Source organism: Sciurus carolinensis, chromosome X (genome assembly GCF_902686445.1).
Source record: "Sciurus carolinensis chromosome X, mSciCar1.2, whole genome shotgun sequence".
Lineage (NCBI taxonomy): Eukaryota > Metazoa > Chordata > Mammalia > Rodentia > Sciuridae > Sciurus > Sciurus carolinensis.
The window spans coordinates 109036862-109169501 of NC_062232.1; the positions used below are offsets into that span (position 1 = coordinate 109036862).

General features: G+C 48.8%; 2 protein-coding genes across 13 annotated transcripts; one reads left to right on the plus strand and one right to left on the minus strand.

Annotated features, from left to right (window-relative positions):
- Positions 1 to 7951: 7951 nt before the first annotated feature.
- Positions 7952 to 74537, plus strand: Bcorl1 (BCL6 corepressor like 1). 8 transcript variants are annotated; one of them, XM_047536594.1, is made up of 16 exons: positions 8633 to 8768; positions 9324 to 9403; positions 25722 to 25929; positions 29173 to 29302; positions 34922 to 35012; positions 35297 to 38560; positions 43187 to 43352; positions 44444 to 44524; positions 46440 to 46829; positions 50777 to 51000; positions 55566 to 55808; positions 58385 to 58551; positions 59705 to 59850; positions 67287 to 67364; positions 68432 to 68585; positions 72722 to 74537. In XM_047536594.1, the coding sequence occupies exons 4-16, from the start codon at positions 29217 to 29219 to the stop codon at positions 73002 to 73004; spliced, it is 5373 nt and encodes a 1790-aa protein (XP_047392550.1). In that variant the 5' UTR covers positions 8633 to 8768; positions 9324 to 9403; positions 25722 to 25929; positions 29173 to 29216; the 3' UTR covers positions 73005 to 74537. The 8 variants fall into 8 exon arrangements, with proteins under 8 accessions (XP_047392553.1, XP_047392550.1, XP_047392549.1 ...); XM_047536593.1 differs by lacking the exon at positions 25722 to 25929; XM_047536599.1 differs by lacking the exon at positions 25722 to 25929 and having other exon boundaries at positions 55587 to 55808.
- Positions 74538 to 78354: 3817 nt separating this feature from the next.
- Elf4 (E74 like ETS transcription factor 4) lies at positions 78355 to 118998 on the minus strand. Of its 5 annotated transcripts, none has more exons than XM_047535555.1 (9): positions 118689 to 118998; positions 92589 to 92871; positions 88232 to 88403; positions 87772 to 87864; positions 86180 to 86338; positions 85303 to 85386; positions 85021 to 85213; positions 84008 to 84385; positions 78355 to 82939 (listed from the first exon to the last, which is right to left on the minus strand). In XM_047535555.1, the coding sequence occupies exons 2-9, from the start codon at positions 92658 to 92660 to the stop codon at positions 82135 to 82137; spliced, it is 1956 nt and encodes a 651-aa protein (XP_047391511.1). In that variant the 5' UTR covers positions 92661 to 92871; positions 118689 to 118998; the 3' UTR covers positions 78355 to 82134. The 5 variants fall into 5 exon arrangements, with proteins under 5 accessions (XP_047391511.1, XP_047391508.1, XP_047391512.1 ...); XM_047535552.1 differs by having other exon boundaries at positions 86180 to 86362; XM_047535556.1 differs by having other exon boundaries at positions 86180 to 86362; positions 92757 to 92871; positions 118689 to 118997.
- Between the last annotated feature and the right edge of the window lie 13642 nt (positions 118999 to 132640).

The window sequence follows — 132640 nt, forward strand, 5'->3', positions numbered from 1 at the left end:
CTGGGAATGATGGTGTATACCTATAAACCCAGTGACCTGGGAGGCTCAGGTAGGAGGATTGCAAGTTTAAGGCTAGCCTCAGCAACTTAGTGAGGCCCTCAGCAATGTAGTGAGAACCTGTCTCAAAAAAAAAATAGCACTAGGACTTTAGGCTGGTTGAAACACACCTGGGTTAAATCCCAGTACCAAAAATGAATGAATGAGTGGATAAATAAGTAAATAAAAATTCATAAAATTTGTAAAATCCTCAGAATAGTGTCTGGCACATAGTGTCATATAACTGTGTTTTTTTATTTAATTTTTTTTTTGCATCAGGGATTGAACCTAGAGGTGCCTAACCACTTAGTCACATCCTTAGCTCTTTTTTATTTATTTTGAGGCAGGGTCTTGCTAAGTTGCTTAGGGTCTTGCTAAATTGCTGAGGCTGGCTTTGAACTCACAATCCTCCTACCTCACTCTCCCAAGCTGTTGGGATTACAGACCTGTGCCACAGCACCCAGCATGGGTGTGTTTTAAAAGAAATAATAAATCCTCTGGTAGCGCAAACTTAGAGGATCTCTGATGAAGATGAAAATGGAAAACATGTTCAATGTCTTTCAAAGTGTAGTCCAAGAACCTGCTGACTCAGAATTTACTGTAGCGATTGTTACAAAAACAGAGCAAGAGACACTAGCCCAGACCTATTCAATAACACCCCGGTGCAGGGAGGGTGCCTTGGAATCTGATGTTTTTTGGGGGGGTACAGGGGATCAAACCCAGGGCTTTGAAAGTGCTAAATTCATGTTCTATCACTGAGCTACTACCAACCCTGAATCTGAATTTAAACAATAATCCCCACACCTTGGTGATTCTAAAGTATATTAAGGCTTGAGAAAACTGGTGTATGAATATAGACTAAATGTGTTTTGAAGGTATAAATTCAATTCATGGATTTTTTTTTTTTTTTGGTATTGGGGATTGAATTCAGGGGCACTTAACCACTGAGCAACATCCCCAGTCCCTTTTCTATTTTATTAGAGATATGGTCTCCCTGAGGTGCTTAGGGCATCTAGGGCCTCGCTAAGTTGCTGAGGCTGGCTTTGAACTTGATGTCCTCCTTTTCCAGACTCCCGAGTTGCTGGGATTACAGGTATGTGCCACCATGCCCAGCTTATTCCATGGATTTTGAAAAAATCCAAATCCCAGATTTTAAGACGTGTGTGTGTGTGTGTGTGTGTGTGTGTGTGTGTTGTTTATTGCAGTGCTGGTGGTCGAACCCAGGGGTTTGCACATGCTAGACAAGTGTTCTACCGTTGAGCTACATCCCCACCCCTTTTTATTTTTTCTTTGTTTGTCTTTAGTTTTGTTTTTGCAGTACTGTATCCCCAGTCCCTTTTTATTTTTTATTCGGAGAGAGAGTCTCCCTAAATTGCTGATGCTGGCCTTGAACTTGTGATCCTTCTGCCTCAGCCTCCACAGTTACTGGGATTACAGGTGTGTGCCATTACACCTGGCTTAACTTGTTTTTGAATCATCTTGGAACTTTCTTTACAAGATGGACAATTGCTCCTCTAGAATTCCTTACAGTTTAGTGCACAAGAACTGACACATGTGACTACATATAAACACACATACAGTCACACACGCCCAAAATAAGAATGATATCTTTACTGAGTTATCTATAGCAGCAAAACTATGTGCTTACACAATGCTGTTAATGTTGGAAGCTCCAGGCTGGGCCATGGGAAGGAAAAGGTAAAACATGACCCTTGTTGTCCAGATACTTAGACTATCTAAGAGACAGCTTAGATGTAGTGTAGGCCTGTTATTCCAGCAACTCAGGAGGTTGAAGCAGAAAGAGCTCAAGTTCAAGGCCAGCCTGGGCAATTTAGTAAGACCTGTCTCAAAATAAAAAATAAAAAGGGCTAGGAATGCAACCCAGTAATAGAGTACCCCAGGTTAAAAAAAAATCTAAGAATTGGGTGAGGTGACACACATCTGTAATGCTAGTGACTCAGGAGGCTGAGGCAGGAGGATCACAAAGTTTGAGTTCAGCCTCAGCATCTTAGTGGAGGCCCTAAGCAACTTAGTGAGACTTTAGTTCCAGAATAAGAATTAAAATGGTCTGGATATGGTGGTACTTGCCTGCAATCCCAGCAGCTTGGGAGACTGAGGCAGGAAGATAATGAGTTGAAAACTAGTCTCAGCAATTTAGTGAGGTCCTAGGCAATTTAGCGAGACCCTGTCTCTAAATAAGATATAAAAAATTGCTGAGGATATGGCTGAGCAGTTAAATGCCCCTGGGTTCAAACCCTGGCACAAAAATAAAAATTTATAAAAATAAAAAGGGCAGGGAATGTGGCTCAGTGCTCTTGGGTTAAATCTCCAGTACCAAAAAAAAATTTTTTTTTTCTAAGAATCAAATGGCTACTGAAAAGGCTGGAACATCATGCCAGTGTGGTTGCTTTAAGTGCAATGTTTGTGGGGAACAGAGGATTGGTAGGGGGCATAGTAGGTGGGACTTCAGGGGACTCATGCTCACATTGCTCCCAAGAACACAGACTTGCTGGTCCAGCCCAAAGTAGTCATGCGATGCCCTCTTCTCAAATGCTGCCAGGCATTGTGGGGAACACTGTCTTCTATGACAAGGTGCCCAGAGGAGTGTTGAACTAAGGCACAGAGCACAGAAAAGCATTAAGTGCCAAACTGCACTACTTAGCTATGGGACCAAGAATTCAGAGAAAGGAAGGGGTTCTCAAAGGCCAAAGCAGTGGGAGAAACTAAATAGCTGTAGGGCTCAAAGAATTTGGCCAGGTGGAGGGGCTCACCTGTAGGCTTATGGATAGGATCAAGAATGGTGTATGTGGTGGGGGAAAAAAAAGAATGGTGTATGTGGAAATATTAGGTGCTGTAGGCTATTTTTTTTTTTGTAGAATGGCATATTGTGGGTTCACTAGGGCTCTTCAGTTGTAAGCCTATAAAGAATCCTAAATGCATACAGAACAACCACCAGAGCCAGAGGAATGCAGCTGCTTCAAATTCAGTGGAATTTGTTGAGCACCGGCTAACATGGACTCCTGATCTGGGTGCTATTATCAATATTTTTATCTTCTTTGGGGGAAGAGGTAATCATTTTTACTGAAAGGTCTTGTTCAACTTTATTCCATGTCCTTTGCAAAAATACAGCTCTCTTTCTCTTTACATTCAGGTTTATTCAGTTTCATGCTTGAAAGAAGCAGATGCTTTCAAATTCTGAACTCTTTAAAGACTCCACCCACAAAAAAAAAAAAAAAAAAAACTTCCATGGAGTGTCTATTACCGTGCCAGGCACTGTTCTAAGTGCTTAACACACAAGAAGATCCTTGTAACAGTTTCAGGAGATACTTACTAGCTTTCATTTTATAAATAAGGAAACTGAGGCTTAGAGAAAAGATAAGCATCCAGGGTGCTATTACCAGGAAGTGGCAGAGCCAGGATTTAAATCATGCCTGTTTAACTTCAGAGATAGTGTGTCTAACCACTAAATGGGAAGAAAAAGACTGAAAGAGGCCAAGACTTTAAAATGAAACTTTGAGCCAGTGCAGTGGCACATGCCTGTAATCCCAGCAACTTGGGAGGCTGAGGCTGGAGGTTCACAAGTTCAAAACCAGTCTCAGCAACTTAGTGAGGCCCTAAGCAACTCAGCAAGACCCTGTCTCTAAATAAAATACAAAAAAGGGCTGGGGATATGACTCAGTGCCCCTGGGTTCAATTCCTGGTACAAAAAAAAATGCCAAAAAGGGAAGCCAGATCTGGACCTCAGCTTTGCCACTGTAATATCAGGGGAAGAGACTGGTACATAGGTTCATTCACTCAAGCATTTGTAGAGGTCCTACTGTGGGGGACCAATGTGGGGGTATGTGGGAGGCAGGAAGGAGGCAGATACACAGATGAGAAATACTGGGTCCCTTCAGCCAAAGAACTTCAGATCAATTTGGAGAAACAGGCAATGTGTAGAAGTACTAACTAAAGGGACAAGCTAAGAACTGTGGGGGTGCCCTGGAGGAGTGGCTAATTTCCACCAAAAGGGCATGGAGGTCCAGGAAGGCAGTATGATAAAGGACTTGATTACTTGTTGTATGAGATTTCAATAAACTGGAAAAGTGCATGTCTTATCTAAGGAATGACAGGAGGGCTGTTCTGGGCAGAAAAGAGGACTTGTGAGCGACATGGAAGGAAAGGAGACTGGAACCAGATCAGAGAGGGCCTGAGAGCAAGATGAAGGTTCATGGACTTGATTTTGTTGGCAGTGAGCAGCCATGGCCAGTTTTTTGAGAGTAGATCATTTCTTAGAGTCCCTTCCACCATTAACACTGTATGTTTGACTAAAAAACTTGTGAAGAGCCTAGGAGTCTAAGGAAGAGGGGCGTGGCCAGACAGCTGAGGAGCTTGACCTGGTGAGGCCTCTGGGCAATTTTAGCCCCCTTCCTCATTTTGCCCCCTTTGGCTATAAAATCCAGAAAGATTGTTGGTTGTTTACAGTTAAGTTTAACCAGACATGCTGTCTCTCCATTTAGACCCAGGGTCCTGAGAGGGCACAGCCTGCTTCAGCCGTTTGTTCTTAGGAAGTCAGGTCTTATTTCTCCACATGTAGTGGGCTGCCGGAATGCATCTGCAGCAGCAGCAGTAACAGGGTTTGTGTGGTCGAGATTTAGGACTAGCAAATAGGGGCAAATCCACTTCATCTCCATCTCTCCCCTGGAACATAATGTGAAATACTAGAGAGCACAGAATGTCTCATGTAATCACTTTTTGAGGGCTCGCAAGGTTCTTTTTGTCCCCCTCCCTCCTCTGGTTCCCCTTTAGCTGAGGTGACTTAAAATGAACCCTTAACCTCTCCTGAGACCCTAAGTTCCACACCTGCCTTCACCTGCAATTGACTGAGGTGCTGAGAATGAAGGAACAACCAGAAGTTCCAAATTTGCTTCATTCTGATTGATAACTTTAAAGATTGAACAGTGGGAATTTTTTTTTTTTGATCAGAGGGCTATGCTGTTTTACTAGTAAGAAAGAGCTTCTGATTGCAGAACAAAGCAGAGAATTAAAGTAATTATCCTGTGGATTTAGTTAGAGGTTGGTTAGGAACCAAAATTACCCTGGGACCCCCAAATTCCCTGCTTCGTCTGGTAAGCTTCGGGAGAGCAGGGGCCAGGCCGATGTTGTTCAAGGTTTCTGTGCTACACTTAAGAAGGCTCTGGTGCGGATGCTGATTGTAACTCTTGTATGAGTCTGTGCTTTATGGTACACAATACTCTTTCCCATTCATACCTCATTTGATGCTCATGGGGTGTCCCTATGAGGAAAGAAGGGCAGGTACATTGATTTGCATATTTTAGACAAAGGTAGGGAAGACACAAAGCACAGTCCCTGGCATCAGACTGGCACCACTGCTCAATCCAAAGTTAAGGCATCCTTGAAGTCCCAATGCTAGCTATTAACAAAACAGCACAAGGATCTGGTCCTTAGAACTCCCCAAACAATTCTTTTTTAATTGTACCAAGTCATTTTTCCGAGTGTCCCAGCCTGGGTCAGTAGATATTATTGATGGGAGAAATAATGAGGAAAAGCAATCTGCTTGAAAGAGGCTATTTTGGCATAAAATGGAGGCGTTGCAGCATATTGAAGAACTCTGAATGTAGAGGCAGGACTACTGGGTTGATTCCTGGCTCAGGAACTCACTAGCCATGTGACCTTGAGCGAGTCACTCAGAGGTGCTCAGAGACTCTGTTTCCTCAAGTCCAAAGTTGAGGGTTGTAGTGAGAAACAAATGAAATAACACAAGTGAAAGGGCTTTGTAAACACTCAGATGTTGTATAAAGGCAAGGTATTATTATTATGGTTATGTTGCAGTTCTACCCTCAAATAAAATAATCATTAATATCTACATTCTTTATAAGGTTTCCCACAGCTCTTCCCACCCTGATCCTTGATTTCCCATCATCTCCTGTAGGGCAGGAAGCCTGGCCCCCAACAGGAAAGGGCTCAGAGAAGCTAGAGCTTCAGCCAGGAAACAACCATCTTACCCCAACCTTCATTTCGCCAGATAAATGATGCAGCCAAAAGGTGAGACTGTGCAATCTGAGGTGTCCAGAAACCATTTCAGTCTCAAACTTAGGAGCAAAGTAGCCCTAAGGTCCTGAGGCCTTAAGAGAACTGTAGATTTAGTAACTACTAGCTTAATTAAAATCAGTGAAGACAGTCAACTTCAATCAAAGCAGAATTGGTGGGGTCTGCATTATCAGGCCCCATAGAGGGAATTTACCCCTTAGAAATGCATTTTGAGTTTATGTTGATTAGCTTAAACATATCTTTTCCAAATCTTCACTTTGCCTTGGTGCTATTTAGGCCAAACACTTTCTAACCAGTGTTATGGCTGTATAGGGGCGGAGTGCATGGGAGGGTAGGCGTGGCCAGCTAGTGAAGCCGTTGCCAAAGCAAAATACAATGACCAGAGCTATGACCACCTCGCTGGCAACAGATTTTGAGGTTGGTGAGGACAAGTAAGAGGGGTTATAGAATACCAGGCCTTAGGCAACAGCAAAGGCACTGCAATCTTAGTTAGCTTGCTCCCATACTCATGCACATCCCTCAGACCAGGTGAGGGAAACATACCAGGCAAGTCTCAACTGTCAACCGTAAAGTCCTCCCAAAGGAGAAGACACCCCCTAGCTTAGACATGGAAACTCTGGCCTAAGAGAACGTGTGGGGTGGGGCAGGGAGGAGGAAGACATTAATCCCGCAGGGCTTCCTTCTAGTGCAAATGACCCTCTGACTTCCTTAGTATAGATAAATATATAACAAATAATATCAATATATCTGCACGTAAAGATTTTTTTTTAAATTCCTGCTATTCATTTCACATTCCGTTTACAAAGCAATGAATCCTTCAGGAACTCCTGGGCACCTCCCCTAATACCCTCTAGGCTGAGGCGATGGCTTTGAAGTCCCCATCACCGACTCAGGGTCGAAACTGCTAAGAAACACCCTAAGTCTGAAAGCAAGCCGGCAGGCAGCTTCAGTTCCTTCGCAAGCTGCTCTCCTCAGAGTTAATGTAAAGTCATCAGAGTTCGAATGTGGACCGCAAGCTTCTCAGCCCTTCATTCCCGGGGATGGCCTGGGATGTAAACACACGCGAGGATTTATTCCTTTGGCCAGGCGGGGAATCATTAGGGTAAAGGATAAGGGTCAAGGGGCTCCGTTTGGTGGCCAAAGAGCCCCAGAAAAGCGGACAGAAGCTGAGTCTTCTTTGAGCTTGGGCTTTCGCCTTCTAGTCGTGCAGGCTTCCCCGTTTACAGACCTTTCGTCCCCCTCCTCCCCCTTCCTCCCTCGGGTCTCTTACCCACCCCCCAAGCCTCCACGCCCAGACAGGGGCTGCCCACGGAGAGTGGCCAACAGGGTTTGCAGCCCGGGAGATTGCCACGAAGGGTGGGCCGCTCCGGAGTTGCGAGGCGAGGCGGCGAGTCCCAGCATTTTCCGTCCCCAGCACCTGTCCCACTTCGGCGCTGGGGCTGGGGCTGCGCCCGCGGGCGGCCTCAGTGCTGGAGCGCCAGAACCACGCACCGAGGTCGCACGGGGTGGGGAGGTGGGGGCCGGGGAAGGGGCGGGGCATCCAGCGGGGGCGTCCACCCCTCAGGCAAGACCCCCCGCCCTCCCACATAGACTGAGGCAAAACCCGGAGAGAGTCACACGTAAACCACGAGCGAAAACGCTCGCACCCCCCCCTTTCCGGAGCCAGGGGCTGGCCGGGGAAGGTGGCTCCGTTCTTCCCCGGTGGCCAGTGCGGGGTCTGCGGCTGCCCGGCGAGGTTCCGGCTTCCCCGGGGCTGGCAGGGGGAGCCCCGAGAACTGCAGGCCCGCCCCCCCTTCCTCCTCCTTCTTCCCCTCCTCCCCCACGTGTCCTCCCGGAGCCCAGCGGCCTGATCCCAGCACCCCCTGCCACCTCCCTCCTCCTCTCGCTTTGCCCGCTTCCCCGGCGGCGTGGAGAAGAGCAAAGTTGCGACAGCAGCCAGGGGGCTCTGCCCAGGTGAAGGGGGCGCTGTGAGGCGGGGGGGGGGGCGGTGTGGCCCTGCGGCGGGGGCGGGGGGAAGATAAAGAAACTTGCTTTCCGCGGCCCCCACCTCCCGCGGGTTCGGATCTTGCGTGAACCGAGCCCTCGTGGCGAGACGCGTCAACGCCGTCAGGACCGAGGCCGGCACCCGGACCCGGACCGGTACCGCGCGCTCGGGTCGGCTCGGCGAGCGCAGGCAGCGGGCCAGGCCGGCACCCAGGCAAGGGCGGGGTGGGTGGCCATACACCGGACCGAACCAGGCTCTCCGATGGCGTGGGCGCGGGCCGAACCCAGACCGGGCCGAGTTGGGTGGTGAAGTAGGACGTGGATTCGGGGGCGGGGCGCGGCGGGAGGGGAAACCAGGCCCGGCCGGACTGGCCTGGGCGTGGGGGCGGGGGGCGAGTTCGGGGCACTTGCTGGGCTCTGGACCGAGCAGTAGGGCGGGGCGGCGCTAGGGGCTGGGCCGGACCCGCGGGGAGAGGGCGAGGGGAGGGGGAACCGGGGGTGGAGTAGGGGCGTGGAGTTGCGAGCGGGGTCTGGCCTCGGCCGGGGGCGAAGGTAGATCGGCCCGGCCGCGAGCTGAGGGAGGGAGGCCCGCGGCAGCGCGGCGGCGGCGAAGGCCAGCTTCCGCGGAGTTTGTGCCCGGGCTTCCCGGCCGGGCTCTGGCCGCCCCACGCGCACAAATGGGGCTAGGGGACTGGCTGGTAAGCAACTCAGGGTGTGTTAGACGGTGTTCGGTGGCGATTCCGGGAAAAGCGAGGAAAGACACTGTCTGCAATTATGCCGCACCCCCCACCCACCCTTTAGCATCTGGATACTGCTCTCTGGGGGCCGCGGACCCTCCCCGCCACAACCCTTTCACTCTCCAGCACTCCCACCGCCTCCCCCGCTTCCTTGGCCATCTGAGTCTCCTAGGGGTATGTGTGTGGGGGGTGGACGGCGACGAGGGGCTATACTTTCCCTCCCGTGGGGACAGCCCAGTTCGTATCTTATTCCTACAAGGTAGCGTCGTTTCAAGTGGCGTGGACATTGGGGTTTAGATAATCCCCCCAAGCTGTTTGATGGCTTTTAAGGAAAAGGACGGATCACTGGATTTTCATGTCTAGGATGGGGGTTGAGGATTGGCTTGAGGATTGGGATTCACCCCCAGTTCACTTCCACTACCAACCTCTCTTTACTGTGAGCCGCTTCCATGGGGATCCGAACCTGAAGGGGGAGGGGGGACGGGAGTAATAATGTGCTTTTCTATCTCTACACAGGATCGGCGTGGCGAAGGACAGCTAGTCTCGGAGGGAAAGTAGCCACCAGTCCAACTCGGGTCGCCCCCACTATTACTTCGGTGAGGGGCAACATTAAGGGGTCGCTGGTGGGCAGGGACCCAGTTTAGGGGAGGGGGTGGGTAGTCGCCCCCAGACTCTTCCTTCGCGGGTGGAGAGGCTAGCCCCGGCTTCGGAGGAGGGGTTCCGGGGAGGGAGATGGGGGTTGGCGACGACGGGGGGGGGGCGGGAAGAATGGGAGAGTCACGCCCTGCGTGCAAGGGGAGCCTCCCTCAGGCCCCTGGGAGAAGGGGACTGAATGCGTTTGCTCTGTGCTGCCCGGCAGGGGAGATCGGGGGTCTCGCGATTTGCACAGTAGATCGGGCACCAGTGGCCTAAGAAAGTCAGGTCGGGGCATGAGGTGGAAAGCCTTAGAAGAAAGGGAGAGAAATCCCTGGCCGCAGCGTACTGATGATCTCCCTTCCTCAACCTCCTCCTTGAGGGGCGTCGAGGTGGGGGGGGGCGTGGGGCTCTTGCAGCCCGGTGGATTTGAGTGCCTCCGCCTCTCCCAGGAGTCTAGCTTTTTGCCCGGCTTGCTGCAGCTACCGCTGCCTCCCTCTCCGGAATCCACTCGGTTCTCGCAGCGATCCCCTCCTCCTCCCCTCCCCTCCCAGTGTCACCGGGGCTGCTTGGCTCTGCCCCCTTCGCCGCCGCTTGCTCCCTGCTTTCGTCCCTCCCCTCTCTTGCTCGCTCCCTCCCTTCGCCTCCTCCTCCCCATTCCCCCACCCGCGTAGGCGGCATTCTGGGAGTTGTAGTCCTGTGGCGAGCTGGCTGGCGCCGCCCGCGAACCCCGCCGGACTCCACTTCCCGTCGAGCCCTGCGACCGGCACCCACTCCACCAGGCTTCGCTCGCACACACAGACACACACACACACCGCTCTCCCCCTCACTCTTTCGCTCGCCGCGGCTGCTGCCAGTGTGTGGCTCTGTCTCTCCTCCGCTTTGCTGAGCCCTCCCTTCTTCCTCTCAGTTCCTAGAGTCCGACCGCCGCCGCCGCCGAGAGAGAGAGAGGAGAAGGAGGTCGGTGGCGCTTAGGGGCGGAGGGGGGCATCTGATCGGGGCAGTATTAAGCGGGCGGCGGTTCTGAGGGGGTTAGAGAGAGCCCGGGTGGCGGCCTGAGCTTCCCCGCGGAGCCGACCCGGGAACAGGTGCGTCTTTTTTTCCTCTCCCCCAACCCCTCCACCCCTTTTGACTCCCCGGCTTTTCGTATTCCCCCACCCGCTTCTTTCTATCTTAAGGCTTTCCCCAACCCTGTCCCTTCTTCGCCCCGCAGCCGCTCTGCTTGCCCCCCGGGGCGCCGTCCTCTTCGTGTCCCCGGACGTAGCGCTCCCTGGAGCTCGCTCTGTCCTCGCCCCTCCCTTCGGGACAGCTCCCCACCACTTCCCACCTTCGCACCCCATCCCTGCCCTGCCCTACCCCCTCCTCGACCCCCTTCTCTCTTAGCCAGGTGAGACTTGTTCGCCACGATCTGAGAGTCTTCTTCCTGGCTGGGCGGGGGTCTCCATGGAAACGGGGGTCGGTTGATCTTGGGGGGGATCCATAGGAATTACCCCACTCCTCGGAAAGGGAGGCGGAGGCTACGGTCTAACTACCTGGCCCCAACCCCCGATCCAAGGATCCGACGATCAGAAGGGAGGCTGGCCAGCAGGGCAGGGCGAGAAAAGGCTGGTTTTTTTTTTTTTTTTTTTGAGGGGGGGGATGTCCGTGATGAAGTCTTGAAGAGACCAGGAGAAAAAACCCTCCAACCTCAGAGGGGAGGTGCGACGGGTGCTCTTTCAGGGCTGCTTTCTCCTCTGTGCTGGGGTGCGGGAACCATAGGGTAAGGGGTACCCCTAGGTGGCGGCGGGGCCTGGGTTCGGGAGTGGGAGTGCTGTGATGGGGGCAGGGGCAATTATCCGAGTCCCTAGAAAAAAGGCGGGGGATGACTTCGGAGCGCCCTGGCTCCGTTGCCCTCGCTCCAGGGGCGGGGGCCGCCGGGCCAGGCGCGGCGGGGAGGGGGGCTTAAATTGAAGAAGGATGAGATGGGGGCAATTCATACTAGCCCCGGCAAGCCGTGGGGAGATCCGGCGTGCAAGCCCTCCACCGGCTTCGCGCCAGGCCTGAAGGCAAGGGGTCTGAGAGCGAAGCCCAGGGCTGGAAGGAGGGAGGCTCCGGTTACGGGGCCGGGTTTCGGGATCAGGGGCAATCCCCCGGCCCTAGGAGAAGGAGGGAGAGGGATGGCCGCGAACCCTAGGGCTCCCCCACCCCAGGTCCTAAGGGGCGTGAGGAACGGACAGCAGGCCCAGCGGAGCTGGATTCGAGCGGATCGCGGGCAGGGAGTGGGGGGGCTTCGTGGTGGGCTTGTGGGGGAGCAGTCCGGCGGCGGGGCGGGCGGGCGGGGCGTGGGGCTCCGGCGGGCGGCGGGGCGGGGCCGGGGCGGCGCTGCTGCCGCGGCCGCCGCCGCTGCCGCCGCCGCTGCTGCTCCTGCTGGGGCCGCCGCAGCCGTTGCCGCCGCCGCCGCCGCCGCTTCTGGGCGGGGAACGGAGGCCAAAGAGAGTCCCGTGCCGGGGCAGAGGGCGCAGGCGGCTCGCAGTGGGGAGGGGGCCGTCCTGGGGGCGGGGGCAGGCGGGGGGTGGAGCCCCCGACGGGGGGCGGTACGAGCCGGGACGACGACGACAAGGCGCCCCGGGGGCCGGGTGCATGGAGGACGAGGTGCTGTGAGAAGGAGGGGCGGTGGGTCCCGCGACGGGCCTCGTGGGCTTCGATCCTCGAGGTTCGGCTTCGGGACAGAGCCCTGCAGGGGTGCCCAGAGGCCCAAGAAGAGATAGGGAGGTGAACTGGACGGTGAAGGGGGCCCTCTTCGCATGGGTCCCGCTGAGAGGAAGGCTGGGCCAGAGGGATGTCCGGGGCCAGGCTGGGAGGAGCCGGCCACACCACAGCTGGGGATTTGGCGTTATGGAGGTGTAGGAAAAGATGTGATTGAGGTTGTGATCGAGAGGAAAGGAGGGAGGGAAACACTGCAAACCCGGGAGGCCAACTGCACAGGCCGGTGGGGGTGCCTTTCTGTTCCGTTTGCAACTCCCCCCCTCCCCCCAAGCACTGTTTTTCTTTTATTGTTTTGAAATTTTCAATGTTGGCTCATCAAAACTGTCGACGTGGAGATACTTACTCCTTGGTGTTTCCTAGAGTAGACAGTAAGGGCAGGCATCCCTTGGTGAGCATACGTCTAGCTCAGGGTTTAGGGGCTCTTTGTATGAGTGTGGCAAGGGGGCCTGTAACTTCGTGTCACAGCTGAATACTCTCAAGGCGATTTGGAGGTCGTCCCTGTGGCACAGAGATGGAACCCAGTTGCAAAAAGCTTTGGTGAGACTTCTGGGGGTGCACTTGCAGGTTACAATGGTTAGCTCCATGGTTCTTTGAACTCAGAAGGTTGTTTCTCAAAATCACACTGCTGAAATGTTTTATGGTGCATGCATTGGAGCTGGGAGTGGATTAGGTTGATAATAAAAATTCAAGGATGGAAGGAAACTTTAAAGGTCATCTAGTTCTCTGTTTATCTTTCTTGTCCTTGAATGTTGGGATTGAGGGAGCTTTATTGTGGGGGAAATGGTATGTGGCACAATGGAGGATGTTTGGGGCAGAGTTTAGGGTACTCAAATTGGATGGTGATGTCACCATGTGGTACTGAAGATGACTGTATGTAGGAAAGAAATTTGGAAGATTCCACTTGGGATTAAATGGGATAATCCAATTTTGAGAGTCACTTAGAGGCTCCAAATAGAAGTGGAAAGTTGAAGAGGAACATGTAAACTTCTGATGGAGAAGCAAAGTTAGTAGGAAAGGTGGGGGAGCTGTGAGGAGCAGGGGGCTTGGTGAGTCAGAGGGGCATGGCTGTCTTGAGTAAGTCATGAGAATATTGGTAGTCAGACATCTTTCGATGGGACATTTGAGGTAATGGCCCTTGGGGTGGCTATGGGGGACAAAAGCCACAGGCCTGATCAAGGCACAGAGCCTTACTAAAATTGACTTTAGAAGGACTAACCCCGCTACCAGTTTTGCAGCAAGCAGTAGGCAGGTTTCTTTTCATTCTGGATCTGAAAAGATGAGGACTGGATTTATTATTGATGGAGGAAGGGGCAGGGACACTGATATTTGGGTTAAAGAGGACTAGTTCTTTGGAACAATAGGGAAGGGGTGGCTAATTGTTGGGATAGGATAGAGGAAAGCTAAGGCCCTGGCAAGCTTGGCTGTTGGCTTCTGGGTTGGGCAGAGTGGAAAGGAATTCCAGAAGAAATGGTAGCTGTACTAAGGACACTCATATGGATATTGCTGTTTTGATTTGCCAGGAAAGGGTAGGGAGAAAGGGAGGATCACTTTTTTAGTGGCCTAGATGTTCTTGGAATGCAAAGGCGAAAAGGACCAGGTTGGGCAGGGGGAAGGAAGGTGACCATCATTACTCCTGTGTAAGTGCCAACTAAAGAAAAAAGTAACACCTTGAAATCTTTAGGATAATGTTTTCCAAAGAAAAGTTTGAAGAAACTGGGCACAGTGGTGCACACCTGTAATCCCAGTGACTCAGGAGGCTGAGGCAGGAGGATTGCAAGTTAGAGGCCAGTCTCAGCAATTTAGTGAAACCCTGTCTCAAAATGAAAAATAAAAATGAAAGGCACTGGGGACGTGTGTTCAATCCCCAGTTCCTAAATAAATAAATGAAAGTAAATAAAAAAAGGGCTGGGGATGTTCAGTTGAAGAGCACCTCTGGTTTCCATTCCCAGTACCAAAAAAAAAAAGTTAAAAGGACTCTTAGGCTCTTTGTACTTTCATACTGGAGTTCCAAAAGTTGGGGCAAGAGAGGAGGAAGATCTTGAACAGGAGAAAGGTTGGGGAGAAACTTGCATATAGGGGGAAATATAAATGAATTTACCCATAAGGAAATAGAGAACTTAGAGATAGTATACAAGTAAATATGAGAGAGAGAGAGAGAGAAAATACAAGTGAAAAAATGTACAGTGTAAGGAAAAAAGAGGAATAAAGAGCCAAAGAAAGAAGATATTTACTCAGATGTCATTCGGAGCTGGTGTTGGGGAATGTGAAAACTCATCTTGGAGAGCCACTTCTCTGGGAAGACCTAGGAAGGAGAAGAGCTGGGATCCAGGGCTTGTAAGTCTAAGCATTCATTAGGAAATCTGGACTAAAGTAAGGCTACTGAATGGGGGAAGGGATCCACTGTCCTAAATAGAATGGCCCTGAAAGGAGGAGAAAAAGTGGGAATATACCAGTTTTTCCAGCCTGCAAGTGGGAGGGATCCTAGATATAAGGAGGTAAGTGATGGAAATTCCAGAGTGAAACAGGATAAAGAACAGGGGCATGAAAACTTTGGGCCAAAATAGGAGAGTGAAATAGGGGCACCCAGGAAAGACTTAATCAGATTGGATTAAACATTGCTTGAAAACATTTGCCAGTGGTTCATTGATTCTAGACAGCTAAGTTTGGAATGGAGTATAATAGCCATAGGGAGTAGAGAACTGCTTTTCCAGGGGTAGGCATCCTCAGATTCTGAGAAAGGAATTCATGGTTGAGTTCAGGTGGGAAAGTGAACACTAGAGGTGAATAGAGAGAATGCTAGGGAAAGTGAAAATTTTGGGATAAAATAGACAGGAAAGGGGAAAAGTCAATGATGATTACATTACAGGGGAGGGAAGAACCTAGACCTTCAAGTTTTTAAAAAGAAAGCTTTCTCCCCCACTCTCCCACCCCTGTACTGGGGATTGAACCCAGTAGACTGAGCTACATCCTTGGCCTTTATTATTTTGAGACAGGGTCTTGCTAAGTTGCCAGGCTGGTCTTGAATTTGCGATCGTCCCTCATCAGCCTTCCTGAGTCACTGAGACTGGGATTACTAAGGGTGTGCACCACTGGCACCAGGCAAGAAAGAAGTTTTTTGTTTGTTTGTTTGTTTTTGGTACTAGCATTTGAACACAGGGATACTTAACCACATCCCCAGCCTTTTAAATTTTTTTAAAGAATTTTGAGACAGGGTCTCACTAAGTTGCTAAGGGCCTTGCAAAGTTGCTGAGACTGACTTTGAAATTGCAGTCCTCCTGCCTCAGCCTCCTCAGTCACTGGGATTACAGGTGTGCACCACCATGCCCAGCAAGAAAGGAAATTTTTTAATGCTAGAGTTCAAAATTGGTGTGAGTCCATGCTTGCCAGAATGTTTAGTGTCAGGATAGCTAAAAAGGAAGGAAATAAGTAATCTACCTTTCTGCCACTAGGATTCTAGGACAGTGTTTTATGTGATCTCACATACAAACTAGGCTTTATTAATGTCAGTTTTTGAATGGTTGTCCTTAAAATGATATAGAAACTGTTCTCTTTCTAAATCATAGCCTTTTTACCCTTCATAACCTTAAAACAGTCTTTTCTTATGAAAAATTTTAGGTGAACTTAAGTTAAATTCTGGTCAAGAGAAAAATCTAACAGTTTCTCTCCCCATAATTCAGATAAGCTGTTCTAGTTCCCTTGTTTGTTTTTTAACCAGAATCCACTTTTTTTCTTATAAAAACGTAAAACATTTAAAAATGATTTTTTTTGCAGTACTGGATATTGAACCCAGGGTTGCTTTACCACTGAATTACATCCCCAGCCCTTTTTATATTTTATTTTGAGATGGAGTCTTGCTAAGTTGCTGAGGCTGGCTGCGAACTTGCTATCCTTCCTTAGCCTTCTGAGTTGCTGCGATTACAGGCCTTTGCCATTGCATGCAACTAAAATTGGATCTTTTTTTAAAAAAGTAACTGCAAGGCTGCATGTCAAGGTCATATTTTCCCTGGTCAATGAATTGTGATGAATTTGAAGAGAGATGACTTACTATTTGTAAAATGTGGTAATTTTCAGATTTACCTATCAGAGTATGTGAGGCAGGATGCATCTTTGGATTTTAAGAAGGCCTTAAGCTAAGGGTCCATGAAGAATTGAGAGTACTGAGTAGGCAGAGCTTTGTGTTTGGGGCTTCCTTATGGACAGTCTGTTAAGAAATGAATTTTGGTTACCTCATTACCAAGGTATGCCTAGAAATCATAATGTTAGTGCCATTTAAGGGTACAGTCAAGTTTTGTTATAATACTGGAGTCCAGAGACAATGAGATTAAGCACATTTTCACTTTTCTAAATTCTGTGAAGTATGCAGTATCTGACCATGATTTTGTGGCAGTTGATGTACTCTATACCTGAGTCCATGAAATGATTAGATAATGTTATAGTAGGCGAGTCTACACAGTTTAACTTGGTTCTACTGTGCCCAGGTTAGTGTAGTGTAGTAGTTTTTGCTTTTTCTTTTTTTCATTATTTGTTTTTGGTACTGGGGATTGAACCCAGGGGTACTTTACCACTAAGCTACATCCATAGTCCTTTCATTTTTTGAGGCAAGTTCTTCCTAAGTTGCTGAACCTTCCCTTGAACTTGCGATCCTCCTGCCTTAGCCTCCTGAGTTGCTGGAATTACAGGCATGCACTATTATATACAAAAGTGGTGGTTCTCGAACTTTAGCCTGCATCTGAATTAACCTAAGGCTTTGGAGACATAACAGCCATAATTTAGAGCCCTTGCTTTTCAAGTTCCTAGCTTTGTGGCAGGAAGCAAGTCACTTAATTTTCTTGAGCCTCAGTGTTCTCATCTACACAATGGAGGTAATAATACCAATTCACAGGGTGGTAAGGGTTATATGAGTTGAGTGTATATGGTGCCAGGCCCATAGTATGTGCCAAATAAATGGGATCTATTATTATAGTATAATCTAATTTTTCTTTTCTTTCTTTCTTTTTTTTTTTTAAGTACCAGGGATTGAACCCAGGGGTGCTTAACTACTAAGTCACATCTCCAGTCCTTTTAATGTTTTATTTTGAGACAGAGTCTCGCTGAGGTACAGGTACACCTTGAAGCTGGCTTTGAACTTGAAATCCTCCTGCCTCAGCCTCTGGAGCCACTGGAATTATAGGTGTGCACCACCATGCCCAGCTATAATCTAATTTTTTCTTATTCAGTTGTATTCAATGATATTACTATTTATTTATTTACTTATTTATTTATTTGTAGCAGGGATTGAATCCAGGGGTGCTTAACCACTGAGCTGCATCTCCAGCAATTTTTTATTTTTTATTTTGATACAGGGCCTTGTTAAGTTTGCTTAGGATTTCCCATAGTTTGCTGAGGCTGGCTTTGAACTTATGACCCACCATGCCCGGAGAACATTAGTTTTTGTTACATTGTAGTAAACATGGTGGTGGAATGAATGCTATCAATAGCTCCTGAATACCCCCCTTATATCTTGATTCTCTGTCCTTTTTCTCCATATTCCTGTTGAATTAGTACACATGTAGCATTTACAACGTAGCTTGACTCATTGTGTCTATCTCTAAGGTGGAAGTGGCAGCTTCTTTAATAGCTGTGCTGTGACACTGCTCAATATTTCAGGGCAGGAACTGAAGAATGTATATCCAGTTGAAACTTTAGGGGACATTTTGGGTCATGGGTGACATTTTTAAAAACTTTTGCTTTCTGAAAAGGGCTGCTGTGTCTAATTATGACTGATTGGGCTTTCCAACTGTCCCTGACATCTGGAAATGGTACAAAAGCTGGTAGATAGAACCTGGGTCTGGTATGGCTCTGTGGCAAGGATCTTCATTAATGATTGAGTGGGAGAAAATAATACCCCAAATAGCTCTGGATTCCCCAAACTAAACCTCTGATCAGAAAAATGGTTGCCTGTAAAGTAGATCACCTTTCTGTAGCAGGAGTGGACTTTGGTACCAACAGTCAACTCTGTTAGTTACACCAGTATAGGGAGAGACCGATGACAGGTCAACTGAAAGTAGTAGATTGCTTGACAAATTAATAATTTCTTTTGGACTTTAGAAATGCTTTATTTTCTATCTACTACCCCCCAGCAGATTTACCTGTCTATTAATATTCTGTTTAGGCAAATATTTAAATGAGTTGTTCCCTGAGCACACATCTATTGATGGTGGCAGAAGGCAGTCCATAAGTCGGCTGAGTTTAAAAATTATCTGTGGCTAAAGCATACTCAGATAGTTGGAAATCGATTTTATTATTTTGCCTGGTCCAATTTTATCTTATTTCTCTACCTGTCTTTATCTTGGATATAAAGAAAAGATGAGAAAGTTATATGAGAGCAAAGGAAGTGAAAGGAATTCATAGATCCAGTGCTTTTTACGTGGGATGTTTGGTCTCTGTATGCCATAAGAGAGGGATTTGGGTTTTCCCAGTAGTTTAGCAAGTTATTTGTTGAATGCATGTTGTGTGCCTTGTATCATTCTAGACACTATTGGGGGCGGGCTAATAAACCTTTGGACTGGTAGCAGGTTGAATCAATACTGAGAGTTTGAAATCTTTTCAGTGAATACTGTATAATGAAAGGGATATAGATATACCTTCAAATGAATGAATGCTATGTGTATGTGTGTGTGTGGTGTGTGTGTGTGTGTGTGTGTGTGTGTGTGTAAAAATATTAGTTGAACCCATAGCTGAGTCTGGTCTGGGTTGAGAGAACAGAAAAAAAAATAACCTGATAATGGTCTCTTCAAATATTAGGGTACAAGGTTCAGAAAACCTAAAAAAAAAAAAAAATGAATCGGGCATTACTATCCTATATGCATATATGATTACACGACCAATGTAATTCTACATCATGTACAACCAGAAGAATGAGAAGTTATACTTCATATATGTATAATATGTCAAAATATATTCTACTATCATGTATGACTAATTAGAACAAATAAAAATTTTTTAAAAAGAAAAAGAAAGAAAAGCCAGGTGTGGTGGTGCTTGCCTGCAATCCCAGCAACTTGGGAAACCGAGGCAGACAAAGTTCAAAGCCAGCCTCAGCAAGTTAACAAGGCACTAAGCAACTTAGTGAGACCCTGTCTGGGACGTATTAGTAAAGTACCTCTGAGTACACTTGGGTTCAATCCCCAGTACCAAAATGTAAAATAAAAAAGAGTTGAGTGAGGAGAAATCCCATATTGTGAATGCAGTATACAGATATGGAGACACTAGAGGGACACTGTCACAGTTCATGGTGGGCAGGACACAGAAGCATCACAAAAGGGATTCAACTCTGGAGTGTGAAAGACACACTAAATATTCAGAGTCCTGCTGAAGACCAAGAATTAAAGAAAGCCAACTTGTAATTTTGGCCTAGCAGGAATTAGAAGTGCTCAAAAAATGACCCTACTTATTTAGGGTGACATCTTGAGATGCCTTTGCATTTTGAAAAGGACTGATTAATTTCACAATGTGTGCTAAAGTTTTCTAGATGTCTGACATCCAGAAGTTGAACAAAATCTTGTGGCTAGAGCCCTGGTGTGGTATAAAGCTATGATGAGGTATTTTCCTTAAATGGAGTAGAACAGTTTTCTTACAGCAGGAAATGGAAGTGAGTACTATTTGAATAATAGGAAAAAGTATCATGGGAGTAGGTAGACAAGCTAAAACAATCTGGGGGTATGAAAATGTAAGTAAAAGATGAAAACTTTTGCTTTGGCCTACTTCATCATTGGAATAGATTACCTCTGATCCTTTTAAGTGCTTTTATGTCGTGCTCAGTTTTAGGAAGGGGCTAGTTTAACCCTATTTGGCAGATACCCTGGTAAAGGGACATTGAGAAGTGGGGACTGGAAGCACACTCCAAGGTTTCTACCAGTTCAGGCTGATGGTCCTGGAGTGTACTTTTCAAAGTGTTGTTTGATTAGATGGTTCTGAGTGGATTTTGGATGTTACTAAATGTTAAATCAGCCCTGAAAGAATGGGACTCAGCATCTAAGTAGTGAGCAGATTGAAATGATGTGGTTGGGTTTAGCTGGCAGTGTTCTCAGGAACTCTTGGGGAGAGTTTGAGACTTGGCCACCTAGTTACTGAGACGAATGTCCAGCCTCTTGAGGTGACTATGATGGAGGTAACTAAATTAATTTAAATGAGTAAGCTCTCATGTGTTTAACAGACAGTTAACATTCCTTTGTATCCAGTCTCATAAATGTTTATAGGCAGGGTTTTTAAACATGGAGGTACCCAAGGAATCTATGAAGGTGTCCATGCTGGAATGGTGTGCAGGCAATTACTTAATCTTCTTGGTAAATACAAGAATTAATATATTTGGGAACAGGATGCAATGTCCCTTATAGGTCTGATTCTTTGGGGTAGACACCAGTGGAAACAAGCAAGTAGGAAAAAAAAACCTCAAGGGAACTAGAAAGTGCTAGAATGGATTTAGTCAGACAGGTTGGATATACAGCATAAAGGGTCCTATTCCTCCTTTAAATTATCTAACAGAAGCCAGGTGTGCTGGTGCATGCCTATAATCCCAGCTGCTCAGGAAGCTAAGGCAGGAGGATTGCAAGTTCAGGGACAGCCTTGTCAACATAGTGAGACCTTGTTTCAAAAGGTCTCGGGATGTAGCTCAGTGATGAAGTGTCCCCGAGTTTAATGCCCAGTACCCAAAATAAATAAATTAATTAATTTAAAAGATTAATTACCTTGCACATTATTTACAGTGGATTTTGTGTGTGTGCAGTTGTGTACAGTGTTGAGGAACCTGCTTCTCATGAAGGGAAGGGAAGGGAAGGGAGGTGATTGGGGCATGTGTATGGGATTTGAGTTTCAGGGAATCATAGTTGGTTACTGGTAGGGAATGATGAGGGGCTGTAGATGTGGGAGGGGCCCAAGGATAATATAAGATTACCAAGTACTCTTCTGTGGGAAGTCATAAAACTAGAACAATTTAAGTTGGAGAACTTTCTCATTGAGCAGGGGTTGGGGCATGTAATGAAGTAGGGAAAATGGAAATGTTAATCTCCTTTTGAATATATATGGAAGGAGGCAGAGCAATGAGGAGGGGAAGGTCTGTGTTAACAGTTCCATATCTAAAGCCTAGTAAATTCTCCTTGTTGACTTTGTGTAAACTTTCCCATGGAAAACTAGGATTTTGAAAAGTTTTGACTTCCCTTAAAAGCCTTCTAGTGACTGGGTGAAAGTCATGACCCTTTTGTTTTAGCCCTGGAATCTCAATGTCTCTTGGATCTGGTGTTGGATCTGGTGGTCATTTTTTTTTTCTGGCACTGAGGAGGTAACTAGGGCACTTTACCACTGAGCTACTTTCCCAACCCTTTTAAAATTAATTCTTTCTTTTCTTCTCTCTCTCTCTCTCTCTCTTTCTTTCTTTCCCCTCCCTCCCTCCCTCCCTCCCTTCCTTCCTTCCTTTTTTCCTTCCTTCCTTTCACCAGGAATCAAACCCAGATGCGCTTAACCACCAAGATACATCCCAGCCCATTTTATTTTTTTATTTTGAGACAGGGTCTTGCTAAGTTGCTTAGGGTCTCACTAAATTCCTGAAGTTGGTTTTGAACTTGTGATCCTCCTGCCTCAGCCTCCTGAGCTGCTGGGGTTACAGGCATACACCATCCCTCCCCAATTTTTTTTTTTTTAATTTGGAAGAAGTGTCGCTAAATTACTGAAACTGGCCTTGAACTTGTAATTCTCCTGTCTCAGCCTCTTGAGTCTCTGGGATTACAGGCTTGTACCATTGTGCCTGCCCCTCTGGTGGTCTTGAGGGTATCTTAGATGCTACTTTTCCCAAAGTGGCATAATGAGTTGGCCTCTCCTTGGCCTCCATAAAGTTTGCCTCTGTCTTATGGCAGCTTTACAAGGAGCTCTGCATTTCTATTGGAGCATAGGTCCCAAAGTTGGTTTTCTTTACTCATTAGTCATCGTTGACCCAACCCTCCTTCTTAAACTGTCTACTGGCCACGCCTATTCTCTTGAGGACAGATTCAGGGCCAGGCTTCAAGATGAATATTTTCCGGCTCTTTCTTTTTTTTTAAAGTCATAATTGCTTCCAGGTCACCAGGCAGTATGAACCAAAAGGAGCCTGGGAGAGTACTACCAGATTTAGTTAGAATGAACCCTTCTTAATCGTGGGTTTCTAATTTGCCGTCTTGGTGGTAGAGTCCAACAGTGAAGAAAAAGGAGGTTTGAGCTATGTGAAGAGGGGCCTGGTTGTGACCAATATGTTGCCAGCTTTGCTCAGCATTAAGGTTGGCCACAAAGGAACCTACATTATTCTGGAGCACCTGTTAACTGGATAAACACCTTGTCTGGTCATTTTCAAAGTTAAAAACTTTCATTTTTTTCATTTTTTAATTATTTTGGTACTGGGGATTGAACCCAGGGATGTATAACCACTGAGATACATCCCCAGCCCTTTTTATATTGAGACAGGGTCTTGTTAAATTGCCTATGGCCTCACTGCTGACCTTGAACTTGGTGATTCTCCGTTCTCAGCCTCCTAAGTTGCTGGGATTACAGGCATGCAGCACTGTGCAGCAAGGTTAAAAACTTTTAAAGCAAAGTCGACCTTGGTATAAAACACTGGTCAGATAGATGCTGTTACCTCCTTAAACATCCTTCTCTTCCTCATACACAATGATGACCATGGTTCTGCTTGTAGTTGTGAAATCTGCTTATTTTGGCATCTTCATTCAAAACAAAACAAATAATTCTACCCTATAGGTAAAATCGGACTTTTAGTGCTGTCCACCTCCTATTAATAATTCCCCCCAACCCAGACTTGGGCTGTAATTTGATGTTGTGCTTCCCCTTTTGAGAACATGTTCTCTCTAAACTTTTCTAAAATGTCTGTCTTCAGTGCTTCCCCACAGTGTTTCAGTTTGGCCCATGATGGTGAAATATTTCAGGTTCCCCTATTTCATTTTTTCCCTTTTGGTTGTTGTATGCCATGGGGTTCTCTTTTATGCCTTTCATACCTGATCTTTCCTTCTAGCTTTTTTTTTTTCTTTTGGATTTCTTTTTAAAGATCTCTCCATCATTATGGTTTCTCTTCTACTACCTGCTCACCCTCAGCTTAGCTGCTATTTTCACCATTTTAACGTTATTGCTCTCCCATTAGTCTATTCTCTTCTTGGTTTCCCCTGTTCTGTAGCGTGGTGATTTTGTCTGGCTACATGCTTTCTGCTGCCAGCTTGTTGGATTCATTTCCTTCTATCTCGGTCAGTCCTTTTGCTTCCATATGCATGTGCCTCCTAAATTGAAAGTTTCATTTACATTTTTTCAGTCAAGCTTATTGGCTTTTTTTTTTTTTTTTTTTTTTTTTTTTGGTACCAGGACTGAACCCAGGCCAGGGTTGCTTAACCACTGAGCCACATCCCCAGCCCTTTTGTTATTTTGTTTAGAGGGTCTTGCTAAGTTGCTGGGGATGACTTTGAACTCGCAATCCTCCTGCCTCAGTCTCCCGAGCCACTGGGATCACAGGTGTGCATCACTGTGCCTGACCAAGCTTATTGCTTTGTGTTGGTGGAATCATGTGCTCTCCTTTGTCCTCACCACGTGTTGGATTTGACTTTTTTTGAGTTACTCCCTGAAAAGTGGGGATAGCTCACGATGGTCCCACTGCCTTCCAGGCAGTAACCATCATTTGATTCTTGGGCCACGCAGCTGTTCATTTCTTAACAATTACATGATTGTGACATCTGGGAAAATCCTTTGAGATATTTCATATCTTTGTGCCTTTGCTTCCTGGGTCTTTGGGATTACCAGGTTTCTTCCAAGTTCCTTTTAAGAACTTTGTCTTTGATGTTATGGTTCCCATAAGAGAGAACAAGTAAGCATGTGAGTTTGTGTGCACACATGCATGCGCACACACGTGCTCACGCGCACAATTGTGGGTGCTTCAAGTGAAAGCAAGCTGGCATGAAAGTGCACCAGCAGAACCTACCAAATGTGGCATGTAGTGTGTCTGTAAGGTTTTCCCATTTTGCTCACCTCCCTGAATAGTTTATGGTTAAGTGGTTACTAACTTGATAGGACATCATGCTGCAAAACCAAACCCTATGTCTACTGAATCAGAATGTCTGGGACCAAGACCTATGAATTGGTATTTGGAACAAGCCCTTCAGTGATTCTGGCTTGGGAAACATTGGTTTACATTGACCTGTTCCTTAGTGCTACATTAGACGTTCACTTGGCTTTCTCTCTGACTAGACCACAAGGATCTTGCCTTCTTATGCACTTAGGTCAGTGTTCTTCTGTCTGTGTTTCTACCCCTCCCTTCATCTGCAAAAGCTACTGTATTTTTTACTTTTTTCAGTGCTGGGAATGGAACCCAGGGTCTTACATGCTAGGGAAGTGCTCTACCACTGAGCTACATGCCCAAACCAAGGCTACTGTTAATTAGTAACAGTGAGCTTTAGATGGGCAGGAGTATTGTTCTGACAAAATAATGACAAATTTGGGAGGTACAGATTTAAGAGAATGCTCCATCTTCAGGATCATGTGAAAATGGGAGTATCCAATATCAGTTTTGCTCTCTAGGTAGTCATAAAATGTGTATTTTGGACACGCTTCATTTTAACTTGGTTTTCCTTTTTTGTTTGGCCTAAAAACTCTATCTAGGGTACAGTTTGTATATTGATCTGTTTTCAAATGCTGGGATTCCTCCTCTTATTTCTGTCCCAGAACCTATAAACTGCTAATCCTCTTTAAGCAGAACAAAAACATACCTGAGAATGAAAACTCCATGGTTACTGACATATATACTGCCCACAGATATTTAGGTAGCAGCTAAAACTTGGACTTCTTGTTGAAATTCATCTTATGGTGACAATGGCCCCATCCATTGCCTGAGATTTCTAATGCTTCAAAAAGAAAAAAAATGAAAAAGTACCTGGTGTGTCAGCCAACAAGCTGAACTGTTGTTTCTTAATCTGGGGATATTCCAAGATAGTCTAAGAAATAATAAAAACTTCATTAACCAGGATGTTCAGGGAATGGGGTCCTTGTTAAAATGTTTTCTAAAATTTTGCTAACTCACATAACTGTCTTAGTAACATTAAACAATAATTTTTAGAAAAAGGTAAAAAATCATGACTCTTGTACACATATAAAAATGAACATGCGTTAAAGATTTTATTTTACTCATTAATCAACAAGGGAACCACCAGACAGATGTTATAGCCAGTTCAAAGAAAAAGTCAAAGAGCACAAATTTATCTGGAGCAAAGGAATGGAATTGCAATGGAGGCAAAACTGTTTTTTCCACAGTGGGGAAGGAAGTCAATCCAAACTCTATGGGACAAGGCAGAATTTGCATATCCATCAGTTACCTGCAATTTATAGAGGTGCAAAATAGCTCAAAGATGATGAACGGAGGCAGAAATCAGGCTGCTCCAAGAAGGTGTGCTATAGATAACTAATAGCTTTTTAAAAAAATAGTAAGCAAGCATGGTGGATGCTTTTTTCCCCTGGTTGATTTTGTGTCTTCTTATTTCTCAGTGTTATCACCTCAAATCTCATCCAGAATTCACTTCCACATAACATGCATTTCCTGAGTGCTTACTATGTGTAAGGTGTTACAGAGGAACCAAAGACAAAGGAAGATGACATTTCTTACCTTGAGTAGCTGATTGTCTGGTGGGAGAGACAGACATGCCAATACCCCCAACTGATCACTCTACAGAGGAGAATCGGTGCTGGACTAGAGGTAGGAATTAAATGTTGAGAAGAACCAGAGAGGAACGAGTTAACTGATCAAGGGCCTGGGCTGGGGGGACTGCATGATGACATTTAAGCTAGGCCTTGAGGGATGACAGAGGAAGAGGGGACCCAGGGAAAGGCCATTTTAGAGTGAGGAAGCAGCAGATTCCTGAACATAGATGGTCTTCTTAGGGAAGAGGGTGGCAAGGGTGGCAGGGAAATAGCAGGACGTTACAGAAGAGAGACTAGAGAGGAGCTTTGAGACCAGATCCTGAGGGCCCTGAAGGCTGTGCAAAGAATATGGGCTTGATTCTGATGGCTTTTGATGAGGGAGGGGAAAGCCTGATCAAACTGGTGCTTTAGAAGATGAATTGATTGTAGAATCAAGAGATGGGAGGCTGAGGGAGCAGTTAAGAGGCTAGTGTAGTATTCCTGGGGAGAGATGATGAGGGCCTTCACCAGGGTAGTGGCAAGAGGGGTAGAAGGGAGGAGAGAGGTGGCATTATCCAGGCTTGACTCCTGATTGGATCTGGGCGGTAGGAGAGAAGGAGTTGAAGAAATTTCCAGGCTTGGGAACAGTAGTGCTATTAACTAAGAAAGGAAATGTGATGCACACTGGGCATGGGGGATGGGGAGCAAGTTTATGGGAAAAGATAATGAGTCTGGTTTGAGACCCATTGGGCTTGAGGGGCTCGGTGGACATGCAATTAACAGTGAGCTGCTGGCAGCTGAGAATTCTGCTCTGGACCTATGGAGAGAGGTCAGGACTAGAGATACAGACGTGGGAGTCATCAGAACACCGGGAGTGACTGGAAACTGGGAGCTTATAGCTGAGAGCAAAGGGGCAAGGTTGACATACACATGCAGGGAGAGAGAGGTGGTGGGGGAGAACCAGAAAAAGATGAATGGGAAGAAGTGGGTGGAGAAAGATGAGACAGGGAGACTTAAGGTAGAGGTATGGGGACAGAGTGGATGGGGGGCAGCAAGAGAGGGAGAAAAGGAAGGAGGAGGAGAGAATAAAGGAGAGAGCCTGAGGGAACTGGGGAAGGGGAGATAAGCAAGGGAAAGGCTGGGAAGGGAGAGAAATTTGGAGGAGAGGGGACTGTGCCCAGAGAGATGAGATGAGGGGGAGAGAGATAAGTAGCAGGAAGAGAAAGGTGAGGAAGAGGAGGAATTAGAGTGAAATAGGGAAGAGATATTGAGAGGGAAGGGAGAAGGAAGACAGGAGGAGATAGGAAGAGAGAGGAGAGGAGCCTTGGGAAACAGGTAGGTAAAGAAATGGTGGTAGTGGTGAGGAGAGACAGAGCAAGGTGAGGACTAGACCTCAGTGAATACCCAAGTTTGGCAGGGGAGTAGCAGGAAAGAAGGACCCTAGAGAAGCCAGCTGGAATAGGGCCAGAAAATCCCGGGGAGGGCAAAGTATAAAGAAAAGGGGCAAGGGCAGCTGTGTCTCATGGCTGGTGCAGACATGGGGATAGGAGGAGGCCCAGGAAGGAAATGGGTAGATACATCTCTCCCATCCTCTCTCCCCACCTCCCTCCCTCAGGTCCAGCCACACCAGTGTCCCAGCTCTTCCTTGACTTTAGCAGGCAGTCTGCTGCCTTAGGACACTCATTCCCCTCCGTGGAATGCTCTTCTCCCAAATATATACATTACTTGTTCCTCTACCTCCTTCAGGTTGTTGAAATGTTTCTTAGCAAGGCCTACCCTGATCACTCTATTTCAAATCCCCATTTACTCACACACACCCTACACTGTCCCCATGCCCATAAGTCGTGTTGTAGACCTAACAACATGCTGTGACTAGAATGATTAAACATGCTTTTTGTCCATCTAGTCCTAGAATGTAAACACCCCAAGCCAGGCCCAGTGGCACATGACTGCAATCGTAGTAACTTGGGAGGCTGAGGCAGGAGGATTGTAAGTTCTAGGCCACACAGGCAACTTAGTAAGATCCTATTTCAAAATAAAAAAATAAAATGGACTGGGGATATAGCTCAGTGATAAAGGCCCCTGGGTTCAATCCCCAGTACCAACAAAACATAAAAGAATATAAGCACCCTGTAGGCAGGGATTTTGATCTGTCTGTTATTTGTTGAGTCCCCAGTACCTAGGTCAGTGCTGGCACATGGAGCTCAGTAGATATTTGTTTGAGTGAATAAGTGAATTATGAAAAAAGGATAAATGGAGCAAATCCCTGGTGTAACTGCCCTTTACTAAAATTTACTTCTTTGGAAAGTGGGAAACAGCAGAAAACTCTAATCGCTGTAAGGTTCTGTTCAGCTCAACTTTGTTGTGAAGGGTTTTAGCTAATAAGTTGAAGGGTTTTGAGACAAGCTTATTGGATAAAGCTCTGTTTCTTGATACCTCGTTTTTTCTAGAAGGTAAATTGACTGTGTGCCATGATTGTCAACAGCAAGAACTGAGCCCTGGCTGGTGAAAGGAGTGGTAGGACATGGGAATGGCAGACTAATAGGAAGGGCCAAGGAGAGAAATGTGTGTTTTTTTTTTTTTTCCCCTCTGAGGCGCCGGGGATTCGAACCCCAGTCCTTGTGCATGCTAGGCGAGTGCTCTCCAAGAGGAGTCATTCCTTCAGCTCCAAATGTGTGGTTTTTGATGGAACTTTGTCACAGTACAAGGAGTATTACACCTGGTTTGGAGGGAGGGGAGCCTCTTGCCACGTTCAATAGATGCATTATGCTCAACTTGGAGGCAGAAGAGAGTACTTTTGAAGGACTTAGAAAGAAAGCATATGCATTTTTTGGAGAGCTTAAAGCTTAAATTGGCTGCATCACTCAAATCCTTCAGTACCCATGGTTTAGAGAGAAGATAAGAAAAAGACCCCCAGTCATCTTTCTGTGTGCTCGCTGCTCATGTATAGGTATGTCCTTCTAATTGTAGTTGCTTAAGCTAAGTACATGCAGAAAAATATACTGTCATCTCATTTGTCTACAGTAGATTGAATTTTCCTCGAACACTCAAGCATGTATGTCTTTGAAGATAATTTAAAAATCACTCTAGGTGATTAACAGTGTCCTCATCTCCATCCTGAAACGTATGGATTCCTGGAAAGCTGGTTTGCTCTTGTCTCTATTTGGACTTTTGTTTTCCATAGCAGGCTGACTTGCGAGAGACTGCTTTAAAGTTTTGATACTATAATTACCTTTATTTAAACATTTCTGTTTAAGAGGTAGGTAAAGCAGCTGCTCTTGTTCTGAGTTTTGACTTTTGGGGATTCTTTTTTCACCAGGGGGAGTGGCCACAGCAGGTCCTAGCTGGTGGTGAGTGGCTGTCATGATCTCTACAGCACCGCTCTACAGCGGCGTGCACAACTGGACCAGTTCTGACCGGATTCGCATGTGTGGCATCAACGAGGAGAGGTGAGGAGACTTCCACGGTGGCTGCTGCCAGCCTTCAGTGAGCAGTACCTGGTCACAGGGAGGTAACCACATGTAATATGTCCTGGGGAGGAGACTCTTGCTTATTTCTAATTTTCCTGAGATGGGCTGGGGTTGGGACTGTGGGAGTGACCTGCTGTCATTCTGTCCCTATTCAGATAAAGGTAAGGAGGTCAGCATATGAACTTTGTTAGCTACTCCTTGTCTACTCATTAAGAACTGTCAGATTGTAGAAGAAAGGGGAAGCCCAGGTGATTGCAGTTTTTATTTCCTATGTCAAAGTTTGGTGCTCAAGGATAAGTATAAGGTATTTTCAATCCTTGACCTAGGACTGGATGAAAGGTGGTTTCATTGAGTGGTTTTTTTTTACTAGGAACTGATAGTGGGTGTTCTTGTGACCAGTGCTTTCCTGCCTTATGAAGCTAACGAAGATTTACAGTGAGTTCCTTATGAAGTATCAAAGGGAGATTAGACTACCAAACAGTTGTTTTGTTTTGTTTTGTTTTGCTTTGGTACCAGGGATTGAACCCAGGGGTGTTTAACTACTAAGCCACATCCCCAGCCCTTTTTATTTTTTATTTTGAGGCAGGGTCTCACTAAATCACTTAGGGCCTTTCTAAGTTGCTGAGGCTGGCCTTGAACTTGCAATCCTCTTCCCTCAACCTCCAGAGTCACTGGTGTTACAGGCATGTGCCACCACATCCCGTGAGACTGCTGAATGTTTTTAACACAAAATTGAGTGTTACTGGGCTGGTGCTGTAGCTCAGTGGCAGAATGCTTGCCTAGCATGTGTGAGGTACTGGGTTTGATCTTCAGCACCACATAAAAATAAACAAATAAAATAAAGGCACTCTGTCCATCTACAAATACAAAAATAAATTTTAAAAAATCGAGTGTTAATGATCTTGTGTATTTTCAGTTTTCTGTTCATCAGAATATTTGGTTGACCAAGATTGGCGTAGCCTGATCATGCCCCATACCGAGGGCACCCAAAAGGACCTTTAGATTTTATATTTGACTTTTTTAACCCTTGACCAAAGAGCTATCTGTGATAGCTGTAGGGCCTCTTCCATTTTATGAGAAGGCTTGGCTCCTCCATAGTTGGTGGTGTTTTGCTGCCATTTCAATCCACTGATGCTTTAAATTCAGATATATCAGATAAATCACCTAGAACGCAGACTTGTCCTAGGATTCAAGATCTGGCATTTCTTGGGTGAATCTAAGAAGTATTTGTGTTCAGGGCCATTCTGGGAGTATTGGTAATTTTGAGAGGAAAAAGAATGTCTCTGAACCTAGTGGTGCACGCCTGTAATCCCAACAGCTCAGGAGGCTGAGGCAGGAGGATTGCAAGTTGAAAGCCAGCCTCAGCAACTTAGCGAGGACCTAAGCAATTTAGTGAAACCCTGTCTCTAAATAAAATATAAAAAGGCTAGGGATGTGGCTCAGTGGTTAATAAGCACCCCAAGGTTCAATCCATGGTACTAAAAAAAAAAAGAATTAATGTCTTTGTTTTTATCTGCTTTTTTGTGGTACTGGGGATGGAACCCAGGACCTTGGAATGCTAAGCACGCAGTCTACCACTGAGCCACACCACCTGCACTGTGTTTTTAATCTGCTTTTTTCTTCTGTTACTAACTGGAAAAGTGTGCACTTGTCTGAGGTTAAAGTTAGGAGAATAGACCTTTTTATTTTCTTAAGCCATTAGTGCCTGATAGCTTAATGTTCTCCATACCAAGGAATAAGTTAGAGATGGACTTAAAAGGAATTTAATTTAGAATCCAAAAGTCAAGACCAAGGAAAATAAGACAGAATTCTTCTGAGAGGCAGCAGAAGAAAGGTATTTTCCTTGCATATGAAGTATGCTATTAGATAATCTGTAAGAGATGATCTATGGCAAGGCAGGGGGTGGCGTTTGTTGATTTCTGTATTTACTGGCAGGTTATGTTGATCTCGTTAAAGTAGTTGTTACTTTGATACAGAGATGTGGACCAGAGCCTTCAAAAAACCAGTAGAGCCAGACGTGGTGGTGCATGCATGTAATCTTAGTGATTATGGCAGCTGAGGCAGGAGGAACTCAAGTTTAAGGCCACCCTGAGAAACTTTATTTTTCTTAATAAAATTTAAAAAAGGGGTCTGGGGAATATAGTTCAGTGACAGAGTACTCCTGGGTTCTGTCCCCAGTACCACAAAAGAATAGTCAACAGTGAAACTTGATACACTGTCCACTCTACATCCCCACCATGAAAGGAGCAGAAAGCGGACTGAAAATCTGATTTTCCCTTCTTACGGACCTTTCTTGGGATGTTGAATTACCAAATATGCCATGTGGTTAAGATGGCCTTTTAAGTGTTGTCACTTCTGATCTCATCCACCCTTTATTGTCACCTTCTCGCCACAGTCTAGACTGTGCTAAACCTGATTTCAAAAATGTGATCTCACCTTATTTAAAAGCCATCTTCCTCCACCCTTTTCGATAAGCAGAACTTAGAAATTTGGGATATAAAACTGCACCTCAGGGTTAACTGTCAAAGTTATGCTGTAGAAACCTGTATGGCTTCACCAGTTGCAGTTGAGGACCTCAGAACGGGACGTGGGCTTTCTGCTGTCCCCATATGGCCAACTGTAGTCAAACTCCCAGCTAAATCTGCTTGCTTGCTTGCTTCGTTTCTAACATTACTTCATTCCTTCGTTCAATAAACATCTATTAACACAACGAGAGCGAACCAGTAGTCATGGTATGTTGATGGTGAGTGCTATAGAGTGGCTTGTACTGGTCCTATGGGAGTCTAGATGCAAGAGTGACAAACTTCCTGGGGAATAAGGGAAGGCAGTGCCATCTGAACCCAGGCTAGAGGGATGAGTAGGAGTTGGAGGTGAGGACCGATATTTCCCTGGAACAGTAAGAGAGGGTAGTGTGTTTGGAGAAGGCTCTGGCTGGAGTGAAGGTGGTGTTCGATGGGTGTTGAAACTGGAGGCTGGGAAAGTTTGCAAGGTCTGGGTGGTAATGAGCCTCGGGCTTGCTGGGTTGTACATTTCTCTTATGAGTAGTCCAGGTCCAACAGGAATGGATAAAGATCTGGTTCAACAGTGGTGCTACCCCCTAAGAATTAGGAAAATGGCCCTGAGAGGTCATGGCCATTTCTGAAGTTCAGTAAAGCATTGAGCATACCAGCCCAGTGTCCTCTGGTGGGAAGAAACAGGAGGATTGATTGTCAGTTCTGACTAAAGGCTTCTTTGACTCCTACTTCCCACTCACCTGCATCCTCTTAACCTGGCTCAGTTAACCTAGCTCATCCCAGGACCCCATCCCCTACAAACCAGGTTCATCTCTCAATGGAAAAGTTCAAACGTTCGCTCAGCTTTGCACTCCCCTCTCCTTAAGAGGACTAGAACTGTGGCTGCACAACATTTTCCCAGAGCCTTGGGGGCCAGCACTCGGGTGGGTATGGCTGCTCCTGCTGCCACTGCTACTTTCTCAGCTTCTAGTCCTGGCTTTTCAGTTCTCTGGTGGCTGCTTGCTAGTGAGAGTGGGGTTTCTGCTTTCAAGTGTGATTTCAGGCGGGGTGGGAGCCCAGCAAGGGGGGTGAACACGTAGATTGCTCCCCTTTGTATGGTCAGGAGGGGAAAGAATGTAAATAAATGGTGCCTTCCCTTGTGGGGTTGGCAAAGGGGGGCTGCTGCTAGTTTCCCCTCGCCACCACCACCATCCTCCCCCCAAGTCATCCCTGGCAAGTCTAGTTGGAACATGCTTCCCCTGGCCCAAGGCTGGGTATAGGTCTTGCTTTTCTGGTCTCTCAGGAGTTGCTGTGAAAATATGTTTTCCCTTTCCCTCAGGCCCTCCCTTCCTCCCCTTCCTCAAGACTCCCCGGACTGCCTCAAAAGCCCTTGCCTTAAATTCATTTCTGTTTGTTACCAACAGTCATTTCCAGCAGTGGAACCCTCCCACTTCTGCCAGCCTAGCAGCCTTTTAAAGGGGACAAGCCTTTCCCCCTCAATTAGCCCTTTCTGGAGCCCTGAAAAGATGGGGAGAGGCCTGCAGTGATCCCCCTTGCCTTTTTTGCTTCTCTTGCCCCAGGTACAATTTGGGAGCCCGTGTTGCAGTGGGTGGGAGGGATTTATTAGCAGGACAGTCCCCCTTCTTGTTGGGGTTGGCTGCAGGCACCCTGACTGCCCTTTGGCTAGGGTGTCTGATGAAGTGGGGGCCGGCTTCTACAAGGCCTGTCTTGGAGCTCAAGTGAAGCTGTAAAGAAGAGGTATGAACCCAAATGTGGTAATTTCCCCAGGGGCATGCAGAGTAGTCCTATGCTTTGTCCACCCAGCTGCGACATTTATGTTGGGGCTTTATTCTTTGACCAGCCCTCCTCCTTGGCCACACCCACCCAGGCTTCTGCCCCAGTTGTCCTCCGTAGGGCAGGGGTAGATGTTCTCAGTGTTATACCAAACTTTGGGCGTTTGTCTTCTCTTCAACTTCACCTTTCCAGTCTGATCCTCCCCCGCAACCCTGTCAGGATGTACCATTTTCTTAGATTCTTACCCGAAAATTGGAGAAAACATAATGAGCAGGTGGGAGTACAGTTGAGTTTTCCTCCTTCGGGACCCAGCTCTCTGGCCTTGAGCCCTTCCCCTGGAGTATACCAAGCTGAACTTGGGATCTGTGGTCTTGAGAGCCTCCTGTTGGTTTCGTTTGTTTGTTATTTCCACAATCCCAGAGTGCTGGGGACTCGAACCCGGGCCTCCAGCATGAGAGGCAGGCACTCTACAAGATGGGCTATATGGCCTGCACTGAGAGCCTCCTGTTGGGATGGGAGAGAATGTGTTGGTGCTGAGAGGTTGAAGGGAGAGTAGGGGGCCGCCAGGGGATGGGGGGGTAGGCTGTGGGTAGAAGAAGGATAGAAGGGAGGGCACTGGCTAGAGCTGGGCAGAACCCTAGAGGAAAAGAAGTAGTGTCCTTAAAGTGCCTCTCAGCACCCAGTGATCTGGTGGCCTTGAATCAGTATCATTGCACGTGCTGGTAAATGTGTATTGGCTCTAGGCAGGTTCATCAGGTGAACAGGTGATGATTCAGATTTAGACTGGACCTGCAAACATGATGGGGGTGGGGATTTGTTTTAGAAAAGGATTATCTATTTGGTATCTTCAGCCAGCTTCCCTTATAGTCTTGAAATAAGATCATATTTGAAAGAAAAACATGCCTTTTGAGGCCTGCAGTGACTCACATCTCTCTCCCCTTTGGGCAGTGTCCTGTATATCCCGGATGGTCACCTTGACTGGTAAGCTCTAGGGAAAAGGTGAAAGTGTTGGAGATACTCCACATTCCTGGCAAGAGCCCTAGAAAATAGGATAAGCAGCCCAAAGTGGGGAGCCTAGTGAGACTGGACTCCTTTGTAGGAACTTGCAAAGTTGAGTATGGAGATTCTACTTTGCATCCTGGACACGCACCCCCTCCTCTCCGCATTACTTGCAGTGGCCCTCAAGCCACCACGGGAAGTGAGACAGGAAGGTTTTATGGGAACTCAGGCAGGCATAGAACCTTCTGGGTAAGAAGTGGTGGCTCCAAGACTGAGCCTCTTGTCCCTTCTCTGGTTTTGTCTCCCATGCCAGAAGAGCACCTCTTTCTGATGAGGAGTCCACGACAGGTGACTGCCAGCACTTTGGGTCTCAGGAGTTTTGTGTCAGCAGCAGTTTTTCCAAGGTAAGGGGCTATGTGGTGCCATACACCATCCGGCAAAAGGTTGGAACTGAGCTGCCTGGCGGTATGCCCAGCTTGCTATCCCAAGAAGGGGAACAGGAAGGAACAGGGTATATCCTGGGAGTTGCTATAGGTGGGACAGAGATTGGCCAGCTGCCCCTGGCTTCTGCCAAGACCTACTTGGTTGAGTAGCAGAGAGGAGCAGAAGTTGCCTCTCAGGGGTCTCAGGACACTTGCACCAACCATAGGGAGCTTGCTAAGATGGACATGCTGTTCTATCATTGCAGGTGGAGCTCACAGCAGTTGGAAGTGGCAGCAATGCCCGGGGGGCAGACCCAGATGGTAGTGCGACAGAAAAACTTGGACACAAGCCAGAAGACCAGCCTGATGATCCCCAGCCAAAAATGGACTATGCTGGGAATGCAACAGAGGCTGAGGGCCTCCTGGTGCCACTGAGCAGCCCCGGAGACGGGCTTAAGCTGCCCACTCCTGACAGCGCAGAGGCTGGCAGTAACAGGGCTGACTGCTCCTGGACTCCCCTCTGCACCCAAATGAGCAAACAGGTTGACTGCTCACCAGCTGGCGTAAAGGCCTTGGACTCTCGGCACGGTGTTGGAGACAAGAACACTTTCATTTTGGCAACTCTGGGAACTGGAGTCCCCGTGGAGGGGACCCTGCCTCTGGTTACCACTAACTTCAGTCCACTGCCGGCCCCTATCTGTCCTGCACCTGGTTCGGCCTCTGTCCCCCCATCTGTTCCAGATCCATTCCAGGTTCCCCTCTCCGTCCCAGCCCCGGTACCCCATTCTGGACTAGTACCGGTTCAAGTTGCCACCTCGGTTCCGGCTCCTTCCCCTCCCCTAGCACCAGTCCCAGCTCTGGCTCCAGCGCCACCCTCAGTGCCCACTCTCATTTCTGATTCGAACCCTCTTTCTGTCTCGGCCTCAGTCTTGGTGCCTGTACCAGCATCTGCTCCCCCCTCAGGCCCGGTTCCCCTGTCGGCTCCTGCTCCTACTCCTCTCTCGGTCCCAGTTTCAGCACCACCCTTGGCTCTGATTCAGGCTCCTGTGCCTCCTTCAGCTCCCACCTTGGTCCTTGCTCCTGTCCCCACTCCAGTTCTGGCTCCCATGCCAGCATCCACACCTCCAGCAGCCCCTGCCCCTCCATCTGTGCCGATGCCCACCCCAACCCCATCCTCCGGCCCGCCTTCTACCCCTACCCTTATTCCTGCCTTTGCTCCTACACCAGTGCCTGCACCCACCCCGGCCCCAATCTTCACTCCAGCCCCCACGCCCATGCCGGCTGCCACACCAACTGCCATCCCCACCTCGGCACCCATCCCGGCCTCCTTCAGTTTGAGTCGAGTGTGTTTTCCTGCAGCTCAGGCACCAGCTATGCAAAAAGTCCCCCTGTCCTTTCAGCCAGGGACAGTGCTGACCCCGAGCCAGCCGCTGGTATACATCCCGCCTCCAAGCTGTGGGCAACCGCTTAGTGTGGCCACACTGCCAACTACCCTGGGGGTCTCGTCCACTCTTACACTCCCTGTCCTGCCGTCCTACCTGCAGGACAGGTGTCTCCCAGGCGTGCTGGCCTCCCCAGAGCTCCGGTCCTACCCATATGCATTCTCTGTGGCCCGGCCTCTGACTTCAGATTCTAAGCTGGTCTCTCTGGAGGTGAACAGGCTCCCCTGCACTTCCCCATCTGGCAGTACCACCACCCAGCCTGCATCTGATGGGGCCCCTGGGCCTTTGGCAGATACCTCCCTTGCCACTGCTTCTGCCAAGGTGCTTCCAACTCCACAGCCTTTGCTGCCAGCCCCCAGCGGGAGCTCAGCCCCACCACACCCTGCCAAGATGCCAGGTGGCACTGAGCAACAAACAGAAGGGACTTCCGTTACCTTCTCTCCCCTCAAGTCGCCTCCACAGCTGGAGCGAGAGATGGCCTCTCCGCCCGAGTGCAGTGAGATGCCCCTTGACCTCTCCTCCAAGTCCAACCGTCAGAAGCTTCCATTGCCGAACCAGCGCAAAACACCTCCCATGCCCGTGTTGACCCCCGTGCACACCAGCAGCAAGGCCCTCCTCTCCACGGTCCTGTCTAGGTCTCAGCGCACAACCCAGGCTGCTGGCAGCAATGTCACCTCCTGCTTGGGCTCCACTTCCTCACCCTTCGTCATCTTTCCTGAGATCGTGAGGAATGGTGACCCAAGCACCTGGGTAAAAAACTCAACTGCGCTGATCAGCACCATTCCTGGCACCTATGTGGGAGTGGCCAACCCAGTGCCTGCATCCCTGCTGCTGAACAAAGACCCGAACTTGGGTCTCAATCGAGACCCCCGCCATCTCCCCAAGCAAGAGCCCATCTCCATTATTGATCAAGGAGAGCCCAAGAGCACTGGTGCCACATGTGGTAAGAAGGGCAGCCAGTCTGGTGCTGAGGGACAGCCAAGCACAGTCAAAACACGTTATACCCCAGCCCGCATTGCCCCTGGGCTGCCAGGGTGCCAAAGCAAGGAGCTCTCTTTGTGGAAACCTACAGGGCCGGCAAATATTTATCCACGGTGTTCAGTCAATGGGAAACCCACCAGCACTCAGGTCCTGCCTGTTGGCTGGTCACCATACCACCAGGCATCTCTGCTTTCCATTGGCATTTCCAGTGCCGGGCAGCTGACCCCCAGTCAGGGAGTGCCAATCAGGCCCACCAGCGTTGTTTCTGAGTTTTCTGGTGTGCCATCTCTTGGCTCCAGTGAAACTGTGCATGGACTTCCCGAGGGGCAGCCACGGCCTGGGGGTCCTTTTGCTCCAGAGCAGGACACTGTCACAAAAAACAAAACTTGCCGGATTGCTGCCAAGCCTTATGAAGAACAAGTTAACCCTGTCCTTCTGACTCTCAGTCCTCAGACAGGGACCCTGGCACTGTCTGTTCAGTCTAGTAGTGGGGACATTAGAGTAAATCAGGGGACTGAGGAATCAGAGAGCCACCTCTGCTCTGATAGCACTCCTAAGATGGAAGGCCCCCAGGCGGCTTGTGGTCTGAAGCTGGCAGGAGACACGAAGCCTAAGAACCAAGTGCTGGCCACCTACATGTCCCATGAGCTGGTCCTGGCCGCCCCCCAGAACCTGCGCAACATGCCCGAGCTGCCTTTGCTACCTCATGACGGCCACCCCCAGGAACTCATCTTGGATGTGGTACCGGGCAGCAAGAGGGGCTCCAGCACAGAGCTTTCGCAGCTTGGAAGCCAGGTGGATCTAGGGCGGGTGAAAATGGAGAAGGTGGATGGTGATGTGGTCTTCAATCTAGCCACCTGCTTCCGGGCCGATGGCCTTCCAGCACCTCCCCAGAGGGGCCAGCCTGAAGCACGGCCTAAGGCCGGGCAGGCTCGAGTGAAACGGGAAAGTGTCGGGGTCTTTGCTTGCAAGAACAAGTGGCAGCCAGATGAAGTGCCAGAATCTCTGCCACCAAAGAAAATGAAGTGTGGCAAAGAGAAGGAAGGCGAGGAGCAGCAGCAGCAGCCACAAGCCAAGCCCACAGTTCGGAGTTCTCTGGGATCCAAGGTAAGTGCCAGTGGCCAGGCTCAAGTCAAGGGTGGGCCAGGACCCTGCCAGTCTGCTTCACTCTGCAGATCTCAACTGCATTTGATTCCTGCCCCATGGCACCGTGTTCCTGAGTGGCTGTGTGAACTGTGGTGATTGGAGCACTTTGGTAAAGGGGATAATGACCCGCCGTCTCCTTTCTAAGTCATGTTGTCTTTACATGGTGTTTTTGTCTGGGGCAGGGCAGGCTTGTATTTTGTGGGAGGTAGGAATGATTCCATCCCAGGGGCTAGGGAAGCTGTTGTCCCAAATGAGGTTGGCAAGCAGAAGAAGGTATTGATGAGGGAGCCCAATTACTGACAAGGCTTTTCCCTGAATGACCATTCTTCCTTGTCCTTTGACAAGAAGACTGACTACTGGCCTCGAGAACTGGGGGCCCAGGGAGGGAAAGGGCCTTTTACAGGGCTGTTCTTTGCGCCCTTGGGGAGCCTGCTAGGATTTGCTTGGAGTCATGTGGGGTCAGATCCCATTTGGCTTCCAGGCTAATCCACTGGTTTGCTATACCGTTCAAGCTTGAGGTGGCAGCTTTGGGTTTTGGCATGTTGAGAAGTTAGTTGGTGAGCAAGGCAGATGCTGTGGGAAGAAGCAGACTTCTAGGCAAAAAGGTGGGCCAGGATCTCTTGACTTGAGTCTTTGGGTTCTCTGGAGGAGATTCAGAGGCCACTGGTGATCCAAGGAGATTCTTAAAACAGTTGAGGACAGGTTTCATTCTACATATGGAGCAATTTGAAGTTGTATTAATAAGGCTTCAGATTGGATGTTGATATACACTAAGGGACAGATTTCTAGCCAGGGCACCATTAATTTATTGGTGCTACCAGTTCTTAGTCAATTTTAGACCATAGACTGCTTTGAGAAGTTGATAAGAGCAGTGGACCTTGTCCCCAGAAATAGAACCTCAGGACTTTGCCAATGATTTCAGGGGGTTCATAGACCTACCCCCTCCCCAAAGCTCACACATAGACTCCTAGGGACACCTGGAATGGAGATTGGGTGGGTCTTCCTCAGTGATCTCACATCCACCCCCTCTATGTCAGAGACAAAGTAGAAACATAGATCCTAATGTAGTAAGGTGTATAACATTTGATTAGGCTAACTGCAGTCTTCCCTTGTTGGAGGTACTAACAATAATGATGATAATAATTTTTGTCATTCGAGTTGTTCCTCTTGAACTCTTATTATATACCAAGTGTTTTCTAATTTAATCCTTCCAAAAACCCTCTGAGGTGAATGCTACACTAAATTTACAAGTAAATTACTGCAGCTACTACTTTATGGCAGAACTAGAACTCAAACTCTGGTATTTTTGGCCCCAGACTCCATGTTCTTCTTCAGCTATGCCACACTATCTTCTGCTCTCTTTATTTGGAATCAGTTTACTGAATGTTTAATGAGTGTTTGAAGGTTTATGAGTGTTGAATGACTATCATAGGTCAGTTGTTCACAGACCGTGGGAATACATCTTTAGGGGATACTATAATAGATTGGTGAAGAATGTGCCCTCTGAGGCCAGATACAGAGCCTGAGTTTGAATTTTGGCCCCACCTCTTCCCAGCTATGTGATATTGGTTAAGACTGACCTTCAGTTTCCTCATCTGTGCAATGAGTCAATAGTATTATTAGGGTTGTTGTGAAGATTAAATGAGATAATGATATGGAATATTCAGAATAGGCAAAATCCATAGAGATAGAAAATAGATTAGTGGTTGCCCAGTGCTGGGGAAGGATGGGGAATTGGGGGAGTAACTGATTAATGGATTGGGGTTTCCATTCAGGGTGATGAGAAAGTTCCAGAACTAGGTATAAGTGGTGATGGTTATAAAATTCTGTAACTAAGCTGAAAATATTCAATTATACACATAAATGAGTTATATGGTATATCTCAAAGCTGTTAAGAAAAGATTAAATGTGGTGATAACACAAGTGCTTAAAACAATACCCAGTCTGGGTATGTAGCTAAGTGGACCACTTGCCTAGCATGTATGAGACTCTGAGTTTGATCCCCAGTCCTGCAATAAAAAAAACAGTACCTGTAACATAGTAAGCACTCAGGTAATATTGGTGGCTACTGTTGTTAGTATTAACAAACAAAATAGACATATTCTCTGCTCTCATAGAGCTTACATGTTGCCCATGACTCAACGACAGGCAGGTACACCCCTTCTTATATGAGATGAACAGTTCAGTGGCCCACTGACAAATGCTGAGGGCAGAGAATAAAGTTACAGGATTGCAGGGTGAACAGAAAGCACCCATTTCCAACTGTCCATGACCATTTAGAAAATGTCTATTTTTCAGGAGAGCAAATAGCTTAAATCTTTCTTTTGTTTCATTTTTGCTGAGAAAGAAGCCATTGGTAAGCAAACTAAGATCTGGCATTAATTTGAAACAGCTCCTTTCAGGGGATGGCCAAGAGGATGGTCTGCTATGCCTGTATCACCTGCCCAGCATCTCTCAAATCCTCAAGGGCCTTCTGGATCATCAGCAAAGAGAGTTGTGCCTCATTTGATACTGGTTTATTTTACTGTCTTCTCATTCTTTGGAAAATTCTTTGGAAAATATTTCAAAACTCTGTTAACCGGAACATTCATCTTATGTGATCTTACTGTCCTCCTGACTTTTCCCCTAAGTTGGAGTGCACAATGTATTTTTACTTTCACTGCTTCCCTTGCACAAGGTACAGGCAGAAATCCTTTCTAGATGTTCTGTTTTACTTGTTTTTGTCTATCTTAGGAAGTAAAAGTTAATGATCTGTATTGAAAGAGCCAGCTAAAAATGATATTCAGAAATAAATAGGACATGTTCAAATTTATGTGCATTTAACTTTATTCCCCCTGACTTTAAATAGTTTTTCCCCAACCATACATGAAGGTCAGATTTTAAGCAGCTGTTCCCCATCTTTGTCTTTCCTTCCCAACTCTTCTCCTAACACTTGGGTTTGTAGGAACTAGCAGCAAGCAAAGGGAGAAACTGAACTTGAATTTCAAGCTCAGCCCTCTGCTGAATTTTAAGAAGCAGGACAAGTTCATGGGATGGGGGCGTTCTTGGAATCTGATGGATATTGGGGATTCCCTGTGCCTGGAGAATTGAGACACCCCCCAAATACTTTCTCAGTAAGATATATGCTGTCCCCTTAGCTAGAGCTAGATGGTGATAAACTTCTAGAAGGTGAGACAGATCTGCTCAGGGTGAAAACTCTTCTTTTCCTCCTAAAACTTCATTTTTCAAATGATGTGCTTATTCTGTATTCCCTACATGCCCTATTTTCTCTCTCTCTCTCTCTTTCTCTCTCTTTCTTTCTTCCTTCCTTTCCTCCCCCCTCTTTCTTTTTCCTTTCTTCTTTTTTTTGGGAGGGGGTACTGGAGATTGAACCACTGAACTATGTCCCCAATCCTTTTATTTTTTTATGTTGAGACAGGGTCTTGCTAAGTTCCTGAGGCTGGCCTTGAACTTGTGATCCTTCTACTCTAGTCTCTTGAGTCACTAAGATTACAGGTGTGTGCCACTGTGCCTCATGCCCTATTTCTTGGTTAGTGGCACACAGAAATGTCAGTTTATAAGAATCTGACTATTAGACTAAGAGTGTCACTGTAGCATGTAAGGACAGCCATGGTGCATGTGCAATGTCCCAGAAGTAGGTGGGAGTTGGGGCTGAACAAAAGCAACTGAGGAAGTGAGCAGTGAGAGCTGATGTGAGGAGCCCAGGTGGGGGCCAGAAGCCCTGGGTCTCAATCCCAGCAGGTCTTAGTCCCAGCTCCTTATCTTTTTCACTGCAAGCACAACTGAGCCAACTCACAAGGTGGCCTGCTACATGGCAGGCCCTGAGTGAGTACACATTGGGCTGTGTGTTGCCCTAGAAAAGTCATTTAACCTCTAATCTTGAAGCCTCAGTTTCCTCATCTGCTCACTGGGGATAGCTTCTTCTGTCAGTGTCCTTGGGAAGATAAAATTAGATCATAGACATGAGAGCCTTTTGCAAGGTTGGAAGTGCTGCTGAGTATAAAGTGGCATTATTAACCGGGCCTGGATCTTAAAATTGTTTCAGAAATTATGGGAAAATGGGAATTTCTCCTGTGCCATGTTCTTGCTTTAGTTGAATCTGTTTTCTGGTATTAATTCTCACATGAAAATAGACAGTTTCTCTTGACTTGGCCCTTATTGAGAATTATTTTCAGTAATTGATGTCAATACCATTCACAATGATGTTGTCTGAACAATGTAGTCACCCAGCTTGCAGAAGAGGCATTTTTGTTTAATGCCCATCACTCCCTTGGTGTTTGGGTATAGAGAATATGGGACCTGACTTTGCACCTTTTAAAATGATGTTGGGTGTGTGTTCAATGGCTTGTCAGCACTGATTCTGTAGAACTCTTTAAAGTGATGGGGTGTGGATGCCTATGGGGACCAGCAAGAGCACTAGATTCAGTCAAGGAGAGCCTCTGTAGTCCACTGGGGTCCCTGTACCCTACCCACCCCCACCCTGGGCAGCTCATGTTCGTGTGTCAGAACTGGGTGCTTGGCTCAACCCTGGGAGAACTTTCTTAAGCAAAACTGACCTCAGACCTGACTCTCTCTACCTCTTTACAGTGCCGGAAGCCTCCCAGTGACCCCCAGGAACCCACCAAGAAAAGCCCCAGGGGGGCTTCAGATTCAGGAAAAGAGCACAATGGAGTCAGGGGAAAGCACAAGCACCGGAAGCCAACAAAGCCAGAGTCCCAGTCTCCAGGAAAACGAGCTGATGGCCATGAGGAAGGTAGGCCCCAGAGGCCCCAGCTTTCTGGGCTGGTCTGCAGAGGGAGCCCTGTAGCATGTTGGTAGGGGAGAAGGAACTCAGAGACTGGAAGAGTAAGCCTTCTTCACTATGGGAGGGAGATATAATTGATATCTCTGACATCAAAGACGAGAGGGGAGGGAGAAGGGGTGTTTTCTGCCCCTCCATTAAAAATCAGCACATTCCAAAGGCCCAAGGAAGTGATTTGCAGACAGACAGATGGCAGTCCTATAGCAGAGTAGCCAGCCCATTTCTCTGCAGTGTGTCTAGGCTTGAGGAAGAAACAGGCTTAGGAAGATTTGGACAAAATTATTAGAACCCCCATTAGACAACAGAATTGGGGTTCATCATGCTGTTCTCTCTACCTTTGGGTATACTGGAAAGCTTCCATTTCACAAAGATAGAAACCAATTGCTAGCTCACTAGCTGGAAGGGTTTAGAGACATCCTATGCCTTCATTATCATTTATGGACACACAGGATGTTTGGGGGTGGGGGAAGTGTGTACGAGATCTGTGTGCTCTGTCATAGGTGGTCAGGGAGAGATGCCCAGGCATTCATGACCACAGCAGTCCCTTTTCATGGCCTTGTCCATCTGACATGACCTGCCTCTTCTAGGCTGCTCTTATATAGCAGCTTTCTTCTGTTGACCGCCCCCTGCTTCTGTCTTCCCACCTCACTCAGTGCTTTATGGTTCATCAAGGTTGCCCTTCTCTGGGGAGTGCTCCAACTCAGTTATAACTTACTGGAGGTGCAGAGCCTTCAAGTCATAGGGACAGCTGCATCTTCTTTCTGGCATGCTGTTGAATTGATTGTGTGCACTGCCTTTTTTGGTATCAGCAAAAATGACACAACTCCACTTTCAAAAATTACTGGGAAAAACTCCTTCCTTAAAAGAGATAGGTATGTGATAGCAGCGTAAGGGGAGCTAATAGGGATAGCCCTGGGTAACCGTAAGGTCAATATGAACCTCCACCTTGATTTTCCCACTTGAGCTTCATAGGTGGGTTTTTCAAGTTTTAGATTCTGACTATGATGTTTCTGCCTCTGCCCTGAAACCACACTTAACTCCAGGTTCCTTGGAGAAGAAAGCAAAGAGCAGTTTTCGTGATTTCATCCCAGTGGTTCTGAGCACCCGAACACGCAGTCAGTCTGGTGAGTGAGACCAAGGTTGTGGTCCATCTTGGCATCTTCTGTGAACAGAGAGGTAGACATCTGGTTGAGTGATTTTGCCATTGACCCAGGTGGAAAGTTGGGAATTTGCTTCACTGGGCTAAAATGCCAGGTTCCTTGGAGACACAGAGAGCCCTGGGTAGAGTCAGGAAGCACTGTCCATGGTTTTAGGACTATTCGCTTAGCTTTTCAGAGCAGGGATGACATCTATTTTGGGGAGCCAAGGGCAGAAAGAGGAGAAAGGCCTGTGCCACTCAGAAAAGCTGATTCTACTCAGCTTTGGCATCTCATGATTATTGAGTCTCATCTTCGGTACAGACATATAACCTTTGGACCTGGGTCTTATTACCTGATGTAACAGGCATCATCAAAATTGGAAAGGCCATTGAGTTGTCAGGGTCTTCAGAATCACTTTTGGTACCCTGAATTTGTGTTGGTCAATCCCCAGGGTCTAATTAAAGAATCCTTCCCAGCCTGTACTCTCTTCTGCCGGCTCCATGTTGGTACACAGGGCCGGAGATGGTTGCCCCGCTTCTCCCAGATTTCCATGCAAATTGGATGGAATGGGGAAGCAGGGCACACTGTAAACTCAATGGTCTGACATTCTGTTGAAGAACACCTCAGCACATGGTGAGCACAGAGGTAATTGGGGCTCATAATGATGGTCTGGAGGTCTCACACAATCCCAGAGTACCCTCTGATTCATCAGAGAGCGATTACATTACTGCCAGTCCCATTTTCATGTTAAACACATTGTAGTGTATTTGATTCTTTGAAAATTGGGGATCCCTGTATGATTTCTGTGGTGATGCTGTATTAACCAGAATATTAGATTAACCAGAACACTTTGTTCCCCGCCTGGTCCATATAATGGAAAGTTTACTGGAGAGCTGTTGTCTTAAGCAGTGTGAACCACTTGAAACTTGGGTCAAGGTCGCCTCTGTTCCCCTTGAACCATTTCTTTCTTCTACTGCCCTTGCTGGGGTCCTGGGACTGTCAAGTTAACAGCTGGGCCTTGGGAGAAAGATGGTAGAGTCTCACAGTTGCTTCCCAAGAAGGTGTCAGATCTCCTGTAGTGTGAAACCAGGCCAATTTAAGACTGTACTTTTGTTGTTAGCAGAGTTGAAGGAAAGAGTGAGTAGAGAAAATGGCCTCTTGGCAATGTGGCCCAGAAGGACCAGAAGGTACCATCCATCCTGGGGTGGCTGTAAGCGGAGGGGGAAGTGTTGTGTGGGGGGAGAGGCCTGGGAGAAAGCCCCACCCCTGAACTCTTGGCAGCTTGCTGGGAGGTGGGGTCAGCTTAAGGGAAGAGAGCCTTGCTGCATTACATTTGTCACAGGAAAGGGACTCCTTGCTTTGCTTTTCCTGAGACTTCTTTTGTGGTGGTCTGCTTGTCCAGGGTGACTCTTGTCAGTGAGATTGGTGGGGCCACAGACTGAGCAGGGGGTGCTTCCAGTTGTCCTCCTTCACCCTCTACTCAGCCCCCATTTCCCAATCAGCGGGGACCTGTAGCTTTCTCTTGCCCTTCACACAATGCTTGGCACGTTATAAGCAGGAAGCAAGAGTTTGTGAAGTCAATTCAAGTGACACAGCACTGTGGATGAGTAAAGGTGTGTGTGCTTAATACTTGATAGTTGTATGATATGCTGGACTCTGTAAAACACCAGCAAGAGATCTCATTCAAACCCCAGAACAGCCCTGTGAGGTCAGCAAAGAGAGAATAGTGTTCCCTTTTTATAGATGAGGAAACAGAAGGAACTTTCCCAAAGTGTTCAACTTGGCAGAGTCTGAACTTGAACCCAGAACTTCAAACTCCCAAGTCTAGGGCACTCATGTCAGCATCATACTTAGTCATTTGAAGAGGTACCTGACTGTCCTCTGTATGTCCCATCCACAGGAAGCATCTGTAGTTCCTTTACTGGTATGGCAGAAAATGACATGGGAAGCCAGGAAGTCTTTCCCACAGAAGAAGAGGAGGAGGTGGCCCCCACCCCAGCTAAGCGTCGAAAGGTGAGAAAGACCCAGCGGGACACCCAGTATCGCAGTCATCATGCCCAGGACAAGACTCTGCTGAGCCAGGGCCGTAGGCACCTGTGGCGAGCCCGAGAGATGCCCTGGAGGACAGAGGCTGCCCGGCAAATGTGGGACACCAATGAGGAGGAGGAGGAAGATGAGGAGGAGGGCCTGGTGAAGAGGAAGAAACGGAGACGGCAGAAGAGCCGAAAATATCAGACTGGGGAGTACCTGACCGAGCAAGAAGAAGAGCAGCAGCGGAAAGGGAGAGCAGGTAAGGCTGACTAGGGGGCTGCTGTCCCCACAGTGGGGTTGGCTTCTGGGAACCCTGGGTCATCCTCGTGTTCCCACCTCTGCCTGCTCTACACCAGCCCAAGGCCTCGGGACCTATAGAAACCTAGTCTATGATCTCTAACTACCAAAGGAGGTCACTCAAATCTAGCCCCAAGCTGTCGACTTTGGGTTGAGATTGAATAAGTTCTGACTGGCCCACAGGTGCGTTGAGGACATGAAGGCCTAAGCCCTCCAGTTTCCCATAGTCATCTGAACCTGTGGGCCAGGCCACTGTGACATCCTTGGCATGGGCCAAACACCATACCAAAGAGTTCTCTGGTTGACTTGGGGGAGTGGTGTTTGAGGAAGACAGGTTCTCTCTTAGAATCTTGGAATCAAGAAGAAAGAGGGCACTGACCATCTTTCCTGAGATGCCTCCATTCCCTAAACTAAAGTACAGTAGTTCCCTCAGACGAACAGAAGAACTTCAAGTAGAAGTGGATATAACTTTGCTTTCTCAGTTAAAACCACAAAGGTTATTCAGAGGTGGAGTGAAACTTTGAGGTGGCCCAAGGCGATATCTTTTTTTGTAGGATGTGAGTTGGGAAAGTAGGCAGTCAAAAGAGAAAACCAAGTGTTCTTTGGCCATGCCAGATGCTAAAAAATATGCTCATGGAGGCACAGACTGTCACACAAGCTAATATTGGAGTGTTCCACTAAATACTATTCAGACTCATTCCTGTGGTGGATTTCGTTTCTTTCTTTTTTGTATTGGGGATAGAACCCAGGGGTGCTTTACCTCTGAGCCACATCCCCAGTCCTTTTTTTTTTTTTGAGACATGGCATTGCTAAGTTTCTCAGGCTGGCCTTGAACTTGCGATCCTCCTGCCTCAACATCCTGAGTAGCTGGGATTACAAGTGTGCACCTCATGCCTTGCCGTATAGTGGATTTCTAATTGAGCAAAAGGCACATCTCTGCGTTCCATTAAACACTTCTGTCTCCCCCTTACATTCTCTGACCTCTACCCTTGAAACAACAATTGATTATTTCCTATGATGTATTCATTCCGAGCTGCTGGTAAACACCTGCAACTCCCTTATTAGCTAAAAATGGAATAACCTCACATCAAGTGGGTAGTAGATTCTGGGTTTGCTATAATGCAAAGAAGGCTTAACCTTGTTTCCCACTCTGTTTAAGTGGACATATATATGACACCTATCCCTGTGCTTAAGAGAGTAATTGAGCTAATTTTCAACCGTATGAGTGAGTGGGAGCAATTTTCCCTTTCTTTTTCCAGAACCATAATGGATTGTTCATGAATAAGTTGTCAAACCATTGGCCTGAGCCACTTGTGTTGGGATAAAGAGGAGCTTTGTTGCACCTGATCTTCTCTAATGAGGGCTGTTTTCCTAGCTTGGAAACTTCCTATGGAGCTATCAGCTCTTGGAACCAGAAGAACCTTCGAGGTTGCCTGGTCTGGTTTGCCACCCAATGCAGAGAGAGCTCTCTGTAGTATCCAACAGGGAGTAACATGGGGGAATACCGGTGATCAGGGCATCCTGCTCGATTTGAGGGCAGCACCAGTTGTGGAAAGTAGGTCATTATCCCTCCATGGATGTATCTAAGTGTTTTGTGTTGAGGCAGCTGGCTTTGGCATACGGTCTGGTCAGCAGCCTCCAGATTTGATGATGACATTTTCATGCAGGAATTTTCTGACAAACACATCTCTCCCCAGGACCTTCTAGTCCCTCCTGCTACTACCTGTCTTTCAGATCAGTGTCAGAGAAGCAGGCAGCAGCCAAACTATGCAGGTCACCCTCGTCCTGTCTGAGCCTTACAGCCTTTCCTTTCATCCTGGGCTTGGCTGTCTCCCTTCTTCACCTGTGAGGAGGGTGGGAAGAGCCATTCCCCTTATATACCTGTTATCTTCACTCTGTTCCTTTGCATACTCTTATAAAGCCCTTGTTCCTCTGCAATTGAATAAACTCCAGAGCCTTCCCTGCCCTAGGTAAATGTGGAGGGGGCTATTTCTTTTCTTGTGGTATTGAATGCTATGATATGGCTCCCCATGCTTCCTGAGGTCCTCACAAGGCACCATTCTGTTCCTTCCTCTTCTGCCTTAGTCCAGATGTGTTGCATCAAAACCCCTAGTTTAGATATTCTGGCTGGAAGTGCCATTAGAGACCATCCAGCCTAGCAATTCCTGGACAGGTTATGGGGACCCAATAGTGGGCTAGGGCTACTTGGGAAAAAGAGGTGGCATATAAGGGTTGTTCATAAGCTACAGACAGTTCCCCATACTGGAACAATGATTCTCATGCCTGGGTCTGCCCTTGGCAATGTCACACATGAGAGTCCATGTCGGGGGAGGTGAGTTGAGAACACTTGGATTTCAATTCCTTCATTTCACAATGTAGAGAAACTGAGGTTACAGTTACTTCCCTTCATAGACATACTGATCTTTTGCCATGTGCTAGGCAAAAGACTAGTACTTGTGTTCAGTCCCATGGCAGAGATAAATATCACACAGTCATGGCCCTACCTAAAGAGTTTGCACTTAAATAATGTAATAATCGTGCCTTACTCTCTAATGCTTTGTAAAGGATTTTGCATGTATGACCTCACTTAGTTCTCCTACCACTCCCGGGATTGGATCATATTCTCCCCATTTATAGGTATGAAGGAAGGCCCAGAGAGCTTCTGACTTGCTTCTATCCAATCACACAGTGACAAAGCCACACAGCATTGATGTTAAGAGATAAGGGCAAACACAATCTGTTGCCCCTACGCATGGGGTTTAGGGTAGACCCTAAGGCTGAGGCTCTTGCTAATGGAGATCCCAGAAGGCCTTTTTGAAATTAGAATGCACTTTGTTCAGTGAGCTGTGGTTAGAAATAAAGATGTTGTCCCATGTGTTTCAGTGACACCAGTGACTTGATTTCCAACCAGGGAAGATGGCAGGTTTCTTCCATTGCCTGCCAGCTAAGTAGGCCCATGACACCTTCTGGTCCTGGGGAGTTTCTGTTGCTTTGATCTTTGTGTCCTCAGAGAGTGACAAACAAAGCAGTTGGATAGAGAGACTATAAAGACAGCCTTCTACCTTGTACCCCCCCCTAACCTCACTGTACTTGATACTTAACTTCAGTGGAGCTGCTAAGTTTGTATTTTTCTTTTTTTGCAGTACTGGGGACAGAGGTACATCCCCGGCTCCCCACCTTTTATTGGGGGGCAGTACTAGGGATTGAACCCAGGGGCACTTAACCACTGAGCCACATCCATAGCCCTTTTTAATATTTTATTTTGGGACAGGATCTCACTAAATTGCTTAGGGCCTTACTAAGTTGCTGAGGCTGGTTTTGAACTTGCAATCCTCCTGGCTCAACCTTCCCAGCTGCTGAGATTACAGGTGTGCACCACTGCACCCAGCTTTCCCAGCCCTTCTTATTCTTTGAGACAGGATTTTGTTAAGTTGCCAAAGCTGGCCTCAAACTTGTGATCCTCCTGCCTCAACCTTCCAAGTAGCTTGGATTACAGGGGTGCACCAACACACCTGAATAGGTTTGTTTTTATATTGGAGATTGAGACAAAGAGGTTGGAGAGAAAACTGAAAAGAAAAGAAATTGTGATTTGTTCTGGACCAGGGGAAAATCTTTTATCTTGGGGCTATTACCCTCATCTTGGGGATAGCCAGATGGGCTGCCACCCTGCTGGCCGGGCTAGGAGCTGTCTCTTGCTTGTGGAGGAGGGACTTTGATATTGAAGTACGCATTCCATTCAAGAAGGATTGAGTGGAATAGTCAGCTCTGCATTACATACCAAGAGCTGATAGTTATACAACTTTGCGCTGTGCTTTGAATCCCCGAAGTCCTCTGATTCATCTTAGAGGATGGCATTGCTTTTCAGTGTTCCATTTCTCTGACTTCTATTCTTTCCTGTTTTTTGCTCAGATTCAAAGAATCGTAAGCAGAAGACTCCCTCCCAAAGTTCGGAGCACCGCCTCAGGAACAGGAACCTTCTCTTGCCCAGCAAAGCCCAGGGGATCTCAGATTCACCAAATGGTTTCCTCCCAAATAACCTGGAGGAGCCAGCCTGCCTTGATAATTCAGAAAAGCCATCAGGAAAACGAAAGTGCAAGACCAAGCACATGGCGAACGTCACAGAAGAGGCAAAGGTGTGTGGCCACCAGGGGAACAGGGCAGTGGACAGGTGTGGGTGTGTGTGGCAAGGAAGCTTTCCACCAAATTCCTTCAGCAGGGATCTTCTCAGGGAGGAGGGCAGGAAAGGAATGGATGGGGATGATCAAATTAACCCATGTTTATTAAAGACTTCTAAACTAGTTCTAGAATGGTTAGGGTTGTATTTGAAGAATGGGAACTAAAGTTATAGCCAACTATAGAGTTTGACCCATTATGACTTTTCCTCTACAATCCTTGGATCTCCTTTGAATTTAGGAAGAGTTAAAGAATATGGCAGGATGTTAGCTTGAATAGCTTGTTAACATCCAATCAAGAAGCTTTTGTCTGAGCTTAACTCACTGGAAACCAATCATGGAATTTTCTGAGTCAATCAAGGTAGAAAACAACTTGTAGAAGCAAGGATTTTGATGTCCAGATAAAGGTTGCTTGAGGGTAGAGCTGAAGGAATTCTATTTGGGTCCAAGTTATAGCTGCCATCCCTGCCTTTCTTTGAGTGAATGGGCACTCACTAATCAGCTAGGCATTTCCAGGGCCCCCATTCAAAATTGACATCTCTTTTGGATCTGATATCCACTGCATTGGTTTTGGGTCTTACACAGTACCATTAGAAAAAAATACTAGACAGTCCTCATCCTGTGAATTTTTCTTTTGAAAAAAGTGAAGGTCTAAGGTAAAATGTGTACCCATAATAGGTATTTGCCATTGACAATCAAAAAACCCAAACAGGCTATAAGGGGCTTGCTTTGTTGGTTGTGATTCTTACCACTCTCTCTAGATCCTGAGCAGGGATCCCTGAATAGCACTGGCAAAGAGTGGGTGCTTGTCTCCCCCTCCTTTCTGCTTCCCCCCTCCTGGAACCCTGTTCCAGCTCAGACAAGGTACTCAAGTCTATTTGCTCATCTTTAAAAATGGAGTTGATACTTCATGCCCTTTCTGTCTCACAAGGGTGCTTGGGGGAACAAAGGAGGCAATGTCTGTGACAGGCTTTGATAACGGTAGAGTACTCTCTGAGGGTTGGTGTGTATCCTTGTGCTTCAGGCAGAGGCAGGAATGAGGGGACAGAGGCATGGTGTGACATCTGTTTCCTCTCACCCCCAGCGTTATAGAAAGACAGGGGCCCAGGGGGCAAGGAACCCCGGTCTGTGCTAAGTACTTAATTCATATTATTGCTCTTAATTCTGCTTCATTCATGTTATTGATCTTAATTCCTGCAGTGAATCTTGGAGATAGGTATTTATATCATCTTCATTTTATAGTGAGGAAACTGAGGGAGGTTGAGGGATTCATTTCAAGGTCACTCAGTGGTCCAGAGTGCCAGGGTTGAGACTTGGAGCGGGCCTGTCTGCCTCTGCAGCCCCAGTGGTTCCATGTGCCTCACAGACTCTGAATGGGTGGCTTCTATCTGTATCCTGGAGACACTAGGGGAGGGGGCTAGCAGGCAGGAAGCACTGCAGCCCTTTGCAACTCTGGCAAAAGGTGGGCGTCCCAGTCTCTTGCCTCCCCCTCCCCTTCCCCTGCTCTGCCCAGACACTCAGATGGCCCAGTCCCACACAAAGGTAACCAGCCGAACACTCTGATGCTTCTGTCTGGTTGTTCTGCCTGGCAGTGTGTCTGTTGAAGTGTTCTCCCAGAGAGGGTTTTGTCCCTCCCCAGGGCCTCCCTTTCTCCCTCCAGCCTTTCTTTCCCTCCCAGTCCCCACCACCTGCTCTGGTTGCCCCCATGGCATGGGCTTTGTAGTGGAAAGCAAGGCGGGGGGAGGGAGGGGGACGCTCCTGCAGCACTAAAGCGGGGCATTGGCCAAGGGCTTCTTCCCACAAGGGCTCAAAGCCAGGGGGGAAGGGGAGAGGGGGAGGGGTCCCCCTACTTGTTCTTGCTCCTCCCTCTCTCAGGCAGCCTCCCTCCTGCTCTCTGGCAGCTCTGGTCCCCAGAAGGAGCATCACCCTTTGGTTCCTGGTTTGGCTTAGTGAAAACCTGGTACTTTACCCAGCATCCTCTAGTCCTGCCATTAAATGCCCCATTCTCTTGGTAATAAAGCAAAATTATACCCTCATAGTTGGTGTCTTCATGCTGGGGATTATACCTCTGCCCTTTTGGGATGAGGACTGATTATGGCTTCTTGTGATCTTGGGATTTTCCAGAGGAAATAAATGTCCTGACTCCTCATCTTTTCTCTGCTACTTCTCCTTTTCTGACTTTGACTTTCTAGGTCTGGCCACCTGGGGCTCTACACATGGCTCACACAATACCTATTTGTTGGACTCAGGGATGGCCCTGAGTTCTGAATTTAGTGCTTTAAGAAACTAAATAGAAGGTGGCAATATAAACCCTGCCCCTCAAGGAGCTTGGACCTAGCCTGGGAGCTTATTGCAGAGGCTGAGGCAGGAGGATCTCTTGAGCCTAGAAGTTAGAGGCTAGTCTTGGCAACATAGCAAAACCCTGTCTCAAATATTTTCAAGTCTTAGCAGAGGAAATCAAGACTTACCCATAAAATGCTAAAAACAACGACACCAACTGGGCATAGTGGTACATACCTGTAATTCCAGTGACTCAGGAGGCTGAGGCAGGAGGATTGCAGGTTTGAGGCCAGCCTCAGCAATTTAGTGAGACCCTGTCTGAAAAAAAAAATACATATATATATATGCGTATATGTATATATATATATATATAAATAAAGGACTGGGGATGGAGCTCAGTGGTAAAGTACCCCAGGGTTCAATCCCTGGTACCCCCCCCAAAAAAAAGTCCCATAAAACACTGGAAGGAAATACAAAAGTGAAACATCAGGCATCAGAGTCTGTGATTCAGAGTAGGTGAATCCAGATATTCAGAGACAGAAGGGAGTGGGATCGGGGGGTTTGTAGAATAGTGTAGAGTATATAGGATTTAAGCAAAATCATAATGCTCTGAGGGATTTGGATAAGTATCTATATTAACTTTATTGTGGTGTAACTAATCACTCTAAAATGTAGTGGCTTAACACAACAATAACCATATATTGTCTCACACAGTCTCTGGGGCTTAGGAGTTTAGGGGCAGCTTAACTGGGTCTGGATCAGGGTCTCATGAGATTGCAGTCAAGGTGTTAGCCAGGGCTACATTCATTTGAAGGCTTGACTGGGACTGGAAGATCTGCTTTCAAGGTAGCTAGCTCACATGGTTGGCAAGTTGATGGTTGTTAGCAGGAGCCCTCCCTTCCTTGCTCCATGGGTGTCCCCAAAGAGCTCTTTGAGTGTTCTCATGACATGGGGCAGCTGGCTTTCCCCACACAGTGAGTGATCCAGAAGAAAACAAGTTAGAAGCCACAGTGCCTTTTAGGACCTGGCCTTGGAAGTGACATGTGGTCCTATCTGTGGTCTCCTACTGGTTACACAGACCAGTCCTATCCATTGGAGAGGAGGCTACACAAAATCATGAATGTCAGTGGGTAGGGTGGGATCCTTGGGAGCCATCTTGAAGGGTAGCTGCCACAGTCTGCCCTCTGGCTTCCAATGATTCATATCCCTCCCAAGTATATTTATTCCTCCCAAGTCTCATCCAGCTATGGCATCAACTCCCAAGTTTAGAATCTCACCATCTAACCCAGGTGCAGAAGAGGCTCCTTCCATCTCATTCCTTAAGCATATAATTCCTCCAGCACAGTTTCTCCTGCTCGAAAGACCCCTGAATTAAAGAGACAAGTTACCTGCCCCTATAAACCCAATATACTATGGTAGGAACATGCATGTGAGCCTGCATAGACATTTCAGTTCAAAGTGGGGGGAGGGGAAAGGGAGGCACCCAGGTGCCTCTCATGAGGATAGGACTTTACTAACATTTTGTGAGTGCCTGTCCTGTTCATTGCTATGCAGCCTTGGTAGCAGTTCATTATCTCACAGACTCTGCAAGGGCGAAAGGCTCCAAGGGGTTGGGCCAGGCCCCAGATCTTACAGGTAGTGGATGACAGAGGCAAACTTCAAACTCAGCACTGTCTCGTTCCCGAGCCTCAGCTTGGTCCAGCACCCTGGGTGGGCCTGAGTATGATCTGGGGACAGGGCGTGATGAAAGATGGGAAAGCCTGTAAAGTGGGAAGTTGGGGGGAGATTTTTGCAATAAGAGTGAAGGCATTAGGAAGTGTGACTCGTCAAAAGAAAACTGTCTCTGCTTTGCTTTGCCCTTGTTACTTGTAGGCATGGCTCATGCAGACCACACGAGGGGCACTGAGGTAGGTAACAAAGGCCTACAGAGTGCTTGAGAGAAGCTGGGATGCCCTGTACCCCCCACTTTCCAATCCCTTCATCATTCCATGGTTTATGGGGCTGAAGATTGAATTCTCTTCACCCCACAGCCCACTGTGGGGGCACACAGGAAGCCATGCTGATCTAACAAATATACCACATGGCTAGCGTGACCTGCTCAACCTCTAGCCTCAAAGCTGGCAGTGGTCTGGGCCACTTGGGGTACTGTCAGCAAAGCACCACATGGACACTGATGAGGTGAGATGGCCTTGGCAGCCAAGTGGCATGGCCATGATGGATGAGATATGTTGCCTGGCCTGACCTAGGGCCACATCTCTGCTTTCCAGGGTAAAGGTCGCTGGAGCCAGCAGAAGACACGATCTCCCAAATCTCCCACCCCAGTGAAGCCCACTGAACCATGTACACCCTCTAAGTCCCGAAGTGCCGGCCCAGAGGAGGCCTCAGAGTCGCCTACAACCCGGCAGATCCCCCCAGAGGCACGGCGGCTCATTGTGAACAAAAATGCTGGTGAGACACTCCTGCAGCGGGCAGCACGTCTCGGCTATAAGGTAAGCCAACACGTGACACGGACCTGGGCCTCTGTTGAGGGAGTGTCTCATCATTGGCGCCTCTGCAGCTTGAGTCCCAGCTGACCTCCCTCTACTGCACACATTGCCTGTGGGGCTGCTTTGCCCCTTGTCTGATCTCAGTTTATGGGAATGCATGCTTATTTGAATGTCTGTTTGGGATAAATGTAATTGAAATGGTAACACAATATCACCCACTGCATTCCTAGGCCAAGCGTGGAGTTTTGGATTTTCACTTTGTCTTAAATTTCCCTGTGTGGTGGCTCCCACCCTCAGAGAGGACCACGGGTGATTATTGCTCACTCTTCATCTCCTCTGCAGCTTCCTCTAATTTTGGCTTCTGGTAGAGGGGTCAGGAGTGTGCTTGAGGGGCAGAGCTGAGCTAACCTCACCTTGTACTACTTCCCCATACATTGGAAAGAAGGCAAAAAAGGCGACTGGCATCTATTGAGCACACTTTTGGTCATGTTAATAAGAGCTTTGATTATAGTAAGCCTATGGAGATAGACTTTAGCATCTTCATTTTACAGATGAGAAGATCGAGGCTTAGCAGTGTTAAATGATGTGTTCAAGATTGCTCAATACTGTGAATATATATGTTGAAAGTCAAACCAAGGTCTTTCAACTTCCAAGTGTCAGGGTAGGGTTAGAAGACTGTTTCATTTACCATGATTAAATTATGTTGTCACACATTTCTGTCATTTTCCACTTTTTCTTGATACAAACTCCCTTCATCATGTGTCTTTGCCCTGATGATTTCCTCAGGATTTCCTCCTAGCAGTAGAGTTACTGGGTTACACAGCATGCCTTTTATTTTGTACCAGGGATTGAACCCAGGGGCACTACACTGAGCCACATCCCCAGTCCTTTTTATATTTTATTTAGAGACAGGGTCTTGAGTTGCTTAGGGCCTTGCAAAGTTGCTGAGACTTGTTTTGAACTCACAATCCTCCTGCCTCAGCCTCCTCAATCACTGGGATTACAGCTTGCACCAACATGCCCAAATAGCATGCCTTGTTTTTAAGGTTCTACTCATTCCAGGACTGCCACTCCGAACCAGACTAGTCAGCACAGGAGAGCTGACTTGATATGTTAACTTGACAGTGTTTCCTTGTCAAGGCCATCTTTTTTGTTTTTTGTACTGGGAATTGAACCCAGTGGCACTTTAACACTGAGTACATAACCAGTTCTTTTTATCTTTTATTTGAAGAGAAGGTCTTGCTAAGTTGCTGAGGCTGACTTTGAACTTGGAATCCTTCTGTCTCAGCCTCCTGAGTCACTAGGATTCTAGGCATGTACCACCACGCCTGGCTTCAAGTCCATCTTTCTTGAGCACCTAGTATCAGTGCCTGCATGACTGCCAAGGGAGACTTGAAGAGAGAATGATGACTAACCCCTGCCCTCAAGGTTAATTTGGGGGAGGATACAGGGGATCAAACCCAGGGGCATTTTACCACTGAGCTACATCTCTGGTCATTTTTTTTAAGACAAGGTCTCAGTAAGTTGACAAGGTTAGCTGGGAACTTGGATTCTTCCTGCCTCAGCCCCCCAAATTGCTGGGATTACAGGCACGGTAGCCCACATCTGGCTCTCAAAGTTATTTTCTTGTGTGGTGGTTGTGGGGCAAAACCAGCAAAGAGACCATCACTGCAGAAGCAGAGTACAACCTGTCAGGGGTCGGAGGGGAGGAGTGGCCTGGAGGTGAAAGGTACCTTTTGGTGAAAGCCAGTCAGCCAGTAACCACTGAGCCATCTGCCCAAGCTTACTCACAGCCATATCCATCCCAACTAGGGTACTTCAAGTCACTGGAGTTCCCCTCTGATCCCACCTGCTCAGTCCAAGGAAGTTAAACACTAAAGTATAGATGAATGACTGATTCATGCTTGGAACAATCCTGATTTGAGGGGAGGGTTGAACTGGTAGGAACATTGTTCCTGCTGAGCTCAGCATCCAGGGGTGGTACTTAAAACAATTCTTCTTTCCCTGTTCTTAAATTACCACCAGAAGCTGTGCTTACCAACACATGTCTCATTTCTCTGGACTGGGGCTGGCTCACGAAGCTCAGGGAATCCGGGTCTGGGAGTATGAGCTCTGAGTTAGCAGGGTAGCCCCCCTCTGAGGACCATACCCCAGTGACCACTACCTAGATGAGCAACGTTTCATAAGAAATGTCTCCCCACTGCCAAGGAAATGGCCCACAGCTGGGATCTTGGTGATCAGTGATTCAGGACCGACTTCTTTTTTTGGCACTAGGGATTGAATCCAGGGGCATCTTACCACCAAGCTACATCCCCAGTCTTTTTTTATTTGTAATTTTGAGACAGGGTCTCACTACATTGCTAAGGGCCTTGCTCAATTGCTGAGGCTAGCCTCAAATTTGTAATCCTCCTGCCTCTGCTTCCTGAGTCACTGGGATTATAGGTATGAACCACCATGCCTGGGTAGAACTGACTTCTTTGATGAAAGATTTTGAGACATTTGGGGGGCTTCAAGTCTAACTGGGATGATTCCAAGAATTTGATCTCTCTTCGTTCATGGAGCTATCCCTATCCCAACAGGACGTTGTTCTGTACTGCCTCCAGAAGGACAGCGAGGATGTCAATCACCGAGATAATGCTGGCTACACAGCCCTGCACGAGGCCTGTTCCCGGGGCTGGACAGACATCCTGAACATCCTGCTGGAGCACGGTGCCAATGTGAATTGTAGCGCACAGGATGGCACAAGGCAAGAAAGTTGTTCCTCCTCTGAGGCCCACCCTCATCTCCAGCTTAGCCTCTCAGTCAGAAGAACTTGCCCCAACCCGGACATATGTAGCACACCAAGCCTCAAGTTATAGAAAGACCTTTTGGACAATTATATAGGAAGCCTTTTGGACAATTTTCCATAGATTGAAGAGGGAACTAGTTTAGAGCAGGATGAGTTCCTGGATGGCCAGTCCACTCTGGTTACTAAGGCCAGGGTTCATCCTATCCCATGCAGCTGTCACTAGGAAGATCACTAAGCCTTTCCTCCTTTCATTCTGGTGGGAACCTGTCTTAGGCAGAATCTGAGACCTTAGGAACTTATGAGGAGGCTGACCCTAGGTTAACATTCTAGATTGGATTTTTCTAATTTGATTTTTTTCTCTGGTCCTGGGAGTTAAACTGCAGGGTCTCTACCACTGAGCCATACCCCCAGCCCTCCCTTTTTAAATTTTATTTTGAGACAGGGCCTTGCTAAGTTGCCTAGACTGGTCTCAAATTTGTGATCCTCCTTCCTGGGCCTCCTGAGTTGCTGGAGTTACAAGTGTACACCACCAAGCCCAACTCTAATTTGATTCCTACCCACTTTAAAAAATATATACTTTATGCATCTTAGAGAAACTTACATCCTCTTCTGTTCTATCAGAGGACCTACTTCCTAGGCAAAATAGACCTGAGGTGCATAACGAGCAGGGGACCCAGACCAAAAGGTGCAGTCTCCATTTGGCCACTGCCTGGTGTGTGGAGCTGCTCTGCCCATCCCTGCTCTCGGACCATCACCTGGGTCCTTCAGGTCTTACCCCTGCATCTGCTTTAATTTTAACCTTCATCAGGGACCCATTCTCTTTTGAACTACCAGTGGCACCGCATTGTGCCCTAGGGACTGTTCCCAAGGTGTGAGGGTTGGAGGGATGATGTAAAGAGAGTAATGGGAAGGAGATGAAAGAAGCCCAGAGAGAGAAGGAGGTATGGGGGGTGGCAGGTCAGAGGTGGTCCCCCTCCCAGGAGCTTAGGTCATGTTACACTGGAGTTATCCTGTGGTCATCTCATTTTTGTCTCTGATAAAGTAGCCTGAAGCCTAAACCTCATAGTTCCCACTTGGACCCTCTTTTCCTCACCCTGTATCACCTCCACAGGCCAGTTCATGATGCAGTGGTCAATGACAACTTGGAGACCATGTGGCTCTTGCTGTCCTATGGGGCTGATCCCACATTGGCCACTTACTCAGGTCAGACGGCTATGAAGCTGGCCAGCAGCGACACCATGAAACGCTTCCTGAGTGGTAAGTGTGGCCAAGATTTGCAGCCAGGAATCCTCTGACCTCTTACTCCTAAACCTCTTGGGATCATTTTCATCCCCCTCCATCCCAGACAACTACTATGAGGAGCACCTTCCTTCTTCGCATGTTTTTTCAGCTTCTTAGAAATCCCTAGCTACTTTAAAATAAAAAGCCACTTGCTGTAAATGTCTACCTTTCAGTCTCTTCAGGATCCTGGTAACCCAGGGAGACCCATTTCACTAGGTATCTGGTGTAGGTCTCTTTGAGGGACAGCAACCCCATGAGTAGATCTGGTTGGGGGCAAAAATGTGTTGATTTGTGCTATGAATGGGATGGGATGTTAGTGGCAAAGAAGTGATGCTTAGCATTTTGCTATGGTTTTTTCAAATTCTCTTTGTGATCAAAGTGAAACCCCTGGGACCCTCCCAAAAGCTTTATTCCTCATAGCTCTTACTGTAATATTCACTCTGTGTCCTAGCATCCCTCTTCTCTCCATTTCGTGTCTTCCTCCCTCACCTGCCCCTTCTGGAAAAGTGTCTGGTGTCCAAGCCCATGGCAAAGACCACAAGCCAGAATGCACTTATTTTTTCCATAGTGGGTAGCAGCTGTTAGTCTGCAAGTAGATAACTACTAAGTTGGGCAAGGAGAAGGTGGGAAAGGGGGCACCTAGCCTGTGTGTGCTCAGTGGGAATCTCATCAATTTGACCTCGTAATGCAGAACCCCACCTCTTAGTGACATCATAGCTTGACACTTGGCCGTTACTTTAGATTGCCTGAGTAACAGAGCAGCTGGGAATTTTATCTCTGAACCTTTTTAGAGACTTAGATGTTTGCAGTAGCAACTCTTGGAACAGGAACCAACTAACCTAAGACCTCTCACACCTCTCTCACCTGGGCTTTGGCTCTACTTATTCACAAACCCCGGTCCCAACCCCTAGCTGCCAGAGATATGATTCTGGGCTCCCAATCGGGGGCCTATTTGTCTGTTGAACAGAGGTTAACTAAGTAGCTGATGATGGAGGAAGAAAGACAGGAACCTGAGCTGAAGTTTCTGATGAAAGGAAAAATAGGTGGAGAGAACTGCCTTTAAGCTGTGGAAGCTGGGGACTGAAGAGGCTGATGGAAGGTTGCTGAGGGAGATCCTGCCTTCTGCCTACCCTACCTCCACTCAGGTCCAGTTAAACTGACTGAACCTTGCAGTGTAGTCCTCAGTCCTCCCAGCCTGACTGAACCGCAGCCTGGGAAGCAAGAGGGCTGCCTTTCCATTTTTCTCCCCCCCGCTCCTCAGGCTCTGACTCCTCAGGCCCCTATTCTTAAGGGATAGAGCAGCTTCTGGATGTTCATTCAGCCTTTTGTCCTGGACCAGTGATAACCATCATTCCCTTTAGTTGCTAAGGATGCACCCTTTGTGGCCTCCTCTCACATACTAGGCACACGTGCGTTCTCTCTCAGATATACATGTGTTATCTGTACTCCAGTAGATTCCCAGGACAATAGGGCACAGATGAACATCCAGAGCATCTCCTTATGATAAAGATGCTATGTGAAATTCTTGTCTTTCATAAACTGACCAGTCCAGGCTAGAAATCTCCCTGAGGGTCTCAGGACTCTCTGGGTCTAAGTAAAGCTATCTCTGACCACCTTAGTAAGCAGAGGAACTCTTTTCTTCCAAAACCCCAGAGGAGTTTGAATATTGAGACCATGTTAAATACTTTTTAGGTACGTAAAAAAATTAGAAATAAGCACCTTTCCCATTCATTTTTCACAGTACTGGAGCTTGAACCCAGGGCCTTATTCATACCAGGCAAGTGTTCTAACCACTGAGCTACATGCCTAGCCTTCTTTCCCCCTCTTCCTCTTACTGTCAACTCATAGCCAACCTTTTGACACCTCCTTAAACTAACTCAAATGCTGGTCCATGATGCAGAATCCAGAGAAGAATTTTCTTTTTTGGTGGGGCGGGATGGTACCAGGGATTTAACCCTGGGGTGCTTTCACTGAGCTACATCCCCAACCCTTTTTATTTTGAGACAAGGTCTCTCTAAGTTGCTGAGGCTGACCTTGAACTTGTGATCCTCCTGCCTCAACCTCCCAGGCCTGGGATTACAAGCATGTGTCACCATGCCTGACTCAGAAGACTTTTCTTAAAACTCTGGTGCTTCTAGCCTATTCAGACTGAGCACCTTCTTTCAAATCTTAACACCATTTCTCGATTTGTAGGCACAGAGCTGGCTTAATAATGGAGGTCAGGAGCTGATGGAGGCTTAGAGATTAGGTCATCACTTCTCCTATTGGCCTGTTAGGAAAAGTTCTAGCAAGTCAGGTTAGGACCTCGACCCCAGGGAGGCAGGCATTGGCAGGAGTCAGCAGGCTTCCTCCAGGAAGGATGTGGGAACTTGGCCCTAAAGGCTGTTTGGTAGAGGGAGGGTGAGAGGATAGTACTCAGGCTTTTTTAAAATATCAGGTGAAATTCATCTAATGTGACCTTTTTAAAGTGAATAATTCAGTAGCATTTAGGACATTCACGATATTGTGCAACCAACATCAGTGGCTCTTTCAGTTCTTTGAGCTGAGTATTTTCCTCTTCTCTTCTTTCATCCCTGGACACCTCCCCGCCAGTTCTCCAGGAACCACTGGAGTAGCTGGGATAGTGACTGCAGGAAGCAGTAGGTTGGAGGTCAGGGAAGCATTCCCTCTCTGCCCCCCACCTGGATACACTTACATGGACTTTGTTGTTGTTGTTTTCACCTTGCCTATCTGCCTATCTGACTGAGGTATTTTAAAAACTTTTTTGTTTTTTGGTTTTTTTTTCTTTTTATCCCCAAGCATTCACCTGACCAGGCTTTATAGATTATCTTCCTCCTCCCCCAATGGAGGTCTCACTGGGTAGAAAACGAAGGTGAATTCCTGTATGGTGCAGAGGGCTCTATTTTCTGCCAGTGGACAAAGCCCGCCACCCCCCGAGCACAGGGTCATGTCTCCTGTACAGCTTCCCTTGCTTTGTGCAAGGCTCCTGTTCTGGAAGAGTCGTCTGTGACTCAGGTCTTCTGTGTGTGCAAAGGAATGTCACTACTTACAGGCATCCTGTAATGAATCCTTTTGTAAAGCAGAGGACACTGGTAATCCATCTGTGTTGTAAATGTGGATTTTCTTATACTGATTTGATTTGAGGTGAGGCTCATTTCCTCTGAGATCATGAAGGACCAAATGGCACTCCCTCATTTGTTCTTCTGTCCCATTCATATACTTAGCACCTATTAGATTTTGGGTGCTGTGCTGGGTACTAGAGGCCAGACGTAAACCCTGTCTACCTCATTTTTGGACTTGGAGTACCAAGCTGCCCAAATCCCCAAGAGGTCTTCAGAAGACTTTCCCCATGAACCAAATTACAGGCAGGCCTGTGACTGATTTACCTTTGACCCTTAGAAGAAAAGAGTAATATCCAAGTGAGCCAAAGGAAAACAGACACGTTTTTTTCCTCCTCTGTGGGAAGGAACGTGGGGGTCAGGGAGAGTTGCCACAGCTTGTTTGGGGCATCTGAGGCAGTACCAGGACTGCTTTTCCTTCCACTGATGGGAGGGTTAGCAGTTTACCACTTGAGGTCACTGATTCGCAGGGTTTTGTTTTTCCTGGTAGAGACCTCTGCCATATGACCCCATGTCGAAGACTGCTTGCTTTTTGTTTTTCCAATCCTTTCATGTCCCTCAGCTGGTGACTTAACTGGAGGAGAAGGGGAGGGGTTTGATGGGACCCTAGGAAATAGAAAAACTCTGCTGGCTGCTGCTCACATGGGGGTGAGTCTTGCTATGAGGCCTTGAGGGTACTTTAAAAAAAAAAACAAGTATATCAAGGTAAAATTCATTGTAACAGAAAATTACAAAATCATAAAAACTAATGATTGAAGTGAACAATCCAGTGGCATTTAGTGCATTCAAGTACATTTTGCTACCACTACCTCTGTCTAGTTCCAAAACATTTTATTACCCCCCCGATGAAGCCCTGTACCCATGAAGCACTTGCTCCCCATTCCCCCTCTGCCCACCCCATAGCAACCATCAGTCTGTACTCTCTCTATGGACTTACCTTTCCTAGACATCTTGTGTCAACGGAACCATACAGTCTAGGGCCTTCATGTCTGGGTTCTTTCTTGAGTACACTGATTTCAAGGTCCATCCGTGTGTTAGCATGTCTCAGGACTTTACTCCTTTTTATACTAATTAACATTTCCTTGCTTGTATATACTCCATTGTTCTTATCCCTTTATCTACTGATGGACTTCTGGGAAGTGTGCACCTTTTTGGGGGGTACTGGGGATTGAACCCAGGGGTGTTTAACCACTGAGCCACATCCCCAGCCCTTTTTTGTATTTTATTTAGAGACTGGGTCTCACTGAGTTGCTTAGGGCCTCACTTTTTGCTGAGGCTGGCTTTGAACTCGCAATCCTCCTGCTTTAGCCTCCCAAGCCACTGGGATTACAGGTGTGCACCTTTTTTGACTGTTGTCAATAGTGCTGCTATGATCATGCATGTACAAGTATGTGTTTGCCAATCCAGCTTCCATATTTTTGAAGTGTATACCTAGAAGTGGGGGATTGCTGGGCCCGGGGTACTTTTTCAAGGAAAGGACTGAGTGTTGTGCTTTGGAATGTAGGGGTAGGGAGAATCAAGACAAAGGAAGGTCACTTCATCCCTGATGATATGTGAACATCTATGAGGAAGGCGCATTGGACCTTCACCCTTGAGCAGGTCCTAGAGCTCCTCTTGGCGTGCCACTCATGGGCCTATTCCCTCTTTGCTCAGGCCAGTTAACTTTTGTCTGTCTCAGAAAGGCAGGTTCACCTGAACATGACAAAGATTTGCAGGCAGTACAGAGAATTAGAGGAATGTGCCGGGGGCTCTGAAGGTAGTCCCTAGAGAGGAGCCCCAGGAATGTGGTGAGCTTGGGCTGCTCTGATGGAATCCTTGTGTGACCTCTTGTGGGGGGAGGGGGCAACCAGCAGGAGTGCATCTGTTTTGACATGCTGGTTGAGCAAGCACTTTGTAGTCTCACCTTGTAGTAATCCTCTCCTTCCCTTTTCCCTCCCTCTCCCCCTACTACCACCATATTAAGCTCTTTCGTGCCAGGAACTGGGCTTAGGTACAGGGGAGATAATAGTGAACAAGACCGCCTTGGTCCCTGCCTTTTTGAGACTTACATTCTCATTCCTTTATCTCACATGACACCAACCACAGGGCTAGGCCCAGAGTAGACTCCTACCTACTTGACAGATACTTCTGGAAGAAGCTGCTTCCAACTCTCAAGTGGCACAGGGTAAAGAACACAGAAGCTGATGTGCAACCTCAGTTTTTTCCTGCAACACACCAAAGATCTAATGTCCATGACTGAAAGTTTCCCACTCTGGTTGCTCTGCCAACTGCTTCGAAAGCTTCTGTCTGGATGCCTTCGTCCTGGAGGAACCCTTTATCTCTTGGAAGATGGCTAAAAAGGGGTAGCAGTTAATAGAATGCTAGGATGACCCAGAGGGAAGGTGCGATTGGTGGTGGAGGTGCTTTCCATGGGACTGGGGGCGAGCTCCATTCCTTTAAGAATGGTTGCCAACTTCCTCCTGGGATTTGGCTCGCAGGGATGCCCTCACTTCAGCTGTGCCCTTTGGACTCTCTCCTGACCTGTTGCCCAGGTGTTGCCTGAGGGCTGGTGGCAACCACGTATAGCTAAATCAGCCTGCCAGTTGTGCTAGGTGGTATATTGATAATTGCTGGGCCATGCACCCACAGATAGCACAGTTGGATTTGTCATAAAAGCCAGTGGGCCAGCTTTTTGTCCAGGTGGAACTAAGAGGTGAAATGATTCCAGTAGATGGTACCTCGGCTAGGAAACAAAGAGGCTAAGGGTGACCTGAGTCTGTCTTTAGAGCCAGAAAACAAAAGGTGGTTTTAAGTTTTTATTGTGGTTGAAGTATAAAATCAAGTGACAGTAAGCAGTGGACAATGTTGTACAACCATCACCGCTACCTAGATTCAGAAAATTTTCATCATTTCAAAGGGACACCCCATCCCATTAGCAGTCAGTACCCATCTCCCCCTTCCCCCAGCCCCTGGCAACCACCAATTTGCTTTCTATCTCTATGCATTCGTGTGTCCTGGACATGTCATATAAGCAGAGTCTTATAATATGTGCCCTTTGTGACTGACTTCTTTCACTTAGTTTCATGTTTTCAAGGTTTATTCAGGTCGTAGTATGTATGGGTTTTTTTTGTTTATTTTTGTTTTAATATCATGTAGCACCCATCAATACTTATTCCTTTTATGACTAAATACTATTGCACTGTATGAATATACTCCATTTTCTTTATCCATCCAGTGGATGGCAATTTGGCCATTTGGACTGCTTCCACCTTTTTTTTTTTTTTTTTTTTTTGGTATTGGGGATTGAACCAAGAGACACTTAACTACTGAGCCACATTCTACATTCTCAACCTTTTTATTTTCTATTTTGAGACAGGGTCTCTCTATGTTGCTTAGGGTCTCACTAAGTTGCTGAGGCTGGCCTCAAACTTGGAATCCTCCTGTCTCAGCCTCCCATCCACCTTTTCCTATTGTGAGGAGAGCTCCTATGAACATTCATGAATAAGTTTTCGTTTGAACACCTGTTTTTAATTCTTTTAGGTATATATACTTATGAGTGGAAGCAAAAGGTGTTTTTGAGGATAAATCTGTCATTTCTCTCATGTTTTTCAAAGATAAAACAGAAGAAATTTTGCTTTTCTTACTTTCCTTTTTAATTATTTTTGGAGCTGGGTATGATACCCAGGGCCCCTCACGTGTTAAGCACACGCTTTGCCACCGAGCTCTACCCCCAGCCACTTATTTATATGAGACATCATGAGTGGATATATTAATATTGGAATCAGCAGGGAGTGAAAATCCTGGGATTGCTGTAGGATTCTGCCTGCAGAGGAATTCCCTATGCCATTTGAAGCAGGGGTCCCAAAACTACATGCCTTCAGGCTGATGTGTAAATGAGGGAAGAGGCTGGGTGGGGACTGGAGCCCGCACATGTCGCAGCTCCCTCCAGCCAAATGTTGACATGCAGGAATGTGGACTCAGTGTTGCCAGATCCTCTCAATTATTTTTTCACAAAGTTGGAAATCCAGATTTTTAAGGGAAATCTCCCAGTTTTAAGATGGTAGAGGTTGAATTTTTGTCTTTTATTAAATACTAGACCAAATCCCAGGTGGTCCATGGGCTCGATTGGGGTCCTGGCTGCTGGTTTGCAATCTCAGACTAGGAACAGGAAGCAGATTGCTGTCTGGTCACTCCTGCCCCTCTTGTGGTCCTTCCTTCCCTCCTCCCATTCCCCCAGCCCCATATACATGGACATTCCTTGAGTTTCCTCTCCATCCTGTCTTCCTTGTCTCACTGCCTTCTCTTCTTTCATAGATCACCTCTCGGATCTTCAGGGCCGGGCAGAGGGTGATCCTGGTGTATCCTGGGATTTTTACAGCAGTTCCGTACTGGGTAAGCTTTAGGTGGAAAGAATTCCACCCTCATCTGTGGATCACAGACGTGGGACTTGGTTTGGGTTTCAGTGATTCTTCTTGAAGGTGGGAATTGCCCTGTGGAGGTCCCCCTTCCTCACCTGTTAGTAGCCTACAGTTCATTTCAGCCCAGACCATAATCCCTCCTTCCACCAGACCCTGAACTCATTTGCCTGACTTAGAGGATGTAAAACTCATCTGGACAAAGCCATCCCTCCTCAGCCCTGCCACTTCTCACCCTGACTATGTTAAAAATTCTCTCTCCTAAGGTCCTTTTCTCCTCCCTTGCTTTGTCTTAACTCTGCCAGAAGCCCCCTCGTGAGCATTGCCACCTCTTCTGGTATTGCTTACTCAACAGGGAACCAACTCCTCCTCTGGCAGCCATCATTCCCTCCTTCCCCTCCCTCAGTGATGCACACTAATTTTTGAGATAGCTGCTCTCTCCTGAGCCTTAGTCTTCTGGCTCAAGCTTTCCTCTCTTGGGAGATCAGCACATCTTTGTGGTGGTCATCTAGCATTTGCCCATCGGGCCAGTGGCTGAAGATTAAGGGAACTGTCCACCCCTAAGCTTGGGAGAAGCTGGGCAGGAGAAGGTTGCGATGGAATGCAGTCAGCCACACCCAAACACGTGGCTGGGAAGGGAACCATCTGAGCTCCTTGGGTTTCAGGATCAGGCAATAAAGCAGCTTGGGAAAACTGCAGCCAGAGAAGAGCAGGTGTTTTTAGCCTGCCCTTGACTGCTGATAGCATCTTCAGGCTTCCATCTCCAACAGCTGGGCAGTTCATCCTTCATATCACCTTGCTTTTTCCAATCAGAAGATGAAGGAACATAATGAATCTCTGCCACAAAATACTTCTGGAAGACTAGAACTTTCATGTGCCCTCCCAAGAATTTGAGCCATGGGTTCAACATACCTTGATCCCAGCCAAGGACCTGTGGCCTTGTCATTCGTCTCCTAAGCACCCCTTTGTGCCTCTCTATATGGCATTTCTTCTTTGATTTTGTGCATGTAGCCAAGTCCTAATTCCCATGTACTCTCCATACAGAGGAAAAAGATGGATTTGCCTGTGACCTCCTGCATAATCCTCCTGGGAGCGCTGATCAAGAAGGAGATGATGTGGAAGAGGATGATTTCATGTTTGAGCTCTCAGACAAGCCTCTTCTCCCTTGCTACAACCTCCAAGTGTCAGTGTCCCGTGGGTAAGTGTCTGAAAGATCTGCAGGGACCAAGTACCAGGATCCTGGCAACCTCTGGCCTGCCTCACAGGGAAGGTGGAGCTCTCCAGGAGGAGGTGAAGACCTGGCAAATGGGCACTGGAGTGTAGGCAAGATAACATGTGACAAGCACCAGCCTGACCCTCCAGCCCATGTTGAACATAACTTATGTTCAAGCCAGGGTATGTGGACCTCTAGGTCTGTACTAGTCCCATCAACTGTAAGCATCTCCTGAACCCCAAATCTGGATTTACTTCCTGAAGGCTTTGGGTACAGTTCTGGGTATAAGTGATAATCTGAGAGATATTTGGACTGATGAACTATTAGAATCTCTGGGACATTCTTGTGGTTTCTAGGGACAGCCAGACCGAATATTTGCAGTTGATATTCTTAGAAAAGCTGGGACATATGGTTGCCATAGCTGTGGAGCCACTAGGGTCCTTAAGCAATCCACGACTTGGTTTCTCATAGCCTTAATGTTGGCAAGGTGATGGCATTCATGCTGCCAGCTCAGATGACTGTGCATTGATAATGGGGAGCACCCATGTTCCAAGACTGGAGTATACCTGACACTTAGTGTTAGACTCAACCAAATTAACTCTTTATTTGATGATTCAGAAGGGAGCTCAACCTGCAGGGCTGTGATTCTCATTGGGCTTCCCAGCACATCAGTGTGTGGAAGTGCTGGTTGGGAGAACAAGAATGTGGGATCAGTTGCCCTTGTGTTCCTAGCCCCCATCATGAAGTAGTTTCTGATTACCTTGGCAAACATTTTAAGGATAATTTTCCTTGATATCTGTTTTTAAAATGTCAGACCCATTTTTTTTTTCTTTTTTTGAGACAGGATCTCAAAAAGTTGCCAAGGATGGTCTCAAACCTGTGATGATCTTGCCTGAACCTCCCAAGTAGCTGGGATTACAGGCACGCACCACGTTGCCCAGGCCAATCAGACCCTATTTTAAAAAACAGCAAACTAGCATGGCATGAACGGGTTAGGGAGCTGGGTGGACGATGGATTAGAAATGTGTGAAGTGAGCTCCTCCGTTTATGAGGCTCGCTAGACCCTTTGCATCCCTTCCCCCATGACCTGATAAGAATTAAAAATAGCCTATATGATGGCACCAGTAGGGATCAAGTTTCAGGGGCTTTTGGTCCTTATTCTTCTGGGCAGAAGCTGATCCCTGAGGGCGGGGCAGGGCCTCTGGGATATAGTATTGCACAGTGAATTAATTCCTCCAGAGTGTTCAGCACCTCCTTCTCTGAAACAGGATCTTGGACTGCAGACAGTAGAAGAACCAGAGTAGTCTGCTTTAGGTATGGACGGAACATGGGCAGCCGAGGGCTGCATGCCACTGTGTTGTGAGCTGCTGCAAGAGCTAGGCAGCCGGCATGTTGTCAGCTGAGAGCTGGGTATGGGCAGGACTGTCTTCCTGATGTGACATCCTCCTGTGTTTGTCCTAAAACTGCCCTTCCCCATAGCTGTAGCCCAATATGGACAGTTCTTTTAAGTCTTTAAAAAGTATCAGAAGGGGTTAGGGGCCGTGGTGCACACCTGGAATCCCAGCTGCTCATGAGGCTGAGGTAGGAAGATCACAAGTTTGAGACCAGCCTCAATAACTTGGTGAGACCCTGTCTCAAATAAAAATGTAAAAAGCTTGGGAATGTAGCTGAGTGGGGGAGCACTTGCCTAGCATGCATGAGGCCCTGGGTTCAATCACAGCACTGTGAAAATAAATAAGTAAAGAAGTTGTTGTGGGGAGGGACTCAGAGGCTCTGTGGGGTTCAGAAGTGCCTTCTGAATTATCAAAGCAGGACTAGATTCTGATCACCAGCAAGAAATTTCTGAAGGGTTTTCCACCATTCTTTGAGAGTGATGGACCAAGGATATGGTGTCAATGGTTCCTTCCTCTTAACCTACAATCCTCCATTCCCTAATCACATGAGATGACTGAGTTTGCTGTCATCTGGAAGAAATGTTGTATTTTAGGGATAAGGATTGTGGATTTGGCTAGACATTTTAAGCTATACAGAACATTCAATTTCATAAACATGTCTTAAGCAGCTGCACCAGGTCAAACCTTGAGGACCAGAACACAGCTCTGGGCTTCAAAGAATCCAGTCTAGTGTAGTAGACAGACAAGTATATAATTAACTCTAATAAAAGACCAAATGTTCTAGCAGTTTTATTATTGTATAAAGCTCAAACAGTTCAGAAGGGTGTCAAGTGAAAACAAAAGTTCCAGTCCACCATGAGCTCCTATTCCTAGACCTCAGAGGGTACCAGAGTAATGTTGCTTTTGCAATCTTTCTGGGGTAGGCTCTATTGGAAGTTTTTTTTATTTTTTATTTTTTGTTTTTTCCTGTACTGGAGATAGAATCCAGGGGTCCTGTACCCTTGAGCTACATCCCCAGCCCTTTTTATTTTTAAATATTGAGACAGGGTCTCACTAAGTTGCTTAGGGTCACATTGAGGTGCTGAGGCTAGCTTTGAACTTGCGATCCTCCTGCCTCAGCCTCCCGAGCCACTGGGATTACAGGTGTGTGCCACTATGCTCGGCTTAGAAGTATTCTAATAGAAATATGAACCAAGTGCCTTGAGAACCATGGAAGATGGGATGAGTGTTCAGTTAGATTGGGGAAAGATTTCTCAGGTGATGGGGCATCAGAACTGGTCCAGGAAAGAGAAAAGGGCCCAGGGCATGGCATGAGCAAAAGCACTGAGATATACAAATTCAGGAAGTTCAGAAAGCAGGGATAGTCCTATATCAGGTGGGTGGCACTTGGTGGGGTGAGGGATACAGTATGGGGAGGGTGTGAGGGTGGATATTAGGCCGAAGAGGTTGAATGGGATCATCTTCGGAAGGTCTTATTCAATATTATGCTAAAGAACTGGGAGTGTTCTTCTGGATGTCCTGGGGATCCACTGAAAGCTGTTCTGGGGAGAAGCTGGGTGCAGCGGCACATGCCGATAATCACAGTGACTTCAGAGGCTGAGGCAGGAGGATTGCAAGTTCAATCAGCTTCAGCAACGTCGTGAGATCCTGTCTCAAAAATTTTTTTTTAATTTTCAAAAGGGCTGGGAATGTAACTCATCAGTAAAGCAACCCTTGTTTCAGTCCCCAGTACTAGGGGGGAAAAAGAAAGAAAGGAAGAAAGGAATCTAGGAAGCTGTTCAGGGAGGGGGTGAAGGGTCAAGACTTTTTTTTTTTTTTTTTTTTTTAGAAAAAAAAAAAACTAATTGTAACAAGAGGATCCAGTGAGGACAGGAAGGGTGCAGAAGAATGACTTTTGGCAAAGTGAAACCAATTAGGAGCTGGTGCAATATAGCCCAGGCCAGAGGTGGCAAATGCTGGAACTGGGACAGTGGAATGGCTAGGAGGGAAAGCCAGGTAAACTGGGACCACAACATGAGGATGTAGTGTTTCTTCCTGGTTTGGCCAATGTGAGCGTTTGGCCTGTGACTGGCCTCTTCGCACCCCTCCCAGCTGTCCCCAGGCTGCCGCCCAGTCGGGTGTGCTCAGCAAAGGCAGACTGGCTGTAACGTGAGCCCCAGGCCTGCAGAAACGACAGCGGTGCTGCCGCTGGAGAAAAAACTTGTCTAATGCATTCCAGAGCCAAAGAGAAATGCCTTTTGGATTACCCGCAGTTTAGGCCTTTCTCCACGGCTCCCCCTGTGCTAGGGAAGATCTTGGAGAACAAGAAGGCAGAGGAAGCAGGAGTGAGAACAGGAAAGGAAAAACCAGTGGGGGTTAGCAGGGGTTGGGGGTCAGGGAAGGAGTGGTCCCAGCACATGGTAAACCCCAGGTCACAGGGGTGGAGGCTAAGCCCTGGGGAAGCCTGCTGAGGTTTTAGTTCTCTGAAGCCCATGACCCTCCTGCTCCCTCTTTTTGGAAGAGCTCAGTCATGGGGCGAGTGTTCACCGACGTTCAGGTGAAGGCTGGACAAGAGAAAATATTTGTCTCAGTCTCACCCAAAGAGCCCGTGATTTAGTAGGAAGTAGGCAGACTGGCAGTGAGACTTGGCGGCATGAGGAGCTATGTTTGCCCCCCGGGGGGCTCACTGGGCCTCTCCCACAGTGTCTCGAGTCTGTCCTTCCCTGACTCCTGTCCTTGCCTCTTCAGGCCCTGCAACTGGTTCCTCTTCACGGATGTCCTCAAGCGGCTGAAGCTCTCCTCCAGAATCTTTCAGGCACGGTTCCCGCACTTTGAAATCACCACCCTGCCCAAGGCCGAGTTCTACCGGCAGGTGGCCTCCAGTCAGCTGCTGACCCCTGCGGAGAGGCCTGGTGGCTTGGACGACAGATCTCCCCCAGGCTCCTCTGAGACTGTGGAGCTAGTGCCGTATGAGCCGGAGCTGCTTCGGCTCCTAGGGTCTGAGGTGGAATTCCAGTCTTGGAACAGTTGACCGGGAAAACAGTCCCTCCCTGTTCTTTCTCCTTCGAGTTCACCCTTCCCTCACCTCCCATTTCTTCCCCCCACCGAGCACCAGACTGCAGAATGAGGCAATAATACGGACCAACAAGAAGCCGCCTTATCAATGCCAGCATTAGTGACTGGATCTTTTTGTTTTTCGGTTACATTAGTTCTCATCTCCCTGTCATCGTCATTGTCGTTGTGGTTGTGATGGGGGTGGAAAGTTGAACTCCATGTCTGAAGATGGGAGGTCCCTGGGGGTGGTGGGAAGTGGTACCAGGGTCCCTTGGATTGGCCTCCGTGTGCATGACCAAGACCAAATGTGGGCCTGAGTGGCTGTGGCCTGTCCAGAGGAGAAATCAGAAAAGCCCAAATCTGAGCGCCCCCCTCGTCCCCCTGTGTTCTTCTGTCTTCCATAGTATTTATTTTATTAGTATTTAATTTGTATTGTTTCATTGGTTTCTGATAAGTCTGTATCACTGTGACGATTTGAGATAACTTGTTGTATTGAGGGACTTTCTTTACCTCCTTTCTCTTTCTTTATCTCCTTTTTCTTTCTTGATAAGCTTTGGGGCTGCTCCCTCCTTCTAATAGTTACTCCCAGGTTGCTTTTCCCCACTGGGGAGGGGGCTGGGTTGGGGGACACCAACTTGTGACTAAGGAAGCTGGCCCAGAGCTGGAGGGCTGGGGGTAAATCCCGAGGCTTTGGTGCTCCCCCTCCCCCCGCCAGTTTTTCTCCTCCCATCTTGAGATTAGTGTTTACTGGGGAGAGAATTGTGGGGTAAGGGGTTCATCTGAATTACTCTAATAAAGGGGAGTTAAGGGGTCTGAGGGGTGGGGGTCCCCCCTCCCACTTCCTTCGCAGCTCCCCTCAGAGTGCACAATATGGGTTCGTTCTTGCATCTTTCCCCCTGCACCCCCACCCACACCACCCCATCCTGGCCTCCCCTTGTCAAGATACTGAGCCTCTCACCTCCCAGCCCTCACCCCCTCAACTCTACCCCTTCCCAGACTCGCAGCACCTCTTTCTGCTCCCTCCTTCTCTGCCATTCTTTGGATTCTAAAGAGGACTCTGGGACTGACTGCCAGATGTGAAATCAGGCGTCAGCTGTTCCCTAGGCAAGGGCAGGAGACCAATCTCCAGCCCAGGCTCCACTCCCACTTGGGGCCCGGGGCTGAACATGTGGCCCCACCAGGCCTCCTGTCTGGCCTCGGGGCCTCCAGGCCTCCTGGCCTCCAGTGCTGGATCTGTTCAGGGAGAAAGAGGGAAGAGTTTGGGTTGCTTCCCTGTCCCCACCCCCTCTGTGGCATTGTCTTTCCCACTCTTGTTCTTATTTTTCTACCAATTGCTATTTTTCCGAACAATCCTTGTAGAGAGTATGTACCATCCAAAGGCAAGAGGGCTTAGCTGTGGCTGGCCCTGGTTGGAGATGGTACAGTTTTATTGTACAGGTGCTAAACAACAACAACAAAAGAAGAAAATGGAAAAAAAAGAAAAAAAAAGAAAAAGAAAAAAAAAAAGCCAGTTTGAGGATGGGACAATCTGTTCTCTGGAGGCTCCTGACCCATTCGGGAGCATTGGTGGTTATTTTCTTTGTATTGTGTTTGTTCTTTGTTCCTGGGGGAAATTCTGGGCCCCCTTTCTGTAGGACTGCTCCCCAGCCCCACCATTCTGCCCAGTTGGTTTTGAACAGTTGTTCTCCCTTTTTAAAAAAAAAACAAAAATATATATATATAAATATATATATATAAAGTTGAGGGGTTTTGGATTTTAATTTTTTGTTTTGGGTTTCATGGTATTGTGTGATTTATTTTGTTTTATGTTTGCCTTTTTTGCATTTGGGTGTGTATTCTGGCTGCTCTTTATGTTTCGTTTTAAACAACTGGCTATGGAGTCAAAAACACTTGCATACTGAAAAATCTGTGTCAGGGCCTCTGTCTCCTGTCTCTCTTCACTCTTTTCCCTTTGTGGCATTTCTGGGGTTAAGATGGGCGTCCAGATTCAGTCAATGGGGAAACCCTGAATCCTTTTTATTGTGGTCCCCAGGGGTGCACAGGGTGAAGGCAAGGCGCACTGGCTCATGAACATTTGGGTCACTGGGTCGTGATCTGGAAAGAAAAGGCAGGAGCAAATCCCAAGAGCTGGGCTGGTGGGAAAAGACAATATCTGGCTTACCTTGCATTGGTCTGGGAGGCTGTGCGTGAGCATTCCATGTTTGCCACAGGAGTATCAGGACTAAGGGGAAGAGCCCTCTTTTTGGTGGTGGTGGGGAATGATCCTCCCTAAATTCACCTGCCTGCTGGCTCTCCTTCCTGCCCTGGACCACCCACCTGGCCGCACATCTGATCACACTGCCCTGGCCATTTGGTCAGTGCCTCCCCTGCACCCTGCACAGTGTTGGCCTTTTAGCCACCCAGCTACTCTGAAGGCATGATTGATTTTACAATGTCTCCTCCCACTTTTTTGTGTGTGCGTAGGAGGGGTGCTGGAAATTGAACCCAGGGGCGCTCTACCACTGAACTATATCATGGATTTTATTTTCTTTTCTTTTCTTTATTTATTTTTTGCAGTGCTGGGGATTGAACCCAGGGCCTTGTGCTTGCGAGGCAAGCACTCTACCAACTGAGCTATATCCCCAGCCCCTCATGGATTTTATTTTGAGACAGGGTCTCACTGTGTTGCCTGGACTGGCCTCAAACTTACAGTCCTCCCAAGTTGGTGGGATTACAGGTGTGTGCCACCATACCCAACTCTCCTCCTGTTTCTGAAAAATGGGTAAAACTATGATTCGTTTTACTGCAGGCTTCAGAATGTGAGGTTTACAGTTTGAGGGAGATGTTGGAGAGGCTGGAGCTGAGCCTTTTAAGCTACATTTCTACTTGAATATTCAAGTATCCACTAGGCATCACCTCTCCGGGGAAGTCTTTCCCAGCTACTCTGGTCCCCTTTTAAGCCCTTGCTGTGGCTTCAGTGAAAAGGCGAGGGGATCTGTGTGTCTGGCATGCTGAAGTCCAACCATTACCGGGAGTGAACTGTGAGCCGCTCTCCTTGCTTAAGCTTCAGAAGCTTACTTTGGGTCTTTCTGCCCAGAGAGAGGGGCATCATCCTTTTTGAGCCACAGCATTAATCTTCCTCATCAGCCTTCCCTACCCACTTTCTGATCCCCTGGTCTTCCCAAACAACCCCATAATGCTTCTGATTTCAGGTCCATCCTCTGGAACTTGTAGCTAAGAAATCAGACACATCATTAGGTCATAGAAGCCACTGTGCTAAGGGTAAGGAGTCAGCTAGGCCTGGAATGCTATGGGGGCTCAGAGATGGGCTAAGGGCATGGCGGTGGCTGGGAAAGACTTCCTGGGAGAGGTGATGCCTAGAGGATACTTGAATATTCAATTAGAAAAGTAGGCATTAGAGGTGGCAGGGAAGAATGTTTGAACTGAAGGGACAATCTGAGCAAAGACTGGAAGACCAAGAAAGGAAGGGAGTTAAAGTGGAACCAGTTTGGTTTTCATACTTTACCTTCCACCTGGAGTTTTACTGCCCTTCTCCACCAGGTTGTAAAGATCAAGGCAGGAGGTATGAACTGCTGTACATACACATCTTCGCAGGTGCCTTCTTACTAAGTGTTCTCCTAATTCTTCCAGTGTGGTGTGGGAAAGAGTACCACCTCTTACTACCAAGGCCCACTGCGGCTGAGGACCTAATCTTCCCAACCCTTCATTGTTCCATCTGCCAAATGGTACTCTTCCGACCTCCAGACCAATGAGGATCATACCGGGGACGAAATAGGGCTGTTCAGCTGAAGTTAGTTCCTCCTGAGTCAAGGTCGAAAGCATACAGTTTAGTGATGATCTTACCAGAATGTTCCTCTTTAGGGTTGAGAGAACCTGAAGTCTCAGTATTCCTCGGAGAGAGGCCAATTTCCGGATCCCTATATGATGTGGGGTAGTGGAGGGTGAATTGGGCAGTAAATCCTGCCCCTTCCCTACTCTAATGACTGGGAAATCTGTCCAGCTTTAAGTGTCCAGTGTTGACGTGTTTTAGGAAGGGTGGGATCTGCCCAAGGGTGTCCTGCATCGCTGCTAGAGAACGCAAAACGCATGGGCCCACGGGACCCAGCAATGGGGTTGGCCGGAGCTCCACGTGTTCCCCCAGAGCTGGGGTTTCCGCCGCAAAGGGAGCTGGTCACCCCAGCGTCCGGACCCTCCTCAGCTTGGCGCCGGCCCTCCTGGAGGCTGGACTCGCGCCGCAGGCGGTCAGGGCCCTCCGCGGGCAAATGGATGACACGGGCGCCTCGATCTCTCTCGCGTTTCAAGGTAGAAAGCGGTGGTGCGTGAAAAGTGTAGTTAAAAGCAGGCTGGGGCGGGGAGTGAAAGAGATGCGGGGCCCTGCAAAGGGGACGGTCGAGATGGCCGAGGGCTCGCTCCAGTGGCCACAGAGCCCGCGGCGGGCGGCGCGGGAGGCCAGGCTCGCCGCGTGCTCACCTGCTGGTCCGGGAGGCTGGGGGAGGGGGGCTCGTGGGCGGGGTCAGAGCGCGACTGGCCAATAGGGAGAGAGCAGCCAATGGACTGCCAAATTCCCCTTGGAAAGTGGAGGCGGCAGAGGCCGAAGGGAAAGTTCGAAGCTCCAGGCCAGTGGAGCCCTTGGTGGGGGCTGGAATAGTCCAGGGTAGTTGGGGGTGCGGGGGCACGGACGAGGAACTGGAAGGCGCAGGCCGCGGCCGTCTCCTCGAGGAACGGTAGGCCCCGCCCTGTCCGCCCCTCCTTCCTGAGCGCCGCTGGGCAGCCCGCCCGCCGTTGCCGGCTCGACCGCGCCACCTGCTGGACATTGACCTCCACGTCCGGGCGCCAGGGCCTAGACTCTCGGAGACTGAGACCCGGGGAAGCAAAAGTTCGCCAGAGGCAAGTGCCTCCTTTGGAGTACTTGATGAGATCAGAAGGCTTGTGACTGTCAGAATAACTCTGTCCCGTCTTGTCCACCCGGTCCCGACATTACCACCACTCAGTCCCACCCAGGGATGAGGAAATAATAGTGAGGCACTCCCTGGAAAAGAGGCAGTGGCAAAGGGCAGTTCGAGAGCCTATGGCACTGGGCGACAGGCAGCAAGACAGAGCTAAGAAGAGCCCTGGGCTCCTGTGAACCCAGTGGTGCATGGGGTAGCTACGGACTTTGGCAAAAGAAATAGCTGCCTACAGTGTTATATGAGGGGTCAACAAGCTGCCATAGCTCCTGAGTATGGGTTATCCTTCTGTCTCCTCTGGCTTGCCATAGTATAGGGCAGAAGTCACCATAACTGGAATCAGGACTCATCCATCCTTTCAATAAACATTTATTGAGCACCTACTGTGTGCCAGGCACTGTGCTAGACGCTGGGGATACATCAATGACTAACACACAGTCCCTGTCCTTGAGGAGCTCACAGTCTATTGGAGGGGAAACATACATAAACACATAATTAAAGAACTACAATGTGCTACGTGCTACAATAAGAGGTATATACAAAGTGCTGTGGGAACCCAGAGGACTGAGTGGTGACACATCAGCTGCTGGGAGGTGAGGCTCATTGCTTGACTCCTGACTCCATTAAACTCTTGCAAAGGCAGGGATATTGTTGTCCCATGACTGGTTAAATGTCATTTGGTTAAAATGATCCTGAGGTTCTCCTCTAGCCCTTTCCCATAACTATATCAGCACAGATTAGTTTATCAGATTAACTGTTTTAACACTTTAAGTAGGAAAGAAACTGGACAGGGAAGTTTCTTTAGGGGCAGAGGACTTTCAATGTAGTAACAAGTCTCTGGTGTTTAAATGGGGATGTGGCGGGAGTACCATGAGGACCCTGAGCCAGGGAGGGAAGGCCCTGGGCAGTGGAGCACCTGGGGTGAGTGCCTGTGTGGTGGGAAGGTCAGAGGTCACCTACCTCAAAAGTTCGGTCCCCATCTCCCACCAGCTCAATCAGTAACCATTTGTTGATGCTTATCTGCTTTGTAGTGTGCCCTGTTCTGTGTGCTACAGTCCCCCCTCCCCCTCCGGGAATACACTGAATGGGGAGACTTAATAGAATCAGGTCATTGAAGGTTTAAGTAACAGTTGTGATTGTGATAGAGGAGATGTCACAGGCTGTTCATGATCAGTTGCCTAAAGAGTGACAAATGCAATGAATTTTAAAAAAGGAATTCAGTGGTAGCCTGGTCTGGGGAGGCAGCCTCCGCGAAATGAGTCTTGAAGACGGACATGACTTTGTTGGTACTAGGGAATAGGAAGAGCATTTGGATTAAGCAGAACCCAGTAAAGGTAAAGCATGGAGGCGGGAAATTTTGAATGGAGGGATGTTCAAAGACCAACGGATCCATCCATTTGGAGAGATACATTGGGGCAGAGGAGGGAGCAGTGTGAGTGGACTGGGAAAGTTAGATAGGACCAGATTTTGAAGGGCCAAGGACTTGGGGCTTAGCCTGAAGGTGGGACTGATGCCAGACTTAAAATTCTTCTGAAGTAATTTCTCTGAGCTCTCCAAGTACTCCCCCTTTCTTCCTGTAGGACCTCTGGACTGCCTCGTGAATTAGCAACTAAAGGTTTCACGTTGGGCATCTAGAAAGGATCGGGCAAATATTTTAAGTATCGCTACTACCTGTGGACCAGGAGGAATCACTGAAGGCTTTCTCATGGAGAAAGGATAGGATCGGTGCCCTGACATATGGGAGATGGTTAGATAGTCACACTGAGCAGGGTGTTGATGTTTTGGGCGGGGGGAAACTCTGGGCAGTATGAGCCAGACTGGAGGCTCTGGGAATGTGGAAGGAAGGAAGGCCAGACTTGAGAGGCACTGCAAACCTTTTGGACCTCAGGAGCCGGGATGGGGACAGGATCAAGTGAAGACAGCCATCAGATAGCTCTGAAATTTCAAGCTTAGAAGGTCAAGAAAATGTTGGTAAGTCATGATGCCTTTTGCTTGATTTTGAGTGTGGAAATTTGAAGTCCCACATTTGACAGAGGGGCTGACAGATATATGGGGAGAAATGTTCAGTGGATCCCTAGACACATGAGCCAGGGTCTCAGGAGAAAAGGCAGGCACTGGAGTTCTAGATTTAAGTCTCATCCGGAAGAGCCAGGCTGTGAGCATGATGAGACCCTTGGGGAACACCCACATTTGAGGTGGCAGATAAGGAGCCAGCACAGGCGTGGAGAAAGGATGTTGGGGGAAGGAGAGCCCAGCTACTGTGACGAGAACTGTGAAGGATATTTGACTTCACCATGAGGGTATTGAAGACCTTCAGATGATGTGTTTCTGTGGAGTGGAGGTTGGGGGGCAGAAGCCAGATTCCAGTCAGGGACAGGATCACACCTAACCCATGCTATGCCTTTGTGCGATTTTTTTCTTAAACGGTAACCCTTTCTTAAGATGCTTACTATCAACCATCAGGAAATTGTCATAATAAGCTGATTTTATTAGAAAAAGGCACTTTGATGCCAACTGCTGGAAACATATAATAAATGCACTTGCAAGGCCACCTCCCCAGGGAAGAAGAGAGTGGGAGAGAATGATGACTGGAAAGAGAGAGAAAAGAGCAGTCAGGGAGGTAGTTAGATCAAGTGGGTGGTTTTGTGCTGAGGACGGAGCAAAAGTCCTGAGGCACTGATTCACATTAACCAAATTCACCAGAGTTGCTTCCAGGCATTTCTTAGTTTTGCCCCCAAACTTGGCAGGAGAGAGGCAAGCAGATTCAAAGACGAAGGGAGGGGACCCAGGCCTCAGAAAGAGAATAGGAGCCACACGGAGACAGGAGGGGTGCCATGGAAACCCATGTCTGCTGGCTCCTGTCTTCCTGGTGAATAAGGAATCAGCGTTAGGTGCAAAAAGTTGGAAATGAAGAGCAGCAGCCCACCTGAGAAGGTCTGTGGTAGCCATCGTGGGAGTGGGCTGGCACACCTCTGAGGGGAGGGCAGGATGGACAGCAGAGACGGCAGAGCAGGCATGACGCAAGCGCACGCACACGGGCAGGAATGGAGGTAGGCCCAGGCCGGGCTGTCTCCTGACTAGCCCCAGCAATGCCGGACAGCTGGAAAAATCTCAGGGTGAAAAGTAATGAAAAAGGAGCCAAGGATGGGACACATAGGGCAGTGTGCCAGAGAAGGCTGTTTTCTGGTGAAAGGATGGTGTTACACTAACAGCCCAAGCCCTGGGCACATTGAACTAACCCAGTCCTGACTGGGGACTCTGCAGCTGGGTCTGACTCTAGAGGTGTGCTTTTCCCTGACTAATCCTTCAGCAAAGCACTCTGAGGTGGCCAAGTTTCCAGCCTGCCAGCATTAATGACTTTGGCAGGCAATGTGGCAAACTCTAGGGAAAGAGCCTGTAGGGGTCACACCCAGCGCTGAATTCTCTTCTCTTTCTTCATTTGTGGCTTGATCCCACTCAGCCTTCTTGTCCCTTGGGAGTGTGTGTCTTCCGCAACACACAGACCCACTGAAGCTCTCCTATCTGAACCCATTCCAGCTCTGTGACATCTCTCCAGGTTTGGGGGATCCAACCAGTACCCCATAGTCTCAGAGCAACTGAATCTTGGCTTGAACAAAGGTAATTAGAAAATTCTTTCCCTTAAAAAAATTCCCCATCTGTGTGGTTGTCCCATGGAGGAACATACACCCCCCTTGAAGATAAGACCTCACAGCTACACCCCCATCCTCCCCACAAAACGGAAGATACAGACCCACAAGTACACACAAATACATACAGAGATATTCACATATGGGATAGTAAATTCCCTGCATGGGGAATGTAGACAGTGAGATGCAGTCAGGCCGGACTCTTCTCACAAACCCCCTACGCCAGCCCTGGCCCCAAGTTTCTCCCTGGCTCGGGGGGGTTTCCCTCCATCACCAAGTCAGCCCAATATCCTGCCAAGAGCATATCCCCTAGTGCTCCTGAAGGCCATGGTCTGCTGTCAGTGATGCTCCAACTGGGCATAGGCTGGCCATGGTGATGCCAGGTAGGGCTGGGGGACCAGGGATCAGGTGTAATAAATCCCACTGAGACGTAAGGGCAGGTACGCTACTTAAGTCAGTCTGTGCTAAAATTGCTGCTCAGCTTCACCTGATGGGTCACTTCTGACCCCTTTCTTTACATGTCATGGGGCTCCATCTTAATGAGGGAAGTGGGGTTGAATGGGGAGAAGGAGGCTGGGGTTGGGGATCTAGTCAGCAGGTTCCCAGATGTGGTCACACTAGGCTCAGCCATAATCAGGGACCCTGAGCCTGAGGAGAGCTCAAGTTCAGCCACAGGTGTCAGCCCAACAGTGGGGCGGCTGGGGGAAGAGAAAGTCTGGTTTCCCATAAGGCTTGAATTATGGGAACCCCTTGAAACCACCTGGGTTGGAAGTGGCTGAAGGTGAGCCTGATCTCTCAGAAGCTCCCTCAGGGTCTCTTCAGGAACCAGCAGTCCCTCCATGGGAGCCCCAGTCACCATGCCCTGCACATATGAGGAGGACCTCAGTGGCCCCTCCTTGACCCCAGGGGCTGCTGTGGTGCTAGAAGTCCTGATGAAGGCAGCAATGACAGTCCCAGGGGGCTGAGAGCTGGACCCCGCTGGTCCAGCACCTGTGGCCGAGGGCGGTGCCGGGTTGGTTGGACGATTGGCCCCAGCCAGAAGTTGGGGGAGGCCACTAAGAATCAGGGGGGTCCCTGGTGCTGCCACCTGGTTCTCTTGGAAACTTGTGTTCAGGGGGAAGGAGGCCTGCAAAGTGAAGGTGTCCTTGAATGTTGACACAGGTGGAACACTCTGGAGAACGAGCTGAGTGGAAGCAGTAGTACTGGCAGGAGACCCATTGGTCAGCACTGTGGTCAATGGGATGGTCTGCAGGGTCACAGCTGAGCCTGACCCCACAGGGGCCACTCCTAGGTGGATGTTGCTGGGCACTGAAGAAGTACTGAGAAGAGACAGAAAACAAAGTTTGTTAAAGCAGGAGGTACCCCGCTAGGAAGGAGGGCACACGTGGGGCAGAGTGGCAGGCATTTTGCGTGTTTGTTGTTGCTCTAGCTAACATTTATTGAGTGCTTAGTTCAGGCCAGAGATCATTCTAAATGACTGGCATGTGGCATTTTTCTCAAGCCTCAAAACAGCCCATGAACTAAGAAAAATCTGATTTTACAGCTTGAGGAAACTAAGACCCAGAGAGGTCATGTGACTTGCTCCAACACCACACAGCTGGTAAGCTGTAGAGCCAGGACTTGCATCTAGAACTTGTAGCCCCATAGCTCATGTTCCTCACTGTTCCACTCTACTGCCTCTCTCCCACCACTTTTTTTTTGTTTTGTTTTTGGCAATATTGGGGACTAAACCCAGGTGTGCTCTACCACTGAGCTACATTCCCAGCCCTTTTGAAAACTTTGAGACAGGGTCTCACTAAGCTGCTGAAGCTGACCTTGAATTTGCAATCCTCTGCCTCAGCCTCCTGAGTCACTGGGATTACAGGCATGTGCCACTGGGTGCCTGGCCTGCCTCCCTTCTTTCAAAGAGCAACTCAGGAACCCAAACCAAATTAGCAAGAGGTGCAAACATAACCCCAACAAAATCCAGCCTTTTCAGGGAAAACTGGAGTCCCAAAGACATGGAAAAGAAGTTGTGAGAGCTTTCTAGGGAAGCCTGGAAGGCAGAGCAGGTATATCTGTAATGTTCTCTTGTAGCGTGGAGGAGGCATGGCAGGATGGGCCCAGATGTGGAAGCCCATGGTGGCTTCTTGGAGGGCACTCTGGTCTAACAGGAACAGTCCCCACTGGCAGAAGTCCCCCCAGGTCAAGTGCTGGTTTGGGGTTTTTGTGGTGTGCGACCTTGGGCAAATCACCTTTCCTTTTGATCAGCAAGTGCCACACTGGTTTCCCAGGGGTTCTATGAGAATCCCACAGGACTGTAGACACAGCAGAGCTTTGAAGAATTTGAAAACTGATGCCAACACAAGGGACTATGGGAAGACTCGTAATTGCTTTGGCACCCTCACCTCACAGCTTTGGTGATCTTGGCCTGGCTCTCAGGTGAAGAGACAAGCATGGTGGAGGTAGTGGGGATCTCCTCGTCTAGAGACAGTCCCAATTCCAGACTCGCAGATGGCTGCAGACCCACATGCTGAACCTTTGGCTTCTCCCAGGAAGGGCTGCCCTTGCCATGGGGGGCAGCTCTGGATGAGACCCTGGAGCTGGCTCGGCGGGTAGTGCTGCTGGAGGACGTGGAGGACGTGGAGGCCTGTGGCGGTGCTGCTGGAGCTTCACTTTTCTCATCCTCATCTTCAATCACCACCAGATCCTTGGGCATCTCCTTAAACTGGTACACCAGCCTCTGCCCTTCCACTTTAGCCAGGATGCCTCTTTGGTAGTAATATCTAGGGGACAAGGGGCAGAGAGTGGGGAGTCAGGCAGGGGCTGAGTGGGCAGACCTTCCCTCTCCATCTCCCCAACACACCATCCTCCAGGGCAGGGCAGCCATGAGGCCAAGGTTGGCCAGGGAGCCAGGTGGGGACTCAGGGACAGGAAGGGATGCACAGAAGGCTTTTATGACATTTCTGAGGTTTCCCTCTGTGGACTCAAGGGATGTACTCAAAGGATGTTCCAGTGTCAACCCCAGACTGTTTCGGGGCTGAGGACATGCAGTGAATGAAGAATGGGAACATGAATGAGGAGATGGAGGGCAGGGGGCTCAGCAGTCCTCTGGCCTGAGAGTCTAACTCTGGGGCAACTCAAGGCCATCTCTCTGGGTCTCTGGTTTACAGAATGTGAAGAAATCCCTTCTTGCAGATGGGGGTGGGGGCGGGGGCAGGGGCACTAAGTAGTCTTCCAGGACAGAGATGCAAGAAGGTGATTTTTTTCCTCCCGGAGTCGGCGTGGAGCAAGCAAATGGGAGATTCATGCAAATGATTTCCTTAACAGACTGATCAGGCCTCCCTTCAAGTGGGAGGGATGCCTTGGGAAGAACTTGGTGTCTCCCCGAGGGCAGCGAGTCTGTCCCAGCAGCTCCTACCTCAGTGCCCGCCCCATTGTCTCATAGTTCATGTCAGGCTTGTTTTTCTGCTTTCCCCACAGTTTGGACACAGCTTTGGAGTCCACCAGCTTGAAGATGCCTTTCTCTCGCTGGGTCCACTTGATGTACTTGGGACAGGTGTTTCGGTCTTGCAGAAGTGCCAGGAGAAACTCCCACAGATAGATGGTGCTGCCTGCAGAGGGGCAGGTGGTGAGGGGGGCTCAGGCTCCCTGAGAGCAGGTTATGGGGCTCCCATGCCACCTCCCCTAACCCCAGTCATACCTTTACCATCCTTTGATTTCTTCCGGATGGGGATGCTAGGGTCAGTGACAGGCGAGGTACTGCGGTTGCCCTTTGTCTTTCGGACTGTGAGAGGGAAGGTGGGAGAACAGGATGAGGCTAGGCTGTGGTGAGACAGGACCAACCAGGAGGAGCCAGGTCACCAAGGCTGGAGGTTGATCATTCTCTACAGTCATAGCCAGTGGGTGTCTGCACCCTCCTTTTCAGTCCCCAGGTAGCTTGGCAACAGGGCTACTGATGGGATGTAGGGAAATGTAATGCTTGCAAACGAGGCACCTTCATAAGAAGGGTGTGCCTGGCCTAATATTTGGAATGGAGAGGCAGCCCACAAGTGCCATTGTCATGCAGGTCAGTGTGGTGCTGAGGTTTTTTTGGTTGCCACGCTGTCAAGATAGCATTAGCCACCCATCATCCTGAGTAAATCAATAACACGGGGCTTGAGAAAGCCCAAAGTCCTCTCATATATGCCCTGGGGTTCATCAGCTCTGCAGAAGGAAGATAAGCACATGGCATGACTCATTTTTTATAGGAAAAGGCCCCAGAGGTCCAGGACTGACCAGGGGTTCAGACCTGGAGTTCAAACTCTCAGCCTAGGATTCAACCCACTGGGATTGTCAGCATTTGGGGAGGAGGTTACACATATGCTCAGCAGATAGAAGCAGCATAGGGAATGTCAGGCTTCGGGCAGGCCCACCAGTGAGGCCCGATTTTACAGAAGGGAGGCTTTTAGCACATCCCAGCCAGACCAGAGAAAAGTCCTCTTAAAGTATCTGTAAGCCTCAGCCCATTCAGCCCTTAGGGTCTCCCTGGCCCCACTGCCCACCCCCTGGAGACACACATACGCCCCTCCTCTCCTTACTTCTTTTCTTTGATTTTCCAGTCTTCTTAGAACTTTCCTCTCTGGGGACCCTCCCCTCCATAGAATGCTCTTCCTGGTCACCAGCCCCATTCAGGGCCTCAGGCTCAGAGACAGGAAACAGGTAGTTGGGCAGAGTGATGGCTGGAGCCGGGTCTGAGTCTGTAAGCATTTCAGAGGTGCTGACTGCAAGAAGAAAGGCCTGAGGTGGACAGGGCCCAGGCAGGGCAGGACACTGGTCTCCCAGCATTGCCGTACCCAAGAATTGGGGGTGCCTGGGGAGGGTAGGTGTGCTGTCCCCCACAGTCCCAGACACAGGTCACACCTGAAAATGCCTCTGGAGTATTGCACCACAAACGGAGGAAACATCTGCAGAGCTGTGAGCATGAGCTGGCCCCAGTCACAGCTGCCACATTTATAGCCCACCACCGGTAGTGGGAAAGTTCCAGGCAGCATCCAGGGCAAGAAGCCACCTTGATTTGGTCATTCACTCATCTGACAACTCAAAGAGACCTTAGAAATCAGTGAGCCCAATTCCTTTGCCTTCCTGATGAGGAAACTAAGACTGAGCCAAAGATGGCAAATTTGTGCTCAAGGTCACACAGCAAGTTGGCACATGGTACATGGGGGCACTCAGTAAGTGTTTGTTGAATCCTGGCTGAGTATCAGCGAGAGGCAAGATGAGATCGCTTACCTTTCAGCTTCAGGGCTTTCTTCCCCTCACTGTGGCACAGTACCCGCTAGGGCAAGGGAAGCTGAGGGGTGGGGGGACCTTCCTGTGGCAGCAGGGCATTTGCCTGAGAAGGCACTGGGAGGAATCTTCCTTGGAGACCTCCTGGAGGGCTGTGAGCCAGGGAGGATGAGCAAGTATCTGAGGCCTCTTAGGGGCTGGCCTCTAGTAACAGGGGAGGGATGAAGATGTACCAAGTCTCGTACAATTCTAAATAAGTCATGTCCTGTGATTCTTAGTCTTCCTGGGAGCCAAGTGAGAGAGCAGAGGGGCCTGAAAACCCCCCTGGCCAACAGTGTTCAGCCTTGAAAAGGTTACAACATGGATGGACTTTGAGGACAATATGCTAAGTGAAATAAACCAGTCACAAAAGACCAATACTGTATGATTCCACTTAAATAAGGTATGGAATATAGTCAAATTCATAGACCCAAACAGTAGAATAGTGGTTGCCAGGGGCTGGGGCTGGGGGTTGGGGAGAGCCATTTAATAGGGACAGAGTTTCAGGTTTACAAGATGGAAAGAGTTCTGGAAATGGATGGTGGTGATGGTTGCCCAACAATGTGAATGTATTTAACACAGCTGAACTGTAAAACTAAAAATGAGTAAGGTGGTGTATTAAATACACATTTTACCACAATTTAAACACTGGATAAAAACACAAGTCACCCTGGCCATTTTTTCCATGTCTCCAGTGCCCTTCTGCCCCCGCCCTGCCAGTCCTAGCTCAAGCCTGTTCATACGTATATGGGTGGTGTAGGCACTGAGGCCTGCACGCATGTGTGCCTGGGAACTCACTACACCGTCGCGACATTTTCAAAGGCAACTGTGTTGCCTCAAGTTAAGGCCCCGGGGTCAAACTTACAGATCTGCTTCTCATCCAGGATGTCATTAGGAGATTCCACATTCAGTAAGACTTCAGTGGTCGACATGGTATGTGAAGTGGCCTCATTGTCATCTGATTTCAGGTTCCATGGGGGAAAAGGAGAGTTCTCTTAGGGCACAGCTATAACCAGGGTCAGCCCAAGCCAACAGAGTACTAAGTAGAGGAGTCACAGGGACCCTACTGGAAAGCAGGGAAAGAAGTAGTCTACCTCCTGCCCTAGTCCCCCACCCCCTCAGCTAATCTCCACTCCTTCTTGTCCCACCTCATCGAGAATATGTGAATTCATTACGACGGTTCCTCCTCTATGAAGTGGCACCACCTTTTGTTGGGGAACTTGCCTATTCTGCTTGAGTTCACTAGCAGCCTTTGTGGGTTGCTATTCCCTGAAGACAGAACCCCTTTCTCTACCACACCTTCCTTGCCCACAAAGGAAACAGACCTGCCAGCAAAAAACTGCCCTCCAGGATCTGATCTTGTGTCATGCACAAGGTCCCATCTGTTATGACACCATTGTGAACGTCGTCCAGCTCCAGTCCTGAGTACAGGTGCAGTAATTCAGGGTAGGGTACCTGTTCCACGATGACAGCTGGGAACACTGAAGGGTCTTCCAGCTATAAAGAAGACAGGGATCTGTTTCAAGGCCCACCAACCTATTCAGGGAAGCCCTCCCTATCAGATTTTGGCCTTTTGTATAATTCCTAATTCTCAGAGCCACCAGGGACTGAGGACGACATTGCCCTGGGTCCAACCTCACTGGGTGATGCTGTGAGTGAGTTCTTGACTAATTGAGATGGCATAGTTCAGCACCACCTACATTCAACCAAGGGAAAACATTTGTGTGTGCTTGGTGTCAGGGACCAAACCCAGGGCCTTGTGCATGCTAAGCACAGACTCTACCCCTGAGCTATAGCCTTGGTCTAGGCAAGCAGTTTTGATTGGTTGGATTAATCCGTGGCCTGGGGTCAAAGTTTAGGTTATAAGAAGGGTTAGGCTTGCAGGGCAAGGTGGTGCACACCTGTGATCCCAGCAGCTCGGGAGGCTGAGGCAGGAGGATCGTGAGTTCAAAGTCAGCCTCTGCAACTTAGCGAGGCCCTAAGCAACTTGGTGAGACCTTGTCTCTAAATAAATAAAATATAAAAAAAGGGCTGGGGATATTGCTCAGTGGTTAAGCACCCCTGAGGTTCAATCTCTGGTATCGGAAAAAAAAAAAAAAGTGGGGTGTTAGGCTCATTCTGAGGTCAGCGGGAAAGGATTAGTTGATAGCAGGGATGAGAGAGTCAATCTAAAGTCAGGTGAGGCTGAGCACGGTAGCATACCCCCGTAATCTCAGTGACTCAGGAGGCTGAGGCTGCAGGATTGCAAGTTTGAGGTCCACCTCAGCAACTTAGTGAGGACCCAAGGAACTTAGTGAGATCCTGCCTCAAAATAAAAAATAAAAAGGGCTGGGGATGTGGCTTGGTGGTAAAGCACTTCTGGGTTCAATCCCTAGTACAACAAAGAAAAAAGCAGGGATCACAACTGGGATTTACTTATTTATTGTCCTAGGGATTGAACCCAGGGCACTTTACTACTGAGATACATCCCCAGTCCTTTATTTTTAAAAATTTTTTGGTACTGGGCACAGGACCCAGGGGTGCCTAACTGCTGAGCCACATCCATAGCCCTTTTTATTTTTTATTTTGAGACAGGGTCTTGCTAAGTTGCGTGGGGCCTCACTAAGTTGCTGAGGCTGGCCTCAAACTTGTGATCCTCCTGCCTCAGCTCCTCCAGTTGTTGGGATTTAAGGTATGTGCTACCATGTCTGGCTTATTATTTATTTTTGGTGTTAGAGATGGAAGCCAGGGCCTTGGGCATGCTAGGCAAGAGCTCTACCACTGACCTATATTCCCAGCCCTGTTCTTCAAAAAAAATTCTATATAGTAAACTGGGGAGTTAGCTCAGGGGTAAAGCACTTGCCTAGTATGGCCCAGGCTGTGGGTTCAATCCCCAGTGCCACATTTTAAAAAAGTTCTATATAGAGAAATGCAACAGCATGTTAATAATAGTTATATTTTGGTTGTAGGACTTAGGGTGATTTTTCCATTTCTTTCTACTTTTCTGTATTTTCCAAATTTTCTTTCAATGGGACATTAATATTTGCTTCATGAAAAAAAGAATGGGAATGGTTCCCTCTGTCTAATATTTCTGACGGATTCAGAAAAGTGAAAACTTATAAACCATCTTTGGGTTTGACCACTGGGCAGTTCCCCTTGCTGGAGCGGTTTCAGGGCATTGCTTGAGGCGGGGGTCCCAAGACAGGTTTCAAAAGATCTGAGGATGAACCCAGGCAGGCATCAGGTATAGTGACTAAGGCTACAGTGTCTAGAGCTGTGTTGTCCTACATGACAACCACTAGCCGAGGATGACTTTAAATGTAAATAGAAAATTTGAAAAGATCAGAAATTCATTTCTTGGAGCTGGGTTGTGGCTCAGTGGTAGAGTACCTCCCTAGCATGTGTGAGGCACTGGGTTTGATTCTCAGCACCACATATAAATAATAATATAAAGGTCCATTGACATCTAAAAAATACTTTAAAAAATCATTTCTTCAACTGCTCTAGCCACATTTTAAGTGCTTCATAGCCACATGTGTGACTAGTGACCCTATACTAGATACCCCAAATACAGAACCTTCCAGTGTTCTTGAAAATTCTATTGGATTGTGCTAATCTAGATCCAGACCGTCTAGGTCTGAAACCAGCTCTGGTACTTACTGGCAGTATGGCTTTGGGAAATTACCTAACCTTTCAGTGTGTGAGTTTCCTCATTTATAAAATTGGGGCACTCATGTTATTGACCCCATAGGATTGTTTAAATAGATCAGCACACATAGAGTACTCAGAACAGGGCCTGGTGCAGAGTAAGTGTTAGGTATCAGGAGCTTCTAGAATAGTAATGTTTTATAGTCTATTTATGGTTTATGCACTCTTTTGTATTCATGATACATTTCACAACCAAAATTGTTTCCTAAGAAGAGTGAAAGGGAGGTAAAGAAAGTAAAAGCAGAGAGTGGAAACTCCTTGGGATTGAGAGAGAGAGGAGCTAAGAAGGTGGTATTCTGAAGGAAGGGGTCAGAAGGGAGTAAAGTTTTTCTTTTTAGGTTGGGGAGACCTGAAGATGTTCAAAGTTGAAGAGAAGGATCTGGGGATCTGGGAGGTCTGAAAAATGTGGGCGTGGCTAGGTGGGGAGAGGGAAAGGGAGGGCAGGTGGTCACCATGGGGGGTGAGAACATGGACAGTGATTGATGGTTTTGAGGTCTTGAACAAGACAAGAAAGAACAGATTAGATATTCACACAGAGGGACATGTCATTTTGCCAGGTAAGTGAGAAGGAAATAAGAACAGGGAAGTTATTGATAAAGGTGAGAAGGGAGGGAACTTAAGGGCATCCTTGGCTTTGAGCTTCTTTATGGATTGGAGAGATTGTTGAGGGTGGAGGTTGGGAGGGAAGAACAGCCTCTGTGAAGAACAGAAATAAATGCTGAGCACACTAGAAAGGGATGAAAAATGGCAAGTAGCACGGAGAATTCAGATAAGGATAGATATGTCTTCCTGGGGCTGGGGAGATAGCTCAGTCGGTAGAGTGCTTGCCTTGTAAGCACAAGGCCCTGGGTTCGATCCCCAGCACCCAAAAAAAAAAAAAAAGATATGTCTTCCTTTCTCACCTGGTGCCTTCCACCAGGCTAGGCACAGCAGAGTTTGATAAAGTTGAGCAACCTTGGGTAAGAAGAACGGGACCGTAGGTGCAATGCACTCTAGGCCCATTAGAGGGCAGCCTTTGGTAGGCCGCCAGATACAAGACAGTCTTCAGCCTCGCAAGGATTTAGGACAGAGCATCAGAGTTAGGCTGATGTGCCCTGAGAAATAATCCAGCTGGATCACCTCTTGGCAAAGATAGGGAGATGGCAGCCAGACAGGGTAGGGGACAGGACTTGGTCAGGTGACATTGTGACCAAACTAGGATCAAAACCTAGAGTTCCTGATTCTTCTTCCATTCCTACTACCATACCTGGTTGCCTCCTCTTTCTTCACTTTGTGGAAGGTGGAGATGGGGAGAGTAGTGATGAGTATACCAGGACACCATCCAGTGGGGACATCTAAGTGCATGGAAAATGTGCCCTCTTAGCCCCAGTGCATCACAAGATATGGAGTGCAAGGGACCTGAGTGTCAGAATCCTATCCTATTTCCAACTTCCTTCTACCAAAAGAACTCATTTCCAGTTTATCCTGAATCTTCAGGTTGAGGCTGAGAAGACAGTTATGGATGAGCCCATCAACTGGGCTACAGCCATGAGTCTGAAGATGCCAGGGTTTGGACTCCACCCTGCAGTTCCAGCTGGCAGCGACCCCTCTTGCTATGTGGTTGTTCCAGCAATTTTCTCACTATGACACTGAGGGTGAAAGGTAGTGGCCCAAACCCACATGATGGTCAGTGTACACCTCATGCAGTCAGTCCCTGCTGCTGGCTGACTGAGAGCTCAGCTGATTGACCCAGCAGCTGCTTGACTGGCTTGGTGGTTGCATGAGCCCCATGTGGGCAACCAGCTCCCCAAGTGACTGTCCAGTGATGACTGGCTGTGTGAGTGAGCAGCTGGTGCACGTGCTGACTGGCAAGCAGACCAAGTGCCCGGAACTTAGTAGGTGCTTGATGGATACTTGCCGCCTGCCTGACTAGCTGTCCAGCTGACTGGCTCACCAGCTGGCTGCCTGCCTGTCCATCTGCCTTGGCTGATTGTGCTTTATTCTCTCGGGTCATACCTGGTGGATATCATCCATCCCGTTGCTTGCAAACTCAAAGATCAGGTCACTGGGCTGCAGGGTAATAGCCATACTGTTTTCTCCCAGAGCAGAGCCGACAGCGGGATTTCCCCGGCTCTCTGGAGCTGTATCACTCACTTTCTTGATAAAGAGATGCTGTTCAGGTACCTTGAGGCCTAGAGTCTCCACTGAGCCACGGCAGGACACGAAGAGAGTTGGAGTGAGTGGTGGCTTATACCAGGCTCAAGGCTGCATGCTGGGCTGGGTCAACTGCAGGAGCGACCTAGGGAGAAGGGAGAGATGGGGGCTGTGAGTAAGTCACCTGCCTTGAGCTCTGTGGCTGGGACCCTGTTATGCCAGCGCAGGCCACCGGTAGAGGGACAGTTGAGAGAGAGGGGGAGGCAGGAAAGGGGAAGAGGAAAGGAGGCAGGTAAAGAAAGAAGGAAAAAGAGAAAGCCAACTGAATTGTTTCCTGCAGGAAACGACTGAGCCTCAGTGCCTGTCAGTGTCACCAGCATCTGTCCCTCTGTACAACTAGGGCAGAAGTGTGAAGGATCCCTGTAACTCCCTTGGTTTGGGAAAGAATGGTGAGGGGTGTGAGGGCACATGGGGATGTGCAGGGTGTTCCTGAGGCTCAGTTTACCTTGGAAGTGCAGGCCACTTAGCTCTGAGGGGCATTCTACAGAGGAAGAAATGTCTCACTGTGAGGGGTTCTGTGGTGTCAAGGCTAGCGGTGGCCTAACCCTGCTCTCGGGGAGAAGACTCTCACACCTAGCTGCGCCTCCAGAGCCTGGAGACACAGGGACAGGTGGGCCACATGCCTTGCGTGCTTGTCAGCACCCGTGCCCCTCCCCCGCCAGCCAGAGAGGGTGGCCTCTGTGCTATGTGTGGGTTTGTGTTCTTGGTTCAGCTTTGCTTTCAGTTTCAAGACTGAACTGTCACCCTGGGAACTTGTGAGGAGAGCCCTGGCTGGGGGGAGGGGCCAGCAGAATCTTCCCCAGCCCCCAGGGCCGGCTCAGGCCCCTTTTCCAGGAAATCTTCTCTGTCTGCTGCAGCCCACACACATCTCTCCTCACCCGAATGTCCCCGTGCTCACATGGCATCTAGGCCACTTCCCCTGCCTCCACTCCTCACTGTCAGCGCCCTTGCAGCTCCTCCACGCTGGGTCACACCCATGGCCACCTTCCAAAGCCCTCTCCCCACCCCCCACAAACTCCCTCCTGCCAGGTCGCTCTGCTGCTCCTCTGTCCCTGAACACTGGGGCGTCTGTACATCCAGGTGGCATGTCTTTGTGTCTCATATGGAGTGGGTGACGTTTTACTGTGTGAGTGTGTCCGAACAGCCTGATTATAGTACCTGGAGAATTGTGTCTGTGCACTATCGTCAGAGTGACACTCTTAACCCCACCTCCTTGACACTCCCTGGGCAGTGCCAGGGTGGCAAAACCTTGTCCTGGCTTGGAAAGAAATGAGGAACTTCAGAGGGGCAAGGGGGAGGAAAGGGAGGGGGACCACGGTGACCTCCCTGATGACCGCTCTCCCTTGCAGGAGACACCCAGGCCTCTCCCACTTCCTTTCTGTTAGCCCACAGGGCTGGCCCCGCCCTCTCCCCGCCCCCACACCTTTCCACCACCCCAATAAAAAGCCCAAGAAGTCACTCAGCTCATTACAACCTGTCAGGTCTCTGTTTCCCTTTGGATGGACGAGAGACAGCCCTGAGAGGTCCACCCCCAGAGGGACCCAGAGAGGCACCTAAAAACCAGGGTCTTGTCCTGGTTCCACCCTCCCACCCTGCCCCACCCCCACCTGGCCCTGCATGTGACCAGGTCTCCTGTGGCCTACAAGGCCTCACAGGGCCATTTATGCTTGGAAGGTCTGTCTCCCCTTAGCCTAAGCGCCCCAAGGCCTGCATTCCGCAGCTCCCCACCCTCCCACAGGCCTGTCTGTCTGCCCCCAGGAAACATTCTCATACTAATCAAATGAAAGGTGATCACTTTCACCTAATCCCACTTTGTCTAAACACGAAACTCCTCCGTCTGCCCCTCCCCAAAGGTCATTCTGCTGTGGCCCTACCTTCCAGGTTGGCTTGTCTCTGACTTCTCTTTGCAGACCAGAATTTCATTTTTGCAAGTTCATTGCCTTGTGCCGTCTGCCCGGGGAACTTATGCATGCACCTTCCTTACCTCCCCCATCGGACACTGGCTGCCTTGCAGGCAGGGGTGACTGCAGGGGTGACTGCATTTGCCAGTCATGGAGGAAAGCTCAGCATCCTGCCCTGTGCCTGGCAAGGAGCAGACACTCAATTTGTGTTTGTGGAATGAACGCAGGAGTGAGGGAACAAAAGAAAGAAAAAAATGATGAGCCAATGGGACTGGGCAGTTGGCATCTGTGAGGTGTGCTTTCTGTGTAACTGCGTACACTGAGCACCAGTGGGTACCATGTACTTTTGTCTTACAAGAGAATGGGACAAATGTACAAACACTGAGGTGACATCAGTATATTTTGTTTGCATTGTTAGTTACATGGCTACACTACTGTTTGCACCACAGGTATACACACGTGCAGGGTGTGTGCGTGTGTCCCAAGTACGGGACTTGTTCGTGAGAGTGTCAGTATGTCAAAGAGCTGCCCTGGTCTGGGCGGTAAAGCCACAAGCTCTGTTCTTCCTCCTCTGGGGGGCCAGTGGCCTCAACTACCTTTGTGAGAATGACAAGCCCACGCTATGTCTGGCTCAAACAAGTTGTGGTCTTGTGAAGATGGGGGAGGGCTGGGTTCTGCTGGCTAAGGGGTCACCGTTACTCTGCGCTTCCCAGGAGAACAGCCTCAGAATAGGTATGGGACCCATGGATCCCTGGGGCAAGCCCCCAACAGTGGTCCACTCTGCTGGGTGGCAGAGGCAGCCAGAGCATGGCACCGGATTGGCTGGAACTCTTGGCCATCGATGCAAAGAGTAGAGATTCGAAGTAAAAGAGATTTCAGTGACATTCTTTGTGTGCCCTCATGTTTAAGTATCTAAATTTGGGACTTCACTGGTGCAGGTTCTAGTGGCCCAGGATTGTGAGGTCTTGGGAGATGGATCTTTGTGGTCTCCTTCTGCCCTGGGGCCTGAAGCTAAGTCCAAGGGATGTAGGGGAAAGAAGCAGCTGTCCTACTCTCTTGGCCATAAGTAAGAAACCCGCCCCCTCCATGGAACCTTCCAGTCCAGAATGTTTCCCCCTCCCCCTTCAGATGTTTGAGGATTTGAAAGTGAGAGGTGGAGAGAGGCACATTTGCATGTTCACTCACTCTCCCCCAGTCCCTCAAAATAACCTCCCTCTCCCAGGAACCTGAAACCAAAAAAGCCACCACCACAGAAGGCCCGCCCTGCTGGAGGCTGGGAGAGGCCCACACCAGGGGCACCTCTCTCCAGGGTCCTTCCAGGAGCCCTCTGCCTGGGATACAGCTTCTGTGACCTACAGTGCTAGACATTGCTTTGCTGACAAGTTGGGGGTTGGGAAGCGTACAGACAGGGAACTGAAGTACCAGGGAACCCTTAGTAACTGGTGGTGAATCCCCGCCACCATGCCCCACCATGCCCCACCATTGCACAGCTCCCAGCTGGCTCCAGTCAAAGTCCACTCCCATGGTCTGTCTTATTCGGACTGAAAGTGAAGTCTTTGTGAGACTCTCTGACCCCTGGAAGCTGCTGAGTGTATAGGGCAGGAAAGAGCAAACGGGCATAGCACCTCTATGTCCCCAGCTAGCAAATGCACCTCTAGCTCTCTGTGGTTCTGACTGCATTTCAAAACCAAAACAAAATAGAAGTGGTGAGAGCTGCTTCTGCATCACCACAACTGGGCCTCCTGCAGAGGTACAGACCCTTCCTGGGGCTGTCACTGGAACATATCAAGCAGTGTCCAGCGCCTACCCATCTGGGCCTCCCCTACAGGAAACAGCCCCGATGTGAAAGCCACGTCCACAGTCTCCATGGAGTGAGTTTAAATCTACACCCGTTGAGCTGAGCCAATGGCTCTCACAGAACTGCTGCAACACCCGTGGCATTTTCTCACATGCCAGAAAACATGGGGGCCAGATGGTCAGCAGGGCCACACAACACAATTCTCCTTCTCCAGTTCCTTGTCCCCTCTGAGCCAACTCTCACTCCTGAAATACCTCGTCCTCCATGAAACCTTTCTGGAATTCTCTGGAAAGGAAGTGACAATTTCCTTCATGCCATTTCCCACTCCCTCAACACCCCTCCCCCACAACCACAAACAAAATGGAAACTACCCCAGGAACAGCTGTACCCTCTCCTTAAAAACAGCCCCTCCTCCAGCTAATAGTCATCAAGCAGTGAATGTGCCTGCTGCACCATGTGACCAGTGGCATGTATTTAAGAGCCACAGGACCAGAGTCAGAGATCCAGTCTGTAGTCCTGCACAGAGCAGAATTAAGCCATCCACAGGACTCAAACCCACAACGCTGGCCCAGTTAGGACTGGGCTCCAACCAACCAGCTAATCCCTTTCTTGAGCAAGTGCCCAGTTAAGGGGCTGTGGCCACGGCTATTTTGTCAGTCCCTTCTCCTCAATTCCTTTCTTTTCACCACCCACTGCATTTGAGATGAAATCAGGAAAAGGGAGGGAAAAAATAAAAGGTTTTGCAAGCACTGTTGGTTGGGGTTTCTCTGCGCTTATTTACAAGAAACCCGGTTTCCTACTTTGCCCTTCTGCCACTGCCTGATTCCAACGTAGGTTTGTCATAACTCCAATGATGAGGTGGGTCCTCACCATCTGGTGGGCCCAGAGCTCATCCCCACCTGCCTCCTTCACCCTTCCGAAGCTCTCCTCTTGGTCCTGCCTTCCAAGGCCCCAACCTGCCCAGGAGACTAGGGCTGCAGGAAATGGCAGGCCCCAGGCAAAAGATGTTCTTTGCTCATTCTCCAGGAGACCCATGGCCACCCAGGGTGCAGCAGCACCATCCAGGCAGGGGCAGGGAACAGGAGGCAAGATTTCTCCTGGCTGCATCCCTATAAGCTGTGCGACCCTGGAAAAGTGGCCATTTTTCTGGACCATGGCTTCTATCATCCTCCAAGGGAGTGAGGACTGAGGGTAATCAGGGTTCAGCAAGTGCTTGCCAGAGAGTCTGAGGTGAATGGAGAGGATGGTGGGAAAGAACTTTGAAAATTGAAAAGCACTCATCCGGAGGATGAGGTTTCAGGTGACCTCCCAGAAACAAGGTGTGTGGGGGGTGACACTCCCTGCTGTCCCCCTTAGCTCCAGAAAGACAGGGTGGAGTTGAAGGGTTCCAGTTGTTGGTTGAGAAGGGACTGACTCCTTGTGTGGGTTGGGGGCCCTGCAGGATGCAGTGCTCTGTCCCCTGCCCCCTCCCCCACTCCATGTCACTCCCGCCCAGCCCTTTGGGTTGTGGTTATGTAGCAAGAAGAGCACTACAGAAGCCCCAGTAGGAGAGGAAAGGGAGGGGGAGGGTTACTGACAAAGGGAACCAATTTCCTCAGTTGCCCTGAGAAAGCCAAATAAGCACCCCCTGGAGGTGCCTGCCAGCCACCATATCCTCATCTTCTGTGCTTCAGGGATGAGGAAGAGGCAGAGGAACACTGAGGGTGCAGTTACTAACTCCCAGTATGGTGGGTTGCCAGCTACAGCCTAGGAGGGGCCCGTGGAAGACCTGCAGACCCTAAGAACACAGGCTTTCCAGCCAGAAGAGCCAGCTCTGCCTTGGGACAAAGGCAGGTCATTTTCTCCTCTGCAAAAACAGGGATATCCTGCCTTACTCAAGGGGCTGTGGCAAAGGGCTAATGTGTTGATGCAGACAAAACTCCCTGTTCTGTCCTGAACATGTTTTTCAATTTCCTGGTCTGATTTGTGACTTTGGGGCCTTGGTTGCTCTGCTCATTTAGTATTCAGCAGGTCTTTCCTTAGACAAAGAGGAAAAAAAGGAGATGGAGATAGTTGGATAAAACCAAGGCTGAGGAACCAAGGGCTATAAAATGCCTGGTGCAGCAAGGCACCTGCAGCTACTTGGGAGGCTGAAGCAGGAAGACTGATTGAGCCCAGAGGTTCAAAACCAGCCTGGGCAACACAGAAAGAAACAGTTTAAAAAAAAGATAAATGAAATACAATGCATGGTAGAGAAAGTTTGAATATGAGAGAAGATTGGTTGGGGTGTTGGATAAATGGATAGGATCTAGATCCATCCAACAGTAGAATTGGGACCTAATATGGAGAACAACTGGGAATTATTGCTGATTCTTGAGCAAGGGAGGGGCAATTCTTTTTATTTTTTTCATACCAGGGATTGGACCCAGGGATGCTTAACCACTGAGCCACATCCCCAGCCCTTTCTATTTTTATTACTATTTTAAAAAATTTTCTAGTTGTAGATGGACACCTTTATTTTTTTTATGTGGTGCTGAGGATCAAACCCAGTGCCTCACATGTGCTAGGCAAGTGTCTACCACTGAGTCACAACCCCAGCCCTTATATTTTATTTTGAGACAGTGTCTCACTAAGTTGCCTAAGGCCTTGCTAAGTTGTTGAGGCTGACTTTGAACTTGTGATCCTCCTGCTTCAGCCTCCTGAGCCACTGGGATTATAGGCGTGTGCCCCCGTGCCAGGCCAAAATCAATTCTTCAGAAAAAGCAATTCAATCTGGGTATGAGAGTGGGTCCATGAGTATAGGAGACAGAGAGAGACCAGATGGGGCAGCTGGAACCCAGGAGGTGAATCCCAGAGCCACTCCAAAGGAAAAATGTAGTAGACTACAGGGTAATATAGTAGCTACAGACTCCCAAGATGCTTAGCTTATTCTTTCTGGAAAAATGTTAAAAAGATGTGGAGTGACTGGAGCAGGACATAGGGCAGGACAAACAGTTCATCTTGAACATGTTGAAGTGGGGATTAGCTGGGATTATCTTGAAAAACCCAGGATTAGTGGGTGGAAAAGAGGACCTAGGCAGCCTCCATCTTGTCTGGGGTTGGGGCTGCAGGGCAGGAGGGGCCTAGACAAGAGTTCAGTGGCCACACAAACCAGCTTGGCCTGGCAAAGTGGGTACAATACAACACAGTGGCATAGAGTTACATGTGCTGAATGGATGGTGGCTTTGAATGGCACACTTCACCCCAGCCCCCAGGAAGTCCTGCTGGGTTCCATTGTTAGGGGAGGGAGGAATAGAAACACTGACCAGAGACTAAATAAATTCATTAGTGGGTTTTTGGTTTTTTTTTAGAAGCTGGGGTAATCTGTGACTAGGCACCAATAGGTAAGTCAGATAACTTTAATATTGAAGGGACAATGTTTGTCAGGACCCCTGCCAGAGTGTGTCCTAGAAACTGAGGCAGAGCACCTTGCTCAGTTCTGGACTGCCCAAAGGGACCATGGTGGGATCACTGTGTGCCTGTCACTGGGTGCCCCTTCCAAATGCACTCTTCCCCTCCTGACCACTTCCCAGGCCAGCCAAAGAAAAGGACAGTACTCCAGGTGTGAGACCAGTGCTCCAGAGTCCCCACACAGAAGGTGGGGGTGGCCAGAAAGGATGAGGTAGGAAGCAGCCTATCAGCGCCTGGCCAGACCGGGGGAAGGGAACTTCAGCCTTGAGAACCCGCCTGGCTGAGTTCTTCCTTCTCTCTCACTACACTAGTGAAGCCTCTCCTCGCACCAGAGTCCCAGGATATCAAAGTTAAAAGGGGCCTGAAGGAGCACCACATCCACCCCTCTTTTTATCCAACTTCCATACTGAGTCCCCTAGGGAGGGGAAGTGACTTGTTCAAGGTCACACAGTTTGTCACCATGACTCCCATGGCTTCCTGCCCTCCTCATTGTCTCTCAGCATCCTCAACAAAGCCAACCCTTTCCTCTGGCAAGAAGGGACAGAGGAGGGGTTGTGGGGGCTGGTGCTGTGGCTCAGTGGTAGAGGGCTTGCCTAGCACTCTGAGGCACTGGGTTTGATCCTCAGCACCACATAAAAATAAATAAATAAAATAAAGGTATCGTGTCCATCTACAACTAAAAAAATATTTTAAAAAAAGAAGGGACAGTGGCCAAAGATTTCAGGGCTGGCAAATAACAATGAGGTCACACATGTGCAGAACACATTTAACTTTCACAGTGACTTCCCCCGCTCCATGCCTTAGTTCATACTGTCCCTTAGGCCTGGTATGCCCCTCCCCAGTGTCTGTGGGTCCAATTTCCACCCATCCAAGATTTGAAGCAAATGTCACCTTTGCAAAGCCTTACCTACTTCCTCCCCACCTGGTCTACTCTTTCCTCCTCCTCCTGACTCCTTGACTTAGACCCAAGCAGGGGTTGACAAATTGCGGCCCATGTGCCAGATCTGACCCACTGTCTGTTTTTATATAGTCCATGGGCTAAGAATGGCTTTTGTTTTTTCATGTTTTAAATGATTAGGAGGAAATCAAAATAAGCATATTTCATGGAACATAAAAATGATATGGAATTCAAATTTCAGTACCTATCAATAAAGTTTTATTGGCACACAGGTATACACATTTGCTTATGTATTGTCTATGGCTGCTTTTGCCTTATCTGTAGTTGTGACAGGCTACTTGCATGAGCCACAAAGTTTAAAATAATTACTGTCTTGTGTTTTACAGAAAACTTTGCTGTGGGGGTGTGGTAGCACATGTCTGTAGTCCTCAGGAGGCTGAGGCAGGAGAATCACAAGTTCAAGGCCAGCCTCAACAACTTAGTAATACCCTGTCTCGAAATAAAGATTAAATAAATAAATACAAGGGCCAAGGATGTGGCTTAGTGGTAAAGCACCCCTGGGTTCAATCCCTGGTACAAAAGAAAAAAAACAACTTTGCTGATCTCTTGACTGAAGGCCTTGCTCCCCTTCAGTGTGAATAAATTCAAGTTTATTTCTGAGAAGAATGTCACAAAGCCCTGGAGACTGAGGTGCCTGGGGGAAGGAGGTGTGGAACACTAAATATGAACTCAGCAGGTTCTCACTGGAAAGAGAGCCCAAGTCCAGGATTAGGAGCCCTGACATCTGGCCCTGGCTCTGCCTACGACGTGAACTGAGCAAGTCACTTCTGCTTTGTGTGCCTTGCTTTCTTCATTTGCACAATGAGGGGGTTGGGCTGCATGATCTGAGGCCCATTCTCACTCTGTGATCTAGAGTCACTCATCTGACCTGTTTTGAGAAGGCCTTGTCCTGATCATTTAGTCTCTACTCCTGGAACAGGAACTTACAGAAGGTTCCTTTGCCCAGCTGCAGTTTTCCACTGCCCTTTTGGGGACCTCCTTTACTCCACACTCACCTGCCCCGCCCTGCCCTTCCCTTCTGATGACCTGTCCCCCTGCTCTCTGAATTCCTCTCCTTATGGCCCCTCTGAAAGAGCCCTCCCCTCCCATCCAGTCCGGTAGACTGAAAGCCTCCATTTGGGGAGAGAAGGGAGGCAGGGAAAGGACTCTCACCTCCTGTCAACCTCCCGGGACCCACAGCAGATAGGCAAGGGGGCAGGAGACAGGGCCTGCTCTCACTGCACCCCTGCTCTGCTAGAGGAAGTAGCCCTTCTCTGCCACTTCCTGTCCCAGTTTCCCCTTCAGGACCTGCTGGCCCTCCCAGCCCCACCCCTGCCCCACACGGTCAGAGAGTGCACAGAGGGGAGGATCCCTCACAGGAAGGCTGAAGAGACAGCTGTCTACGCAAGGGGACACCCCAGCAGTAACTCCACCAGCCTGCATCTGTGAGGCAATAGGATGTATTACCTGGGAGGGAGACAGACAGGGGTCATCTCCACACACACCCTCCTGCCACTATGGCCTTTGGGAATTAGCACAGTGGGCTTGACCTTGAAGAAGTGGATAAAGACCAATGCCTAGTAGAGACTAGTCCAGAGTAGCTTCGGATGGACAGGTTGAAGCAAGAAAGTCTGAGGAAAGCAGGCCAAGAATGAGGGGTTAATTCAGATGGGCAGGTGACACTGAAATCAATGTCATTATTTTGTGGGGGATTTGTCCCTAGCACCTATGGAGAAAGACAACAATGGAGAGCAAAGTACTAGTCACATGTGGGTCAAGGGTTGTGGCCTTTCTGGGTAAAGGAGCAGGGGACTCTCACATTCTGTAGTGGCTGCTGATTTGGCGTGGTGACTTACACTTAAGTACCTCCCAGGTGCCCTTGCAAGGTGGGGCTCTTACTAGTAGGGCTGGGTGCCTGAGAGGGATCCTGAAGACATGTCACCTGCTCAGTGAGACCTTCTGAAGGCCATGGGTCAGAAGAGCAATAGTAGCCTAAGGTCCTGGACCTCTGCCCAGTTGCCAGTCCTCCTGGGGATAGGCCAAAAGTGCATGATGATGGTTCTAGAAGCCTTGATGCCTGAGATGAGAGCCTAGCAATAGATGAGCACAACCACCTTAGTCCCACCTTAGTCCCCCCATGGTGATAGTGTTCCATGAGGTGTAAGCTGCAGAGAGAGAAATGTGCTGGTTCTGGATGGGCCAGCAAAAAATGCATGAGGAAATGATCCTGATACCCGCTTGGCTCTGGAAGGGTTGTCTTCTTGTAAGTTTGGCCAAGGGCCTTGCCCAGCCGACCTCCTGTCAGGAGAGCAAGATCCCTGTTTTTAGTCTCCATGCGCCAAAAGAAGCCAGCGCCCCCCCCACACACAGGATAGGGCCTCATTGTCCCTGAAGGGAGGGCCTACTTCTCCACCCCAGCAAAGTGGAGTGAATACTGTTTCACAGCTGGTATGTGGGATACCAAGGAAGCCTCAGAGACAACATCTGGATGTGCACCTGGGCTCTTGCCAGCCCCTCCCTACATCATCAGTGTAAACCCAGGGCTGGGGTTTGGTTACAAGCCGACTCAAAGTTGCAGGCACGTGTTTGGATAGCACATTGAGCTTGGGCGGAGGGGTGGAAACACTTGAGGTTGGTGTCAGCACAGGGTGAACACTTGCAGGGTTGGCACCAGAGTGAATGCTGGGCCCAGGGCGGTGGGTGTGGCCACTGTGGCCTCAGCCATGGCCTGTCAGAGGAGGGGCAGAGGGCTTTGGGTTCTTGTTTAAACGTGGACAGGATTTTCTCGTGCACCATCTGATAGCCCTTCAAGTTGCTCCCTCTGCTTCTGGGGAAGGGAACCAAACAGGGTGACAGGATGAGGCTCAGGGAAGGTGGCAGGGATTTATAGTTCTGGGGTACAGGCTGTGGGGTTGGCATTATGCCCTATAGACACTATTTCCTTTCATTCTTTCTTTTCTTTTTTTTTTTTTTTCCGTACTGGGGATTGAACCCAGGGTTACTTTACCACTGAGCTACATCCCCAGGTCCCCGCTTTAGAAAACATTTTTCAGACAAGGTCTTGCTAAGTTGCCCAGGCTGGCATCAAACCTGCCATCCTCCTGCCTCAGCCTCCTACGTAGCTGGGATTACAGGGAATTACAGGTGTGCATCACTATACCCTGCTCTCCATTCTTTTTTTGTTTTTTAAAGAAGTGGAGATTGAATCTATGGGTGCTCTAAGCCACATCCCTAGTCCTTTTTACTTTTTACTTTGAGACAGGGTCTTGTGAAATTGCTGAGGCCGACCTTCAACTTGCAATCCCCCTGCTTCAGCCTCCCGCGTTTCTGTGATTACGCATATGCACCAGCACACCCCGCCTTCTCCTTTCATTCTTATAAAGTAGCTAGCAAGTGGCAGAACTGGAGTTTGAACCCAGGTTTATTTCCAACAACTACATACTCTGTGAACTATGTTTTCAGCAAAATCTATTTTGGCAATAATTGTGTTTTAACAGTTCCATTTTAAAAACAGCAGAAGGAACGCTCAGAAGAGATTAGGCAACATGACCAAGGTCACACAGCCTGTCAGGAATGGAGGCAGAACTCAAACCCAGGTTTGGTGACCTTGATCTCAAAGTCCTTGCTTTCCCCTCTGCCCGTGCTGGAGACCATCTGCTGGGATCACTAGCACAAGGCTTGCTCAGGACATTCAAATTCGAAGGCTCAGGGCCCCTGTGAGGCCTCTTCAACAGAAGTTTCTCAGCCCAGATTCCATGCCCCTCGAGGTCTCAAGCTCCGGCACAGCTCAGCCTCATAAGCGGATCCTAACTTCCTGGCTCAACTCTGAACCAAAATGGTGACAATTTGATTCCACGGTCAGCTGTGGAGGACAGCTTCCAGCTCTGCTGATGTGGAGGCTAACTCTACTCCTGTACTCCAGGGACCTATTGTTTCCAGAAAGTTCCAGGCTCTATATCTGGAGTAGCTATGGCATAGTCCCTGCCCCATAAATATACAGTTGCTAGCCACTTGCACATAATGTAAGTCTTGGTCTTATCTTGGGGTGTTGGTTCACATGTTTATTCAAATATTTATGGAAAGCCAGCCCTGAGTATCTCATATGTGCCAGGCCCACGGTCAGGGGATTGATCACAGGGTCCACCCTATTCTTTTAATAAAGCCAGGTTTTATTTGTTTTGGGGGGATTCATTTCTCCCAGTACTGGGGATTGAGCCAAGGCCTTGGAAATTCTAGGCAAGCATTGAGCTATACCTCCAGTCTTTTTTATTTTGAGACAGGATCTGGCTATGTTACCCAGACTGTGCTCAAAGTAATGCTCCTCCTGTCTCAGCCTCCCGAGTTGCTGGGATTACAGGCATGCGCCACTGTGCCTGGCCAGAGCCCCGTTTCACATGCTCCTGAAAGCTATTTTTTAAAACTAAGGCCCATCAGGCACAGTGGTACACACCTGTAATTCCAGCAATTCAGGAGGCTGGGGCAGGAGGATTGCAAGCTCAAAGCCAGTCTCAGCAACTTAGGGAGGTCTTCTTTCAAAATCAAAAATAAAAAGGGCTAGAGATGTGGCTCAGTGGTTAAGCACTCCTTGGTTCAATCCTTGGTACCAAAAAAATAAATAAATAAACTAAAAAAAATGAGGCCCAGAGAATCGTCTAAGGCCACAGGCAAGTTGAGGACATTTTATATATGACCCTGAGGCACCTTCCTCCTGCCAGCTCCCCTGTAGCCCTAAGCAAACGTTTAAGTGCAGGTTCAGTGAGTGTGTCCATGGGAGGGGGAGGGAAGGGGGACGGGACCTCCTGCATCAGGGAGAGTGGTGGGAAACCCTCCAGAGCAGTGGCTTGAATTTCAGGTCTGCCATTGGAGGGCTGAGTCCTTGCCTCTCTCTGGATCCCAGTTTCCCCATTCATAAAGTGCAGCAGATGAGTTGGTGATCCTTTGCTAGAGGCTCTGCCAGCTCTGACCCTCTGAGGTTCTAATTAGAAGGCACCGGAAGCAGAGCAGAATGGAGCATCCACCATGTGCTCTTCTCCGAGGGCTGCAGGACTCCTTTGACACAATTGACACAATTCTGTGTTCCAATCGATGCTCCTCACTCACAGTGATGACAGTGAAATTCTCTCGGACAGTTCTTCTGAGGAGTCTCTCCATGGGGGGGAGCTTGCTTCTGATTTTCCCTTTCCCCCTGACAGTGCTAGGTGGTACAGCAACCCATAACAGAGACCCATTGACCGTGTCCTTCTGAGATGTCAGGAACCAGGTTCTTGGCCTGGTGCCCAGGCAGACAGCCCCACCTTGTGCTGAGCTTGCCTTCATGGTGGAGGGAGTGATCGCTGATGGCCGCTGGTCTAGCCCCCGCTGGACAGGATGTTTCCACATCAAGCCCCACTTCCTGCAGCTAGGCCTGGGCTCCGGTTTCCCCCCTCTCCTACCATCTGGTCGCCTGCCCTCTGCCCCCTCCCCTTGCTGGGTGTTTACAGGCTGCCTTATCAGCCTGGGGAATCTGGGCCTCACCCAGCAGGCGCCCCGCCCCGCTCAGCCTAGACAGCCTGCTCAGGGCCCTACCTGCACTTTCGTCACTATAGGCACCCGCAGCCCGGAGCCCCCTGGCAGGCAGGGGGTGTGGACCAAAGCCTGCTGCTTGGCACCGGCCCTCAGTGCCTGGGGCCCTGCCTGCCAGAGAGAAAGCAGAATATTCATAGTGCTTTATCCAGCTTGCCCAAGCTGGAGAGGGCATGTGTTCTTTTTAAATTGTCATCTTCTCTATCTGCAGGCTAGAGACAGGAAGGAGATGCCCAGGTTGCTGAAGAGGCTAACCTTGGCCCAGAGTGCGTTGCTGGCCCTTCTGTCCTTAGTCATCAAGACATGAGTGAGAACAGCACATGGCTAGAAGGTTCTGATGGTCCAGGCAGATTTTTCAAACTGAAGAGCACTAATAAACTCTAGGCTAAAGGGAGGGTTGAGTGTGGGACTGCGTGCTGAATGTGATGGACAAGGTAAGACTAAGAAATCCTCAGGCACAATCTTGGTCCAATCCACACCCAGATTTCAGAGCTTCATAGGTCCCAAACTCTCTATCCCAACCTGGGGATCTGCTCACCCGCCCAAATGCTGGGATGAGGCCAGAGTTAACCACTGAGTAAGTCAAAAGACTCTCTCCCAGAGGCTGGGGTTGTTGCTCAGTGGTAGAGCACTTGCTTCACACAGCTGAGGCACTGGGTTCGATCCTCGGCACCATGTAAAAATAAATGGATAAATAAAACAAAGATTTAAAAAAAAAGAACTAATAAAAAGTCTCTCCCAGAACATAAGGGGCTAGAATTTTCTCTCAAATATGTTTGAACTAAAGAGGGAGACAGGGCTGGGAATGCCAGGCAAATGAAGATGCTGCAGATGATGCATTTCCCTTCTAACACTTGGGCAAAAATCCTGAAGTTCAAGACCTGATGTGCCTGTATGCAGATTCACAGGGACAGGGCCTGCTTGCTAAATTTGACCAAACCCCAGCCCAGGGATCAAAGTGACAGTCCAAACCCACCATAATGGTGCTTCCATTATGTTCACTGACAAATCATGTAACATATATTTGAGGCCAGACGTGGTGGTGCACAGCTGTAACCCAGCAACTCAGGAGGCTGAGGCAGGAGTACTGCAAGTTGAAAACCAGTCTCAGCAACTTAGTGAGGGCCCCAAACAACTTAGCAAGACCCTGTCTCAAAATAAAAAATAAAAACAGGTTCGGGATGTGGCCCAGTGGTTAAGCGCCCCTGGGTTTAGTCCCTGGTACCAAAATAAATACATAATAAAAAATGAAATATATTTGGGACAGTAGATTGCAACACTCACACTTAAGACAGAATGCTATACTTCAAAGAAATGTGATGACACTATGTTCTTCTAGGTCCTAGAACACAATTCAGAAGTTTGGGGCACTTGGGTGGGAAAGTTTAGGAAAACTCTGTTAAGGCAATTTTGCCATTAATGGGCGATGTAAACCACAGGCATGCCATGTCACATGGCTCTCACAGCCTTAGCCTCAGGCCCCACCACTGGGGATTTCATGTTATCCAGAGATCCTTGTAGGCTTACTGAACCTAGTGCTGTCAGGCTCCACAATTCCTCACTCTATCAAAACTTTCAGGCCACTATCTCATCTCCTCCCCAGGAACAGGACTGCCTAACTTTCAGAAAAATCAAAAGCCATTTAGTGTTAATGTGTTAATAGCTGATATTGGGTTAAGGTTTCATCGCTCTCCTTAACACATTTTTCTTTCTTTCTTTTTTTTTTTAAGAGACAGAATTTCATTCTCTTATCCAGGCTGGCCTCTAACTCCTGAACTCCCGGGATGGAGTGATCCTCTGGCCTTAGCTCACATTTTCATTTTGAAAGATTATACAGCACAACCATGTTTTGATCTAAGGCAGGGCTCCAGGACAAGCGGTGGGGCCAACCAGTAGGTAGAAAAGCTAGGTACTTCTTGGTGATGCTATCTCCAGTCACACCATATGCCACGGAATGAGCTATCCTTCCCCAAGGAGGGAGTAAGTAAAGCTCACTACGCCTGTGGCCTCTGTTAGAAAGATACAGGGAGTGGATGTGAATGTCCTTTGGAAAGGTAAAACCTAGGCCCAAGACAGGCATGGTGGCATATACCTGTAATCCCAGCGACTGGGGAAGTTGAGCCAGGAGGATCTCTAGTTTGAGGCCAGCCTCAGCAACTTAGTGAGGTCCTAAATAACTTAGTGAGACCCTGTCTCAAAATTAAAAAGTTTTTAAAAAGGGCTGGGGATGTAGCTCAGTGGTGAAATGCCCCCTGGGTTAAATCCCCAGTACCAAAATAAATAAAAATAAAACCTAGGCCTGGTGCAATAGAAGGCCCACTTGATTAGGAGCAGGGAAGATCAAGTTCCAATCTTGGCCCTGCCTCCACTTAACTCCTCCCTCAGCCTCGGAACTGGTTCCAACTTCTACTCCAGGACGCACATTCAGATCTGTGGCTGTGACCACACCAGTCATACTCTGTGGAGCCATAGAGTCCAAACTCATCTGCTCAGTTTCCAAAGGTCCTTCACAGTGTGACTCCACCCTACCTACTCAGCCCTGTTTCCCATGATTTCCCAACTCAAGCTGGGCTTCAAGCCCAGTGGTCTCCTCATGGTCCCTTGGGGAAACATTCCAGCCTCTTTCACGGAGTTTCTCAGGCCTGCCATACCCTTGCTGCTCCTTTTGGCTAATCAAATAGTGCCCATTCAGCAAGGTCCTGACCAAGTCCACCAAATTCATGGAGCTGATTATGCCCTGGTAACTTACAGCCCACATCCATGGAGCCCTCTTCTTTGAACTCCCATAACCCTTAAGTTTATTGCAAGATCTCTTAAACCCACATGGTCTTGAACTGCTCTTTATTTCATATGTACCTCTCCTTTCCCCAACGGATGGTAATATCTATGGGATCAAGGTCTATTTCATCTTTTTTTTCTCTCTTACTTCAAGCCTCGGCTAGGAGCAACATGTGTGAGCTAGAATCATTTATTCCAAGTTGCATTGGAAGGCAGTTGATGATCAGGTCATCATCAAAGGATTCGCTTTTGTACAAAACCATAGTGTTGGGGCTGGGGATATAGCTCAGTTGGTAGCGTGCTTGCCTCACAAGCACAAGGCCCTGGGTTCTAATCCCCAGCACCGCAAAAAAAAAAAAAAAAAAAAAAAAGTGTTTCCACCTTGGAATGATTGGGTGCTACTCTGAGTCACTAGACTCTCAGGAAAAACTTCATGATACTGGATCAGGTTTATGAGCTAAAATGATTTGAGAGAGTGGGATGTAAGGAGAACTATGTGAGGACAAGTTGTTTTAAGAGGTCTTTTGTTCATGCCTATAATCCCAGCAGCTCAGGACGCTGAAGCAGGAGGATCGTGTATTCAAAGCCAGCCCCAGCAACTCAGCAAGGTGCTAAGCAATTTAGTAAGATTCTGTCTCAAAAATAAATAAATAAAAAGGATTGGCACTGCAGTTCACTGGTTGAGTGTACCTGGGTTCAATCCCTGATACCAAAAAAAAAAAAAAAAAAGGCCGAAATCAACTTTGAGAAAAAACAAAGTTGGGGCTGGGTGTAATGGTGCACACCTGTAACCTGTAATCCCAACAACCTGTAACCCCAGTAACTCAGGAGGCAAAGGTAGGAGGATCACAAGTTCAGGACCAGCCTCAGTAACTTAGCGAGGCCCTAAGCAAGTTAGAGAGATTCTGTCTCAAAATAAAAAAATATGAAGGACTGGGGATGTGGCTCAGTGGTAAAGCATCCCTGGGTTCTATCCCCAATACAAATAATAATAATAATAATAATAATTAAAAAAACAGAGCTGAAGGACTACCTGACTCCAAGAATGATTATAAAACTACAGTAATCAAAAGAGTTGATATTGGCATAAAGATAAACAAATAGATCACTCCGTAGAATAGAAGGTGAACTTCAGAAATAAATCCACCTACACAAAACATTAGTAATAGAGTGACAATAGTTTTTTCAATGAAGCTAGAATAACTGGGTATCTATATGTAAAAAGAGAAAAAAATTTAAAAATTTGGATTCATACCTTTTACCATACAGGAAAAAATAACTCAAAATGTATCACCAAAGCTGGGTGTGATGGTGCATGCCTGTAATCCCTATGATTTGGAAGGCCAAGGTAGGAGGATTTCAAGTTGGAGGCCAGCAGTTTAGTGAGGCCCTAAGCAAGTTAGGGAGATCCTGCCTCAAAATAAAACATAAAAAGGACCGGAGATGTGGCTCAGTGGTTAACTGCCCCTGGTTTCAATCTCCAGTACAAAAAAAAAAAAAAAAAAAAAAAAAAAAAAAAAAACCAGACCAAAATGTAAAGCCTAAAATTACAGGACAAAACATAAGACAAAATATTTGTGACTTAAGCCTAGGCAAGGATTTCTTAGATACAACACTAAAAGCACAATCCATGAAAGGAAAAATTGATTAGTTGCACTTTGTCAAAATTAAAAACTTCTGCAAAGAGAATGAAAAGACAAGCTACAGACTAGGAGAAAGCTGTTGCCAAGCATGTATCTGATGAAGTTCTTGCATCCAGAATCTATAAAGAACTCTCGAAACTCAACTACAAGAAAACAAACAACTCAATTTAAAAGTGGCTACTTATAATCCCAGTGACTTGGGAAGCTGAGGCAGGAGGATCAGAAGTTCAAGAACAGGCTTTTGGCAACCCAGTTAATACCCTGTCTGAAAATTTAAAAATAAAAAGGCAAAAGATTTGAACAGACATTTTGCCAAAGATAAATGGATGACAAATAAGTACATGAAAAAATGTTCATCTATATTCCCAGCAACTCAGGAGGCTAAGGCAGGAGGATTGCAGGTTTGAGGCCAGTCTCAGCAACTTAATGAGACCCTGAGCAACTTAGCAAGACCCTGTGTCTAAATAAAAATGGCCGAGGATGTAGTTCAGGAGTAAGGCACCCCTGGATTCAATCTCCAGTACAAAAAAGAAAACCAAAAAAAGTTCAACATCATCAGTCATTAGGGAAATGGAAATTAAAGCCCCTGCATACTTATCAGAATGGCTAAAAATAAAAAGGCCACCCATACCCAGTGTTGGTGAGGATGAAGAATAGAACAACTTGGAACTTTGATCTCCTGCTGTTGGGAAAGTAAAATGGTACAGCCACTTTGGAAAACAACTTGATAGTTTCTTAGAAAGTTGAACCTTCTTCACTAATGTATGATCCAGTTTTTCTACTCCTAGGTATTTAACCAAGAGCAGAGAAAATATACAACCATAAAAAGCTTTGGACACAGATGTTCATAGCAGCTTTGTTTTTAAGAGCTAAAAACTGGGGGAAAAAACACCACCTGTCCATCAGCTGATGAATGGATAAACAATGTATGTTCTAGCCATACAATGGAATGCTACTTTGCAATAAAAAGGACTGAAATACTGATATACACAAGAGGAATGAATCTTAAAATAAACATGCAGAGTGAGAGAAGCCAGAACAAAAAAGACTACACACTATATGATTCCAATTATATAAAACTTTAGAAAATGCAGAGTAATCTATAGTGACAGAAAGCAGAGCCAAGGCTGCCTCAGGACGGGAAGAAGGAGTTGAAAGGGCACAGGGAAACTTTCCAGGACTGATGCATGTGTTCGCTGTCCTGATTGTGGTGATGGTTTCACGGGTATATACACATGTCAAATATTATCAAATTGTACACTTGGAAATATGTGCAGTTTATTGTATGTCAATATGACTTCAATAAAGCTGTTAAATTAAAAGAAAGAAGGGCTGGCAATGTAGCCCAGTGGTAGTGTGTCTGCCTAGCATGCAAGAGGCCCTGGTCCATCCCCAGCACCACTGAATAAATAAATTAAATCAAACGAAAGAAAAAAGACCCCAGTTGGACAAAACAACCACCACCATAACAACCCTTCTTACATGATTTTATTATATGACATAACCATGACAACTTTACAAAGTAATAGCACTCTGTAATAACAGTCACGACAAAAGCAGCAAGAATTCCTATGCTCTCTCAGAAAACACATTCCTCAGTGTAACCAGCGGAGTCTGATTCTGAACCTTGGGACTTATCGAGTGTGCTGATTGTCATGGGCTTATGGCGCTTTATCTCTTGCTTACTCCCATGCCAGTGTTATCGTCTCACAGAGTCTGGAATGCCCGCAGAACCCAGCTAATGGTCCCTCTTTCCTCTTTTGAAAGGCCATCTTCTCTCTGGCTTCCAGGAAGCCTTCCCCAGAGCAGCTGGGGAAGAAGAACTATCTTTCTATAGACAAGCCTTGGGATGTGTCACCGCCCAGTCTACAGATAGTGAATGCCACAGGTTGGTTGGCACATTGGCTCCCACCTGCTATGGGGCTAAGTGCATGTGTGCCATTATCACTCTAGAACTGGGTTTAGGATCAGTATGGTGCCAAGAAAGTGGTCACCTAGTGAGACAGGTGTTTTCTGTGCGTGGATTCTCACAGACTCAGCAGAGCCGAACTAGCCTCCGTTATCCTCAGGGGGCACTATGGGAGAAAGACAAATTATCTCTTCAGTCTACATGTACTAAGTGCCTCCTTGTTATCAGATCATCAGGAATCTGGGAGGTTAAGACTAATTACCCACCCTCTATTCCCCAAGGCCTAGCTGCCCTAACCTGATGGGCGGGAACCAAGGGACTGAGTGGAGTACTCTGCTCCGGGGTGGTCCATGTGCAGTCTAGTTTATCCTGGGCTCCTGTCCCTGCAGGCAATCACAGGCTCCTCAGGCAAACAATCTGCTTGATAGTAGGTGGAACCTCCAAGTTACCTTCTGAATGATATTTGGAAAAGGGGAATGGCCTCCAGCCCCCAAGGGTGCTTCCAGGCAAAGGCACTGTCCCAGTCCCCAACCCGAGGCCTCCGGGTACTGGCACAGAAGGCAACCAGCATCCGTGTGAGGGAAAAGGGTCGGCCAGCTGGCTCCCAGAATTCAACACTCAGGAGGGCAATTACAACAAACGGATGACTGCAAAACTGTCCCCAGGGGTAAAATATTAGGCCTTCTCTTGAAGGAGCGAACTTCCCCTGATTTCTGCACTGAATGATACTCAAGATGAAAATGGAAAAGGGAGAAAGATGGCAATGTTAACACAATATGGAAGATTTGAGTTTCACTCTCCACTACAGCACTGGCCACCACTCAGAAAGGTTAACACACACACACACACACACACACACACACACACACACACACACCCCTGCTTCCACATCCCTTCTTATCCTATGTGATGACACAGTTAACGAAAAGCAAAAATCTCCCTCTTGGTTTCAGGAATGGGCGTGGTGTACCCTGCCAGCAGTGTCAGAGAGGTGGTTGATTCCAGGGGCCTGGAAAAGTCAAGTGTGTGTGGCAGAGAAACGATAACAACAACAATGCTACTATAGGAAATGATAATAGTAGCAGAGAACACTTATTGGGTGGCTTACTATGTGCCAGGCACTATGCCGAGTGCTTCATGTGCATTTATCTCATTTAATCCTCACTCTGAGTCTGTGAAGTTGGCACTGAGACCCAGAGAGGTTAAGTAACTAGCTCATAGTTACACAGCCAATAAGTGGCAGGTCTGGGATATGATCGTGCTCTTCCTCCTCTAGACAATAATCCTTCTTGGGAAGGATATTGGGTCAGATAGAAGGGGCAGGAAGCTTCAGGAAAGGCAGATGGACAGAGAGGCAGGAAGTGCCCATGTTGGGATGACAACATGGCCCATCCAGAAGGTGGGAATCCACAACAAAGCTTGCTTAACCTAGGCAAGCTGCTTGACCTCTTGTTTCTTGCTGACTTCTTTGAGACATGTTCCAGCACTTTCCCTTGCACATCCTCTTGTGTGGAACACCCTTCCCTGCTGCCTGAGCTCCTCACCCCAGGAGCAGGCTGGGATCCCTTTGCCAAGAAACTCACTGTAGGACACAATCTTGCAGCCCAGAAGTCAGGGCCCCTTCAGTGTTTGAAATGTGCTGGGGAAGAGGCAGAACAAGAGGGTACTGAGAGGAAAAATAATGAATGTGGGTGTGGGGGTGTGTCCGGGTGTTTTTATCTAATTAAACACAAGGAGACCCAAGGCCCCCTTTACACCCAGCCAGGGAAGACACAAAAGCAGCAGAACAAATATGTAGCTAATCCTTGGTGGTCTGGACCCTTCAGTTCCCATCTGGCTGTGTATGGAGAGGGGCAATTATGAAAATCTCTGTCCTCCACTTGAACCTCTGGGCTTCCAGAGAAATCACAAAATCCTGGGGGAAGGTGGGACCCGACCAGCTTGTGTCTGCAGTGAACACTTGTGGCATGTCACTTCAGTGTCCCCTACCTCCTTCCTCCCTCACTACCCTCCAGGGCCTGTGTGTGTTGGGGGGCGGTGGGGATCAGAATGAAATCCCCTCAGCTTGGGTGGCAGGAAAGCCTGGCCACCCTTTGTGTCGTATCAATACACACTGGGCTCACTGTCTGGGCGGACCACTTTGTATCTCCTAAAGTGGAGATCGGAGTTTGCACGGAGCCACCCACACTCGCTGACCTGGTCTTTTATGTGACATGCATTTACTAAACAATTATCCAGGCTCTGAAGGTCAGTCAGTGGCCAGGGAATAGAGAGAAAGGCGTCTTTTCTCCCTTTTCTGCTGAGCCAAGTCTCCCCCTCACTGCCCCGCCCCCTTCAAGGTCTAGCTCACGCCCGCATCCCTCACAAAGCCTTCCCTCCCTCCTCCAGCTGCTGCTGACCTCAGAGTCCTGGCCGTGCTGGCCTCTGCTCCAAGGAGCACAATTAGCACCTGACCAGTCACTGGCCTGGCTGCTTGTCCTCGCCTCTGATTGTTTCAGTGTCTTAGTCATCTCTGCCCCGCCACCTCCTTCCCTCAACTCCCCACAGCTCCTAGCACAGGTTGGGCACACAGTAGGTGTTAATAAAGGTCTGTTGAATTGAAACTCGGCAGCCCCTATGAGGTCAGAACCCTCATAAGCACCCCGACCAGCAGTTTCTTGGCAACCAGCGCTGGGGCCCGAACTACAGGGCATTAGCAGCTCGGCCGCTATTACAGGGCACACAAGGCTCAGCGGTCAGAGATTTGCAGGCAGGTTGGTGTTGATGAGAAAAGCCCCTGACCCCTAGGAAAGTGCCCATGGGATTCTGGGTACCTCACATGAGTTTCCTCTCTCCCCTGCAGAACTAGTTTTCAGTTCGTGAACCACAAAGGGAATAAATTGGCAGTGAAGCCAGAAACCTCTTTGCAGCTTAGAAACCCAGGAGTGATAACCAAGGCCAGGTTGGGGTCAGTCCCAGGCTGAGGAGAAAAGGCTACCCAAGGTCCTTCCCAACTCAGCAGAGGACTCCAGAGAGACACAGGAGGCATGGCAGGCATGAGTCCCGCCACCTGGGGGGACTTTGTGGGTGTTTGAGGGTGGTCCCAAGTAATGCCATCCTGCCCTGACACCAAACAAATCACACCCTCAAGTGCTTACCACCTGCAGTGCATCCAGGGACCAGTCCACCTTCACCCAAACCTTCAGGCAGGCTTGGGGAGCAGGCAGGATCCAGACCAGTCAGGGTATCCAGACAAGGAGAAGCCTCCAAGCCTGGGGTGCCTGTCACCCCACACTGACTCAGGGATTCAAGCCTGGCTTTACATTATGGTTATTTACACTGATGACTTATCTAACCTCCTGGGCCCCCTTCCAACATCCCTCAGCACCACTCTGGTCCACACAGGAAGACACACACAATCCTGGAAGGCAGGTACTGCCTCCATATTTTCCTCACTGCCCAGTGCTGGGACCTACTCCTGGCAAATATTTGCTGAGTTGAATCTGAGTTTTAGGCACTACATGAGAAAATATCATAATGCCAGTCTATGCCTACTGTGGGCCACACACTGTTCTAATAAGCAACTTCTATGTATTAGTGCATTTGGTCCTTCCCACAACCTCACGAGGTAGGTCTCATTTGCCATATAAGGAAACTGAGGTATAGGATTGACTGGGAGCACACATGGAGTAAGTGACAAAGCTGGGGTTTCAACCCACCCAGACAGGCTGGCTGTAGAGGTTAGAGGTAAAATGTGAAAATTGGGTGTGGTGCTGGCAGGGAAAGGACCAAGGACAGGCTCAGGAGCAGCTTCCTTGGAAAAACAATATCCTCGGCTGGTAGCTGGCTGGGCCTCCTCGGGACAAAAGTCCTGAGTTTTTGAAGAATTAGGGCCATTTTGAACAGGCTATCCATCAGGCTCATGGCAGAAGGACCAGAGCACCTTCATTTTTAAATCACAGAATATGGCAGAGGAGATGGAAGCCACTGTGCCACCACTTAGCACTAGGCGAGGGAGGGTGGGTGGATTTGGGGCCCCCAGCTTGTCCAGGGGTGGGCGCCAGTTCCTGAGTAACCACCGAGCAAACACAGTGCAGCAGAGGGAGGAATGCCAGACATAGTTGCAAACAAGCCACTCCTTCGGTTCGCAGCAAGAGGCTGGGTGAGGGTGGCAACGTGGAGCCTGTTCCATGGTCCCCTGCAACAAGAGGTTCTAGGCTTTGAACCCAGGCCCTGAGACAACCGCATGCAAGGCAGCTCTTGCCCACGCCATCTTCCGGGATCTCCCTGGTCATCCTCATCACTCCAGATAGCTCCTGCTAGGCTGTTTCTGCCCTGGGTGCACTGAATTAATGGTTGAGGAAGCACTTTATAACTGGGAAAGCCCGCTGTAACTAACTGCAAGGAGGGTTGGCATTCTTGCTGGGTATACGTGTTCCCTGGGCATTTTCGGCGCCAAAGTGCCATGTCGCTCCAAAGGGGAGAGTGAGAATAGGTTCCCTTCACTTCCCTCCAACCTGGCATTGAGGCCAGGGGTCAGCGCACAGGGGTTGAGTCCCCAATGGGCGTGCCCACCAGCTGTTGGGGCCAGCAGTGGTGGCTCAGGCCCTGGGGTGGTGACCTCACTTCCGCTCCTACCTCCCCACCTCCCCAGCACTCCTCCCATTTGAGGCCCCACCAGGCCAAAATCGAGAAGTCCAAGGTTAACTGTTCCTCCCCACTTTAAGAGCTAATTAAAATGATTAGCCACAATGAACTGTCAAACATTAACCAGAAGAAGCTGCAGGACCAGACAGGCCTCTATCTCGGGCAGAGGGATGAGGGACAGGAATCAAAGGGCCATCAAATCCCTCAGCTGGGGTGTGGTGTTGGTGGGGGCACCCTGGAGAACCTCTCTGAGCCAAGGTGCCAAGGGGTCAGGAGGTGGCTCGGGTCAGGAAGGATATGTCGCAGGCGCAGTCACGAGGAAAGGATAACAGGGTTAAGGTGCCACGGAGGGGCCAGGAATTCATAAAGTCGCTGCCAAACCGGCAGTCCCCCAAACCTCCAAAGCAAGGCTCCGGCGTCAGGGGACTCTTCGCCCAGCATCTGCCGAGTTCCCTCGGTGGTAGCAGGGGAGGGAACAGACAGGCGGGAGAAACAGGGAGAGCGGGAACACGGGAGCGGGAAGGCTGGCGGCTGGCTCACACGGAAACTCTAGCCTCTGCCAAGAGGGCTCTATTTTGGCGATTCGACACTCCAAGTTCTAGGCTGATGTACGTGCATGTGTGTGACCCTCAAGCGCCTGGCCCCAGAAGCCCTAGGGGCCGGCCCGATCAATCCAGCGGCCCCGCCACAGTCCACCGACCTCCTGCCCTCGGGCGTTGAGCTTCTGGGGGCCCCACTATCACAAACGGCCCTATCGCGGAGCCAGGCTGAGCCGGCCGCAGGAAAGCTGGCCCCCCATCCGACTCAGGAAATCGATTCCGCTTCTACTCCCCGCCGGGAGCCCGGGCTCCCCAGCGTGCACGCGGCGGGGCGAGGCAAGCGCGGCACTCCACGCGCCGCGGCTCTCCCACCCTTTCCCGGGCCCCCCGCCCCACCGCGGGGCCCGCGGCCCTTGATACCGCCCTCAAGCAAACTTTCCGAGGTCTCCGAAGGCTCCAAGAAGCGGCGCCATCGACGTACCTGAAGCCGAGTAGCTTAAGGGCCAGGCTCGGTGGCCGAGCCGGGGTGGGACGCCGTGGTCCCTCCCCGTTGCAAGGGCCGAGACGTGGGTCTGCAGCCCCGCCAGCCCGCCTTCTCCCCTTGGAAGCCGGGCCGGGCAAGTGGCGCCGGGGGCTTGGCGCCGGCGAAAGCAGAAGTGGAAGTCGAGCGCGGCGCCCGGTCCGTCCCCGCGGCCGCCGGGGCCGCCGTCCCCCCTCCCTGCTTCCCTCCCTCTTTCCTCCCTGCCCGCCTGCCCCCGCCGCCCCGCGCCCGTGACTCACCTCGGCGCCAGGGCAGGCTGGTCCGGGCGGGCGAGGCGCAGGGCTCTCCCACACGTCGCGCCACCAATGGCAAGTTGGAGGGCGAGATGCAAATACCAGGTGAGACGGCGGCGCCCGAGCAGAACGAGTCGGGGGGCGGAGTGGAGCGCCGCGGGAAACGGGTGCACGCCGGGGAGGGCCGGGCCGGGCCGAGGGAGGGGGCGCCCGGGGAGGGGGCGCCGGCCAGCGGAGACCTGCACTGAGACAACCGAACGAAAGGGGAAATTGCACTAGAGACACACACGTCCCCGCAGGCGGCGGCTGGGGCGGGCGCGAAGAAGGCTGGGCGGGAGGGAGGGAAGAGCCGGAGGGAGGGACCGACGGGAGGGACCGCGGGCGGGCGGGGTGGAGGAGGGAGCGAGGGAGGGGACGAGGCATCTCGGTCGAAACAGCGCCCCTCCACCCCCGGCCCGCCGCGGTCGCCAGCACGGCAGGAGGAGCCCTGCCAGGGGCCCGCGCGGCCTCCCTTTCCCTCGCGGCCAGCTCGCCCCGGGGAACAGCGGGGGCAGGGCTCCCGCCGAGCCCATGTCCCGTGACGCTGCCCCGACCGGCCCCCTCATTCGGCTCACAGTAGGCGGGCCCGGGGCCCTCGGCCCTAACTGGGCCCTTGCGGGGCGGGAAACCCCCACACAATGTTCCGCAGAGAAACCTATCCCAGTGGACTCGAAGGCTGCGTCCAGCCACCTCGGCCTGTGCACTCCACTAGTTCGACGCCTTTGCCTAGGGCCCTGCACTGCACATTATCAAACGCCTGCTGTTTGCGAGCCGCAGGGCCCAGCGGGGGGTGATACCCAGAGGATAGAAGTTGGAAACGATATAAGTCAAACCCCGCGGAATCCCTGGTCAAATACCTGTTGAAGCTTGAGTGACAGGAGAGTTTCTGGGACTTCTAAGGAAGTCCAGGGCTCCTGAGGAGGAAAGCAGGGAGGATGGGAATCGGGAAAGGGTTTGCAAGAGTGGAGCTCACTTGGCAGGTGCAAAGGCAGCCAGAGTCGTGGTGCTGGGAGAAAGCTCCTGCCCACCCTTCTTCTCCAGCCCAAAGCTAATCTGCTCCACTTGAAGTGCACAAGTGTCTTCCATTCCGTCTCCCCTTCGCCCTTCCTCTGAACTGCCTCTGCATCCCAGCTCCCACCTGGTCCTGCAGCAATGAGGCTCTAGGAAGGAGTTTGCTGCAAACTGTCACTCCTTATGGCTCTGAATGGTCTGGAGGAGCGATCCAGCCAGGCCTCGACCTTGGCAGAAAGCAACTGAAGGGGCCCCAGGGGGAGGAGGGCCCTCTGAGGGGTGAGGGTGGCTAAATGGCCTACAGTTCAAGGACTTACCGAGTCACCAGCATCTGCCTGGCTCCTCAGCCTTGGAAAAGATGATTCCTGACACAAGGCTGGGGACAGGGGTGGTGGTGGTAGATGATGGTAGCAAAGGTGGCTGCAGATTACAGGTTGCCAGGGAAAGATCTAGTGGCTGGACTGGGGCAATGACTCCTAAAACCTCCTGGCTACCCCATAGACAAGTCCCTGAAACAAGTACACAGAGCAAATTTCTGCTTATTTTTCAAAAGGGTCTACTTTTCTCAAGGGATTCTGGAGACACACAGTTCTGTGCTGGCTCTTGCTAATGAGGCTCAGGTTTGCAGTAGGTCCCAACCTACTGTTACCTTGATCTTGAAATTCACTAGTGGACATGAGGACACACACACACACACACACACACACCACACACTTTTACCCTTTGCTAAGAGTTTAGTGGTCTTTGTGTGTAGGCGGGTTGAACCCAGACCATGCACATGCCAGGCAAGCACACTTCCACTGAGCTATGTTTGCAATCTGAGTTCAGTGGTCTCTAACATCAGACAGACGCCTGTCTATTCCAGCAGCACTATTAGTTTGTTGTTGTTTTTCTTTTTTCTTTTTTGGTACTGGGGATGGAAACCAGGTGAGCTACAGTCTGTCCTTAAATTTTTATTTTGAAACAGTGTCTCACTAAGTTGCTTAGGGTCTTGCTAAGTTGCTGAGGTGACCTTGAACTTGCATTTTCCTTCCTTATCCTTCAATGTCACTGGCATTCTATACATCGCCAACATTCCCAGCTAGCTACACCATAATCAAGTTAGTAAACTGCGTGACTTTAGGCAAGTCACTTAAACTCTATGAGCCTCATTTTTTCTTTCTTTTTTCTTTTTGATACTGGGGATTGAACTTGGGGATGCACTACTACTGAACTATATCCCCAGTCCTTTTATTTTTGTTTTAGTGAGTTAGGGTCTCAGTAAGTTGCCAAGGCTGGCCTCAAACTTGCCATCCTCCTGCCTCAGCCTCCTGAGTTGCTGGGATTACAGGCATGCATCGTAGCACCTGCCTTCACTTTCCTTATTTAAAAATTGGAGATCATAAGCCTACCATCACAAGTTTGTGATGAGGACTGAATGAGATAACCTGTATCTCTGGCAGTCCCCTGGTGCCTAGTAAATGTTACCCATCTTCAGCATCATCTTCGTTTTGCTTTCTCAATGCAGCTCTCCAGAGAAAATGTGCCGGGACCAGGGCAGAAGCTGCTAGGAACTAATAGTGGATCCCTTCTGTGAGTGTGTGGATTCGACCAGGGCCAAAGCCTCAAAGTGGAGCGTAAGGCAAGGTCTTCCTTTTGGAAGGGCAGGGAAAGAGGTCAGCACTGTGGAGCAGCTCATGGTGACTGGTCCTAATGCCTACCTGGGACCTGCTGCCCAGGGCTTGTAGGTATCCCTTAAATTCCCACCTTCCTCAGCCACTTGGAACTAACGGCTCCCCCAGGATCCGGGGGTTGTAGTCAAAGCAAACCCCGCCTCCCACCTTCATGAAAATCTTGTGTCTACCTCACCTCGAGGAACCATGAGCCACCTGAATGACCTTCCTGGCTGCCCTTCCCCATGACCTTTCTGCTCCACTGCCTGCCAGCCCTTCCCACCTGGCTCCCCACTTTTCCACTTATGTGTTGGGTGAGCCCCAGCCAGGTGGGGCCAGCCAGGCTGAGATCACCATACTCCTGACGACAGCCACACTGTCTCTGCCAATGGCTCATTCCCTGACTTGGCAGGAATTCCCCTTCTCGGGTTGCCTGAGTTGCCCATGGATGCCTAGGCTGCACCATCTAGCAGTGGACTCAGCCTCTCTCCTTCCTCCCTGTTCCCTCAACTCTCCAACCATGACTGACTGCTCTCAGGGCCTCAGTCCCTGGATCCTGACAGGAACTGAGGGCCCTCCCAGCTGCCCATAGCCTGTGGGCAAACTTCTCACTTGTACATTCAACTTGCTCTTCCACCTTGACAACTTTCCGAGTCCCTCTTCGTCTCTTTTTTCAAGCAGAGCCCAATGGCCTCATGTTCTTCTGCAAATCACCACCTCCTCAGGTTCTTTGGAGACAAGATGGCTGATTTCTTCTTTCCTCATTTAACCCTTTGGTCTCAACAAATTCTAGTCAAACCCGTGGCCAGAACAAAACATCACAATGCCACCACTTCTGTAGCCCTGGCCTTCTACCACAGGTAACAAGCTAGGAAAGTTACCAATCAGTCCTATCATATGTTTGGAAGAAGAAGCATATTCAAAAGCTGGAGAGAAGTTTCAAAAGAGTCCTGAGAAGCCCCCTATAATCATTTCTGTAAAGCCAGTTGTCATTCTGTTGTATCCAGTAACCACAGGTTTGCTTCTGTTGTGTTACATTGGAAGGTCCTCACTGGGTGTGCTGGCACACACCTGTGATCAGGAGGCTGAGGCAGGAGGATGGCAAGTTTGAGGCCAGACTGGGCAACTTAGTGAGACCCTGTCCCGACATTTAAAAAAAAAAATCAAAGGGCTGGAGGTGTAGCTCAGTGGCAGAGCAACCCGGGTTCAATCCCCAGTACAGAAAAAGCTTGTTGAATAGCTGCAAATAGAGTTCCCTGGCTGGATTATACCAAAGTTTTTCTGGGATACAGGATAACTGTCTGCTATCCTGGCCTGTGGTGCGGGTGGGAGTGCTGTGCCCAGGCTACAGTGCAGGCAGATGCGGGGATGGAATCCGTATCAACTTCCCAGATCATGATTTTCATCTGTCTTGCCAATTCCTTGGTCGGGGACAATGCCTGACTGGAGCTCATAGGAAACCACTTGACCCCACTCAGTTTTCAGTGATTAAAATAGAGAGTTCTACATTTGCCTTTTAAAAACCGCCCTGGTACCATGACAGCCCCTAAAAAACATCAGAGTAACAGTGAGTCTCACTTCTTGGGCGACTAGACAGCAGTTGGGGGGGCTGCCTAAAGCAAGATGACACCCCAACAGGAGGTGCAGTGCCCTGGATCTGGCACTCAGCATGTCAACCCTGGGCATGGTGGCTGCTTACAAGCATTGTACTCACAGTCAGTAGCAGGGCTGGTGTTTGGGAAACAGATTTACTGTCCTTCCGTCGTCTCTCTGGGATGGTGGAGGCGGCAGATTGGGAGGTGGGAAAGGGGAGGGACCCAAGCTGTGGTTCATTTGAAAAGAATAAGGAAGAAGTGGCCCTTGCACAGAGTTCTGCAATGATGGCAAGCCCGGGGAGTCTCTAATCTCATTGGTCCACAGCCCCTATCTTGGTGCAAAAGGGACATCCTGGAGAAGTTCCTGGGGTTGGGGCAGAGGGTCAGGCATCTGCCGTGGGCACATATCAGAGACAGTGTAGCATCCAGGGGTTTGGGGCTACTGTCCAGTGGAGCCATTTAGTCCCTCAGCCCTCAATATCTCCTGACCCAATACCTGTCTTGTGTCATCTTTTTGATATCTGATGTGCCCTCAGAGTGAAACTGGGAGAATTTGGCCTTGGCTCACTGCCCACAGCCCAGTGCAGGTGGACCAGAATATCAACACATGGACGTTTTGTGATAAGGGCACTGAGTGATTTCTTCAGACCCTCGAGTGTCTTGAGGAACAGGACACAAAACAGCTATCATGCTGGCTTTCCCCCCTAAGATGGAGAAGAGATCTGGGAGAATGAAGGGGGTTCTAGTCCCATATGGGACTCTACATATTTATAAAGTGAATGGTGCCCCTGGAGTGGTGTAAGGAGTTGGCAGTAAGCAAAGATCTGGGAGAGTCAGAGCAGGTACTTGAATAGGAGAGATCAGGAAAGGCTCAAACTAACCAAGTGTGGTGGTGCACATTTGTAATCCCAGCAATTTGGGAGGCCGAGGCAGGAGGATTCCAAGTTCAACGCCAGCCTCAGCAACTTAGTGAGGCCCTACACAACTTAGCAACCCTGTCTCAAAAGAAAAATAAAATGGCTAGGGATGTGACTCAGTGGTTAAGCACCCCGGGTTCAATCCCCAGGAAAGAAAGAGAGCAAGGGAGGGAGGGAGGGTGGGGAGGGAAGGAGGGAGGAAGGAAGGAGGGAAGGAAGGAAGAAAGAATGGGCTCAGACCAGGATGCCACAACGGGGGCATAGGGTCCTGACCCCAAATATCTAGTTCTGGGGCTGAAGGGTGGGAGAAGATGCTCTGATGGGGGCTCATTAAACCCCACTCCACATCCTGCCAAAGGGCAGGCCCAGGCTGATAACTGTACCGGGAGGTAGTTGGTCCTATTCTCTGAGGTTTGCCCCATCCCCAGGGAAGCAAGGACAGCCTGAGACGTTTGCTAGACAGAGGTGTAGCACAGGCCCAATGGGAAGGCAGCCACACATCAGTTTCCCCACCCTGCCCCCATGTCATGGGTTGAGGGTGGTTGTTGTTTAATGCAGAAAAATACAACATTTAATATCTATAAAGGTGCAGTCTGAGTCATTTCGCGGAATGTCTAGGCCCCTTCGCTGGCAGCAAACAAACTTTCCAGCCCTCTTTTGAGGAAGCCATCCAACTCGGGCTGCTGGCTCTGTGTGTGAGAGAGTGCACGAGTGTGCCTGAGGGTCTCTGCGAGGAGCTTGCCTGCCTGTGCGTGCATCTGGGTGGGTCTCATGGATGTGATTGAGGGGGCAATTGTGGTCGGGGGTGCGTGTGTGCATGTGGACCCGGTCTTGGGTGTCAGTATCCAGTCCCCTTGTGTGTGCATGTGTTTGTGTGTGGGGGGGTGTGCTTGTGTGCATCTGCAAGGCAGTGTGGTATGTGAGCCTGTGCTCTGAGGGTGACTACGTGTACATTTTTTCCTCTTTGCTGCCAAATTATCTTCCCATCTCTCCCCTCACGAAGCAAAGGGCTGACTGAGGGAAGCTAGCAGCCCAAAAGGGAGGTAGCAGGGGAAGGGAGGGGGGCTGGAGGAACCAAAGCTATTCCACTAGTTGGAGGAAAGTGTCAGCCAAGGATGAAACTGAAACTGAGTAGCAGCTCTAACTAAAGCACCAGCACCCTGGGATCATCCTGGGCTCTGGTTCCTCCCCCGCCCCCTCTAGCCAGCAAGGAGATTAGTCAGCCTGAAATTCCCATCCCTGCAGCCTGGACTTGGGGTTGAGGCAGTGAGGCTGGGCTAGAAGTGGCTGGTGGTTAGCATGTGACCCCGTCAGTGCCCATTATCACATTAACCCAAATTATCTGTATATCAGATCTTCATCTCAGTCACCTAGTAGGGTGCAGGGCCAGGCTAGAGGAAGGGCCGGCTCCCAGCTCAGGCCCTGCTCTGGGAGAAGCTGGAAAGGTGGCATCAGAGGAGGGCACAGGCTGAGGACTGTGGGTCAGGTTGGGGGCAGAGAGAAGGGACATGGGGCATTGAATTTTGCCAATTTGATCCTTTCCCTCAGTTGTGCACTGGGAGGAGACACCTTGGGGAGGGGCTAGTAGAAAGGAGGGAGTTTCCAGGAATAGCTGGGCACCGCCCTGTAGGAAGGAGGCCCGGGCTCTGAGGTCTGGGCGGGAGACAGACGGTATTTCTCCTGGCACACAGTGAAACCTGGGAATGTTAGGATCCTTCTGGGTTTTTTTTCCCCTTCCCTCTTTATGGAAATCTTTAGATAACTTTCTTAGATGTTTTTGGACACCCTGAAAGCAGGCTGGATGAACTGAAGGGGGAGAAGAGTCACCCGAACACTAGGACAGTGTGTATCTTTTATTTCTTGGCACAGAAAAAAGAGGGACTCACTCTGCCCATACATTTTGTTCATAAAGTTGTATCATGGAAGTGGATACTCTAGCCTCTGGGAAGGATGGGGTTAGAGTCCCCAGCTGTTTTTCCCTCTCAGCCGGGAGGTGTCTGGCCACAGGTTATTTTTGTGCCCTGATATCTCAATTTGTTAACTAAACAGTCACTGGGTAACCATGAACCATGGGTCATAGCGATGGGAGGTCCAGCACAGAATTGTGACTCTAGAGCTCAATGAGGACACAAAGCTCTAACTACAGAACCAAGGTTGCAAGTTAGAGCCCCGGATGAGCCTCTTAGCATTTTTTTTCTTATGTAGCTGCAGAAGACCGGATTGACAAGCATGGAATCTAGAGGTTGTCCTAGATCCAGCCTCAGCTGAGCCCCTAACTCTCATCTAGGCCGAGTCCTGGTCCCAAACTGAGCCCAACCCCTGGCCACAGTCTATAACCCTGTGCTGGAGATGCATTCTCAGTCTCAAGGGAACCAGGCTAACGAGTAGCTGTTCAGGGAAACCACCCCCAGCTCTGGAGACGCGACTCAAAGTTTCCATTCTACTGCCCCGGATCAAGCGCACCATCTCCGGATTGCAAAGACGGCCCTGAAACCACAATCCTTTTGCTGAAGTTAAGAGCCGCCTCGAGCTCTGCGGGGCCTGGGGGTGGCCCAAAGGACTATCAAGAGGCAACGCACGAGCCAGCCCTTCGCCTGGGGCTCTGGCGCAGCAGGGTGCCTCTCTTGACTCTTCTGGGTGACAGCGCAGCCTTCTCCGGAGACCTAGCGGCTGACCTGAGGAGCAGCAGGGCTCTCATGGCCCCTATGTCTTTTCCTTGCCACCCTCCTCCGCTCGCTTGTCCCCCAACCCCTGGTCCCCCGATCGGGCTGAGCTCCCCATCCTCCCCTCGGCGTGCGCAGGGTGCCTCTGTAGCGCCACCTACAGGCGGGACGTGCGCGGCGTGGCCACTCGGGCTGCTGCAGCTGCTGCTGCTGCTGCTGCCGCGGTGGCGGCGGCGGCGGGAACTGGAGTCCCAGAAGGAGGAGGCGAGGTCGGCTCCTCGGCCCACAGTGTTCCCGGCTGGTACAAGGCCTCCCCTCGCCGCCCCAGCCCAAGTACCCTGGCCACAATCAGCCCAGCCCTGAGCACTGCAGGCGCAGGCAGCCGGTGCTCGACCTTTCACTCCTACTCCTGCACTCTGAGCGGCCTCCTGCCCCGGGCCCTCTTCTCGGGAAGCAGTGAAGTCACACAGGGCCCGATCCGCTGACTCATGAGAATGAGAATCCTCCCCGCTGCCCGGCACACCCCTTGAAACTTCCCCTCGATCCCTTCTTTCCTGCTCCCGCCTCCCTTCCTCCCGTCCCTGCAGGCGAACAAGGGCGGCTCCAGGCTCCCTAGGAAGGCTTCGGCCGGGCAGCTGGGAAGGAAGTATTTGGTCAGGGTCCCGTGGAGACTGTCACGCTTCTGTTTCAGCCCCGCCACTTTGCACTGTTCTGGGGAGCATGGGAAATATCCCGGGGATGGGAATGCTTGTTTGCAACTTTGGGCAAAGCTCCCACTAAGGTATCCTTTTGCAATTAGCCACCTCATACAGGAAGAGCCTGCTGAGGGGAAGGTAGCTGGGCACCCCCTTCCCGCCTCAGGCCTCGGGGCACACTAGGGAGTTCACCTGGAAGCTGAGTTCTTTTCTTTAGCACCTCCTATTCCAGTGAACAGACAAGCACAAGGGTTTGCTTGGGGCGGGGGGGCGGGGGGGGGGGCTCGGAAGAGCTTGTGCTACTAGAATGACACCTGTGCAGTGCTATTAGCTTTGAGCCGTCCTGGATCAGACATTGCATCGAGCTAATGACTTGACAGGTCACTGTGACTCTTCTTCCTGGAACTTGTCACTGGAACAATTCAAGTTGGGATGCTGGTGACTTTGAGGCAGTTTTTACCCCATTCCCTTATGCTCCTAGTTTGAGGACTGTGGAGGATCAAAGGATTGGCATGTCTCATCACTGGGGTGGGAGATCAGAATCTCACACTAGTTGCTTGAAACAGTAATTTCAACATGGTGGTGGACAGCCTCAGGCCCAGACCAGGGAAAATTTCAAACTAGAGCTCTGCTGGCCTCCAAAACACCTAACTTTTCTTTCTGGAGGGGCATGGTCCTTAAGCATCCTTTCCCTTCCAGCAAATTGTGGAACTGGATTGTCATTCTTGCCCCGTATGCCATTTCCTTTTGTCTGCATGGTAACAGCATGGTGCTATGTTTGAAAACTTCCTGACTCACTTGTCATTGTACTTCAGGGCACAGCTCTGCCCAAGGCCATGGTCAATATGGAAATGACCATTAGCTAAGAGCAAGGAAGGGGAGGTGTAATGTAAGGCTTATATGGTTTGAGGGATTGATTATTATTGTTTGTTGTTATTGCAATGCTGGCATCAAACCTGACCTCCTAGCTTGGCATCAACTTGAGAACTGCCCTGGATTATGGTGCCTGTCCAGCTAGGTGTGTTTGCTGGGGATTGGGTACTACTGAATGGCTGGGTAGGAATGCATGTGCTATAATGGCTGAGAATAGTCACACTATAAAGCCCTCCTGAAGAAATCCTGGGTTTGAAGCCAAACTTTAGGGTTGAAGGCTGCCATGCTTCATGGAACCAGTTTTGAGGTTGTCAAACTCTCCATGGAGGTGAACTAAAGCAAGGTGCCTTCTCTAGGAGTCCTAGATCCAGATGTAACTTGCTTGGTCAAAGAAACTGTAAGCTGAAAAACAAAAAAAACCCGAATTTTTAAATCTAGTTGAGGCAAAGAGGCAGCAGAGTCCTGGAGTGGGGGATGCTTGCCAAGGGCTTCAGATTCCATTGGCATCGCTCTAGACTTTAGAGATGTCAGATGATTAAGGCCATGAACTCAAGAAGCACCAAGAGACTTTTCCATGCACAGGTTAGGGCTGAAGGTGGAAAGATGATCTAGTCTGTTTCCTTCATTTTACAGATGAGGAAGCAGAGGCCTAGGAAAGTAGCGGCCGGAGTCCATGTGGGTAGTGGGTGGCAGAACAAGACTCAAACCCACAAGAATGCTATTTCCATTGTGGTTCCACACTTCAGGAGAAAAAATATGGGCAGGGCACCTATTGGAACCTGAAGAAGAAACAGAGAGAAGGAAATTGGGGTCGGGGACGAGGAGGGGACTGCAGAGGTTCTAAGAGAAAGAAGGGAAATGAAAGGCCTGAGGAAAAGTGAAGAGAGATGTCTAATCTCTGGGTAAAAAGACTGTCAACTCCATCCTCTATTAAGCGTTGGACTTTCCATGTTCTGTTAGGGTGACAGAAGATAGAACCAAGAATAGGGAAGAACCATGGTTTGGTCAGCGAAAGAAAAGCCTAGAATAGACAGAAGCAGGACAATAAAGCAGTCTGAGGGACACTACAGTTTCAACTGGAACTTACTCATCATATCCCAGCACTGATAGTCCCTGTTGGCTTGTCTGTGTCTGTCACCAGATTATAAAGCCACTGAAGGCTGGGACTATTATTACTCATCTCCTTATCACTAGGGCCTAGCACAGTACCATGGCATGCAGTAGTTGCCAGAAAACATTTGTTAGCAATGTGACATCAGTGACTACATTTATGTATTTATTTTTTAGATGTTGATGGATCTTTATTTTATTTTTTATTTATATGTGGTGCTGAGGATTGAACCCAGTGCCTCACACATGCTAGGCAAGCGCTCTACCACTGAACCACACACTAGCTCTTATATGTGTATTTCTTTTTTTTTTTTTTTGGTGGTACTGGGGATTGAACTCAGGGCCTTGCGCTTGCAAGGCAAGCACTCTACCAGCTGAGCTATCTCCCCCCATTATATGTGTATTTCTAAGCCCAGCACATGTTAGGTGATTCCCAAGAAGCATCTCTGAGTTGTATTGCAAGTGCCAAGACATCCAAGGTGGGAACCTCCTGAGAGCGCAGCCACTGTCTGCTAAGATGAGAAGGGACTCCTGAGATTTTCCCAAATGAACACAGACTGCAGACCTAGGAGGCCCCACTGGGACTAGGTGAGGTCTTCAAGAAGGAAGAGGACTAACAAAATTCCTAGGGTCTCTGTCTGGCAATAGGCCTCCAGAACAGATTTTGGCTGTTGTCTCCCAACTGTCAATGCCCTTCTGTCAAAGGTCTCTAGGAATGCTTGGTGGCTGAACAAGGTGTATTTATTGTTCATTTGTAGCAAGGAAGGAGAAGGTCCTGGAATAGACTTCTAGGATTCCAGTTGGGTTTGGTAGTTTGGGGGAGGGTTGAAGGAAGCTGGACTCACTCTGGATTGGATACTGTCAGGAAGCAGGGATATCTTCTAATTGGATAGGAAGGCTGGCTAGAGCAGGGCTAAAGCTGTCACTCAGATTAGCCAGACTGGGGGATCATTTTTGTTGTCTGGGCAATGTTCATGTTTTGTCTGCATTCACACAATTATGGAGTGGTCTCTTTTTTGTCTTGGCTCATCATGGTCACAAGTGGCCTCGTATGATGCCAATGTCCTGTGGATCCATGTTCAACAAACACCAGACCAGATAAGATGCCAAGCCAATTGGCAGCCACACCAAGGCCTTGCCGACAGTACCAGACCAGCTTCCAGATGTCAGGGGCTGCTTTCCTTTTTTCAAAAATGTTCATTTTGAGATGATCCCTCACTTCCAACCACGGCTTGGCAGTTCAGTATCTAAATATTTAGGCCCTCCCTGTACTCTGACCAAGTCACACCCTATGTAGAACCAGCCAGGCAGGGGGGACGTCATCACTGGCTTGGGCTGCGTGTATGTGTGTGGGTTTTGTGTACGTGTGTCTGTGCCCGCCAGAAATTCCCGGATAAGATGGAAAGAAGCCAGAGGCAGTCCTACTTCTCTCTGGGCCCAGCAGGACTTCCCCTTTGCCCGGAGAGCAAGGCACTGGAATTTAGTCCCAACAATCTCTAGGGCAGCAAGGGTACCTACCCTGTTTTAGGTGGAGTCAGGGAAGGAGGGACAGAAGGGATATTGCAGCAGCCAAATTTGAGAGGAGTGGGAAGGGAAGGGGTAGTAGTAGAAGGGAGGGGAGAGTTCCTTTGTATAAATGGGTCTCTAGAGGAGCTGCTGGTTTTCCTTCAAGGAAGCAGCCTGTAGTAGGTCACTGTGCATTCCCACCCCCATCCCTTTCTGTTTTAAGCCTCTTGTCTCCATAACAGGTCTTGTTGATTAGAACAAAAAAATCACGTATGTTGACCATCGTCCTTCACTCCGAGGCTTAATCTGACCCCTTTCCAATCACATAACTTCCCTCCCTCAGTTCTACCTCTTCAGCTTAAACATTAGGACATCTCTCGCTGGCCCTTATTGGTGGACAGGCAAGGCTGCTACCATCACTAAGTGGTGCCAAGGCACCATCTGAGATAATTTATAAAAAGGCGAAGGAAAGAAGGGTTGAAATCAAGAGGGTGAGCTCAAAATGCTTTGGTATTTTGGCAAAACCCCAACTTTTCTTCCCAGGGTGTGACTAGCCCTGTCCTGCACTGTGGTGTGGCCTAGCTAATCACAGAGCTGCTATCAAGGGCCAAACCTCAATTGGCACTGCTAGTCTGTGGAGTCAGAATTCAGACCCTGTGATCTTTGGTGGCCTAATGCAAATTAAATATATCCTGGGTTAAGTGGCAAGTTGTGGCAGGGGGTGACACGATGGGGGTCTGAATGTTCTCCCAGAAACAACCTGAATTACCGAGATCAGAGGCTACAAGACAGGCTTGTTTTCTACAGTCAACCCTGTTATCTAGCCTCATTCAACCAACCAATCAAGGACCGTTCAGCACTTTGTCAGGGTTTTGTGGGTATGCCATTGGTTCCCATCCTGAGGAAAAGAAAAAACTCCCTGTTTAGAACAGCTCACGATTCCTTTAGAATGACTTAAAGAACAACAGACGTGGGCTGTAGGTGAGCTTAATGGTAGAATAGCCCATGCTTAGCATACGTAAGGTCCTGGATTCCATTTCCAGCATCATCAATGGATCCCTGATCTTAACACTACACAACGTATACACATATCAAAACATCACAATGGTAACTCCTGAAGTAGTACAATTTTTTGCTTATTTATTTATTTTGGTGCTGGGATTGAAACTGGGGCCTTGCACATGCTAGGCAAGTGCTTCTACCACTGAGCTACATACATCTCCAGGCCCCAACTTTTGTTTATGCATCAGTTATAAGAGCAGAAATTTAAATTTTAGAAGACTTCCAGAGAGCAGAGAAATCATGTATGGACACTAATCAAACTGGTACCATACCACCAAGGCAAGACTTTGTTTGGGCCTTGAAAGACCAGCATGATTTTGATAAATAAAAGGGAAGAAGAATTGCATTCCAGATGTGAATATGTGTGCATAAAAGTCACAGGAAAGGTGGCTGGACACACAGGGTGGGCTGAGATCATGGTGTATGTTATCGGAGACTTTAGATTGATGTGTTGGTGACAGGAAGTCACTGTACATTCTTAACAGGGAGGGGACATGGACCAAGCAGCACTTTAGTAAGTGACTTAGCAGCAGTGGTTGGCTAAAGGATGTTTTTATTGATCTCTCTATTCTTGGCATGTTCATAGTACTTTGTCTTTCTATGGACACATCTCCTATTGTACTTCTGCATTACTCATGGACACCGGGAGTTTGCTATAAGTAGTGGCCATATTTCTTTCTTTTTTTTTTTTTGCACCAGGGATTGAACCCAGGGGGCTTTACAACTAAAGCCCTTATTATTTTTTTTATTTTGCGATAGGGTCTCACTAAGTTGCTGAGGTTGGCCTTGAACTTAAGATCCTCCTGCCTCAGCCTCCTGAGTAGCTGGGATTACA

What these genes read in the sequence shown, in the direction of transcription:
- Bcorl1 (XM_047536597.1), top strand. Translation starts at nt 29,217, where the DNA reads ATGATCTCTACAGCACCGCTCTACAGCGGCGTGCACAACTGGACCAGT. An exon ending in ACGTCACAGAAGAGGCAAAG is followed by an intron (nt 51,001 to 55,565) that starts GTGTGTGGCCAC and finishes GGCCTGACCTAG; the next exon opens with GGCCACATCTCTGCTTTCCA. An exon ending in CAGCACGTCTCGGCTATAAG is followed by an intron (nt 55,809 to 58,384) that starts GTAAGCCAACAC and finishes CTATCCCAACAG; the next exon opens with GACGTTGTTCTGTACTGCCT.
- Elf4 (XM_047535552.1), bottom strand. Translation starts at nt 92,660, where the DNA reads ATGGCTATTACCCTGCAGCCCAGTGACCTGATCTTTGAGTTTGCAAGC. An exon ending in CCTGGATGAGAAGCAGATCT is followed by an intron (nt 86,363 to 87,771) that starts GTAAGTTTGACC and finishes TTCTTCTTGCAG; the next exon opens with TCAGCACCTCTGAAATGCTT. An exon ending in ACAATGGGGCGGGCACTGAG is followed by an intron (nt 84,386 to 85,020) that starts GTAGGAGCTGCT and finishes CTTGTCCCCTAG; the next exon opens with ATATTACTACCAAAGAGGCA.